Source organism: Phoca vitulina, unplaced genomic scaffold (genome assembly GCF_004348235.1).
Source record: "Phoca vitulina isolate PV1807 unplaced genomic scaffold, GSC_HSeal_1.0 scaffold10, whole genome shotgun sequence".
NCBI lineage: Eukaryota > Metazoa > Chordata > Mammalia > Carnivora > Phocidae > Phoca > Phoca vitulina.
In genome coordinates this window covers 9324261-9426445 of record NW_022589713.1, presented here as the reverse complement: position 1 = coordinate 9426445, position 102185 = coordinate 9324261, and the positions used below count along the sequence as shown (strand labels likewise).

At 41.6% G+C, this 102185-nt stretch overlaps 1 protein-coding gene and 1 pseudogene across 5 annotated transcripts; both read left to right on the top strand.

The window, feature by feature from the left end:
• Positions 1–73: 73 nt before the first annotated feature.
• LOC116635219 lies at positions 74–1323 on the top strand (annotated as a pseudogene).
• A 23353-nt stretch (positions 1324–24676) lies between these two features.
• On the top strand, positions 24677–97736 carry GYG1 (glycogenin 1). Of its 5 annotated transcripts, none has more exons than XM_032408487.1 (8): positions 24677–25122; positions 66982–67112; positions 68937–69111; positions 69407–69569; positions 80994–81120; positions 94387–94606; positions 96550–96600; positions 96863–97736. In XM_032408487.1, the coding sequence occupies exons 1-8, from the start codon at positions 25084–25086 to the stop codon at positions 97034–97036; spliced, it is 1080 nt and encodes a 359-aa protein (XP_032264378.1). In that variant the 5' UTR covers positions 24677–25083; the 3' UTR covers positions 97037–97736. The 5 variants fall into 5 exon arrangements, with proteins under 5 accessions (XP_032264378.1, XP_032264377.1, XP_032264381.1 ...); XM_032408486.1 differs by having other exon boundaries at positions 66977–67112; XM_032408488.1 differs by lacking the exon at positions 24677–25122 and adding an exon at positions 64505–64625 and having other exon boundaries at positions 66977–67112.
• The last annotated feature ends 4449 nt before the right edge of the window (positions 97737–102185 follow it).

Genomic DNA, 102185 nt, shown 5'->3' with positions numbered 1-102185 from the left:
ATTACATCCTCATGACTTACAAACTGTTAGTTTGTACTTTTGAGCCCCTTCACCTATTTCACACACCTGGGATATGCCTGGAGTATTGGTGACTCCAGCCAACAGAGCAGCACCCCATAGCCTCCACCTGCTGGTTCTTAGAGGTTATCGTAGAATTTTCTCTTCACCTACTCAATCATGTCTACTTACATAAGCAATCAGCAAAAGAAGACATGTCTTTTTCCAGAGACCAAGAGATCTAGTTTTGCCGCTACAGTTTCTTCAGCTCATCCAGTCGCTAAACTCACATAGAAGCCACCACTGTACCCCATGGGGAGACAACATAGAAGTTAAGAATGAAGATCAGAGTCGGGGGCTTCCTCAGGCTTGTCAGCTGGCGCGACATGACCTCCTCCTGTCTGCGAAGAGCTTAAAGATTGACAAGACACCTGAAAAGATAGATGCTCTTGTTCATCAGTAAATCAGCAGTCATGTTGCCTATCTCTCAACCTCTAGGCTATGGAGGTTCTTCAAAGTCTGTACCTCTGTAAACAAGGTGCCATGTCATGGTATTCCTGGCACTGACCTCTTCAGAATGGAGATATGATGAACAGACGTCAGGGTCTATTACAACAGCTGCCCTGGAGACACTCTGAAACATTTTTGGTGGACAACAGTGGATGAATGTGGTAACCACTCAGTGGAGGCTGCCAAGAGGTGTAGAGATGAAGCAACTGCAGCGTACAGAGCTGGGCTCCCTTCTCTGTAATTGCAAACACAATCAGCCACAGAACTCATCAGAAAGGTTTGCAAGTCTGTCCTCGATTTGTAGGGTCGCGGGGCAGGGAGGCCTTTCTTCACCTCTGCAGGATGGATGGGACCGGGCCTTTGCACGCAGCTGCCCCTCGGGACCCACGGCGGCAGCCGGAAGGGGTGGCAGGGGCCACTGGGGTCACCACGTCCAGGTCCTGGTCTGCATCTGTGAACCCTGACCCGCCGCACTTCCTCCGGCCCAGCCGGGTCCGACCCGACAGAAGCAAGAAGCTGTCCAACTTCTTCCACGGGCAGTCGCGCTCCACACACTCCGGACCCTCTGCGTGCGCACCTCGCGGCCGGACCCTCTGCGTGCGCACCTCGCGGCCGGACCCCACTGAGTGCGCACCTCGCGGCCGGACCCACTGCGTGCGCACCTCGCGGCGGGATCAGCTGCAAGCTGTTCCGGTGCAAAGTTCCTGCGCTGCACCTCGCCCGGGTACCCATCTGCGATCGCCTTTGCGGGTTAAACCGCATCCTCCAGGGCTGCTTCCGCGGGGCTGCCTCCCGTGTGGAAATTGCTTTTCATGAGCACAAGGAGCACCGCCTTACATGGTTTCTTCCTCCTGGAATTGAGAGGCAGAGATCTCCTGCCACCTCCACTTCACTGCCTGGTGCAGGAACTCCTCTACTTCCCTCTCCAAAAGGACGTTGGAGTCCCAGAGCAGCTGGCCTTCTATCTCAAAAATGTTCTTACTCTAACAGGTATGAAGTGATATCTCATTGTGGTTTTCATTTGCATTTCCCTGATGACGAGTGACATTGAGCGTCTTTTCATGCGTCAGTTGGTCATCCCTATGTGTTCTTTGGAACAATGTCTGTTCACGTCTTCTGCCCATCTTTTAATTGGATTATTTGTTTTCTGGGTGTTGAGTTGTATAAGTTCTTTATATATTTTATCAGATGTGTCATTTGCAAATATCTTCTCCCATTGAGTAGTTTGTCTTTTAGTTTTGTTGGTTGTTTACTTGGCTGTGCAGAAGCTTTTTATTTTCATGTAGTCCCAATAGTTTAATTTTGCTTTTGTTTCCTTTGCCTCAGGAGACATATCTAGAAAGATATTGCTATAGCCAATGTCTGAGAAATTACTGCTCTCTTCTAAGATTTTTATGGTTTCAGGTCTCATATTTAGGTCCTTAATCTGTTTGGAGTTTGTTTTTGTGTATGGTGTAAGAAAGTGGTATGTTAACTACACTGGAATTAAAATTTAAATAAATATATTAGATAAGTAGATAGATAGATAGATAGATAGATAGATAGATAGATAGATAGTTCTTTATAGATTGAAACTTAAAAAAAAAATTTCTCACCATGGCGGTTCAAGTGCAGGTAGCTGAGGTCCGCTTGTATAGCATGGTATACAACATGGTGACTATAGTTAATAATACAGTATTGCATATTTTAAGTTGCCAAGTGAATAGATCTTTTTTTTTTTTTTAAGATTTTATTTATTTATTTGACAGAGAGAGAGATAGCGAGAGCAGGAACACAAGCAGGGGGAGTGGGAGAGCGAGAAGCAGGCTCCCTGCCGAGCAGGGAGCCCGATGCGGGACTCGATCCCAGGCCTCTGGGATCATGACCTGAGCCGAAGGCAGACGCTTAACGACTGAGCCACCCAGGCGCCCAAGTGAATAGATCTTAAAAGTCCTCACAAGAAGAAAATTTTGCAACTATGTATGGTGACAGATATTAACTAAACGTATTGTGATCATTTCACAATATATATATAGAATCATTATGTTGTATGCCTGAAACTAAAAAAATGTTACATGTCAATTATACCTCAACTTTGTAAATAAATAAATAAGACATCATTAGAAGACCTGAAAAGTGGAGAGAAAAAAGTAGACCATCTAGGGATATGTTGGGACCCACCGAAGGCTGGCGAGTTTTCTGGGTTTGATTTTTGCCTTATATATACCACAGCTAAAGCTGAAGAAGCCAGCAACATAGAGAAATGGACACAGAGAAAAAAAGACAGCAACATAGAGAAATGGACACAGAGAAAAAAAGCCCCAACAAAAGCCTACTCTCCCTAGCCAAAGAACCAGGAAAGGGACAGCCTGGCAAGACAGAAAACCTGTAGGCAAAAACTGCTGTATTCCAGCAAAACACCACAGAAATCTGTGACCCAACCCATGCCAGCAAAGACTGAGTGAAGAGCCTACACTTCCACCCCCCTACCAAAATCCACTCCCCCCCACCATCCCATCAGGCGGTAACAAAGAACTCCAAACCACTAATAGGGGTGGTGTCAAAGACAAAAGAGTGGGGAACCAGGACTTTCATCTGCACCATGCAAGAATGTGGTCCCCTATGGGTTCAGGGGAGATAAGATGGGGAACCTGGATTTTTCATTCCAACCTGAGAGTAATAGGGTGCTCTTTCCTCTCCACTGTGTGGTGTGAGAGGAAGCCCTGGGGAGAGTCAGGCCCTTCCTCACCACCCAGCAGTAATGAGACCGACATGGTTACAGTGGAGACCACATGAGGAGCAGTAATGAGATATTCATACCCCTCTCTGCCAGAGAAGTATCACTGGAGGCCTAGTAAGGAGCCAGAACTCCCAATCCTGTCTAGCAGTAATGAGGAACACCCCCCTCAGGTATCAACAAAGACCAGGTAGGGAACCTGGATTTCTACACCTACATGGTCGTAATGAGGCAAGACCCTCCCTTATTTGACCAGAGAGATGTCAGAGGAAGCCAAATAGAACAGAAGGTTTATAAAATCCAGAATCTCATAATGTAATATCCAAAATGTCCAGGTTTTATTTGAAAAATCACTTGTCAGACCAAAAACAATGAAGATCTAAAACTGATTTAAAGAGATAGTTGAAAAGACAGAGATGAAAGTAATGTTAGTATTATCTGATAAACATTTTAAAGTAGCCATAATATAAAATGCATGTGCACTATTATGAGCACATTTGAAACAAATGAAAAATTAAAAGTCTCAATGGAAAAAAAATAGTATCAGGAAAGAAGGTAAAAAGAAGAACCAATGGAAATTTTAGAACTCAAAAAAATTTTTTTACCAAAATAAAAACCTCAGTGGATGGGATCAATAGCAAAATGGATGAACAAATAAAAAATAGAATAAAATAAGTAGAAATTAACCAACCTAAACAACAGGAAAAAAAGTAGACCAAAAAAATTAACAGAACTTTAGATACCAATTCTACAATATCTCTTCTAATAAGAAGGCATAGAATAGAAAGGGAAAGGATACTTTCCAATTCATTTATGAAGCCATATTAGCCTGATACCAAAACTACAGGCAGTACAAAAAAAGAAATCTACAAGCCAATATCCCTGATGAACATAGATGCAAAAATCCCTAATAAAATATTAGCAAATAGTATAGTATATAAAAAGAATTTTATGCCATGACCAACTTGAGCCTTACAAATTCCCAGAAGAAGAATCCCAGGATTATATCAATGGATACAGAAAAGACATTTGACAATTCAATACTCATTCATTTTAAAAGCTCTCAGAAAAAATAAGGAGAGAGGGAAGCTCCCTCAACCTGATAAAGAGCATCTTAAAAACAAAAAGCCTTTCAACAGCTAACATATTTATGGTGAAAGGCTGATGCTTTCCCCTTAAGATTAGGAACAAGACAAGGGTATCCACCCTCGCCACTCTTATTCCACACAGTACTGAAGGCCTAGCTAGTACAATAATGTGAGAAAATGAAATAAAAGCGGGGCGCCTGGGTGGCTCAGTCGTTAAGCAGCTGCCTTCAGCCTCAAGTCATGATCCCGGGGTCCTGGGATGGAGCCCCACATCAGAATCCCTGCTCCACGGAAAGCCTGCTTCTCCCTCTCCCACTCCCCCTGCTTGTGTTCCCTCTCTTGCTGTGTTTCTCTCTGTCAAATAAATAAATAAAATCTTTTTAAAAAATAAATAAATAGGGGCGCCTGGGTGGCTCAATTGGTTAAGCGACTGCCTTCGGCTCAGGTCATGATCCTGGAGTGCCGGGATCGAGTCCCAGGATCAAGTCCCGCATCGGGCTCCCTGCTCAGCAGGGAGTCTGCTTCTCCCTCTGACCCTCCCCCCTCTCATGTGCGCGCTCTCTCTCATTCTCTCCCTCAAATAAATAAATAAAATCTTTAAAAATAAATAAATAAATAAATAAATAAATAAAATCTTTAAAAAAAAAATGAAATAAAAGTTTAAAGATCAGAAAGGAAGATATAAAAGTGTCCCTATTGCAGAGGACATGATTTTCTACATAGAAGATCCCAAAGAATTTCCAAAAAAAAAACCTCCTAGGACTAATAAGTGAATTAAGTAAGGCTGCAGGATACAAGATAAACAGAAATATCAATTAAATTTCTATACGCTAGCAATAAATACATGTGGACACTGAAATTAAAAATATATCATTAAAAATTGAACAGAGCAGGTGTAAATCTAATAACACATGTATACGACTTGTACTACAAACTACAAAACACTAATGGAGTAAATATTTAAATAAAAGGAGAGTCACACCATGTTCATGGATTAGTAGATTCAACATAATAAAGCTGTCAGTTCCCCCCAAACTGATGTACAAGTTTAACACAATTTCTACCAAAATCCCAGCAAGATGTCTTGTAGATGTAGACAAAGTTATTTTAGAGTTCATATGGAAAGACAAGACAACTATCATAGCTAAACATGAACTTCACCAATTGTATTCCTGGGCATTTATCCCAGAGAAATGAAGGTTTATGTTCCAAAAAAAAAAAAAAAAAAAAAAAGCTGTACACAAATATTCATAGGAATTTTATTTGTATAGCTCAGACCAAAAACAATCCAGTTACCATTTGTTGGGTAAATGCTTAAACAACTGCAGTACACGCATACCATGGAATAATACTGAGCAATTAAAAGGAATGAACTGTTGGTACAGGCAACAGTGTGAATGAGTTTCCAGAGAATTACACTGAGAGAAGAAAATTCCCAAGCCCAAAATGAAGGGTTCCATTTGTATAACATTCTTGAAATGACAAAATTGTAAATATAGGGAACAATCTAGGGAATTTCAGCGCTAAGGAGGGATTGAGAACCAGAGGGAAATTAGTGTGACTACAGAAGTGCAACACAAATCATCCTATCCATGATGGAAATATTTTATATCTTGACTGTATCAATGTTAACATCCTGGCTATAATGTTGTAGTATAATTTTTCAGGATGTTGCCACTGGGGGAATCTGGGTAAAGGGCACAAAGGATCTCTGTGTTATTACTTCCAACTGTGTGTGAATCTCAAATTCTCTCAAGACAATGGTTGATTTTTTTAAAGAAAGAAAAACAATGGAACGATCAATACAGTTTCAGAATGATGGTAATCTTGTGTAGAGAGTCAGGGAATAGAGGTGGGGAAGAGCACTTAGTTAGTTGTAGGATTTTGTCAAGGTCCTTGCTCATATTTAGGGTAACAGGTTTGCAGGGGCTTATCATCAGATTAATGATAACTAAGTAAATAATTAAAAGTAAAAGTTAAAAAAAAACAATGGTTTTAAATTCTGTCTCAGAGTCTTATGTTCTCATTTTAATGGTGGTGTCTGGACAATACTATAAATTTACCAAACTCATTTATATTCCTCTCGGGCTCAGAGAAAGGCTACATTTCCTGGACCCCTTGTGGCTAGATGGGACTATGTGACTGAGTTCTGGCTGGTGGTACTAGCCAACAGCGAAGTAAACCACATTCAGAACTGGCTGTTGACCAGCCTTCACAGTCTGTCACCATCTTTCTCCTCCATCCTTACGGTGATGTTGGCAGAGCTGTACAATATAAGAAGCCTAGATCCTTGAGTACAGTGCTTGGAGAATCACCCAGAAAAGCCTCCTAACCAGGAATATCTGCGTTGGATACTGCCGGAGCTAGAACAAAACATGGGCTAGTTTAAGCCACTATGATTTGCATTTTTATTTATTATCACAGTACAGTCTAGCCTACTCTGACTAATACAGGTGCTTTAAAAGCCCCCCAGTAAGTGATGAGAACTCATAGCAATGAAAACTAGAACTGGCACTTAATTGCCAGAATCTGGAGAAATGGTCACTATTTGTAAAGCCCTTAAAATTGGATCAAGAAATATAATTAGTGATCCATGAATGTGCTGGCACTGGGTTGCAGAAAACCTGATGGCTGAAAAGAAGGTGGAAAGATGCTTTGCCCCTCCCCGCTGTCTGCCCTGGCTCAGAATGAGAAAGGCCCTGCCAACCAGACAGTGGAGCAACCACTCCTCTAGGACAGCGAGGCTTCCAACAAGCGCTCCTCCCTCCTCTGCCACTTCTAACCCATCCTCACCACATGTGTTTTAAGTTAAAGGACACTGTAGGCTTATTTAAAACTCCCTTGCAACCTCCCCAGATTCTTCATCCTTCCTTATTCATCTGCTCCGAATATGGTGTCTATTATTGTTTCTGTCCATATTTTTAAACTTGTACCATGTGTGTATTTGTCCCAAAGTAATATATAAGAGGATGGGATGTTTTTAAAAGATTTACTTCAAGGGCGCCTGGGTGGCTCAGTTGTTAAGCGTCTGCCTTCGGCTCAGGTCATGATCCCAGGGTCCTGGGTCCAGCCCCGCATCGGGCTCCCTGCTGGGCGGGAAGCCTGCTTCTCCCTCTCCCACTCCCCCTGCTTGTGTTCCTGCTCTCAGTAACTCTCTCTCTGTGTCAAATAAATAAATAAAATCTTTAAAAAAAAAAAAAAAGATTTACTTCAATAGCAGTCTAGCCTATGAATCCTTCTGCAACTTGTTTTTTCATTTAGTACCATGTTTTCTATATTTATTCAAATTGACACAACAGTTTGTTCATGTTAACTGCTATATATATTCAATATACCACAATTTTTATTCACTCCTCTATTAATATGTTGTATATACATTTTGGCTCTGAGAAGCCATACTCCAAAAGGCATTTTTGTGTGTCTCATTATGCATATTTGTAAGCATTCTCTAGGACATACATGTAAGAGTATAGGAATCTTCAGCTATACTAGATGTAGTTAAGTTGCTGTCACTGTAGTATACCAAGTTATGCTGCCATCAGCAGGGTATGGGTTTCTATTTCCCCTCACCCTCAATAATACTTAATAGTTTCAGACTTTTTTTTTATTCAGTTCAATTAGCCAGCATATAGTACATCATTAGTTTTTGATGTAGTGTTAAATGATTCATTAGTTGCGTATAACACCCAGTGCTCATCGGATCACGTGCCCTCCTTAATGCCCATCACCTTGTTACCCCATCCCCCTACCTACCTCCCTTCTGTAACCCTCAGTTTGTTTCCCAGAGTCCAGAGTCTCTCATGGTTTGTCTCCCTCTCTGATTTCTTCCCATTCAGTTTTCCCTCCCTTCCCCTATGGTCCTCTGCCCTATTCCTTATATTCCACATATGAGTGAAACCATATGATAATTGTCTTTCTCTGCTTGACTTATTTCACTTAGCATAATACCCTCCAGTTCCATCCATGTTGATGCATATGGTAGGTATTCATCCTTTCTGATGGAATATTTTCAGACTTTTGAGTATGAAATGTTCATTCTGAGTAACCTAATTTTTAAATTTTTGGTTCCTGATTATGTGAGTTTGAGCATTTTTTTCATATGCTTATTGGCTACTCAGGTTCTAATTCTCTTAATCTCTTGTTCACATCTCCTGTCCATTTTCCAACCAAGCTTTCTTTTTTCTTACTGATGTATAGAAATTTTCTGCATATTCAAAGTATTAATTCTTCTTCAGTTATATGCTTTGAAAATAATTTCTCTTGGTCTATGGCTTTTCTTTTCACCTTGCTAATGAAACCTTCTACCATGTAAAACTTACATACCAAATTTATCAGGCGAAGTCTTTTCCTTTATGATTTGAGTTTTGTGGGTCTATCCCACTGCTTTATAATGTCAACTCTTTCATTTACCAAACGTCTATATATACATGACAGTATTTCTAGCTCTCTATCCTGTTGTGTTGGTCTGTTGGTTTATTCCTATGTCAATTACCATACCACATTAATTACTGCAGCTTTATAAAAAGTCTTGATATATGCTAAAATATTCCCCAGTCCATATTCTTAAATTGTTTTTGCTATTCCTGTCCTATTACTCTTTAAATAAAGTTTAGGATTGACTTGCAAATCTCCTTTAAAAAAGACTTTTTAGTATTTAGAGAATGAGCAGAATTTTCTTTTATATAATTATCTTTTAAGAATTAGTAATATATAGGATACTGAAAATTAATGCATGTCAAGAAAAATTTTTAAATAATTATTTATGTTATTAAACAAATGCCTGCAGTTATCAGAAAAACATTATGTATTCTTTCTATATGAAGTTCTTGGTAGATGGCATGGGGTAGTGCTGGGTTGGGAAGACTAGCTGTGACTTCACTTTTGTGAATCCCAGAGATTAGCAAACTATGAAGATCTCATAATAATTAAAGCTGTCAATCCGGTGTGTTTCATTTAAGAAATTTTTAATGGAGGAACAAGGTAAGATATTTACATTTCTCTGAGATGCTGTAGACAACATTTTGATATTGTACTCTATTGATCAGAATTGATATTTTTTCTGAGCCAAGTACATTTTCCATTGCAAAAAAAAATAAAATAAATTTCCTTCAATTCTCTGCTGTTCAAAGAATTTGGATATTGTATGAGTCAGGGTTCTCCAGAGAAACAGAACAAGTAGAATGTGTGCATATATGGAGAGATTTATTTTAAGGAATTGGCTCATGTAATTATTGAGGCTGGCAAGTCCAAAATCTCTAGAGTAGGCAGGCAGGCTGAATACCCAGGGAAGAATTAATGTTGTAGTTTGAGTTCAAAGGCAGTCTGCTGGCAAAATTCCCTCTTCTTCGGAGAGGTCTGTCTTTTTTCTTTTTCTTTTTTTTTTAAAGATTTTATTTATTCATTCGAGACACAGAGATACAGAGAGAGAGAGAGAGAGAGAGAGAGAGCACGAGCAGAGGGAGAAGCAGGATCCCTGCTGAGCCAGGAGCTGGATGTGGGGCTCAATCCCAGGACCCTGGGATCATGACCAGAGCCATAGGCAGATGCTTAACCATCTGAGCCACCCAGGCATCCCAAGGTCTGTCTTTTTTCTTAGGACCTTCAACTCATTGGTTGAGGCCTACCAACATCATGGAGAGCCATCTGCTTTACTCGAAGTCTACTAATTTAAACATTTATCTTATCTAAAAAATACGTTTTTAGCAACATCCATAAATGTTTGGCCAAATATCTGAGTACCATGATCTAGCCAAACTGACACACACACAAAAATTAACTATCACAGATATTTCAAGGGAATTTCGTAAAATATGTGAAACTGTAGTTAAGATATTTTAGGAAACACTTTAAGCAGGGGAAAAATACTGACACTGAATATAACAGGATAAATTCTATAGTATAGACAAGTAAAGAAAAAATAGTTTTTGTGAATGAACATGTTTTAGCAACATTCTAGATTACATACAAAAAGGGAGAAACTGATGAAATTTCATATTTCATATTATTCTACAGTCTCAATATCGAGTCAGGTTTTTGTCTCCTGACTTTTCAGCGATATGAGAATTGACTTTCCACTATTTCTAATTTTACTAAGAGGTTAGCAAGGTCACTCATACCAATATTTTTCCCAATAAATTTTTTCAATTTGAACTAAGTTCTTTTTTATTTGAATCTCAACTGAAAATGTTGGTTATGTAAAAATACTATAAAGATTTTTTATTAAATTGGATATAGACTTGCTTTCTTTTCTAGTATTTCAAGAACTGAAAGACTGTTGAACACGAAGCTAAAATCCACCGTCTTGTGTAAATTCAAATGGAATCATAGCTTTACTGATGTTTAGCGATTATAGCTATTTTATTGCTGTCATATTCTCCATATATTTCTCTTTAAAAGGAAATCATTTGAAAAAAGGAATCCAGTGACTCTCTGCTTTTCCTGCCAATTGTCTAATTGACTATAACTAGGCTGTATGGGCTGTCTGCATAATATGCCAAATTTTCAGACAATAAAGAATTGGACAAGTACCTATCGTGTGTGTGCTGGTGGAGGAAGACGAGTAACACTTTTTCAAGTTTCCCAAGGATGAGAAGACTAGGTTTTCTCCCCCCCACTGTTTTGCTCTGTGTCAGTAATTAGCAGACATCCTTATGTATTTACAGGTAACTGCTCAAGCTAAGAGCTTTCTGCTTTCTTGGCTGTTTGCCCCATGGAAGACATCCCATCATTTTTTTTCAACAACCACCTTGAACTTTGTGTGGAGTCTCGCTGATTTACTTTGGACTGGGTTTTGTTTTTTGTTTTTTCTTCCTATCTTTCTTTGTCTAATCTTCAAGATTTTGGCTTTATTTTTTTTTTTAGTATTTATTATTTTTAATTTCTTTTCTTAATCTTTAATCTCTACTTTTATATTCTAAACTTTTATATCATAGGTTTTAGTCTTTTATGTTCATCTTTCCTCTCTTTCATTGTTATTTTTTTATTAGAGAGAGAGCATGTGCGAGCCTGAGGAGGGGAGGGGCAGAGGGGGAAGGAGAGAGAGACTCTCAAGCAAACTCCCCACTGAGCCCAGAGCCTGCCGTGGGGCTCAATCTCATGACCTTGAGATCATAACCTGAGCTGAAATCAAGAGTTGGACGCTTAACCAACTGAGCCACCCCTTTTTTTTAGGGAGAGTTATTGATATATTTTTAATCATTGATTGTTTATATCTTCATTTTAAACCACCTATTCATCTATAATTTTAGCTCCTAACCTTTGTCTTTATTGCAATTTGTCATATTTAGATTACATTGTTTCTTTTCATTTCTTCCTACAACTCAAATTTTCATTGTAATCTCTTCATAGTACTTTACAGTAACAAGTAAAAATTCTTCTATTGCATGGGACAGAAGCCATCACTTCAAATAGCTGAAGCAAAATAAAGGTTTAGGTGAAGAGGGTGAAATATATTAACCCACATTCCTGAAAATATCAAATTGCAGGCTTGATTTCAGGCATAACTACATTAGAAATTTCAATTTTTTTTTCCTTAGGACCTAGTCTCCATGCCTACTCTATATTGCTACTACATTCTGGACAGGCTTCACCACCACTACACACAGGGTGGCAAGAGGTCTACAACAATTTCAGCCTATTAATGACATCCTTCCTCATTCAGGTCCTTCTGAAGAGAGAGAGCCCCTCTCCTTCCCAGTCAGCTTCCTAACATCTCACACCATCCAGGCTCTAAATAAACAAAAACATTTTCCATTTTAAAATTCAATGGAGAGAGAGTGTTTATGAGCCAAGAGGGGTTGGAATACAAGTCCTTCCTTGAGGAGACACTCTATGCAATATAAGTAGCCTGACACCATCAGAGCCCATGGCTTCAATGAATAACAAGCATCAAATTAAAGCCAGCAGCTGTATTTTGTAAGCTCCAGTGGACTCCTTGGAGTGTGCTCCTCAACAGGAAAGACTCCTTCTAAAATAAGGCAGACACCCGCAGCTTTTACTGTTTATATTACCATTTTATAGTTTTACCTCCTTTTGACTTGTCAAATAGCAGGGAAAAAATTATGGCAGGCATTAGTGTGGATGAGTTACGTTTACTGCATCAGTCCAATATCCAGTTTTGCACCTCACTTCATCAGAGCTCCTTCCTTCCCAGCCCAAGTCAGTTCCAAGAAGATGATAGGGTTATCATCCCACTCTGAAGCCAGTTTTTGAGATGATTTTACAATTTTTATTTACTCAGCACACCCAAGAATTAATCATGTATGGGAAAATGAATGATACATGTGTAAACTTAATACATGTGTCGACTTTAATGACCTCTCTCTCTTTTGTTCCTATTTTGCTGGAATCCCTTCCTGATATTTTGGGGGTGATTTCTATTGCTTCAATGTAGTGTGAGGAATTACAGCAAATGTCATTCACCAAATCATTGTGCCTTGCCTCTTGACTTAATGTTTTTCACAATTATATAAATCCCAAACCCCAAGGTTCAGCCTGGAGCCAAAAACATGCCACATCTACATGACACAAAGGAGCTTAACCTTGAAATGCATCATACCAAATGGAACCCCATTTCTTGCCAAAAGCTTTGCAGGCATCTGTCACAACATTTATCTCCCTTCAAGCCAGCAGCAGCGTTCACATTGGTTTCTAACATTCAAGCTCTGGCCCAAGTCTCTTCCCCTCTGTCTTCTTCAGACCTTGTTCCAAATGCGTAGAATAGGTTTCCTCCTCCCACCCAGCATGCCTCACTTTCTTTCCATTATGAGTTTCCCTGGTTCACCCTACAAAACTATTGCTCTCCCTGCCAAGAAACTCCTTTAACATATACAGAATTGGCATGTATCTTTCAGGGCTATTTCTGAACTCAGTCTTCTGTTCATTAGTACCGTACAGTTTTCACTTCTTTAGTTTTTAATTGTTTGAGGTTGTTTTAAATAATACATGCACATGATATTTATTTTAAAAGTTCAAAAGGATATAGAATGAAAAAGTACATCTTCTTCTCATACTGGCCTTCATCGTGAGCTCCCCTTTCTGAGATAACTACTAAAAACAAAACCAGTTTGTTGTGTTTTTCAAGACATCCTCTTTTATTTATATAGAGAGATAGCAATCTGGTTTATTGAGAAATATCGAGTGGGTAGAGTTTAAACTGTGGTAGCATTTTTTTAAGCACGACATTCAACTGAGCTCTGAAGAATCTCCTTTCTTGCTTACATGACTTCTTCGGCAGATCCTAGAACTTTCTTGCCACTGTCAGTTAAATTTCATTTTCATTTGTTTAAAATTCCCACCTCATATCCAGTTTAAATCTCATCTCCTCACTTCTCCCTAGTGAAGACCTGGCACTGCCTCAAATGACTTGGAGTTGGGAAGATGCTCTTTCATTGTGTGGAGGGAGAAGGAGGGGGTCAGGCATTGTGGATTGGGGGGAGGACTGAAAGCAGAGACCTTCTTACATCACTGGCAGCCTGTGGGTTCTTGGGAGGCTCCCCTAGTCTTGCTCTGGCTCCATCTAGTTCCACCTGCTCCTAGTAGCCTCTGAAGATAGGGAGGTCTTTCCAGGGGTGGGATGATTTTCTTGGAATTGTGCCCAGCTTCTCCAGGCCTCCCTCTATTATTGAGAGCCTCTTGAGAAAGTGGTATCTGGTTTCAGTTGCAATAAAAAATTTAGGCCCTTGTTATGAGCTGAATTGTGTCCCCCCAAATTCCTTTATTGAATTACAAAATTCCAATATCTCAGAATGTGATGGAGATAGGGTCTTTAAAGAAGTGATTAAGTTAAAATGAAGCTCTAGTGTGGACCTTAATCCAATCTAACTGGTGTCCTTTTAAGAAAAAGAAATTTAGACACACAGAGATACCACGACTGCACACACACACATAGGAAAAACCACGTGAGAACACGACAAAAAGGCAACCATCTGCAAGCCAAGGAGAGAGACCTCAGAAGAAACCAAAGTTGCTGACACCTTGATCTTGGACTTCTAGCCTTCATAACTATGAGAAAAAATGAATTTCTGTTGTTTAAGCCTCCCAACCTGTGGTATTTTGTTATGGCAGCCCTAGCAAACTGATACAGTCTGCAAATCCTGTACATCCACTTGGACCAAAGGTTTCCTGGACAACCTCATGAACGGTATCTTCGTTCTCTCCTTCATGCTCTTTTACAAGAAGATCCAGTACCCTGTAAATTCATCTTCCATTTTTCCAAAGGACATAGAGAGCTGCAAGTGGGGGCTGCCCACTCCCTCTTCCCAAGCAGAATCCCCCCCATCCCTTCTCACGGCTCTGCAATAGATGACCCCTGCAAGCCTCCTTGCAGAAATCTCCAGATAAGTAGTGTCTGGGTTCAGATTACCTCCAGACCACCAGAGCACCTGTTAAGCTCTCTCCAGAAGTAAACTCAATTCCAATGATAACACCACAGTGAGCCTCCACATGGAATTGCATCTAGCCAGGAGAGGAGATGTCAGCCACCCTCAGCACCTTTTTCCAGCAGCCCCCATCCCTGTGAATAAGGCTTCTGAAGCCCCTTCACTATATCTTGGGAGAAAGAACCTTAACCACTAGACTTGATCCTTAATCTTTTTACATAAGCATGTGGGGCAGAGGTGATGGTTGAGGTGACAGTACTCATTCAGCACCTCTAGGTAAGCCCAAATGGAAGTGTCTGATCATAATTGTGGACAGCTCTCTTTAGTATGTGGGACCTGAACACATTTTTGTTCTCAACTTTGAGCCTTATTCACCAATTTGGGAGAAATAGGAAAAGTACAACACCACATACATGTATATATTCCAAGTTTTTACTCAGAGGTGCAGTTTGTTTTGACTATAATTGATCTGGTCTTCAACATCAGCCCCACCTTCTAAGGGATGGTGAAACACGAATAAACTTAAACCTCTCTGGTTTGACACTTTATCCAATACCTTCAATAACCCCTTTCAGGAATTGTTCAGTCTCTTGGGAGAACTGCTCAGTCTTTTGCTACGAAAAACTACATTCAATGACTATCAATGTTTATGTTGCTTTGTGCACAGAAGTGTGTCATAGAATAAATTCCTAGTAGAATTGCTGGATCAAATGGCATTCAGTAAATTCAAAATTTTTCAATAAATATTTAGAAACCACAATAACTAAGTAGTTATATAGTACATTAGAAGATGGTAAAATCTATAGAAATAAGTAAAGAAGAGCAGAAGGGAACAGGATCAGGAGGTTGCAGTTTTAAATCGAGGGGTCAGTGAAGGCCTCATTGAGAAGGTGCTATTTCAGCAAAGACCTGAAGGTGAGGGATTTGGCCTTGCCTATATGTGGGAAAAACTATTCCAGGCAGTGAGAACATGCTGTGCAAAGGCTCTAGAATGGAAGAATCACTGACATGTTCAAGAAAAAGCAAACAGGTCAGTGTGGCTGGAGCAGAGGTGGTGGTGCAAACCTGGATGGCAAGAGTGGAAGTGCTAAAATGTGGTCAGAGTTTAGCTATATTTTGACTGTGTGTGACTGAGGTTGCCAAATTGCCCCTCCAAGTGTTTGCAGCAATTTCTCTTCCCGCCAACAAAGGAGACTTCCTGTGTACCCACACACTGGCCAATGCAACACAGTAACAAACTCCTGAGGTTTCACCACACTGGTAAGTAAAAAAGCAGCAGCTCAGTTGTTGCTGTTTTTTGGTTTTTGGTTTTTTTTTAATTTGTGTTTTTCCATTTGTGAGTGAGGATAGATATTTTTCACATGTTTGTAAAGTATTTTTTTTCTTTTTACCTGTTCATGCACTTTGCCCATTTTTCTAGTGGGCTTGTAACCATATAAATTGATTTGTCCTAACTTTTTATATATTAAGGAAATTAGCTTTTTGTTTTGTCTGTCATCCTTTCTCAGTTTGTCATTTTCCCTTGACTTTTTCTATAATATTTTTCCCATGTGGATATTTTTAATTTTTATATACTTAAGACTACTGATAATTTCTTTTAAAATAACTCCTACAGGAAAGCATTTCTTGTCCACCAACACTCTGTTTCCCAAAGTCTCTTCAGAGTCCAGTGGTTCTCTAAGTTTCCAAAAGAATGATCCCTGTGCTCAAAAAAATCTAGAAATAACTGTAACCTTACTCCCTTCCTAGAGACTTACTGTACACCCAAGCATAGTAAGAAAAATCAGTAAAGAAATGTATTTGCTTTGCTAACCCTATGTTTCCCAAACTTACTGAATCACAAACCACAGCCATCAGCCTGCTTTCCTTTTATTCCCTATTAATTCCATGGAACTGGTTTTACTTAGATCATGGTTTTAAAATGCTACATTAAACATTCTAAAATCTATACCAGTGTCAGTCCAGCCAAGAAAGTGATCCTGGATTGCATTATTTTGCCTATTCTCTCCCTCCCTCCACATTGCCCTGCCCCACCCGCCCAGACCCTGTCACTAGTGAATGTGCATGGCCTTACAGCACATGTATTATGTACCAGCCTTACTTCTGATTCTATCTGACCTTCCCAAACTCTCTCACTTTCCTTCTGTCCTGCTCTCCTTATCCACTTATTTTTTTAATTTTATTTATCTCATTATTTTGCATTTATACAGGCATAGACTTGAGATCCTCTTGTACATCCTTTCTGGAATAAGGCAGGGAATAAGGAAATACAAAGAAATAAGTTCCATTTATATAGCAGGGATATTGGGCTGACGTATGAAGTGCTGAGGATATAAAGATAAGTCCCTTAGAAAGGAGGAGCCTGCCACAGTGAGTAAGGGTTCCTGACTTCAGCAGCATATCAAGGCTCAGGAATTGCATGGTCCTCAATAGCAATTGCCCCCTTCTGTCCTCATCTGTCACAAGGGGCGGGGGGAGGGGCACCAGAAGGCATGCTGGGACCTCAGCTGTGGGTCAGCAGAAAATAGGGGAAAATTGAAATTGGAGGGGACCAGGGCTTTGGGAATTGGGCCAAATTAGGGCTAGTCCTCAAGGAGGTGTAGCAAGGTTTCGCATGACAGTGCCTGGCAGAGATCTAATTGAGTGGCACTTTAAAGGCGGTGGGATATCCACTGTCTGGTGGTGCATGGCCAGAGCAGTTTAACTAGGACTACAGGGGCACAGGTTTCAGGGAAAAGAGACCAACTCAGGAGATGCGGAGGAGTGGAGTGGTTAAGAGCAGGGGTTCTGCCAGGTTGCCCAGGTTCAAATCCTAGTTCAGCCATTGACTGGTTGTGTGGCCACAGGAAAATTACTTATCTTCTCTGGGCCTTAGTTGCCTCATTCTTTTAAAAAGCGGGGGGGGTTAGGGGGGGTGTTTAACAGCATAAGACTCAATGAGCTATCATCCATCAGGAGCTTAGAACAGCATCTGGCATAAAGTAAGGACTAAGGGGAAGAACCCAGCAAGAAGCCCTTTAGGCTCAGGAGAAAGCAAATGGAAGCCAGGGGGACTGAAGAATGCAAAAATGCAAATACCCCATGCTTTGTTTTTGTTTGGTTATTTTGGAATGATCAGCAAGTTGGGAGGAAGGTCCTAAGTTGAAGCACAGCAGGACACAACCAATCTAGACTAATCATTTCAATTCAGTTACAGGCCTAAGACCAAAGGAGCAAAAATCAACCATTCAAATATTCACTCCACATCAGGACAACTGCTTTCCCAGATGGCACCTTTTTGCAAATTGGAGGGTGAGGACGGGGAGGGGTCACTTGCCCAAGACATTTCCATGCGATTTGCTAGGAAATTAGTGTCATAAATCTACGATGACTCTGATGTGAACGGAGTCCCCAGCACTGGGCAGTGTGCATTCTACACAACCACACGCAGCCTTCTGGCTCCCACTGAAATCGTTTTCTTGTCTTTATGCAGTATGTAGCACATTCTTTATCATAAAAAGTTTTAAACAACAGGAAAAAGGAGAGCGGTATGAACCATGTTAATCTTTCCTCCTGTGTGGTAGACGGGAATATTTTAATCCTTCTGAAATCTGTTTCACTTGAGATGTGACTACTTCCAAATGCAATTTTTTTACAACAGAACTTAGTTCAAAACATTCAAGTTGTTTAAAAGTAAAAAACATGTTGAATATGATCTAATGTTGGAAAAGCTGTGTTAGTAACCCTTCATTTTGAAATAAAGTTCTGGAGAGGTTTAACAAAAGCTGAAAGGCTTTAAAACATTTCTGCAACAATTGAGGTCCACGGAAGTATATGACAGGGCTTGAAGCAGTTTGGCTGAAACAAACACAAACTCAACTTCTGGTTTGGGTAGCGTTCCCCCCCACACACACCCCAAATAATTTTCCTTTCATCACAAACTAGAAAACCTCTTTGTTTCACGTATCCAGCTGCGCACCCATGGGCATTCATTCTGGTTTGGTCTCGGCTAAATGCAGAGAAACGCAGTGGACCTGTTTCAAGTCGACGCTGCCAAGTCGTCATGAATTCATCACTATCCTGTCACAAATGTCCTCCCACAGTGTTTTTCATTGCCTGTGGTACCAAAAGAAAGGAGCCAGTATTGTTTATGAAATGGCTGTGAAACAGATATTTGATTCTTTTTTCCCCTTAGAATCTGTTATAAGCCACAGAAGCAAAGGAAGGGGGAAGAAAAAAAGAAGGGCAGTCACTTCAGTCGTGTCAAACAGAGAAGAAGGAAAAGGGGAGAAAGAAATAGAAGGAAAGAGCTGAAAGAGAAAAGAAGAAAGCTAGAGGAAAAGAAGGGAAGGAAAAAGGGAAAAAAATCTCAGCTCTCCAGGCCATGTGCCTGGAATATAGACAGACCCTAATTTGGAGAAAGTTTTTTTTTTTACTTTTTTTTTTTTTTACTTTTTGTACCTTAAATGATAAATGTCTACGTCTTATTAAGCTGTGATCTCTATCTTTACTATAGTATAAGCCTCATAATTATCTGAGACTTTCCTTTCGAAAGGTGTGCTATTTAGATTTTTATCTGAATCTCTGTGTACCCAAAATAGGAGTTAAGTTCCAGGAGGAACCAGAATGTCCCTCCATCCTACTCTGTTGCTGGGGCCTGGACTGAGTAGAGCAAGCCACGCCCCCATCCACAGTAAAAATTTAAGGAGGCCCTCACTCTCAGGCTATGACCCTGCACCCACACGATTCTGACAGTGGGCACCTCCTTAAGATGTAGCACCCCAGGGGGCTCCCTTGCCTCACCCTAGTCCTGACCTGCCCCCTGCTCCCACAACAAGCCCTCCTTGGCCCTGGAAGTCATCTCAGGGCTCTTTCTCTTACTTCTACCTAAAAGCCAGTTGCTGAGGCTCCTCTCCTGTCAGAATCTCACCCTATGCCCCCACTACCTTCCCACACCACCCCAAGCATCACTCCCACCTAACTCAACCAAGCTGCTCTGGCCTTAGGAATCTATGGCTGAGTTTTGAACAAGCCTTCAAGAATTTTAGAGGTTAACAAGTAGTTCTGGACCTTGCTTCAAGAAGAAAAAAATCAGCCAAAGAAATTTCCTTTGTTATGCTGTGAAACTATGAAATCCCGTTTAGTGACATCATGCCTTAGAAACCATCCAAAATTCTATCCGAAACAGATCTTTATCTAAGGAAAAGATAATGTCTAACAAGATGGGCCTTGCTAGTTAGGTATTGATTAGATTACTTTATTATTAGTTTAAACCCCTGGGGCACCTGGGTGGCTCTGTTGGTTAAGCGTCTGACTCTTAGTTTTGGCTCCGGTCATGATCTCAGAGTCCTGAGATCAAGCCCCAGGTCGGGCTCCTTGCTCAATGCAGAGCCCGCTTGTGATTCTTTCCCTTTTCCTCTCTCTCCCCTTCTTCGCTGCCCCCCCATCTTCCCCCTTCCCAGCACATGCGTTCTCTCTCTCAAATAAATATCTTTAAAAAGAATAAACTCCTGACTGAGATTTTTCTAGAGGAAATCATAATAACCCAATTTCCTACTGAGGCCTTGCTTCAATCACCCAGAGATACTCCTTCTCTCCACCCACTCTACTTTCTTTCTCCCCTACAAACAATTGCACTCTGCCGGGCCTCTCTCAAAGAGAAGAGTACATCATATCCCTTTTTTTTTGCTGGAGAAAATCCAGTGACTCTGGGGAGAACAAGATGACCGATGTCAAAGCAACAAGGCTGGAGTGAAGACCTGCAGGCCTCACTGGCAGGTGAGCAGAGCGGTGCACTGGTCAGTGGCTTTCCTACGGTCACTCGGTTAGGAAAAGGTGGAATTAGAATTGAAACTCATGTCTAATCTTGTTAGACTCTACACTCTCTGTCCCTCTTCCTCCCTCTCCGCCACCGCTTCCTCCCATAATGCACTGCTGCCAGCACTCTCCAGAGCACAGTGCTTGGTTGACGGTGTGGTTTATTTATAAGAGCTGGGTCTTGGCCTTTCTTATCTGAGCTCCAATCATCGGAAACTAATGCTGAACAAATCTTCTGAAGCTGCCTCACGCAATCCCTTATAAATTATGATAAGAAAACTAAAGTGCAGTCATTAAGTTGCTATGCCCCTAGTGAGCCATTAAGTCAGTGCCTGGAGCAGGACCAGCACTGACTCCACCACAGTGTGTTGGCACCTCACCATGCTTCTGAGATCTTGCAAGGAGAAACCCAAGTCCTAGATGTGGGGAGATGAGTTCTCTCAAGCCCCCAACCTTTCTGGAGACACACTGGTAAGTGGTGGTTAAGGGGCAACATCCATACCTGCCAATCATGTTTGGCTCCAGAGTTGGCTGTTTCTTTTCGGCAGAGCAGTTCTAGTCACTAAACCCATGGGGAAAACGTGTATCAGAGTGAACAGGAAATAGAGTCGCCAGCACGTTTCCAGGTGGATTCTGGCATCTTCTTCTAGGACTTCCTGATTCTCTCATTCCCAAGCACTTGCAGGGCTCCCTACAGCAGTACCAGACCTAAACACTCTTCGAGTCACCACCACCCTTAATTCCTTGTAACCTATTTTCCAACATGGTCCCTCGGTCTGAGTCAACCTGGTCTATATATACCAGCCCCATGAGCACACCCTCTCTACACAACTTACCTGTTACCAGTTCTGGCCCCATATTCATGCCCCAGCTCCTGGATGTCTGCCTCCTCCCTCCTGTGTCCCCCTCCCCCAGTTCCTCTAAGGTGGGGTTGCAATCACAAAGGTCTTTGAGGGCCAGGAAGGTAAGGTGAATGTGTGAAGTGCTAGGTGCACGATGAAGGGAATGGTGGGAATACAGCAAACTAAGAAGTGCATGGCCCACCTAAATAAAATTCCAATTTTAAGAAATTTAAAGTATTTGGTTGTTCAAAGTACTTCCGGCAGCCTGGATTCGGTAGGCACCCGTTTTCAACCCATTTGCACTCTAATCTGCAGGCATTACTTTCTTCAAATCCTGACTCAGAGTCAAACATATTTCCCTAGTATTGTCTTTACTCATCAGCACTCCTTTATACCCCCTTAATTGTATGGAGTTCCTGTACCATATTCTCTGGCTTTTGTATTCTATATACCTTAAGGGTAAGAACAGTTCACCTTTGTTTCATAACTCAACTTTAGATCAGCCCTGCCTCAAATTTAGTTAACCAGAACCTCCAACAATAGTGTATAGTGTGCAAGTCTTATTAAAAAACAAAAAACAAAAACCTTATTTGGTGTAAGTCCTATTCCTAAGTGTGTAGATTAGTATCGTTGGCATCTTTGGAAACTCCTAACAATGGGGCAGAAGTTAATTTTCTGCATCTCCGTAGTTCGGAAGAGAGGGAAACATTCTGTTGTTAATTTGCACCAATACAAATAAACCATATGGCTTTCTGAATGACAGAGTCACTGTGACATCCAGCCAACTACGCCTGGACCATTTCTCACTTGTCTCCCAGAAAGCTGTAAACACAGGAAGCCAACCTTAATGGACCTTGAATCCTTCTGTCATCTGCTGCCCTCTAGTGGACAGAAGGGATATAGCGGAGAGTATGGTCCGGAATCCAGAACTCCCTGAGGCCTAGCTCCAGAAGACGATGGACAGTCACATAGAAAAACCATCCCTTCCTCTGTGATGTAGAGTTGGAGTGATTATAATAAAAACAGAAAAAAATTTACAGAGACATTGAGCTATGGTTTTCTATTGTGGAAGATAAAGTTTGTGTTGAAGTAATGTAAGTAGGAATCAATAACTCATTGGTGAGATATAAAAAACCACTGAGGCTGAGAGGAAACCAGGATGTGGTCTTCACACCATGCAACAACACCACTTTTTAAAAAAATATATCTTTTAGTGGTTTTTTTTCTATAATATAAAAGTGTATACACTTTATTGTACACGTTTTTCTTTGTTACACAAGTATGTGTTCATCTTAGGAAGTACGGATATGCAACAAAATCCAGATGAAATCACTCAGAAACCACCTTCCACTAAAAGAATACCACTGGCAATATTGTGAGATCATTCTAGACGTTATGGAATGCATATATAAATAGATAAAGGATCACATTTTGCATCCACTTTCACAACCTGCTTCATTACTGCCATGTTCTGAGGACATAAAAAGTGCGTGTTTTCTGAAGTTATTCCTCACCTGCGCTGTGTGTGCCAGCCACTCGGAGTGTGGGCTCATGAGTGTGCTAAACCAGGCAAAATTACCTGCGTGTCTCACCTAGCGCCCCCTCTCATCTGACTAATCATAACGTATCATTTTCTTTTCCAGATGGTAGTTAAAATAATAAATCTGGGCATATGGAAAATAAATTAACATTAGTACTCTCTACTGTAACTGTATTTATCATGGATTTAAACTGTGTGGATATGGCATTCTAGTCCTGTTTTAATAAATATATTTTTAAACGACATCTATGAAAGATTTTTCTCCCAAAATTATGGGAGATATTTAATGCACTTGAGAGAAAATTTCAAACGTAACCAATCTGCACTTAGAAGCGAAACATGATCATTGTTTCTCCAGGCATGTGTAGTTTGCCTCCATGTGATAAACACAACAAGGAAAAGAATGGCATCTACTTAAGAGGAAGCCATGATGGTGGGGATGAGAGACAGCATGACCAGATTTAATGTTAAAGCAAAACTAAAAACTCCAGGATGGCACTTAAGTGAGCGTGATGGGAACGTATTGTTTCCTTATAATGATTTTAAATGGAAATTACAATTCAATCACAAATAAAAGTAAATTGTAGATAGTGAGGCGAACAAATCTGTTTCACTCGGATTCACGGTGATTATCAAATTAGCAGCTACTCATTCACCACTAACCATTTTCAGTCTTCTTGGTCTCTCTAACAGCCCTGAACTGCAGCTTCATGGTGATTGCAATGGTGGCAGCTCATCAGGGCTGTATTTTAGCTGTGCTTTTATCTTCCCTGTTTTGCCTTTTCATTGCTTGGCAAGGTAAAAGAAAAAAGATCATTAGAGGAGTGAAAACTTGTGCTTGCACCTGTTTTTAAAAGTTGTGCAGTACCGGTTGAAGGCCTAACATCTGGCTCCAGGCTGTCTCCCAACCCATCTCCTAGCACTCTCCCCTCATTAACTCCACTCCAGCCACACTGGTCTCCTTGCTCTTTTTCCACACGCCAAACACACTCCCGCCTCAGGGCCTTTGCACCTGCTATTCCCTCTGCTAGAACATCCTTCCCACCTACATCAGCAAACTTCACCGCCCCACTTCATTCAGGCCTGAGTTCAAATGTCCCCTCCTTAGAGAGATTGGCCTTCCCCAACTGATCCTTCCTGAAATAGCACCCCTATCACACTCTACTTCCTCAGTCTGCTTTGTTTTTTCTTCCCAAAACATCTATCACTACCTGGTGTAATATTACATGCCTATTTTGTGTTTCGTTACTGAATGAACCCAATATCAGGGAATTCTGACAGAATGTCCAGCATGGGTCTGGGAGTACATATATTGAAATCACCAGGACATTTTGATGTACACCTTGGTAAGAACCTGGTGTTAGGGGGCTTTATAGCTTTTGGGATCAGATGGTCTGGATTAAAATTCCAGCTTGACAAGCATAGGACATCACAGCTGTAGGCCCAGTCAGAAACACAGTGGTAAAAATACCCGTTCCCCAAGGTTATGCTGAAGATAACACCAGGTAATGGATTTGAGACAACCTCCTGCACCAGAAAGAGTTATATAAATACTAGTTTAGTGCCCTGTTTCTTCTCTGAAGGTGATCTCCTTATATTTTGAAAAATAAAAATTTTTAAATAAGAGTAAGATATATTTTTAATTAGAACCCCAGACAGTCTTCTCTGAACTAGATTGTTGCTTCTTTGTAACTCTAAATTGTACGTCCATTTCTATCCCTGAAGGCAGTGCAAATGAGAAGTGCATCGAATTTGGCCAATACTCATAGCCAATTGAAATAATTCCATATTCCGAAATTCAAAATTGCCAGCACTGCCCCCAGAGTGGCCCCGGGGAAGAGCCGACCTCCCGGGGCTGAGTGTCCCTGAACTTCGCCTTGCCCTTGGGGAGTCCGGTTCGCAGCGGAAGGTGGAAGCGGCGGGCGGGAGCGCGCGGGAATGGAGGACAGGTGCAGCCGGTGAAGGTGCCGCCCGGGGAGACCCGCACACAGCACTTCTGGGAGCAGCAAGCAGACATGCGGCATTTTGGAAGCATTAGCTCTAATCACAGGAGATTCCAGTGTGGTCCCCGAAGGGGCTGGGTCCTGTGACATAAAAAACAATCGGTGAATTGAGGCTCCGACTCCAGCGGCCAGCCTTCACCCCGCCAGTCTTACAACAGAAGTGGCTGTGATAGGAATTAGTCCTCCAGACAACATATGTATGGTCGCCTTTTATGACACAGATCACCAGGGAAGGACTTCAGAAGACACAGGTGGGGACATTTTGTTATTCATGTTTACGTAACCAAGGAAATGAATGTTTTATAGATATACTTCTATTTATAAACGCCGCTAGCGGTTTTAATTGGATCAAGAGTGACACCTAGTGGAAAAACTTTGCTAAGCTCTATTTTCTATCTCCTCCCCACCCCCAGTCTAATTAATTTAGTTTATAAAATTACTCCACAATATCACCAAGGGGTCATAACGCCAATGTCTTTGAAAATTGCATCCAAAATCCTGTAACATCAGGCTCTGTAAGAACAAGGGCAAAAGGGGACTGAAAGCCTGGAACTAGTTTTAAAAGTATGTATGTATGAAGAAACTGGTAAGAAAGGCAACAGTAAAAGAAATAAGACAAATCTGTGTCCCAAGTTTCTTAGCATGGTATGAAAATTTTCCATTAGACAAAGAGAACAATTCAAATTTGACTAGGAATCTGTGAGTAGGACTTTTTGGATTGGAAGCAGGTGAAAAACAGTGGCTACTACCTCTGGAAACCCTGCTGAGTGGCCTGGCCTCTGGCAATTGGCCCCTTTGCTTGAGGTCCAGGTACCCACTCTTGCCCCCAGTCTGTGAGTTTCTGCAATTCATACGTCCCAACTAACACTGGAGCAGGGCCATCTGGAAGAGCTTCTATCCCCAGATCCTTTTCCCATTTTTTTCTCACCCTAAAATCAGGACATATGACCTAACACCCAGTTGGACCATAAAACAGAGCCATTGAACTTAGGACTGCTACAAGAAATCCAAGGTATTCACTTGCTGTAACGACATAGAGGTGTATTGGCTCTTTTTTTAAACAGTTTTTAATATTTATTTTAGAGAGAGAGCACGTGCGTGCGAGCAGGGAGAGGGGGCAGAGGGAGAGAGAATCCCAAGCAGATACCCCACTGAGCCCAGAGCTGATGCAGGGCTTGATCTCACAACCCTGGGATCAGGACCTGAGCTTAAATCAATCAAGATCAGACACTTAACGGACTGAACCACCCAGGCACCTGAGGTGTATTTGCTTTTAATGATTTCATAAAAGAATTCATTCTACTTCCCAAATGGCCTCTGGGATCATATTTTGCATCTCCCCACCCCCACAACTATTTGCAGTTCTTCAGGAGGAGGACTTTAGCAGCCCTTCAATGACATCTCTGTGCCCCTCCAGTGTTCTCTGCTTTGTTAGTCTTTCATCCCCTCCTGGCCTGATTGCAGCTTTCCAGTTTTTAACCCCTCCTCTTCCACACTCCTCTCAATCGCCTTCTCACCGGACTCTGGCCAGCCCCAATGCAGGGTTTCCATCCCAGAGTGCTCCCACCCAGTGCCTCGGTCCCAGCTGCCTCACCATGATTCCTCTGAAACTCACTGAGTAAACATCAATTTGCCATGAAACAGCTCCCACCCGAGAGTCTCCTTTCCACCAGAAACATGCACTTTGTTACTCCCATGCTTGGTCTGCACCATGCAGTTGGTTTGCTCTAGCAGCCCTGTTGAGCCTAATGGCATAATTCACTTCTGTTTATTTAGTTGGTTAAATCAGATTAAAATGTGTTTTTGGCAGGGGTAGAGTGTGCTCACTTGTGTGTATTTTAATTTTCACACACGCTTTCAATGCAGAGACCCAGAGGCACAATTTAAAAATTAAAAGTTTACAAAGCCATGCTGATGACAGTCAACGATAATGGATAGGCTTCACAGCCAGCAAATACTTAAAATAAGTTTAATTATCTTGAAGAACTACCGCTCTTCCAGGCCCGAAGAGGTATCGCTCCCCACTTCAAGGTCCCCAAAGGGCTTCACCAGCACCACCAGGAAAGCTTCATGAAAGGACACAGTCCTGGGCCCTATCCCAGATCTCCTGAACTAAAATCTCTAGGCAGAGACCTGGAATCTCTTTTTCCACAAGCTCTCAGCCAGCCCCACATATTTTCAGTCCAATGTTTGGAAGCACTGCTCCAAATCGCTGCCCAAAGCTCACGTCTTGCAGAAAGGTCTCGGAAAGCAACTTTTGCCAGTATTTCCCAGTCTAAAGACATGCATACTATCTTGATTTCGGCCATATCCATGTATCACCTACTCTGCAATTGACCTAATATGTGTATATCAACTGGCTTGCATTTTTGCGTAAACGGATTTCATTTTTTAGTTTTATCACTACTATAAAATCATGATTTTGATGTATAGTTTTTCTACTACACAATATAATAAATATACATCATTAATAACCATTTTAAAATGCTTTTCTCCGTAGCAATATGCATAGTTTGTGTACCAGTAGGTATACCTGCCATACCTGAGAAAAAGCTGACCGAAAGAAAGAATCTCTGGTCCCACCTTTCCTTACAAAGAGGGCCCTGAGGACAATTATGACTAGGAGAATTTTGTATTGTTCCATTCTTCACCCACCCTCTCCTTCTTTTAATCAGTAACCAAACAAATCACTGGAGGTGGGGTCCAGGAATTGGTCATTCTAATATAAAACCAGGGGTAGAACCCATCACGCCATTTCCCCTTCAAAAGACATTTCTCCCCAGTTGGGAAGTCCCATTACCCTCTACCACCTCCACGGGGCTACTTTGTATTCACTGATAAACAGAGGATGAAAAAGCCACTTAAAATATTCTCACAAGTACAAATCAGAGCCAAAAAGTGGATGCTTGACTCCAGAATTCCAGGGAATACCAACCTCCAGGGCTGTCTTGTACTAGTGCTGGGTTAACACTCCCATACCTTCATGGCAGCAGGCCCTGGTTTCTTCCTTTCTCCTCGTTTCTTCTTATTCTCTGCTTTTCCCTTTCATTAGTTAAAAATAAATGACATAGGGCGCCTGGGTGGCTCAGTCGTTAAGGGTCTGCCTTCGGCTCAGGTCATCAAGCCCCACGTCGGGCTCCCAGCTCGGAGGGAAGCCTGCTTCTCCCTCTCCCACTCCCCCTGCTTGTGTTCCCTCTCTCGCTGTCTCTCTGTCAAATAAATAAATAAAATCTTTTAAAAAAATAAAATAAAATAAATGACATACTTTTTTTTCTTACTTTGAAAACAAATGTTCATGCAAGAAAAATTAGAAAGAAAAGGTAAGATAAATAAACATTTTGAAAGGTCCATAATACAACTGTAGGGACACTTACTTTTAACCCTTTAGGATATATATTCCAAACACTTTCTAGAATGTGTGCCAGGATATTATTCACAGATTGATGTGTGCTGAACTCAGTACTAGAAAAGAATGAGGGGTGCTTTCTTTATTCTCCTTCATTTCTAACCCAGCACTTGACACACTTCAGTTGCAGAGCTGGAAATGGAAGCTAGGAGGCACTAGAAGGCGAAGGCTCACCTACCCGGAAGGAGGCTGGTGCTGAGTGGAGGATGTCTGAACCAGGACCGGAGGTTCACTAGGGAGGAGGCCAGTGGCAGTGGGTTCTTCAAAAGGGGAAGACTCATGCCCCACCCCACCCCCAGACAGCCCTCACATAGTGACCTGGCTTCTGCAGAAGGGGGATTGAACACCAGATTTTTGGCCTTATCCTACAGCATAAGATCCTTGTGCCCAACTTGGCGAAGGAAAAGAAGCTGACATCTTAGAAAAAGGGCAGTAAGCAACCCAGTGGCTCCCACAGAGCCCTAAACAGTTGTAGCCCCTCTGTTTGCTGGACACCATGTTAAAACTCAACTGAGATGGAGTTTCCAGCCAGTTCTGGTGAGTGGGAGGGGCCCAATTTATCTCCTTTAGAACTGTTAAAGCCCATTGGCCGGAGACACCAAAAAGGGAGTTGAGAGGGGCTTCTTAGGGCATTTGGGTTTTTTATGGATACGTTTAAGGAGACATTAGGGCAGCAGGGGTCAAATCTGGACTGGATTCTGTCAAGAAGAAAGGGAATATGGTGATAACTATCTTAATTTTCACCTTGAAAAAACTGAAGTGGGGGAGAGTTGTCATCAGTTTAAAAAGAAAGAAAGTAGCAGTCATCTGTGTTAGATATTTTAGGTTGTAGAGTGGCTTTGTCTTTATCTCGTTCCAAACATGGTCAGAATGGCCTTGTACAGCATTGTTTATATTCTTTAAACGTTGTTAATTTCCACTTGGCAATATCATGATCCAGCTGCTAGCAGAGCCATTTTTTACTTTCCTGAACAAAGGACTGTATCATTTCTTAGCCCAAATTAATATCCATTATATATGTACACAGATGTTTTTTTACAAATACAGGAGTGTACTATACATACTGTTTGAGAATCTATTTTACCTAATAATATATCAACAAGAGTTGTTTGTGACAGTATTCATCTGTGTCATTTTAAATGGGAATAATGGGGTTCCATTGTGCAGATAAGCCATACGTAGTTAACTAGTCCCATACTGCTTGACATTAGAATGTTTTCTTCCATGCATTCAAGCCTGTGTGTGTGTGTGTGTGTGTGTGTGTGTTTATGCTTTCGTAATCAATGCACTAATGGACATCTCTGTATCTAAGATTTTGTGTCTATCCACAGTTAGTTCCTTAGGATAAATTTCCGGAAATGGGATTGCCAAATTGAAGTGGGGCCACAGTTTTAAAGCTTTTGGTAATACTGTCAAATTGTCCTTAAAAGTTGTTACAATGTACACTGTCACAAAGCAGTATAGGAGAATGATTTTAGCCCTGTTTCCTTCAGCATGCTTTGTAATTTTGCAATTATCTGCTTTTATTGGTTTCACATTTAGTAGATTTATCTACCCCCACATGAGTTCAGATGCTCTAAACATGTTAGTGAGACCAAAACTATCCACTTAATTGCTTCCTGAGTAAGAGTTTTTATCACTAGTTAAGTAAACAAGTCAAAGGAAATGTTCTATTGATAGTAAATCAGGACTGGTTTCCATACACAAAGGACAGCATGCTAAAGTTAAGGTTTTTGCTGACAGAAATAGTTCGTTGATTTCTATCTCAAGCATTTGCGGTTTGGTCCTCTATGACATTTCAATAAACATTTGTTGACTATCTTTTAAATGCTATCTGATCCAATTAGATTTTTTTGGTTGTGAGTGACAGAAAAACTCAATTCTAAAGGCTTAAACCCAAAGCAGGGTGAAATTTATTGATTCATGTAACTGAAAACCCTGGAAGACAGTGTAGCCACAGGTGAGGCTTCGTCCTGAAATTAAAGGCTGCCACCAGGATCCACCTCTGTTTAGCTGCCTTTGGACTGGCTTGATGCCTAAGCTCTCTGTGGTGGCCTTTGGCAGCTTCGGGCTTTGTCATCATGGTCACAGGATGACTGAAGGAAAATCAGAAGGAAGTCATCATTGATACTGGGCAGGAAAACAACAAATACCACCATTATGACTCTCCTAGAATTCTAAAGCTAGCAGGAAATTTGGAAATCATCTAGTCTAACGTTTTTCAAAAGGTGTTTGTTTTGTTTTGTTTTGATGGATTTAAGATCTTTCGCTGTCTTGGGGCACCTGGGGGGCTCAGTCAATTAAGAGCGTCTGCCTTTGACTCAGGTCATGATCTCAGGGTCCTGGGATTGAGCCCTGCTTCCGGCTCCCTGCTCAGCGTGGAGACTACTTGCTCCTCCCCCTCTGCCCCTCCCCCTGCTCATGCTCGCTCTCTCTTTCTCTCTCTCTCTCTCTCTCTCTCTCTCTCTCTCGCTGTCTCTCAAATAAATAAATAAAATCTTTAAAAAAAAAAAAAACTTTTGCCTTCTTCACACAAGATCTTAGGATAAAGCCAAATACATAAAATAGAGTAAAACTGAGCTACTCATGTTGAAACAGGGGTAAGAACCCTAAGCCCCAAGTATTTCACCCCCTCTCTTTTTCCTCATCCTCCCTGAACCTCCTACAAGAAGCACTGATCACTTTGGAGTAGGGAAAATGAGGCCCTGAGCACATACATGGCTGGCTCTAGGACACATAGCCCATGAGTGATAGAGCCAATGGAACTCGAGTGCCCTCGCCCTGTCCCTCTGTCTTGCTACTTCCCTCACCTCTGTTTATTTCTCACTGCCATTTTGAGTATTGGGTTTCACTTCTATTTTTGACTAAGCACCTCTGTCCCCACCAAAAAGAAAAAAGAAAAGGTAAACAGAATTGAAAGGCTCAGTTGCCTACCATGCATGTTTATGCCCAGCCCTCATGCCTCCAGCCATAGTGGATCACTGAGACAGGCTCAGGACCAAGCAGGTTCAAAGGTACATTGAGCTTCTATATTCCTCCAAGTCCACTTGAGGTTTTTTTTTAAATCACCAAGATGATGCCAGAAATCAGTGTTTCTCAGGGTATCACCTAAGGACATTGTGGATACTTCTCTAAGATCCTCTTAGGAATTCTTGAGTTTAGAAGATATTTTTGGACAGAGTGCAGGATGAGTGACAGAAGCAAAGGGACCCAAAATAAGAGTCCTAGAGATCGCTGTCCTATGAGAAAGGAAGATTATCAGTTTGACTTTAAGGGATAGAAACATTTTCTTTAGTACACAATTGAAAGTTACAGCCAATATTGAGAAAGAAATGAAAAAGATGACCAAATTTATGCAAATGCAAAAAGAATCCTAAGTGGTTACAATAAATAGAAATAAAATAATAAACAACACCATCTGTGTCTGGTAAGAAGTATACCCCAAAATATCACCATTATGTTTCATATTACCGTAATGATTTTCATATCACCATTATCACCATATCACCATTATGTTTCATTTGCCTCTATAACCAAGAGATAGATATGAGGGACTAATGTAATTCACCAATATATTCTCTCTCTCTCCAACCCTCATCCATCTCTTTCTCCCAGTTAATTAAAGCCGTTCTTATGCAGAAGAATTGGGGCATAGAAAAAACTTGGAAAACTACATTAATACATTTTCCAACTAAATCAAAATAAAAGGGTAAAGGTCATTGGGACCCTGGGTAACATTCAGAGCTCCATATATACAAGATCGTGGGTTAAAGCCAATGGATAAATGTCACAGGAGACCAGGAGGGGTGCGATCCTCTGCTCTGTAAAGAACAAATTTTGGAGGGTCTCATTAAAGATAACTCTCCCTTTATATGGGGGAAAAGAATTTCTATCAAAAAACTATGTTTTCTAGCAAAACCCACACATAACCTTTTTTATTGTACACTGGTACTCTGCAATTTAAAGCAATATTTAATTTGTTGAAGCTAGAGGTATAGAGTCTCTCCAAATATTCAAGTTATAAAAGGAAAATGTTTCCATTGAACATAGAAGAAAAAAATTAGGAGAAAACTGAGCATGTACTTATGTATCCCCTTCAGATCCCAAATCACTTTGTGAGATTAGTAACATAGAAATATAGTAAACCTATCATGATTTGTTTACAGAATCTTGAGCTCCAGTGCACCGAGAAATGTGATTGCCAGGAGAAATAAGTTGGGTCAGGGAGGCATTCATTTTTTTCACCTTTGGGTTCGAATAATCAAAGAAATTAAATCATATGCCCCTGTGACCACCCACTTTATTGTTCACATCCCAGTTTTTGGTCACCTGGTGTTATACTTTTATGTTTACTCATCCATCTTTCCTACCACCAAACTCAGCAAAGGCAAGGACTGTATCTTACTCATTTAGGATCCTGAAGGTCTTAGGAAAATGCTTGTCCCTCAATAAATAACATAGAAACAGAGGCAGAAAAGAGATCTAATGAATTGTATCAGCACCCCTTCCATGCTTTGATTTGCTGCCATTTTTACCTTTTTTCCAAATTAATAAAAGGTTAAGTGTAAATTCCAAAGAAAGATTGGGTCAGAAGATTCAGAGACCATGGCCAAAAAAGGTTTAGGACTGTGGAAGAAAGTTCTAGAAACATTGGGTAAAATTAATTTATTCCCAACACTACCTTTTGCTTTCTTCCTTTGCCAATTTAATGAAAAAGATAATTAAGCCTAAAAATGCAGCATTGTCAGGGAAATGGCAGTTGAAGACAAATAGGGTATACCAGAAGAGGGCACTCTTAACACAGATATTTACAGTTAACATTTTTTGAATGTTTGCCCCACAGCAGGGCCAACAGGGAAAGCACAGCATTCTTTCCTAAGGAGCTCATAATTCTCCCAGCCAAGCAAGGAAAAGGAAAAACACCAAGGGTAAAAAATTAGAGAAGAATGCCAAAGGTGATGACCATGCTCCCTGGCCATTGCAATCTGGAAGCAGAGCTTTATATGGTTCTCAGAGGACTATTTACCTCCTCCTCCTCACTAAAGCAAAAAAAAAAGAGAGAGAGAAAGAAAGAAAGAAAGAAAGAAAGAAAGAAAGAAAGAAAGAAAGAAAGAAAGAAAGAAAGAAAGAAAGAAAGAAAAAGGAAAAGGAAAAGAAAGGAAGGAAGGAAGGAAGGAAGAAAAAAAGCCAAAGAGCAACTACTCCACTCTACCGGCCAACCCACATTCTGGCCTGCATTAACCCCACTCTCTGTACTGCATTTCAACTCTTTTTATTTCCATGCATTAAAACAAATCATTTCATTCTAGGGCTAGACCAAACCACATTTGCCAGAAGTCTGTAGTGTTAAGTGATAGTGTTGTACTTTTTAGGGGAAGAACAGCCACATTCTCCCTGATGCCCCACGGAGAGTGCCTGGGCTTCTGAGCTGTGGAAACAGATGAAGGCTATCTCTTCCTTCATGCTTCTTTGGGACACTTACAGACTATAGAAATTTTGGTTCTCCTACTCTGACAGCCGCCATTGCACATGATTAATCCAGAGATTGGGAGATAAGTACCCCATCTCATCCTGGCCCCAGAGCCCTGTCTTCCCCAAGGCCAGCTCTGTTTGGGGATTTCATCTGTGTGCTGGTCCAAAAGATGCCGTTCTCCTAGACCATGTATGACTCTACAATTCCAACTCAATTGCCCCACTGTGGTGCTGGTCCTCTTCATTCCTGTGGGCTGCTAGGGGTCTCCCTGCTCCAGGCCTGGTTCCCCATCAGTCCTTCACACTGCACTGGAGTTCCCTTCCTAAAAAAAGAGCTGATGCTTGACTACTGCAACCTCAACGCCCATCATTCTTCTCATTGCTTACTCCAGCCAGATTGGCCTCTATGTTTTTCCATGAACATAACTGTGTTGCTGCCTCAGGGCCTTTGTACTTACTGTTTTCTCTGTCTAGAATTATATTCTCCAATACCCACATGATTCATTCTCTCACTTCATTCAGGGTTGTGCCCAAATATCATGCCTTCCCTGACTGTGGGCATCCAAAGCAGCTACCTGCCATATTACACTCTATCCTCTTACTCCTCCTTACACTGCTTTATTTGTCTTTACAGCGTTCATCACTCCCTGACATTATGTTATATATCTGATAGTCTACTTATGTCAGCTCCCTGAGGGCAGAGACTTAGTTCTATCTTGTCCACAACTACATTTGCAATACCTGGCACTTTGGATGTTCCCAGTAAATATTTGCTGAATTAATTAATTAAACCATGCCTTTCATCCACTCACTTCCTTCCTCCATCCCCTCAGGTACTCGTCATTCATTCCAGAATTAAACCAAACCCTCTGGCATGGCATTCAGAGCTCATGATCTGACTGTCCCTTCCTTTTCTGGCCTTATTTCCTATCACACCTCCTCCTCCTGCAATGGACCCTGAACTATAGTCAAACCTAGTGGTACACCCTCCACTCTCATGCTTGCTCGCTTGTGCTGCTGCCTCCGTTCCATCACCACTTGCTGAAACCCGCCTAGTCTCTCAAAAACCTTCTGCCATGCCGTGGCCCCGCAGGGGAGACTTCTCTATTCTCCCTCCCATCCCAGCCAATCACAGCTCTGTCCTTGGTATCAGTTTGTACATCTCTTAGATTATGTCCTGTCTTACATGGTATTGCTCCATTTAACTTTCTCTACCAGTAGACAAAATACCAGGACTGGGTATTTTCTCTTTTATCTCCCAAGCACCGAGAGCAGGGGTCTCAAACGCAAATGCCCGCAGAAGCCAGGCACAAAGTGAGGTACACGGGTGTATCACTCTGCTTGGGCTTCCCTAACAAAACACCACAGAGTGGGGGCCTCAAACAACAGAAACTTACTTTCTCACGGTTCTGGAGACTGGGACTCCAAGGTAGAGGTGCCATCAGGATCGGTTCCTGACGAGAGCTCTCTGCCGCGCTTACGGCTGGATAGCTGCCGTCTGCTCCCCGCGTCGGGGTCTTTCCTTTTCTTCTGTAGACACGTGGTGACAGCGAGCGAGCTCTCTGGTGTCCTTTCCCCTAAGGGGCACCCTTACCCCTCTAACTGCTTTCCTCCTTTTTTTTTTTTTTTTAAGATTTTATTTATTTGTTTGAGAGAGAGAGAGAGGGAGCAAAGGGAGAGGGAGAAGCAGACTCCCCGCTGAGCAGGGAGCCCCATGCGGGGCTCGATGCCGGGACCCTGAGATGATGACCTGAGCTGAAAGCAGACGCTTAACCCACCAAGCCACCCAGGCGCCCCTCCTAACTGCTTTCTTAAAGGCCCTATCTCCGCATATAGTCACATTGCAGTTAGAGCCTCAAAACACGGACTTAGGGGAACACAGTTCAGTCGGTAACAAGGGGCCAGATAGGACTGAGGGAAAGTGGAGGCGTTCCCCGCTCATCTGGGGCGGTCGCTGCTCGGCCCTAGCACGCGGTCCCAGGCCTGACGCGCAAGCCTCATAGCCCCACCCTTTAGGACCTGAAAGAAGCTGAAAATCGAGATCATTTGTAGGTGAGAACTCTTCATTCTAAGTTGCCAGTAACTAGTTCAAACATATGTTCAACCTATGAGAGCAAAACAGATGCAGGATCCTGCCTGGGGACCAAGGATCGGCAGTGTTCCGGACGCCAGTGGAAGTACTGGGCCCGTAGCAAAGCCTTGTGAAATGTTTTGTGAGGAAATGGGTCCCCGGTGTCTGTGTGTGCCATTGTCTGGAGAATTCGGAGATGAAGGTGACGTGCTAGGGGAAAGTATGACTTCTAATTCATGTAAAGACTTCCTATGCCTCCCCCCCATTTTCCGTGGTGTTTGTCCACTAGCAAGTTCCGCTGGCCCTGTCCACCTCTCAGTTCCCGGCACACACATACCTCCCGCCCCCCCACCCCAGCCCCGCGCACCTGGGCAGACCCCCCCCCTCCCAGGGCTGCAGTTAGTGGGGGAGAGTGAGAAACCGGAGTCGATTCTCAGAAAGCCACAGAAGAGATGAGAGGTCTGGGAAATAAAGATCAGGAGAGGTTAAAGGAACCAAGGTAATTCCGCTCAGAGGGGAGAGGGTTACAGGTTTAGCCCGCAATGGTTTTCAAGTACATAAAAGGCTCGTGCCCAGGACAGTAATGAGCAGTTCTCCCTACTGAGAACAGAACAAACAGAAAACAGACTCCAAATGCAGCATGGGGATTTGGATGTTTCTTTCCCTAACATAAACATTTGTAAGGACTTTTGTGTTCGAATGGACCTTTATAGTGGAAAAGTTCTTTTTTTCATTCATTTATCTCCCTTCTGGCTCTAACATTCTGTGATTCTAAGAAAGTCCTGTTAGAAAAGGTTGTTCATAACGAGAGAATGAGCCGTAAGGTGAAAGAAAGACTTTCATCTAGATATGATGGTGATGTGATGTTGCTCAATGAAGGATATAATATTTCTGTATTTAACCTAAGAGAGTCACTTCATACAGAAAGCAACAAAAATCCACTTGAACTTGGTAATATGTTCAAGGTCATGGATGACTATCAACAGCCACATTTTCCCCCCTCATCTACTTTCCGGTTGCATACCAAGAAAGCCAGATTTCCTCCAGTAAATGAGGAGGGGTAAAGAAGATATATAAATAAATAGATACACATAAGCAAACAAACAACCTGTTCCTTAAGAAGTGCAGAGTCATGATCCTCCAGGGCAGAGATGATCTGCCCTCACAGGACAGCTGGACCTTTCCTAGGGCCCACTGTAGTGACTTGCATTTTCTTAATTTGCTAAGCGAAAGGACGGGCATGGGTGAGCTTTCGTCTCTGGAAACTCTGGCAAACCTGGAGCTACAGTCAACTGGCCTCCAAGGAACAGTTCTGCAGCCCTCAGCAGAACAACAAGATTGATAAAGTCTTGGATGTTTCTTTTGTGCTTCCTCTCCCCGGTGTGGCCCAAAATGCCCCCGCCCCCCCGTCCCTGGACACCTTCACCAATAGCTAGCTCTTTTTTGCCATATGCACCCACGGAGAAGGCTAATCAGACCCGGAAACCAGCCTACTATCTTTCCTCACAGGCTAGCCTCTGACGAGGAATTCCAGCCAAAGTAATAGGGCCTTACTCCTCTTTCGAAGAATGCCCATTGTCACACAAGTCACAGGAATGAATCTGGAGGATTTCCAGGGTTTCAGATAAACACATACCCTCACGCAGGTAAAACCTGCCTGGCTAGTTTGTGGCATTCGCTCAGTCCCGAACTCCTCTTTCCTCCTCTTTCTGCCACTTCCCAAGATTTCTTTCTTTACCCTGATATTGCCTAACTCTATTTTTCTTCTTGGTGGACTTTTAAAGGCACTCGGTATCCTATTTTAATAGGACTAGCTATTAACTAATAAGAGCAAGAATGCCAACATTAAATCAAAGAGAAGTGTTTTGTTTTGCTTCGTTTCGTGTGATAGGACTCTAGCTGAAAGGTACGATAAGGAGAGGGGATCCTATTCAATTATAGGTCATAAATTGTCACTGGACATCTGGAATCAAGGATGACTACACCAGGAATTTGAAAAGCTGACAAGCACGAAGAAGGTATTTGAGACCATGAATTCAGAACAAGCAAAGGGGCAGCTTCTCTTACTGTGGGTTATTTCTTCCAAAGCTGTTATGCTCAGAGCTACCATACTCTGCACTGGCTTAGACAGCATAAAAATGGGGGGATGAGGACATTGAATCTATTGTTTATGAGTAGAGATTACTCATTTGAAATTCTGTCACATAAATTTGGAGCTAGGCAACCTGGATTCAAATCCCAGATCTGCCATTTGCTGTGAGAACCTGGCCAAGACATGTCATCTCTAAAATAAGGACATGAGTATCAACCTCCGAGGTTGCTGTGAAAATTCTTTTATATAAGATCTATTATACCCATGGCAGTTGTTAACACATATCTTTTGAGAAGTGGTGACTATTATGATCATTAAAATAATAATAATAACAACAACAACAACAACAACATTTTCACTCCTTGTAGCCTTCTGGAACACACCTCTTAGCTTCCAATCAAGCTTACCTTAAAGCAGACATCAGCAACCTGGAGTATTGTGGCAAAGGCAGCCCTGGTATTGGCTCAGAGACTGTACTTCCAGGGTCTTCCACTGAGGTACGGAAGTGCCTTCACTCTATCCTAGGCAACCTCCCTCTTTCTGTCACCCTCCCTCCACCTTCCAGCAAACCCACCCACCTCTGTCCTGCCCCGAAGCTACTCCTCTTCTCATCCTCTCCTCTGTAATCAAAACTCTTTTTCCTTCAGGACTGTGATGTTCTGTACGTGCTCAGACAAAAGTATCATCAGTTTCCTCATCAGCCAACGGAAAGAGTGAATGAAAAGCTCCTAACTGCACTAGGCACTCAAGAGGTCTTGATAAGGGGCGCCTGGGTGGCTCAGTTGGTTAAGCGACTGCCTTCGGCTCAGGTCATGATCCTGGAGTCCCTGGATCGAGTCCCACATCGGGCTCCCTGCTCGGCAGGGAGTCTGCTTCTCCCTCTGACCCTCCCCCCTCTCATGTGCTGTCTCTCTCATTCTCTCTCTCTCAAATAAATAAATAAAATCTTTAAAAAAAAAAAAAAGAGGTCTTGATAAATGGGAGTTCTCATCCCTCATCTATGAAGTGAGAGATCTGGACAAGGTTACCTCCAAATTCCTGGGATTCCACAGAAACTCAGAGTCAATTGTGGAGCCGGTGTATATTTGCATGCTGGCAAGAGAATTTTTTTAACCACCCACACTCCTCCTAGTTGAGACTCATCTCTGGCTGTTGGTTAACTGATATTTAAAGATACCTAGAGAAACTGGATCACCCCCCAGCCCACACACAAAGGCCAGAAGAGTATTAAGCTCCTCACCACCCTACTTCTGAATGGTGGCTGGCCCTTGCTTTGAACACGAACATGGCTAGAGAATTAAAAATTAGGTTTGCCACCTGTTAAGAATATTTATGGACAGTCCACGGACACATAGGTCAACTTCATCCTAGAGAGACCCTTTATTCAGAAGCTGTGACCTCAGGTTATCAGAAGCATGACAGGCTTTTTGAGCAGACTCTAAGAATGGTCCAGGCACCCCAGGCTTCTGGTAGCATCTACTGGATTCAGGCTGGGGTGACCTGACCTGAAGATGGCACTTGACATTAAGTCAAGTTTGGAATTCGATGGCTGGTCTGTCAAGCAGAGGACCATCTATGGGACTGATGGCTCCATAAGAGCCCAGTAATGAAATTATGTGCCTAGGATACACAGCTGGCCATTATACTCTCTATGGATCACTTTAGGCAGCAATAAAGATAAAGTGCTTTATAATGTATTCATTCATTTCAATAGAGTCAGTAGTAATGTTAGAAAGTGGTTCGTATCAAGAAAAGGCTGAACTGCATTTGAAAAGAAGAAATGTGTTTTCTTAGTGGGATTATTTTGGAGAACCAAATGAATGTACGTGAGATGCTTCATTAAATCATATGTCAGTTTGGCAGGTGATCCTAATATGCTCCTGGCAAAAGTGGGATTTGGAGCAATTGAAACGGTGGAAACAAATGAGCTACAGGTGTGCCTTGTTTTTGTTTTGGGTCTCATTTGGATTATTATGGGCTACATCAAATGTATGTCAAAAAGTTTGTAGATCATTCCAATAAACAGATTTCGAGTTTCTAGGAAACATCGGACATTTATTTGATGGACACACAAGGGACAAAATGTGTGCTCTTGGAGACTCAACAGCTTCTGGGTATAAATCTCCCTATTCCAAGGCTGTTCTCTCCCCCATCTCTTCCAGGGAAAAGATAAGTCACACAGGGGGAAAACTGGACTCTTAAAGTGAGGTGGGAAACACCGAGATAACCACCCAGCGAAGGACACTCTCCTGGAAGAGGTTGTTTTGATCCTTAGAAAGAAGGTAAACCTATAGAGTGCCAAGCTGGGTCCCTGGCCTTGAAATCCTGCCAATCACCATCCAAAGTGTTGTTTCTTCTAAGCTGATCCATGCTGAATGCTAACTCATCATCTTCCTTTTCTTCCTTTCCTCAAATTACCCTCTTTTTTGAACTTTCCTAGTTCATTGATTTAATTAATATATCTATATTGAGAATCTACTATGTGCCAGGCACTGTGTGAAGGGCAGAGGTAAAAATGAGGGATAGTCTTCGTCCCTCTGCCCTCACATTTTAGTAACAGGCAAACAAACAAAACAGAAAATAACCAAACAAATGACTAAATACATAATATATTGTTAGATGAGGAAACATAAGAAAAATCAAGCAGAGTAAGGGGAAAGAGAGGGATGGGGTGGTTAGAGAAGGCCTCTCTAATTCGGGGACATTTTAGCAATCTCTATGAACCTGCAAGAACTTTGGGGGAGAGTAATATTTTCATGTTTTGTGTATTGGTTGAAAATTCCAATTTTCCAAACTACAAAGGTAAAATAAATGTGTGGAGAGGCAAGATAGGGACTGAAAGCGAGGGAGCAAGTCAGGTAGATAACCTGGGGAAGAATGCTCGGGATGGAGAAACTGGCATATGGAAAGGCCTTGATGTGGGATTTTGCTGGCCTTGTTCAAGGAACAGCAAGGACATCTGTGTGGCTGGAGAAAGTGAGCAAGATGGGACGATGGGCAAAAATGGCTCTCGGCTCTTTTTCCCCTCAGCATGGAAACTACAGGTGCCTTTTACTCCTCCCACCCTTTATATATTTGGTTATCTTTTCTTTTCTTTTTTATTCCTTTTTGTTTTTGTTTTTAAAGATTTTATTTATTTATTTGTCAGAGAGAGAGAGAGCACACAAGCAGGGGGATGGGGCAGAGGGAGAAGCAGGCTCCCCAGTGAGCAAGGAGCCTGATGTGGGACTCCATCCCAGGACCCTGGGATCATGACCTGAGCTGAAGACAGATGCTTAACCAGCTGATCTACCCAGGCATCCCTTGGTTATCTTTTCTAAAGGATGATTCTCTAAAAATCACCCTCCCCCTGCTTCTCTCTGATCTCTCCCCCGAATTCAGGCTCCACTCAATTTATGCCTGGATTACTGAAGAGCCTCCTAACTGGCCTTCCAAACTCATGCAGCAGCATCTATTGCTCTAATCACTTTACTCTAAGCTTCTAGATTAATCTTCCTAGAGGACTGCTTTCATCATGTGTCTTCCTCCCTTGCATAAAAATGGCTTAGCATTACCTATAGGATAAAGCAGAAGCTCCTTAGCATGCCCCTCCTCCATTCCTGCCTCATTCTGGCCTAAACTCCATCTTTCTGTATCTCTGTTCCCACTTTCCCAACTCCAATGACCCCCACCCATCATGCCATATACTCGGGGTCCTCACTCTCAAGCCTTGAAGCCCAACCTATGACCCACTTTAACCTAGTCTGAGTAGCCCATCCCAAAAAAGATTGCCTCCTCTCTTGAACAGCCAGCACACGAAGTCAGAAGTATATCTCCAATTTGCTGCTTAATGTACAGCAGTATACAGGCCCATAGCTTTCTTCTTTAGTCCTAGCCCCCCAATTATACTAAATTCATTGAGGGTAGGAACCATGTCTTCTACATTATTTACATCAATTGAGTGCCATATATGTACAAGCCGTATTTTATATTATATGTGGACAATAAATACTAACAAAGAAAAAGTTATGGGTTGTTGGACACTGAATTGGGTAAGAAAAATAAAATAAAATGATCATATTGTATCAATGAAGCCATCCTTTTTCTGCAGACAAAAGGGGCTATTCAAAGCAAGGTCATCTTCCTCGTAATATGAAGGAAGGGAAGCTCAGCAGCATGATCACAAAAACTTTATTTTGTTCACCCCCTATATTCAGTAACTAGCTGTCTAAGTAATCAGATAGCTCCCATATTTGTGTTAAGCACTGAGTATATGTAACTACAAATTCTCTAGGGAAATGCTATCAATGTGATTGAACCAAATGTAAAAACTCTACACACCTACATGGACTTCTAGTAGGTAATGCTAACAGGTCTGAAGAGCTTTATAAAAGTGAGAAGATACATTTCTTCAGTCCTCAATACCAATGTCAAAGGCTGGATGGCAGCAGTATTTTTCCCACACAGAAAGCTCACATGGGTGCCAGTAAAAACATAGGCAAAGTTTATAAATCTTGCATTGTGATGGAGAAAATATAAAATCTCATTCTTAAGTAGCAAGGTTTCCAACAAGAAACTCAAGTAGAAATTCTTTCCACCTTTGAATGCCTGATGGCCTTGCAGAGTGTTGCCCAACAGAACTGAACTGTCTGGACAGTATTTTCTGTGTGGTCTTTGAAGTTCGCACCTGCCAGGGTCTTTGAAGTCCTATCTTTCAAAATCATAATAATCATAACTAAGTTAAAAATAAGAGATGCCAGAATTCTGTACTCAATTCGTATTTCACCTGGTTTCAACAAGATGAAGCACTTGAAGGGAAAGGGTGAGTGTGTAGGTAGACGGGAGGGGTTCCGTGGCAAATCATTAACTTTGCCTTTCCTCTTGCCTTTATTCCTGGAGAGCCTGCAGCTGTGATTACACCGTCCATGGGGAGGCTCGGGACGAGGCCGGCTGGTAGTGACAGTAGGCAGAGGCCTTACCTGACGTAGCATGCAGAGGCCCCGGGACCCTCCAGATCCTCCCACTAGCTAACGCCTGGAATTCCTTTATTATTAGCTAATTTGCACAGCTTTCTTCCTTCTCGGTGAACCTGCAGGAATTTTGAGGAAAGCTAATACTTGAAGCTGTCAGGTATCTCTGAGGGCAAAGGTTGAAATTCCTGGTTTCCCGGGCCGGGCAGGGCTAAGAGGGGACTGAAGCAAACAGCTCCAGTGAACCCCAGCTGCGTGGAGCCGTGCAATGTGGGCCCGCCGCTACCAAGCCTTCTGACCTTTCAAAAGATGCCAAGAAGCCACATCTTTATGCGAAGCACACCCCCCCCGCCCCTTTTTGACGTTGACCGCTAACTCTTGCTTGATACAACACTGCACAGACGAGACCAAACGCACCCGCAGGCCAGCGGTGAACCGTGTCCGCACTCGGGTCTCAGTACGGTGCACGGGAGAAGTGAGGGTAGAGCCGGCAGCCACCTGGTAACGGAGGCTCGGAGGAGGGGCGGGGCTTTCGAGAGAATCCGAGGGTCCGAGTGTGAGCCGAGCGGCTCTGCCAAAGGGGGCTCTGCGGCAGCTTGCTTGCACACCGACCTGGGCAGGGAAGGAAGGGGCCACACAACGAGCCTCCGGAGGGGTTTCTGAGCAGCGGCTTTGGCCACAGCCTATCTACCTCTGCTCTACCCCTTGTCCAGGCCCACCTTAGGATATTCCCGGGCACATTGAAAAATATATCAATTATGGCTATGCCAGTGTAAAGACAAATATGAGCCAGGCTGGATTAGTATTCATTTTTTTGTTTGTTTGTTTAATGTTTTTTTTTTTTTTTTTAAGATTTTATTTGACAGAGAGACACAGCGAGAGAGGGAACACAAGCAGGGGGAGTGGGAGAGGGAGAAGCTGGCTTCCCGCTGAGCAGGGAGCCCGATGCGGGGCTCGATCCCAGGACCCTGGAATCACGACCTGAGCCGAAGGCAGACGCCCAACGACTGAGCCACCCAGGCGCCCCTAGTATTCATTTTTTTCTTCTGATTTTGAAAGAAGTTTAAAACTTTTCTTGGGCCCCTAAAAGTATCGTGGGCCTTAGACCCTCGCCTCCGGTGCCTAAGGGCCTGAGTTGGCCCTTCCTCCAGCCCAGCAGGGCTTGGACTAAATGCTGGATGAAAACTCTTGGTTACTAGCTACTGGTGCCTGTCACTGTAAATATGACAAATCAGTAGTCCTGTTGAGAGGCGGCTAGATTATTGTGGACACAAAGCATAGGCCATAAAAACGGACTGCATTGGTTCAAATCCCAGCCTTGCCATTTACAATTTAAGCGATATTAGGCAAGTCACTTGACCCCCTCTGTACCTTGATCTCCTCATCCATGAAGCAAGAATAGTAACAGTACCTACCTGAGAATTGTTGTGAGGATTAAATGGGTTAATATATGTAAAAAGCTTAGAAAAGTACCCAGCAAAAGTAAGAAATAAACATTAGCTATTATTTTGTTCTGTTGTGTTCCCACATCTGACTGGCTTTATGGTTCTGGATATTGATGAAACTATCGAGTTAACATGTGAAAACTCTTGAAGGACCAAGCATTCTCTGGTCTTGAAGGCAACAGCTTTATCATGATTTCCTAAAGGTAACTTAACTGTATAAAATTCAAGAAATAGATGAATATCTATGCAGGCTTGCCTTGGCTAATTTTTAATCGTGTGCCATCTTCCTTCTATCAGCTTCCTGATTTCCCCCATTTGTCTCTAAAAGAAGTTCAAAGTGGAGACTTGAACTTAGAAACTTATCCATGAACTGTGTTTGATATCCTGAAGAGATACGGTCTTTTAATAAATAAATATGCCTTGCATTCATCGAGTGCCTAGCAACTTTCAAAGCACTCAAATATACAATGATAAATGATATACATTCAAAGCAGCTAAAAACAAGAGAGAATTTTAGAAGAGTTCATGCCATTGGGAGGACCCAGAGCGCCAGTCTCCCCTGTTGTACTGGGATAATTAACGACAGTGATTTCTGTTGTCATCCATAGAGTCGTAGAGCAAGAAGGAGCCTCTCAAGTTATCAGCCCATCCCTCATTTGCTGAGGACACTAAACACACAGTTGTTTCCTCAAGGTCATGTTGGTTGGTCTCAAGCTCTTTATGTCTAGTCTTGCCACCTCTATCACCATTTTGCATATATTGCCTATTCTGAGTCCTTTTGTATGAATTCATACCTCTAACACTAGAATTGTTGCAGCTAAAGATGGTTATAGACTTTTGTGCAGATTTTAAATTCTTCTGGTGGAAAAAGAAAATGGTACTCAAAAATCCTTGCTAAATGAATGAATGAAAGTTCTTTAAGCTTTCATTTCATGTTATCTTGTGATCTCACTGAACTCCTCACCATTATATAAAACAGGAGGAGGAAATAGAGACCCTCATGTATTATCATGTTCTCAGCCTCCATGTAGTCCATATGGTTCATAACCACATGTGGAATGAACTATTTCTATTTCCAAATGTTTATAGATACATTAACATGAGTGTTGTTTGATTTCAAAAGAGCAAACAACAATGTCTCCAAAGCCACATGATTTGGTGATTCCTGAAGACAAGAGTAAGGAAGGTCATGTGGAAATGTGAGCTAAGCTGAGCCTGTATCTCTTGCTCTCTCTACATAATATACCGTTAACTGCTCAAACTACAAAAAATATTTATTCTCATCTAATCCGAAGGAATGGCACAACTTTGAACGTCTTACACCAGCCAAAAACGAATGCATTTTTCAAGATACATCTTTACTGTAGTCTAATAGTTCCCTTTCCAAAAAACCAATCAACAAAAACCTCTTGCACATTTGCAAAATACTTGAAGATCATTAATTCCTCCCGAGAGTATTGTTAGCTTACTTTATAGTGAAGGTGCTAAAGAAAGTTTGAGACGTATTATGGAATTTTATATAACTCACATTCTATTCAATTGAACCCAGTGAGCCATGCTGTGTTCCTAATGCTCAAATAGATGTCCAAATCTTTCTTTGGGCCAAAATAAACCAATTGGTTGCATCTGAAATAGCTGTTTTGTTAAAAACCAGAGTCATTTATAAACAGAATGGTGATTTCCTTATAGCAAAAGAACAAAACCCGTTACTAACCTATGCTCACATATGATGTTCAGCTCTGTGGGCTCAAATGCAATTCCTGAACATAAGCCATGTCAGCATTAAGCGCTGAATACAGGCTAATATATGGGCTCTTTTTAACTGGACTATTAAGTCCATTAACATTTAATGAAACAATTTTAACTTTATCCAGAAAAACACCCACAATGCCTTTCCATCAACTCCCTAAAGGCAAAACAACATAAATTTAAAAGAAAAATAACCATGAAGCTTTGCTAAGTGCAGATGATTTCCATAGGACAGGTTAAGTCCTGAATTTCTGTCTCAGTGCAGTCCACATTTGATTTTTACTACAAAGATAAACTCAAACTGGCAATTACCCTTTGCTAACCCTACCAAATAACCTCAGCATGAAAATGCTGGCATTTTTCTTACTACAATGCAATGTATGGAGAATTAACTAAAGTAATTTCACCAAGAGTCTTAGTAATCCATTTCAAATTTATGCTATGAAACATTATCTTTAAAAATATCATGTTAATGATTTTCCCTTTACAGCAGGCTCAAAATAAAACTATATTCACTTTGGCTTGAATGATGAAGAAAGTTCTAGAAACCAAAGTCCTTTACAGAGATCCACTGTCCCGTTGACACAAAGATATATGTGGGACACAGGGAACTCAAATTGTTCAGTCGGTTGTGGTTTTTTCCCTGCTACCTTCGACACATACCTATGCTATTTAAACTTATGCTCATTCTGAACCTAAGTCTGGATATTTTTATAAGTATGTCCCCCCCACCCCAACGCCTATTTTGAAACTTCTAAAGTAGAGAGAAGTGAAATTGGTCCCCTTGTTAAGCTTTTTTAAAAAAAATCATTAACATGTTCTTCTTCATGTTTCTTAGCATGATGCTACTATCTGGACAATTCTATAGATTTAACAATTCTATATCCACTCCTCCAAATCTGACCACTTTGAAAACGGCTCTCCCTCAGTTAAAACAATAAAATACAATAAACTATAAGCATCCATGACTTAGAGTCATGTTTTTGGCAAACTTATTTAATAATCTAATGATTTAAAAATAAATCATATTTTTTTCAAACATCTGTCTTGAAAGACCTCACATAGCAGCTTCAGGGATTTGAATACCTTTGAGAAACCTGAACATCTAAAGGAGTTAGTGGGACTGATGCAGTTGAGGCACTGAAGATTCGACATGGCAGTTGTAGGACTTGTAAATGTACCACAGTAGGAAGCAGCTTCCCATGGACTTCAAAGCAAACGGCAGTTAATTATCTAGCTTTCAGGAGCAGCGTGGACTTACCGAGACAGCTGTTAGGCGAGGACACATGGGCATCTTCACAACTGAACATCAGCTCGTGTCATTGTCTGGCTTGGATCTCATTGGAAAGAAATGCTTAAGGTCTCAGCTTGGTTCAATTCAAATTAGTCTAAGAGTTTTCCCAGATGGTTTCTCAGCACAAGCTTATTTCTCACCCCAGAGCCTGTGCTTCACCATCACCTCAGATCTGCAGTCGACATGCTGTTTGCATATGCTCAAGCTCCATTTTTAATGCCGTGCATGGGATCTATCCATTTGAACTTTCTGCTCCCTGTTATTATTGTGAATTCAACCTGGGGGTCTTATTATTTTGGTGACAAAAGGAATGCTTCTGCTTTTTAAGCTCTCTCTCTTTCTTTCTCTCTCTCTCTGTATCCCTCCCCCTTCCCTCTCATCCACTCTCCTCATTTTGTCACGACAGAGAAGATTGACTGTTTCTACCTGGTGCCTAACAGGTGGGATGTCTTGGGGTGTTCTTCGTGGCTGGCCAAATATAGTGGGTCCAACAGTTACTTGATTTGCACGAATCCTAGCAGGGCCTGGCTTGTCCACAGTTTCCCAGAGCATCAGCTTCTATCTATGACCTGATCAGCCTTCAGATAAGCCATGACAAATGCCCAGAATAACCAAGTTCATTCTTGGCCTCTCCTAACACCACCTCCCAGTCAAGGATTGTGGTCACAATTGTGCACTTTGCTGCATCTAGCACCATTTTTAAATCCAGACCTCATCCTTCTTGAACAATGTCAAGTCATCCATAAACACAAGGGATGTGCCCTCAAGGAAAGATAGCAAAAAGAAAGTAAAGAACATATTCCTTTGATTAGACCTGCCAGAGATAGGGAAGAATAAAATATAAAGGGGAAAAAATGAAGGACAGAGTTATTGGGATCAGAAGCTAATTAGGAAAGAGTTGAGAAAAGGAAAACTTTTCAAAAAAAGGGGAAAAAAAATGAAGTACCAAACTGATATGACCTAAACTAACTTCATCCCTTTTACAAAAATGTCTGCCTTTAAGTTCTCTAAGTTAGTGAGGTCTTGCTGTTAAACTTGAAAAGTAAAAAAATAGCACTTGAACAAAAAACTTCAACAATTGCTGACCTCTCATTGCAATTCACTTCAATCAGCCCCATACTGTTTCTTGACATGTCCAAAGTCCCAAATGAGGCCTTGCTGATTTCAAGCAGTTGGTAACTATGTGCAATATATGCAGAATCATCTTCTGGGGACTCCAAAGACCTAGGACTCTTCTTGTCCCTCCACCTCCAGGAAACAAATATCAAATGCTTTCATCTTTCTAGTATGCAAAATGTTTTCAAGCTGCCTGTAAAACGTGTGCTGTGAGTGATTTGACAAAAATATTACACAAATTTATTAATTATCTTTAAACATGTTTCTTTGCAGTTTTCAGGTCATCTTATATTAAGTGCTGAGCAGAAACTGGCTTTGTTTCTTACAGTAAAATTACACAAGATGCATAAATCTTTAATGTTCTCGGTTGCCTTCAGTGACTTTGCTTTCTTCTAAAAGTGTCTGAATACCTCTGAAACGCATGCTGGATAAATTCCCAAGATGCCAGGCTGCTAGCCAAAGTACTCAAAGGTGATAGGCTACAGCTGCTTCCTTCTTCCTAAGGAAAATGGTGCAGAGATGCGGTCACTGGGTACTTGACAAATGTGTGATTGCCAAGCGTTCAGGCCCTGTCTTCTAAGGAGATGCTGAGTAGACCATGTGAAAGCAAACTGCTTTATGTGGACAGTACATAGTTAACCAAACCTAGGTTTTTTAGTCTAAATAAGGCAATGTGTGACCAGTGAATCATAAAAGCTGAGAATAGGAATGTACTTTAAAAATCACATGGTACTGGGGTGGTGGGTGGCTCAGTCGGTTAAGTGGTTGACTCTGGATTTTGGCTCAGGTCATGATTCCAGGGTCCTGGGATCAAGTCCCACATTGGGCTCTACGCTTAGAGGGGAATCTGCTTGAGGATTCTCTCGTCGCTCTGCCCCTCCCCCACTCATGCTCTCTCATGTGCGTGCGCGCTCTCTCTAAAATAAATAAATAAATCTTTTTTTTTTTTTAAATCATATGGTCCAGAGATCTAATCCAAGAATACCTGCTATATAATCCTACCAAGTGATCATATGTTTGAACACCTCTGGAGCAGAGAATCCACTCTGTGTTAAAATAGTCTACATACATACACATAATTGTAATTCATATCAGACAAATGGATAATCTCCATAATACATAAAAAGCTACTACACTTCACTAAGAAAAAGGCCAATAGTCCAATTAAAAAAAAAAAAGGCAAAGGATATGGAAAGAAAAAAAATAGAAATGATTATAAATTTAAAAAGAAACAGTTGGTTAAGTGTCTGCCTTCGGCTTTAATTGTGATCTTAGGGTCCTGGGATCAAGCCCCACTCGGGGTTCCCTGCTCAGCAGGGAGTCTGCTTCTCCCTCTCCCTCTGTCCCTCCCCCCCCCCCCCACTCATGCTCATGCTCTCTCTCTCAAATAAATAAATAAAATCTTAAAAATAATTTTTTTAAGGGACGCCTGGGTAGCTCACTCGTTAAGTGTCTGCCTTCGGCTCAGGTCATGATCCCAGGGTCCTGGGATCGAGCCCCGCATCGGGCTCCCTGCTCAGCAGGGAGTCTGCTTCTCCCTCTCCCACTCCCCCTGCTTGTGTTCCCTCTCTCACTGTCTCTCTCTCTGTCAAATAAATAAATAAAATCTTTAAAAAAAATAAAAAGTAATTTTTTATAAAAAGAGAAGATATGGTAAACTTCACTCATAGTAAGAGAAACGCAAATCAAAACCACACTGAAATACAACTTTTCAAATATTTCCTATATTCCTGACATGAGTATAAATTTATACAATCTCTATAGAGTAAAATTTAGTAATTAAAGTAATAGATGCATATATATGTTTTTATTCACATTTCAACTTTTAGGAATTTTTAGACATGCAAAATGGTATACTTATAAAGGTAGCCACTGCAGCATTACTGGTGCTAACAAAAGATGTGGAAATAACTTAATTCCCATCAACAAAGATCCAGTTAAATAGTATATCCATGCAATGGAGTACTATGCAGCTGTAGGTAATATTGATGGTAATAAGGCAGCTCTTAACGTTCATAATAGAAAGGTCTCCAAACTTTATTGTTAAAAAAAAGAAAGCAAGGTACCCTCAGCAAACTAGGAATAGAGAACTTCCTCAACTTGATAACAAACCACTATAAAAAAAAAAAACAACCACCACCACGTAACATCATACTTAGTCATGAGAAACTTGAAGCTTTCCCACTAAAATCAGGAAGAAGACAAAGATGTCCCCTCTTACCACTGCTTTTCAACATCGCACTGGAAATCCTAGCTAATGCAAAAAAACAGTAAAAGGAAATAAGAGGTATACAGATTGAGAAGAAAGAAATAAAACTATCTTTGTTCACAGATGACATGATCATCTATATAGAAAATTTGAAACAATTGACAAAAAAAAAATATTCCTGGAACTAATAAGCAATCATAACAAAGCTGCAGGATACAAGGTTAATATATAAAAGTTGATCACATTCCTATATACCATCAATTAACAAGTGGAATTTCCTTAAAACACATCGCTATTTACCTCTGTAACCCCCAAAATGAAATAAATCTAACAAAGATGTACAAGATTTATGAGGCAAACTACAAAATTCTGGTGAAAGATATCAAAGAAAAACTACATAAATGGAGAGATATTCCATGTTCATGGGTAAGAAGACTCAGTATTGTCAAGATGTCAGTTCTTCCCAACCTGATTTATAGATTCAACACGATCCAGTCAAGATCCCAGAAAGTTATTTTGTGGATGTTGGCAAACTGGTTATAAAGTTTACACGGAAAGGCAAAAATCCAGGTAACAAACTCAAGATTAAAGAAGAACAGGACTGACACTACCTGGCTTTAAGACTTACTATTAAGTTACAGTATTCAAGGCAGTGTGGTATTGCAGAAGAATAGACTATTAGAGAAATGGAATAGAAAAGTCCAGAAATAGACCCACACAAATATAATCAATTTATCTTTGACAAAGGGACAAAGGTCCTACAATGGAGAAAACTCGTCTTTGCTACAACTGGTGCCACATCAACGAACATCCACATGCAAAACAATTATTCTAGACACAGACTTTATTTACACTTTTCTCAAACAGTAACTCAAAATGGATCACATGGACCTAAATATAAAACACGAAACTATAAAACTTCTAGAAGATAATAACATAGGAGAAAATTTGGATGACCTTGGGTTTGGCAATAACTTTTTAAATACAACACCAAAGCACAGTTTGTGAAAGAAAGAATTGATAAACTGGACTTCATTAAAATTAAAATTTTCCACTCTGTGAAAGACACTGTCAAGAGAATGAAAAGATAAGCCGCAGACTGGAAGAAAGTATTTGGGAAAGACATATTTGATAAAGGGTTGTTATCCAAAATATACAAAGAACGCTTGAAAGTAAACAATAAGAAAACAAACAATCCAATTAATAAATAGGACAAAGGCCTTAACAGATCCCTCACCAAAGAAGATATACAGATGGAAAGCATACGGAAAGATGTTCCACATCACAGGTCATCAGGGAAATGCAAATTAAAACAATAATGAGATACCATTACACATCTATTAGAATGACGAGAATTTAGAACACCGACCACAGCAAATGCTGGTGAGCATGTCAACAACATTCGTAGTGGGGATGCAAAATGGTACATACACTTTGGAAGACAGTTTGGCAAATTCTACAATACTAAACATATTCTTACCATATGACCCAGCAGTTATGCTCTTTGGCATTTACCCAACAGAACTGAAAACTTATGTCTACACAAAATCTAGCACATGGATGTTTACAGCAGCTTTATTCATCATTGCCGAAACTTGGGAGCAGCCAACATGTCCTTCAGGAGATGAATGGACAAATAATCTGTGGTATACAATGGAATATTATTCAGCGCTAAAAAGAAATGAGCTATGAAGCCATGAAATGACGTGAAGGAGTCTTAAAAGCATACCCCTGAGTGAAAGAAGCCAATCTGAAAGATTAGAGGTTGCCAGGGTTAGGAGAAAGGAGGGATGAATAGGCAGACACAGAGGAACTTCAGAGCACTGAAACTATTCTGTACAATACTGCCATACTGGATACTTGTTGTCACACGTATGTCCAAACCCATAGAATGTACAACACACCAACACTGAAGCCTAAGGGAAACTGTGGACTTTGGATGATAATGATGTGTCAGTGCAGGTTTCCTGATCGTAACAATTGTGGCACCGTGGTGTGGGATGTTGTTGGGGGAAGGTTGTGGGTGTGTGAGGACACGGGTATATGGGAACTCTGTATTTTCTGTTCAGTTTTGCTATGACCCTAAAACCACTCTAAAAGATAAAGTTTGTTAATTAAAAAAAACAACAAGATACTACATAACAAGATGTATAGGATGTTCCCTTTACATAAAATATATAGGATTACCTATATATTCATTTCCTTTTTTTTTTAATATTTTATTTATTTATTTGACAGAGAGAGACACAGCAAGAGAGGGAACACAAGCAGGGGGAGTGGGAGAGGGAGAAGCAGGCTTCCAGCTGAGCAGGGAGCCTGATGCAGGGCTCGATCCCAGCGCCCTGGGATCATGACCTGAGCCGAAGGCAGACGCTTAACAACTGAGCCACCCAGGCGCCCCATATATATTCATTTCTTATGCACAAAAATGTTACTTGTGGAGAGTAGGACAGGAGTTGGAGGAAGACTTTTCACCATAGACCTTTTTATACTTATTTTTGAACCATTAAAAAGTTACTTATTCAAAAAATTAAATGACATAATTTAAAATATATGAAAATGGTCTATTCTATCCCTTTCTTACAGTTAAAAAAAAAAAAATTAGTATTGAAATACTGCCTCAAACAGTTAACTCTTTTTATATTTTTTTTAACTGAGACCATCACACAATGGCCTATTTATTCTTTTTTTTTTTTTTAAGATTTTATTTATTTATTTGAGAGAGAGAATGAGAGAGAGAGAGCATGAGAGGGGGGAGGGTCAGAGGGAGAAGCAGACTCCCTGCCGAGCAGGGAGCCCGATGCGGGACTCGATCCTGTGAGTCCAGGATCATGACCTGAGCCGAAGGCAGCTGCCCAACCAAGCCACCCAGGCGCCCTGGCCTATTTATTCTAACCCTAAAAATTTGGACCCAATTTTCAATCTTCTTGAAACCAATTAAAAAAAAAGTACAAGGAAAACCTTATGAAATCTCCAAAAGAGAAAAATCAAATCTTAAAAGAATGTGGATTCCTAAATGAACCTCCACCATTTTTTCTCTTATTTAAACTTTACCTTAAACATCAGCTATCAGTCTTGATTATTTATCTACTGTTTAAGGTCTTAACTTTTAAACCTCCAATCCAAAAGTTTCTGCAGGCAGGAACATATTGTGCTTTGTTGTGGGTGTGCTGGAAACACCCAGCGGTCCTCACCAGCTGAGCATATTCTTTGAGAACTGCTAGTGGCAGGGCTTCTGGACCTTTAAGGAATTTTTCTCCTGACCTCAAAACAAAACAAAACAAAACAAAAACAAAAAAGAAAAAACATCCAAGCACCTTTTCTGGACAAATGCTATTTCTTTCAGAATCAATTTGTCCAGGAGATCTGTCAAATTCCTGCTACTGATATGTTTTGATACAAACTGTCGTGCTTATCCCTCAGGTGGTTAGTACCTTTCTTATAGACTTGGCTTTATGAGAGTCACATACAGTGGTCACAGACTTTCTTGAATTTGATTCTAGCAGGTGGCAGGGCAGCTCCACCTCTCCTTCCTTTGGGATAACCCGCTTGCCTCCAGAAAGGGCTGCCCTCAGCTGACACCAGCAGAACCTGCCAAAGAGCTCACATGCTGATTTTTTGATAGGCCTAGCAAGGTTAGATGCTATCCGCTCTTAAGCTTCTGGCCAGGCTAGAAGCTGGGTGTGTCCCAATGACGTACCATGACCAAACTGTTTGGGCTGGAGCACCCTGTTTGGCATAGAATGGTGGAGTATCAAATTCTGGCAACAGCTTTCAACTCTGTAGTATTCAAGGAAGATCCTGGGCTCCTGGAGGGGGTTTTCCTGATGCAAACTGGCAGTGAAAAATCTTCAGCTCCAGGTCAGTCCACACTGCACAGATTTGGCTTACCCACCAGCCCTTGAGCTATTGATTGCAAATCTGTTTCTGGAATATAGAGGTTAGCAGACAATCATTCCTACATACTTGCCAGTGAAATTTAACGTGGTGGGTACTTCAGTACATTTTTAAGCTGTTTAAGTCCAAATCAAAAATTATCTCAATCATCCAACAGAACAAAACCTGAAATACTTTGGGAACCAAAGATTTATCTAGTTATCACACCAAAACAAAACAAAACAAAAACAAAACACTGCAAAAAAAACCAAAAAACAAAACACAAAAAAACAACCAAAAATAAAGAAGTTCAAAGTTCATCAGAAGCAAAAGTGAAAGCCGCCAGAAGCATATGTTCAAGAGCCATGTAACACAAAACAGAAGTTGAGGAAGTATTTTAAAGCTCAAGGGCTATATTGATTCGTGTGGAATGATAAGAAGTCTCTTGTTCTCGCCTTACTTTAAAAAAAAAAAATGCTTAAGGGGCTCCTGGGTGGCTCAGTTGGTTAAGCATCTGCCTTCAGCTCAGGTCAGGATCCCAGGGTCCTGGGATCCAGCCCCTTGTGGGGCTCCCTACTCAGCGGAGAGCCTGCTTCTCCCTCTCCTCCCTGCTCATGCTCTCTCTCGCTATCTTTGTCTCTCTCTCTGTCTCTCTCAAATAAATAAACAAAATCTTTAAAAATAATAAAATTAAAAAATGCTTAAAATATATATTTGGAAAAAAAACCCTTAAATATCCCTTAAAAAATTTAAGTACCAGGACTGAGTAAATTTCTATTTCTACATAAACACCTCTTTAATTTATAAATGACCACAAAAGCACTAGGTATTCATGGTTCTAAGAATTATATGTTACTATAATTGCTCTGTGTGCAAAATAGCCCCATACGTCAATGAATGGATCTTCTGAAAGCATGTTGCTTTATCTTAATAAAGTTTGGTTATTTTTTAAAAAAGAAGCTTGTTTTCAAGAATCTTCAGTAATCATTTCAAGCAAAGCTGTACCCACAAACCGTATTCACGTATGACAAAAATATCCCCGGACACAGAATCTATTTACTGGCTCATAAAAGGCATATTCACACATCGAAGGTAAATGGTTTCTTAACCTCTCAGTCTCATCATTTTGTGTGCAAAATGGAGCTAATAATATCTCCTGCACAGGGCTGTCGAAAAGATTAAATGAGATTATATATGTACTATCTATTCTTACTGTGCCTCATAAAATTAGCTCTTCAAATAATGTCTCTTCTTCAACCAGAACTTATTTTTTTCTCTCTAATTATGGGTGAAATATTTTGTCCTCTGTAAAAGGAATTTCCGACAGGCAAAGGTATTTTAGGTGTTTAGGACACTCCAAGAAATCATTAAGCCTTTGCTCCAATGACCCCTCCCTGGAATGAGGGTAAGCGATAGGATCTATTCTAGAAGCTGCTTAGGAATTATCAGGAGTGAAGTACATATGTCCTTTGACAGCAGCTTTTTTAGGACCTTGGAGACTTCTTGGCTCTTTTCCACTTGAACTCTGACTCTTTCTCGGCCTGCTTGTGGGCTAGAACCTCTCTCAGGCTGCTTCCAACATTCTTAGAGATTCTTCTTCAAAAATCCAATGCCTCATTCATTCCTCCATCTCCTCTGTGTCAAAAGGAGAAGCAGATGGGGAGAGATTATTGACATACTGACTACCAGAATTGGCAATGAGTGTCCCTGAGGTCCCGAATCCTGAGGAATGCTCCAATTCCCACTCAAATTCCAGGGAGGCAGCGCAGTTTAAGAAGACCCAGACATGCCACTCTCTAGTCAAATGACCTTGAACAATTTTCTAACTTCTCTGAGTTTCGGTGGGAAAGTAATTCTGCATGAACCAAAGAAAGCCTTTTCACCTGGTGGAAAAGAAAAATAAAAACACTTTTTTGTTTCCAAACATTGGGTTCAATAGACATCCCCCAAACTCACACTCACTTTGGAGGTTCAGGGCTGGGATCGGGCTCAGAGATGTGATGATCCTGAGGGACTGGCTGTAGTTCAGTAATGTAAGAAGGCTCAGGGCTGTGCAGGGACACATGTGACAGCCTTTAGTTTTGTTGTTGCTGTTGTTGTTTGTTGTTTAACCTGGAAGTTGAATGCTTTTTTTAAAAAAGAATAAAATTATTTCTTGAATCCCAGTGGCCTTGTGAAAATATCATGTAGGTGACCTGATAGGCTAGATGACCTGATAGGCTGTTTTGAGGCTCAGATGATACAATCCACAAGAGAGTATTTTCTATAATATATATTGTGACCTAGAGGTTTGGTGACAGTGATGTTCTCTCTTCCAGTAAAAGCCTGCAGTCCACAGATCACTAAGACTCTGAATCGTAATGAATCTTAGGGTCATCTTTTCTAATCCTTCTCAAATGAGACCCTGAATGTACACATGCTGGACAGTTAGAAGCAGATAGCACTGGCATGCTAAAGGAAAGTCATTCTCCAGTAATACATGTGGGGACTTGTGTCCCCTTCTCTCTAAGCGTGCTATGAGTGGACATCAGATCATCTTAGGACGTAATCAATTTTATATAAAAACAATAACTTCCATTCTTCATGAGCTCATCAAGTTTTTGCAATGAACTTTGAAAGTCAACTGCCATTCTTATAAACTTTAATATACCATACTATACAATCCAGTAATCCTGCTCCTAGCATTTGAATATTCATGGCAGCTTTATTCATAAAACCCAAAGTAGAAGCAACTCAAATGTCCATCTTCTGGTGAATGGATAAATATATGTTGGTATATGCATGCTAAAGAATTCTACTCAGCAATAAAAAGGAATGAACCATTGATACTCAACAACATGAATAAACCTCAAAAGCCTTATGCTAAAAGAAGCCAGACACAAGAGATTGCATACTGTATGATTGCATTTGTATAAAATTTACAAAAGGCAAATCTATATGCTCAGAAATCAGAGCTGTGTTGGTCAGGGACCAGGGTTGTACACTTCTAAAAGCATTTTATTGTATATAAATTATGCTACAATAAAGCTGATTTTAAAGAAAAAGTAACTGCCAAAGAGATTCTTTTAATTTTTAGTCTTATAACTCACTAATTTAAATGATTTAATCCACAAACTAAAAGATAACAAATACAGTAACTAAAGTTTGAAAGGTGATATATATACATATTCGAAGTGTTCGGGGTTAGAGGTCCTGGACAACTTTATTTCTGCTTTTTGACCACCATCATGTTGTTATCATGTTACTGGTAGAATAAATAATAAAAGTAAGATTGAAAGATCAGGCAATGTGTTGTCTTTTTAACTAATCTTAAACTAATTACAGAAGGTTATTCCCATGTCTGGATCTGTAACCCTTCCTCTCTAATTTATGGAATCTTCATTTTACTGACAAACCACTACAAACAACCTCCAGAGTCACGCAAATTGAGCTGAAATTTCATTTTCTGTGCTCTACTCCCACTAGAAACCTCTGATAATTTAATTATTTACTAATTAATTCCACATGCCTCCCCTACTTCCAAAGGATCTCATGCAACTTCATAAATAAGGCAAGCGTAATTATGAGAGCAAGTAATGCAAGTAAATGCAGGGTAGAGAGGCTAAATAACGACTAGAAGTAGCTGCAGATTTTGCCATAAGCTTCTAAGTGGACCAAAAAAGGGGGAAGCATGTATTGATATAAGATTCAAAATGCCTATAAGATAAAGAAAAAACTAAGTATTAAGGAGATGCAACATTCTTTCTGAACTAAGATTAGGGTGAAAATTTTCACGTGGATCCTCTGCAAGAAGAAATTGTGTGACACAGCAAATACCATCAACAACACAGTGAGTTTTCTGTGGCATCCTTAGATCCACAGAAAAAGCCAGGAACATAATGCCACTCTATGCAGGGAAACATGGTGGCTGGAGGGAAAAGGTGGCAGGGAAGCGACTTTTCATTGCACACATCTCCTTTCATAGCTTTTGGAGAGTACACAACCTGCACATATAACCAAGCACTGGTTATTGTACAGACTGGGGAAGCACCTCCACAAATTACAAGCTGTATAACATTGGGTAAGCTCTGTGTCTCCCTTTGATAGTGGGGATTAGAGACTATCTACCTCATCTGATTGTTGGGAAGGCTAAATGATTTAATATGTATAAGAAGCCTAGCATCAGGTAAGTGATAGCTATTACTAATGATAATGCCAAAGTGAAGTTTGTAAAGGTTGTCTTGTGATGGAGCAAAACAGTGTTGTTCCTTGTATAAAGGTCAATGATAATCCCATTTTAGTCAAGAATATAAATCTAGAGTATCTATTAGATATGAAAATCAGGTGTCTGCTGGTGGGAATGCAAACTGGTACAGCCACTCTGGATAAGAGTATGGAGGTTCCTCAAAAAGTTGAAAATAGAGCTACCATACAATCCAGCAATTGTACTACTGGGTATTTACCCCAAAGATACAAATGTAGGGATCCGAAGGGGTATGTGCACCCTGATGTTTATATCAGCAATGTCCACAATAGCCAAACTATGGAAAGAGCCCAGATGTCCATCGACAGATGAATGGATAAAGAAGATGTGGTATATATATACAATGGAATCCTACTCAGCCATCAAAAAGAATGAAATCTTACCATTTGCAACGATGTGGATGGAACTAGAGGGTATTATGCTAAGGGAAATAAGTCAGTCAGAGAAAGACAAATACCATATGATTTCACTCATATGTGGAATTTAAGAAACAAAACAGATGAACATAGGGGAAGGGAAGGAACAATAAAATAAGAGGAAAACAGAAAGGGAGGCAAACGATAAGAGACTCTTAACTATAGGGAACAAACTGAGGGTTACTTGGGGGGAGGGGGTGGCGGGATGGGGTAACTAGGGGATGGGCATTAAGGAGGGCACTTGATGTAATGAGCACTGGGTGTTGTATGCAACTGATGAAATCACTGAATTCTACATTTGAAACTAATATACAGTATATGTTAATTAAATTGAATTTAAATAAAAATTTTTAAAAATAATTAAAGATCAAAATTACAGGGGAAAAAAAGAAAATCAGGTGTCATGTCTTTGGGGTTATGCAGCTAACAGACCTAGTTTGTCTGAATTTTGTTATGTGTTTTAAAACGTAATGTACTACTAGGCATTGTTGAAAGAAATTAAGGAAGATCTAAGTAAATGAGAAGACATCTCATGTTCATGGATCAGGTTTAAGTTTTTAAGTTGTCAATTCTCCCCAAATTGATCTAAAAATTCAATGCAATCTCAATCAAAATCCCATCTTTCTTTATTGCAAGAATTAATAAACTGATCCTAAAATTCATATGGAAATGCAAGGGACCCAGAAGAGCCAAAACAATTTTGAAAAAAGAACAAAAATGAAGGACTCACTCTTCTTAATTCCAAACTGACTACAAAGCTGCAGAAATCAAGGCAATGTAGAATTAGCATTAGGATAGACATATAGATCAATGGAATAGAATGAGTCCAGAACTAGAATTGTCATACTGATGGTCAGCTGATTTTCATCAAAGGTGCCAAGAAATGGTGCTAGGACGATTCAATATCCACATGCCAAAGAAAGAAGCTAGACTTCCACTTCACATGACACACAAAAATTAACACAAAGTGGATTATAGACCTAAATTTAAGAGCTAAAACTATAAATCTCTTAGAAGAAAACATAAGAGCAAATCTTCATGACTGCGGGTTAGGCTATGGTTTCCTAGACATGATACCAAAAGCACAAACAAAAAAGAAAAATAAATAAATTGGGCTGTGTAGAAATTTAAAATTTTATGCTACAAAAAATACTATCAAAAAAGTAAAAAGTCAACCCACAGAATAGCAGAATATATTACAAATTTTATATATATATGCAGGGGTGCCTGCATAATTCACATACCATAAAATTCAGCCATTTAAAGTATACAATTAGACGGTTTTGAGTATATTCACAGAATTGTGCAAATATCATCACAATCTAACTTCAGAAGAGTTCATCACCCAAAAAGAAAACTATACTCATAAGCAGGGGTGCCTGCCGGCGTGGCTCAGTTGGTTAAGTGTTTGCCTTGGGCTCAGGTCATGATCCCACGGTCCTTGGGCTCCCTGCTCAGCAGGGAGTCTGCGTCTCCCTCTCCCTTTGCCCCTCCCCCTACTCATGCTCTCTCTCTCTCTCTCTCAAATAAATAAAATCTTTTAAAAATTTTTTAAAAATAAAAATCATAAATCATATAATATATATCTGATAAGGGCTTGTATACAGAATATATAAAGAACTCTTATAACTCAATAATAAAAAACCAACTCAATTTAAAAGTGGGTAAAGTGTTTTAATAGTCATTTCTCCAAAGAAGATATGCAAATGGACAATAAGTGCATGAAAAAATGCTCAACATCACAAGTCATTAGGGAAATACAAATCAAATCCACAATGAGATGCTACTCCAAACCCATTAGGATAGCTATAATAAAAGACAACAACATTGGCTAAGAAATTCTCATACTAGTGGGAATGCAAAATGGGGCAGACACTTTGGAAAACAATCTAGCCATCTTAAAATGTTAAACATAGAGTTACCATATGATCCAGCAATTCTATGGTTGGTATATATCCAGGAGGAGATCTATCTATCTATCTATCTATCTATCTATCTATCTATCTATCTATTTTAAAAAATATATACATGTGTGTCAAGCAAAAACTTGGACACAAATGTTCATAGCAGCATTATTCGCAATAGCTAAAAAGTGGAAACTACCCAAATATTCATCCACATGTTTATTCATGAAATGGTAACTAAAATGTCATATATCCATATAATGAAATATTATTTGGCAATAAAAAGGAATGAAACACCAATACATGCCCCAACATGGAAAAACCATGAAAACATTATGATAGTAAATGAAAGAAGCCAGTTACAAAAGACTACATATAGGCAAATCTTTCTAGACAAATCCATAGAGACAGAAAGATTAGTAGTTGCTGAGGGATGAGGGAAAGAGAGACTGAGGAGGACTGCTTATGGGTATAGTTTTCTTTTTGTGTGATGAAATGTTCTAAAGTTAGATTGTGATGATATTTGCACAATTCTGTGAATATCCTCAAAACCATCTAATTGTATACTTTAAATGGCTGAATTTTATGATATGTGAATTATATCGTAATAAAGTTGTTCTTGCTTTTTTTAAGGCATTGTAACTAGTCAATAGGCCCTTACAACTTGGGGAGTTGGAGACTCCAGCTTTCAAGTGAAGTATGAACAACTTTGGGCCTCCAAGGATAATATTTCTTGAATAAGCTTTCACTTGGAATTAAACAGGGATGTGATTGCTGGCAAAAATTCCAGGTACAGATTCTGTGTGTTACCAATTAAGGGCAAAATTTTATGTAGTTAGTTAACAACTTAGTTACTGTGTCTGGGCAGATGTGGTATATCTATTTCATGGACTGTCTGTGGGAACTGTTTGTCTTAGACCAGCAGGTTGCCCTCTGCTCTGGAATATATTTCTAGGTCAGTGGCTCCCACCATCAATTAGTGTGTGTGCTCAAGGGAATGCAAACTGATTTCAGCATTATCTTAAACAAAACATAATTGGGAAGGTAAGGATCCTGCCAAAAAATTACATCATGCATTCCAAAGCCAACTAAAAATGAATTTTGGACCAACCACGCTAAATATACACATTTAGCATAGGTTTAAATGGTTAATAGTTAATGATAATACTAAGTTGGTAGTACCCATGTAGCTTTTCTTTTTAAACTTATTTAAATCTTTCTTTTAGGATTTAGAAATTCTGCTACACAAATTTCACAGGAAAAAAGTTAATAAATTAAATTCTCAAACATTTGTCCTATTACAACATTGCATGTCTTTCCACTACGTCTAAATCCTTACAATCCAGAATGTTCAATCACCTTGCTATGCAAAATTGGTCTGCCACCTGGACATTGCCAGGGAGATCCATTCCAAACTACTGAGTCAGAATCTGCATTTTAACAAGATCCCCAGACAATCTGTGTGCACATTAAAGTTTGAGAGGCCTTGTTCTCATACCTAACCAAAACTCAGTGTAAAACAGCCTCAGGAAAACTGGGCAGTGCGTCACTATTAGTAATCTCAATTGAGACAACGTTGTAGCAACCTCAAAATGTCCCTTTTTGATTAAGGTGGTGAAAGCTATCAATGTTCTCTTATAGCTATCAATGTGCACGAAACACAGGAAAGAAGGCTGTGGTGACCACTCTTACTTAATCATCCTGGAGGATGGAGCAGAGAGGAGCTTGTTCCTAAGGAAATTTTCCCTACTGTTCTAGTTGTCCCCAGATCTTCCTCCTGGCTTTGACCTTTTGAGTCCAGCATCACCCTTTGTGAAAACCCAGCCTGGACACTTTGCTCTGAAGCAACAGGTGGTAATAAAACCATCAAGGGCAGGAGGGTTCCTGAGTGAAAGAAACTTTACTCATTCAGGTCCACTTATCAGTATGGAAAGAAGCAATTTAGACCTGGAGCACCACTGTCTTCCCTCTCCCAGGGAGGTACAATTCAAGCACAGCCTTCATTTTCCTTAAAGAATGTCAACTCTTCTAACCCCACAGGGTTTGAATACATGAAAACCCCTCCATTGTACCTTTGCTCCGACATTTCCACTTCCTACAAAGGAAGTTTATAAAGCCAAGTAACCAGGAGGTCTTCCCAAGTGAATCGGTGGTCTCCATGCCAAGATGGGATTGGGGGGAAGGGGAAGGGATCAAGAGAGTTTCCTGGAGAATGATAATTAAGTTGCTGATTCTTGGGTTCCACCCTTAAGATTCTGATTCAGGAGGTTTGGACTCAGGACCAAAAGTTAACATTTTAACAAGTACCTTAAGCAATTCTAAAGTAGGCAGTCCAGGTCTACACTTGAGGAAACTGAGATAATGGGTTTAAGAATAGCAATACCACCTTTGCAATAAAACACTTATTCTTATGCATCTATTTCATTTTTTGAACTGATGTTGTCAATTTCCTATTTGGCATCCATTCAGCATTTACTGAGCAACTGTTGTTCGCAGAGAATTGTACTACCTGTTCCTTTCCTGGTATGTTTGGGCTGGGTGGAGGGGATGGGGAGAGGAGAAGGGTGTGATCACAAGAGAGAGCTATTTCTCAACTTCCTAGCAAAATGACAAATTCACCTTTTCATGATTTGTGAAACAGATTAACCCAAACAACTATATTACCCAACCACAGTTACCATAATTTGCTAACCTTTTTAGGGCACCAACGTACCAGAGATGCCATGGCCTTACGGGTAGGAAGGTCAGTTCTGTAAACCAAACTGCCTACCTTCTCCACTTGATGATATGACCACGGGCAAGTAATTTAACCTTTCTGTAACTCAGTTTCTTCATCTGTAAAATGAGGCTATAACACCTACTTCATGGAGTTGGTGTAAGGAGTAAATGAAACCCTATCTAATGGATGCAGAGGGTTCCAAGAATCTAAATAATATAGCGAAGATTCATTTCCTTTTTCAGTCAAAGCCACAAGACCATTGTGAGAATACTAAAAACTGTTTCCAGAGGCTGATTTGTAATTCTAGGTGCAAAGAGTGAAATTTAAACTTTGTTTATTTCAAACAGTTCAAGTGAATTACTGTCACTAAAATGATCTGGGGTTTTGTTTTTTAGGGTTCTCTAACCCTTGGCTCCTTCAGGAGTTTGTCCTGCTGATGCCACGCTCTGCCCCCAAAGTTCTGTTCCAAATCCCCGGTTTAGGGGGGGATGCGGAGGCGCGAGGCCCCGGGCAGGTGCCCCTCGGGAGCTGGACCCGAGCCCAGCCCCGGGGGCGGAGGGGTTGGGACAGGACCCGGGTCGGCCGCCCCCGCCGGCCGCTCAGCGGGGAGGATGCCGGCGGGCGCCGAGAGCGTGCGCGGCCACGTGACGGCCGCTATAAGAGCGCTCCGGGCCCACGCTCCGCTCCCGCCGCGCCTCCTCCCTGGACGCGCTCCCTCCCGGCACCCGGCTTCTCCCAGCCAGCAACCTGCGGCAGCGGCGGCCGCCCGCCCCTCCCGGCAGCACCATGACAGGTACGCGCCGCGCCGCCCTCCGCCCCCCGGACCTCCGGCTCCGCGCCCCGCGCTGCCTCCCTGCGCCTCCGCCCGCCCCGCAGCCCCGGGGGAGTTCCTGGCAGGACGAAGACCGCCGCAAAGTTACAGGCTGGCTGCAGTCGGGCGTGCCGCTTCCTGCGTCAGCCGCTGCCCCGCCGCCCCCGAGGCCGGAGCTGCGGCCGGGAACCCGGGACGCTGTCGTGGGGGGCAGCCTGGCGGCGCCTGGGCCCTCTGCCCAAGCCCCCGTTCCTGCTTCCGTCTCCGTGCCCTTCCTCCTGCTCTCACCGTGAAGGGCGGGCGGAGCAGCTGCGGCGGGGCCGGGTGGGGGTGGGGAGCCGGTTCCCGGGGGCGCCTGTCCCGAGCCCCGGAGCGCGGCGGGATCGCTCGGCGGCCGCCCCCGCCTCCCGCAAGCAGGATCACCTGGAAGGGCCGGCCTCGAGGTGAGGACGCCGGCGGCCCCGGCCCGGCCCCTCTACCGGCCGCCGGGGCGCTGGCCGCCACGCCGAGCCTATTTTTAGGCCTTTGGGGCCGGGTTGCTGAAAGCTAGAGCCGGGCGAGCGCCCCAGGGGAGCGGGCCGCATGCGGTGGGCGTGCGCCGGCCCACTTGTTGCAGGGGTCGAATCTGCCCCGAGAAGGGGAAGCTCGGAGATACCTGGTACTTCCGAGGTTGTTGAGGCTAATAGCGCGGTTATGAGAGCAACTGAACTGCCGAAAGATTGCAGATGTACCCGGAGTTGCTGTATTTTACCCAGCTGTCATTGGTCTTTCCCCTTCTTTTGTAATGTTTGCTAGGTGTTCCAGCGTATGTTCCTAAGCATCTGTCCTGTCCCCTACTTCATCTCGGATAGCATCCATAACCTTGCTTCCTGAAATCCTTGAGTCCTATTTACCTTATTAAACTTTTATCCAGGTTCCCCTTGAGTTAAAACATTAGTCCTTATCCCCCAGATTAAATACTCTTGGGGCAGACTGTCTGAAATGTTGCCATCTTGTGATGGGTTAAAGAAACAAGTAAAGGCAGAGATTGATGGGCATGTCAAATGACAGGTGTCATTGTTCTGAGCTTTCCTAGAATGTGTCTAGCTGGGAAGCCGGTGGCCCTTGAAGGGTGGGGAACACCAGTCTTTCTACAGCTTAATAGCGATCCTGTTCAGGAAGAGAGTCCAGCACATGCAGTAGCCTCCTTGACAGCCTACAACTTTCTCTGGCTTCTCAATGGAATTCACTCTGCCTCCAGCCTCCACATCGGAAAACAGGCAAAGGGAAAATGAGAAAGAGCGTGACTTCATGACAAAATGTCCCAACTCCTTGGTTGGGCAACAGTGCCCCCAAGTGACCCCTGCCAGTGTTTGATCCTAAGTATCTTGTACATTTGGATGCCCACTGCCTTGCTAAAATCCCCTCAGAGATAGAGTGGACCTCAGACTCATTCTGGGGAAGAACTGGAGAAATTCTAAAGGCAGGGCTGGTGGTCTTGGGAGGGTGGGGCTTGTTCAGTAGGAAGAATAATCCATGTGTTTGCCTTCCCTTCTGGCACCGGAGGGATTATTGAGTGTGTGTGTGTGTGTGTGTGTGTGTGTGTGTGTGTGTTGGGGGACCCAGGGTACAGGGTAGGGGATGCTGCTTGCTTTTCCAAGAAAAAGGAGGCGGGTTTGTTAGCACTTTTGAGGTGGTCCCTAAGATCCGATTAACACTGACTGGCTGCTGTTTAGATAGAAGCAGTAAGGAGGAAAGGCCTGTCCATCGAGGTGATATTTGAGCAGACACTCCAAGTGACTGTTGAGATGTGGTGGGTGGTGTGGGTGCCTTTGCTGCAGGTTGAGGAAACAATATAGGAAGCCTGAGGCTTGGCAGAAGCCTAAGCATCAGAATGAAGAATATGGCCTCTGCTTTCAGATGCTCTCCGTTGAGGTCATTAGTTGGATTTGTGCTTGCCTGAAAATACTTGTAGGAAACAGAAAATGTACTTCTTGAGTTCATTACCACCTGTTAATTACCTGAGGTTCACCTTCTGGTGTTAAGCTGCTATTTAATCTGAGAATTTTGCGTGTTCAGACTCTAAATTGGATTTAATTTTTAAAGCTTAATCAGCCTGTTGGAGATTGCCAGAGATGTTTCTGCTAAAGAATGGTCTTGAATCATTCTTAAAGTGGGCACTTGGGTTCTTCCCCCACTCCCAAAGAGGCTGCTCCTTTATTAATAGAGCAAGTTGATCTCAGAGGAGCTGTTTTTGCCAAATTAGTGGTTGAAAAGGGTCCTGAGGTAGCTTTTTTCCAGGTAGGATATTGTAATGAGTGTGTTTTTTTTTTTTTCTTTCTCTTTGTATTAAGATCAGGCCTTTGTGACACTGACCACAAACGATGCCTACGCCAAAGGAGCTCTGGTCCTGGGCTCGTCTCTGAAACAGCACAGGACCACCAGGAAGCTGGCCGTGCTTGCCACTCCGCAGGTCTCAGACTCCATGAGGTGAGGACCTCCTGCCTGTCTGTTGGTGGGGCTCTGACATATTTATCCAATTTCTGGCATCACTGGGCGTTGAGGCCATCCCCTTTCCAGGGGTTGAGCACTAGGTGGAGAAAGATTAGAATTGCTGGATGAAGGATTTCTGGATCAACCTCTTCTAGCTCTTAGGAGCTATTCCAGCTGAGCTCCCTTTTGGAAGGTGCTGTTCTGACCCATGCTCTTATTGGTTCCAGCTGTGAGAAGGACTCTCCTGTAAGCAGGTCCTCTAGGATGACCTGAGTGAATGTTTTAGTCCAGGCATTCATTTTATGTGGTCACACTTCACTTGTATTCCTTTCCCAAAATGCAGCAGGGGCTACTTTGTTTCCTGTTTCCAACCAGGGAAACCTCAGGTGACTGAAAGTAAGTAGCAGTTTTCTCCACTGTCAGTTGACATTTGTAACCTAAAGATCTTTATTTATCATTTAATAGACTAGAATATTTGCCAGGGCTTTCTGAACTAGGGATTGTGTAAGAGAGCACTCTGGGGTAGAGATGGGGCGGGGGGAACACACACTGCTTGTTGATTGTGTTAGTTCACTTTGATTTGTTGGTATTAAACTTTGAAGTATTTGATTGAACTACCTAGATCCTAATACTACAAAAATATCTGGGCACACTAGCAGCTCTGTATGGTGTTTATTTTTGTTTTCCTATCCATCTTAGAAATTGAAAATGCCCTTTTTTGTGACTTTTTATAAGAAATATAAGCACATGCCAAGAACCTCTATATATAGCTAGATATTTCTCACACGCTAATAACCTTATTTATAAAGGGTAATTTGGGAAAATGCTAAAAAGACTTTCCTAATGTGTACATCCTAATTTGTAGTCTGTTTAGTGAGGGTGTGTGCAAGAAAACAGATGTAGTCTTAGATCCCCTTTTACTGTGGTAAATGGCTCCAGTGACCATTTATTTTCAAAAAGATCATGTTTACTGTGAATTGGAACATCTTTTTCTACAGCTTGGGGACAGATAATACAATGCCAGTTTTGTTCTGCATGTTTCATTTTGTTATAAACTTTCAATGATGATGTCTCTATCATATGCTGTGTTGAGCTTAGTGTTTTACCTAAGTATACCCCCACTTAACCCACCTCAAGATTGCTTTCTAAAATCTTGAGTTAATTTTGGGCCTGGAGAAGTGTTGCACCTCACAAACCAAAGTGAATCATCATGTCAGAAGTGGTAAGCATACTGTAAGTGTTGGTTATATTCGATTCTAAAAATTGGCAACCAAATAACTGAGTCCTTGAACATCCTTTGGGATGCATAGCTCTATGTAAACTGCTTTATCAAAAATGATTAGTTATAGGCTTTGTTGCAGGTATTATATGCACTTAGCATCATTTGTAAAAACATGCAGTAATCAGCAAGACTCAATTCTAATGAAATATCATTGTTAAATACATAGGTTGTTTTAAAGATGTGCTCTTTCAAAATGGGAGTCACATTTTGACAGGTGGTTTCTGTAATTTGCCTGGTATCCAGTGATAACATAAAATAAATAAAAATAGAAAAGTTCTGCTATAATAATGTTTAGTACAAGTATTTCATCCTCACCAAAGCAATTTTTGTTAGTGAAGTTAGCTGCACATACAAATTGATACAGTTTGGCCTGAAGTAAATTAAGACCACCTATTTAAGAGATTGTACTATATCAAAATAACAGATTGCTCTAGTAATTGATGGGTAGACTAATAAGAATACAATTTTATATTAGATGGGTTACTTGTTACTTATCTGAAAAGACACTAAATGCTGTTTTCTGGATTTTATTTTGGCAGAAAAGTTTTAGAGACAGTCTTTGATGAAGTCATCACAGTAGACGTCTTGGACAGTGGTGATTCTGCGCATCTAACCTTAATGAAAAGGCCTGAGTTGGGTGTGACATTAACTAAACTCCATTGCTGGTCGCTTACACAGTATTCAAAATGTGTGTTCATGGATGCAGATACTCTGGTGAGTGTGGCTTTGATGACTGGAAAGATGTAGATAGTAACTGAGGCCAGTTGGGCATTTGAGGAATGCTCTCAAGACTTGACGGGCCAGTTCAGATAAAACCACTTATTGAAAGCATCAGGTGATGAAGGAGAGTAAGCCCAGGCTACTTTACTAAAGCTGTCATCTGAATGGTTAAGATCAGCAGCAGACTGCATCGTTTGTGTGGGGTAACTTAGAACCTAGGAGGAGTATGCTGGGGCAGAACATTTTTGTAATGCTCTCCCTCCCACCCACCTCCCCCCCTTTAAATTAGGTCCTAGCAAATATTGATGATCTCTTTGAGAGAGAAGAATTGTCGGCGGCACCAGACCCAGGGTGGCCTGACTGCTTCAATTCTGGAGTCTTTGTTTATCAGCCTTCAGTTGAAACATACAATCAGCTGTTGCACCTTGCTTCTGAGCAAGGCAGTTTTGATGGTAGGTATCTGTTATCTTTATATTTGATAAGCTGTTAGTAACTTCCAGGGGCTGTTCTTCTCAGGGATCTAGTTGCTTTCATTCCTTTTGCCTGGAGGACAGCAGTGCATGAGACATAACAAACATTTTCATTTGTGCTCTTGTTGGAAAGACTGTTGTGTGTCTGTGTGTGCACATGCATTTTTCCTCTGTAGGTGCCAAGACTGAGCTAGGAGGCATTTTCATACACCTGCCTTTAACTGGCTTTCTTGTGTCTAAATTAGAGTATGATAAATGAGCCATGATTATTCAAGAATTCGAAAGACTATTATTAAACAAATCACAAACTGTAACAACTATCTTTAAATCTAAGTAAACTTAACTGCAAGAGCTAACAGGAGGACCAAGCATTGTTTCCATAGAAATTGGAGGAATAAACCTAATAATTTGGCTCTCATTCTCTTGGGAAGCATTTTAAAAAAAAGATAGAAAATTAAATGATCAATCTCTGTCTCCAAATTCTCATTCCCTATAAGACTGCACATCAGAGTGGCATTTGCAAGGCCAAAGAGTAGAAAATTGGCAAAGTGAGCATCCATTTTCCATAACGTAGAAGCATATCTGTAGCTGCATGTATATATAGAAATGTTCTGACTATTCGTGGATTTAGGGCCCCACATCCTTTGGAGAAATTTGATCAAATGAATTAGGAGGTATGTTTCCATTTCAGGCCAGTCTCTGAAACAATAAATAATCCATTTTTTTTAAACAACAAACTATCCCAAGACAGAACTAGTAGTTAATGTGCAAAAGCAGCTTTTTCTAAAATTAATGTTAATGGATCTTTTGAATAAAGAAGAAAGCCAGTTATATCAGAGAAGAAGGATCTTTTCTAAGAAGTGGCGCTCTCAGCAGGGACTTACTATCAGATACTTGACATTGTGGCAAAGAGCCCTGAGCTCTGAAGTAGATCCTCGGCACCAGGGGCTTCTTTCTTCCTCCTCTCCTCTCCAAGGGCAGATCTGAGATTGCAGGGAGTAGATCTTTTGAAACTAGCAGAAACGGCTTTCCTCAGTTGACATAGGTTTGGCCCTCGGTAAAGATACGAAGATTCATTTCCATTAACTAGTTATAAAGTTAAAAGTCATAACTTCAAATTTAAACGTTTTAAACAAAAAGATTAAAAGTTTGTCAGATTGCTGAAGTTAAAACATTTTCAGTTATACATAAAACTGAAATTGGATTTTTGTTGTTGCTACTCACAGAAAATAAACTCTGGTCATTTGACAAAGGATTTGGGATCTGCAGCTACTGAAGTGTCATTGAAAAGAATAAGAAAGTTTAAGTCTCCTTCTTGTGTCACTATTTGGCTAGTTTAAACTCTATGCCAGGAGCTCTCAACATGAGGTTGATTTGGCTTCCTAGGGGACATTTGGAAACATCTGGAGACCTGTTGGGTTGTCACAATTGACCAGAAGGGTGCTACTGGCGTCTAGAGGCTTGGGTTGCTGCTGAAAACATCCTACAGTGCACGGGGACAGCCCCCACAGCAAAGGATTACCAGGCCCCAGTTGTCAGTAGTGCCAAGATTGAGAAACTTCGCTCTATGCCAAGACATTATATGCTCTAAAACAGTAAGCAGGAATATCTGCACCATAATGAATGATGGCATCTGATAAGAAGTACAGTATTACTTTAAGCACCTTTAAGTTGGAAATAATGTGTTGACTGTTCACTGTGGTCAGCACCAAATGCAACTTCTTCACTTCACTGACTTATTTTTTTTTTAGCTCCATAGAAGAAATGAAAGATGTATTAGTATTTGCATTCAAAACACATATTCCTTATTTCTACTGCTTTTACTAAAACCATGACCTTTGCATAAAAGGAAGGTGAGGGTATTTTTAGCAGAAGTCCACTGTTTGTCTTAGCCTTCCCGTCAAAATATAGCTTTCTTCACCTCCTCCGATCAAATTTGAAGGAAGTAGTTGTAATCTGCCAGAAACTCAGTGTAAATTGTCAACTCCAGTAAACAATTCACATTCTGAAGTAGACCCAGCAACCTGAAATCCAAATTACTATAATAGCGTAAAGAGAATCAATCCAATTTCTAATCTAGAAGAGTACTAGATTCTGTTGTTGAGAGTTGAGTTGAGATACCAAATGGTAGTATGCCATGGCAAATTATCCAGGTTCCAATTTTAGAATATAAAACTAAATGATTAACTGGTAGAGACCGATCTGGATCATCTACCTTGTTTCAGAATTAAGAGGTACTAGAGGAGTTGATGAATTCATTGTTAAGAAGCCAGGATGTGTAGGGGCGCCTGGGTGGCTCAGTCGTTAAGCGTCTGCCTTCGGCTCAGGTCATGATCCCAGGGTCCTGGGATCGAGCCCCGCATCGGGCTCCCTGCTCGGCGGGAAGCCTGCTTCTCCCTCTCCCACTCCCCCTGCTTGTGTTCCCTCTCTCGCTGTCTCTGTCTGTCAAATAAATAAATAAAATCTTTTAAAAAAAAAAAAAAAAAGCCAGGATGTGTGAAAAGTGCCCAGCTAGAAAGCACTTTCTGCTTTTTTAGCCAGAATCTGAAACCACTGAGAGATTCTCTCTGTGCCTGGTAGCACATTTCATTATTCAGCAACAGGGTTTCCAGGAGCTGGTCTTTCTTTCTGTAAGGTGTTCCATTTAACTGGCTTGTTGGTGGTGAAGGATTGAATCTTCTGTTAATAGAAATGCTTAACTGAAGGAGTTGAAAATTCAATTATGCAGATGGGAACTTATAGTTATTCTCAATATGTTGTTTAAATTCAACAGAAGACTAGATTAGCGGCTCTTAAATGAAAGGTAGTTTTCCCTTTGTATTGATAAGCTTTACTTACCAAAGAAAGCTCACAATATACCGGGAGAGCCTGTTCCACTCAGGAGAAGTTTACTGTCCTATTGAATTAATACCTGTGTGACATAAAGACTTACTGGACTGACACAACATTTCGTCGTGAGCTACATCTTTTTTTCTAATGGCAGTAGTAACCTTGCTTTACTTGAAGTTTTCAGTGCAGTGAGCAATTTTGTTTAGATGTCCTGTCATAGGCACTGAGATACGAACATTTTGATGTTTCACATTTTGTACTATCCACAGATATTCGCCATCCCCCTTCATCCCCCAGTTTTCCTGAACAGGGAGCTTAGGTCCCAGTATTTTTAGATGGGTATTAAAGGAAACCCCATTTGTAGATGATTGTATCTCAGTCTGAATATCTCACAAGTCCTGCTTAATCTCTTGCATACGTTCAACAAACACTATGGGGCCGGGTGTCCACTGACAAGCCACGCAGGCTGCTGGGGTTGAGTGTTTGCAGCTGCGTTTGCAGCCCTTCTGCTGCGGAGGAATGTGACTGGCATGCCTCTAATCACCAGCCCTCTAATTACTACTCCTCCCCATGCCTCTGGCCAAGAGAATAACCGTACCATGGCCAATCATGCTGGGTACCTTGACTTCTCTCTTCCTTCCAAATATATCGAGTATTAGAATTTAGAGCTAGTGACTGTGCACCTCATTCGTGGCTGAATTCTAATGTTCCATAGCGAAGTGTCTAAGTTCCTATGCTGTTGTTTATGTTTGCAAACTGTCTTGGCACTTACTTCATAACTGAAGTTACATGTTTCCTGAAAGTTGAACAATAGCTGTTGTGAAATATCTGCACACTAACATTTTATAGGATGTGACAAGATCAGGTTAATTCGGGGTTTGTTAGCAGTGAGGGGAAGAGAGGTCATATTAGATACTGATCATCGGTTTTGTCTCCACGTATTCATGTGCAACAAAGGTGATGCACTTGGCCCTTGAGGAAATCTATCTGAAAGCAAGCTTAGGTTTACTTTCTTTTCCCCCTGTTACTCTAAAGTATCCTAAATTAAGGGTACAGTTGAGTTTAGTGCTTGGGAATTGCTGTATGTTAAATTTTATCTATATGTGTTAGTTTCAGAAACCTAAGTCAAAAAGAGGAATTCATATTTTCCAGTTTGGAGTGTTTTTTTCTTTTTAAGTATTTATCAGAGAGAGCACAAGCAGGGAGAGTGGCAGGCAGAGGGAGAGGGAGAAGCAGGTTCCCCGCTGAGCAGGGAGTCCTACATGGGGCTCGATCCCAGGACCCCAGGATCATGACCTGAGCTGAAGGCAGACCCTTAACCAACTCAGCCACCCAGGCGCCCCTGGAGTGTTGTTTTTGTTGTTGGGTTTTTATTTGTTTGTTTGTTTTTTAATTGGGGACTTACTTTACTGTAACCGAAATACCCTAAGCTACTTATTGGAGTAATGAAATTTTGGTCTATAGTTGAATTTTCAGAAAAAATAGGAGGCAATAAATTGATCGAATATTAGGTATGATTTTACTTTAGGCAGAATCCAAGACCTGCTGTGAGATTCTTATACCTACATGTTCCATATTCCAAGTGGTCACTGAGCCCCTTAAACTGTAAGATGTTTTTTCTGTGCTTGCAGATGTAGTAAACCAGGAGAGTATAAGTTTTTAAAATGATTTTTAACAGAAAAGATTTGGCTTTAAATTCTTATAAAGTGTAAAATTGACCCCACGGCTACCTCCTTTAATCTTTGTAGTTAGTTAGGCTTCAGATTGGACCTGCCCAAAAAAGGAATGAAGGTGAGAGGTATTTCCAGCTAACACTTGTCTTGTCCAACCCACACCGGTCAGAAATCCCAGTGCGCCTCCCTGGGTTCGCGCGGACTTGGTGGCTTCTCCCTTGGCGGCTGCCTGTGGCGGGCTAGCCCCAGCTGCCCCAGTAGGAGGCTGCTTGCAGCCCAGAGAGTACTTCATCAGCTGCTTTGAAAATTACTCCGCTTTCTTGCATTTATATCATGTAACTGATAGTTCGAGTAATAAGTATCTTGAATAAGTAAAAATGAAAAGCAAAAGTCATAACATGTAACAGCAAGACAAATGAGCACCCAGGTTTTTTCTCAAGAGCTATTTTTACCTCCTTATACCCATGAGTATTTCTTTTAAGCTAGCCATCTGTCTGCCTCTAGCCTTGTAACCAGCAGAGATCCTGAACCCCGTGAGAAATGGAGAAGGGGGAAAGGACCAACGTGTTACCTGTGTACAGGCTCTTAAACTGGTCCGACTCCTCCTTCACTTTCCCAGCAGTCCTGTGAGGTCGTTGTTCACTTGCTCGTTCACTCATTCATGTGTTCATGTAGCAAGTCGTTCTTGAGGGCTTGCCGTATAACTAGTCCTGGGAACCCTGTCGTCCCGTTCGGGAGGGCAGCCTGGCCAGCGTTCCTTAGCCAGTGGCAGAGCCAAGGCTGAACCAGACTGTTTCTTGACTCTCTGGCTGGGTTGTGTGTGTGGTTTTTTCTTTCCCTCCCAATTAGTCCATTCTGCAGCATTCACGAAAATGAATCCTGATAGCAATACAGGATGGAGGAGAATGTCTAGGACATGGCCCTTATTACAGATTAATTACTTAAAATTCATTCCTCTGAGAACAGCTGATACATTCCTCATCCTACAGATAAAGAAATGAAGGCTCAAGTCTACTATCTCTGCAGCTTATTGCTCTTCCCCCCCCGAACCACGATATCTAGAAGTACTTTGTCTTTCTAAATCAGCTGCACAGTTAAGTCTTGCATTGTTTTCTGAGTCTGGAAACATTCTTGGAGATATTAGTCTCTACATTTCTGTAGTCCATTTAGCATTTATATAATTTTAGGTACTAACCTGGTAGGATGCTAAGTTTAATGGCCAGCAATAGACTGGTAAATAATTCAGATTTTTATACCTGCCTCTATAAAGCTTATGAGACCTTACAGAAATTTAATAATAATTATATAACTAATCATGTAATTGTGATTCTGATAAATTCAGAGTTCTAAGAGAATCTAGACTAGGAGGACCTGCCTTAAATTGAGAAAGTGAAATTTAGGCCAAGAATAAATGTTTCCTTGCATTTATACATTATTTAATTAACATCTTGATTATTAAAATCTTTTTTAAAAAGAGAGATTCTTATCTGTTTATTAGAGAGCATGTGCAAGCAGGTGTGCACGAGTTGGGGGGGAGAGGGAGAAGCAGGCTCCCTGCTGAGCTGGGAGCCCTACTTGGGGGGAGGGGTGGTGATATGCAGTGATAGTGAGACCCAAGCTCCAGGTGCCTAGATTTCTATGAGCTACCTGGGGTTCATCCGATGATCCATGGCAAACCTCATAGAAATATCCCCAAGATCTGAGCCATTCATAAACTGTAATCCTTGGCATGTTTGCTGTAGGCAGAAGCGATGATACTAGTATATTGTGGAAGTCAGTGTTAACAAAGCGAGTCACATTTTCATTTCAGTGCTTGCCTATTTCGCTATATAATATTAAGCACATTTTACGTTAAATTATTTGCTTGATATCTGCTCCTCTGCCACTTTATTAGAGAACAATTTGAGAGCCGAAACCTATCTTATTAATCATCCTAGCCATAATGCCTATACCTAATTTATGTCACTTCAGATGTTTTCTATAGAAATGACGGTGCAAGTTGCATTCTCCGATTGAAAAAAAAGTCATTCCCTAGTTCTGACTCTAAACCAGTGCTTCACATATTCTAATATGCAAAGAAATCACCTAGGGATTAAAATGTGGATTCTGATTCTGTAGGTCTGGGTTGGGGCTTAGCATTCTGCATTTCTGTCAAGCTCCCAGGTGATCCCTGTGGTGCTAAAACCTGGACCACTTCGAGTAGGACGAGTAGGACGAGTCTAGAGGCAACATTCCTGTGACTGAGCTCCTAGGGTTCATGTTTAAACCAGAATTGACCCACCCTCCCTGCTATCCACAGGAGGTAGGCCAACTGCCAGCAAACTATGGAAGGGCACAAAACAAATGCACTCATATGAAAGACAGCACTCCCCTCCATTTCTGTCTTATAAAATAGAGTTTTTGATGAATGCTGCTATGTGTCTATGGTTACCAGTTTCATGACCCTGCTCAAAAGACCTGGAAAAGACTGGGTGGTTGTAAGGTTATTACTATACTTGGGCAGCCAGGTGGAAGGATGAGGCAGAATCTGATATTTGCTTTTGTTTGCAAAACAGGTGCCATGTGTCCCTTGTCCCATTTCCTTTCTGTCTCTCACCTGTGTTACCACGCCCTGGCCCGATGGATCACAGCTGCTGGCCAGGTCTCCTAATCCTGTTTGTCGGTTCAGAGATGATTGAAATTAGAAGTGTCTTAACCTGTCAGAATAAATAAAACTGCCTCCAGAAGTCTGACTGAAATGTACTGGACTAAAAAGTCCTGGGGGTTTTGTAGTGAAAATTCAGCAGTCTTCATAGCATGAAGCGCAGACATGCTCAGCTTTGAATTGTGCTCTAATTTAGGGACTTCTAAAAAGACGGTATTGATCATGCTACATATAGATTTTTCTGATGAAGTTAAAACATTTGCCTGACCTTGAAACGTGGAATTGTGCATTTGGAAAAAGATGTTTGAAATACTAAACTTAAAAATTATGTAAAAAGCTACAGACTTTCAGGTGATGTTTAATTCTATTTTTAATCCACAATTTTGGGCTCGAAGTTGACCCTCTGTAGTCACATCATGAGGTCAGCGGCCATGGAACTTTTATGCTCTGTGCTGTCCCCTCCAGAGGCAAGGTCCTTGTTGACTGTTTAAGGATTTGCCAGTTGAATGGGACGACTGACAGGTCTTCCCTGCCCGTTTCACCTCTTGCTTGTTTCCTGTCCTACCGGTGCTGCTCGGCCTTGATGTGGCACACGGCTGAGGGACTGATGAGGTTTGTAGGGTACCTGAGGGTAAACGGAAACAGCCTTTGGTGGCCAAGGGCAGCTGGCCAGGGGCTTTGAGGGATCAACAGCTCTGACTCCTGTTTCCCGGGATCATCCTGTCCGATTGGGAAGTCCTTCTTTACAACTACTATTCTGACCTTCATGGAATTAGATTTCTTCATTGTCTTACATGTAGTGAGTAGTCCTTTTCAGTGGAATTAATTTTTTTTTTCTGTTTCTGAAAAAACTAGTAGAAAAATGTATATAGCATGATGCCCAATTTTCCAAAGTTCAGAAACAAGTGAAACTCCCTATGTTGTCTGGGGATACTTAAACATGTAAAACCAAGGAAATCAAGACCATTACAAACAAAATTCACCATTAGTAGTTCTGGGGGAGGGGCAGTGGGATTGGATTAGGGAGCCCACATAGAACTTAAACAGCATTGGTAACATTTGAGTTCTTAAATTGGGTATTGGGTAGAGTTTTATAATTATATGCTTTATAAACCACACATATTTTTTCTTTTGATAGTATATTTCATAATGAAGATAAATTAACAGGTAAGGGATATTTAGAAAAGGTCTTGGTACAATCTCGCTCTTGCCCGTCATCGTATTATTTTAAAATTATAAAAAGTCAGGGAGCATATCTGTAACACCTTATACAATTACTGTTGTTTCATTTATTTTCTTCCAATCTGAATGTTTATGTTCTTAGTTTTGGTAATGGCGTCTGTCACTGTGTATCTTTATATTGCTTGCTGGACTGATGGTCTTTATAGCCCTTTGTTTTAATGGCTGAATAATATTCCCACAAGTGGTTAGTAGCATAATGTACTAACCATTCCTCTTTGGTGGAATATTCAACTTTTTTCAATTTTTCTGCTATTACAGAACATCTTCAAGTTTCTTGCATTCGTTCCACAAGTAATTGATGTATGTGTAAGGCATTCTGTTATGTGCTAGAATTATAGTAATAAGCAAAAAGCCATAGTCTCTGTCCTTGCGGAATTTAGAATCTAATGGTTAACAGTTCTTGATTATATTTTTGCATTTTAAGCACATTAATTCTCAGACTTTCAAAAAAAACGTTTTTTTTATTTTTGAGAGAATAGTAGATTCACATGCAGTTGTAAGAAACAATATGGAAAGTTCCCATGTATCCTTCACCCAGTTTCCCCAATGGTAACATCTCACATAATTCCACAGACAGGAAATGGACATTGATACAATCCACCAGCTTTATTCAGATTTCAACAGTTTTAAGAGTTTTATGTGTTGTGTGTTTGTCTATGCATATGGGTTTTCTGTGCGCTGTGCAGTTTTATTACGTGTGTAGTTTAGTGTGACCACCACCACAGTCGAGACGGAACAGTTTTGTCACAGGGACCCCCTCATGCTACTCTTGTAGTCATGGCCGCTTCTCCCCCACTCTCTCCCCCTCCTTGACCCCTGACAACCATAAAGCTGTTCTCGATCTTTATAATTTTGTGGTGTAAAGGATGTTATATAAATGGTACAGTAGGACTGGATTTTTTTTCACACAGCATAATTCTCTTGAGATCCATCCAAGTTGCTGTGGGTATGCATAGTTTTTTCCTTTATATTGTTGAGTAATGCTTCATTGTATGGAGGTATCATGTTCCTACACCTGTTGAAGGACATTTGGACTGTTTCCAGTTTTGTGCTATTATGAATAAAGCTGCTATGAACATTTCTTCAACCTTTATTTTGATGATTATACATAAAAGGAAATTAGTAAGACTTCAGGCCTCTGTACCAGTGTGTATGCCCACATTTGGGGTGTCTTTGTAGAATCCAAAGTAAGCCACTGATTAATGCTATGGTGTTCTGGCTTTAATATTTAATATTTTGTGTCTGAAAATATGTTAATATAGATAAACTGTTTTTGTTTATGTAACAATGAAGCACATCCTGCCACCATCTTTATTGTCCTTTAGAATTTATGAGGGTAAAATCTTGATTTTCTGTTGAGCTGTTTGTCCCTTGAGGAATGAGGACCCATCTGAGTCTCATAATACAAAGAAGTTGCTCTGTAGACATTTGTTCAATGAATGCCTTTGATCCATAGAGTTGACTGAGGATATTTAGAAAGGATGAGATACACAGAGGATAGATAAGGTACACTTGGGCTTCAAACCGAATGCTTTGATCTTACTCCTTAGTTCCAAATATTAAATAATCTCCAGATTTTTAAAGTCTCTTTCAAAACCAATGAAAACCAAATAATAATGATAGCCAGTTGGGTCTGTTGTGGATTTAGGAAGAAAACTGGGTCTTGGGGCAAAGCAGACTAAGGAGGGAGGTAACTGCTCAGTATAGCAGGCTTGCACTTCAAAAGAGAAGGATTCTCCCTGCCTGCCGTCTCCCATACGCTGTGCTCGCACACTCGTCTGCACGTGCACACACCCCACCCACCTAAGCTGCTGTTTTGCCTTATGGAAGACTCTGGTTCTGTGCATGTTTTCTGAAATCTTATGAGCCTAAAACAGAAAGGACATGGGTTATGGAGCAGAATATGTTTTGAGGTGGCTTAGTGACCTCTTTGGTTACTTGTGTGTTTATGATTTAGGTTAGACACTTAGCTGTTTAGATTTTTTTTTTTAATTTCTTTTGAATGAATGGCCATGGTTGTCACTTTCCGAGGAAGGCATAAAGATCAGCAACCCCCAAGGGCTCAGCAAACACTATGCCGTGTGGTTGTGGCTGACCTTGGTCCCAGTGATGACTGACCTGGACCTGTCCAGAGGCTTGGTCAGTGGTAGGAGGATGCACCAGGATGATGTGTCTTTCTGGGCCTCTGTCAGTGACCCAACAGTTGGGGCTCTGGAAGACCATTCCATTATCCCAGTTTGCTCTCTTTTGCTTTTTACCACCCCCACCTGTGCCCCCATAGCTCTTAACATAAAGTCAAAAATCTGGGGATAAAGTCTATAGTCTGAGCCCTGTGTGGTCTGGTGCATGCCTACCTCTCTGAGACCCACCTGGTGCCATGCAGCCCCTTCCCCCATGCCACAGTCCACGTATACAGGCCACCTTCCAGGTCTTTCCACGGCTTCATGTTCCTGCCCACCTCCCTTCTGTGGTACATGCTGTTTGTTCTGCCTGAAACACCATCTGCCCTCCTCCTCTCCCCCTGTATTTGTCAAGCACTCCTGTGTACCCCTTAGATCTTGGCTTCAGTACAGCTTCCTCATGGAAGCCTTCCTGACACATCCCATGTTCTTGAGCCACTTCCACCACATGCCTCGTAGCAGCCAGCCCTTTGCCGTTCCCCTCCCCATCTGTGATGATGCTTATCGAATTACAATTTCCTGGTACCAGTGTATCCCCCCCCCTCCTCCTGCCCTGCCCCTCATGAAGATGATGACCGTCTCTCTGTTCCCTGTTGACTCTTCAGTGCCTGGCGCAGTGTCTGGCCATAGCAGCTGCTCAGTAAATATTTGTTGAATTCGTGAATTAACTCAGGAAAATGGCCACCCCCTAAAATGCCCTTGGTAGGTTTAACACAGAATTTCTTATTTTAAAAATGGAATCTGTACCTATTTTTTAAAGATCCGGTTATGTGTTCCTATAAAATTATTGACCTGTCTTTGAAGTTTATGACTGTAATTCACTTTTTTTTTCTTTCAGGTGGGGACCAGGGTTTACTGAACACATTTTTTAACAGCTGGGCAACAACAGATATCAGAAAACACCTGCCATTTATTTATAACCTAAGCAGCGTTTCTATATACTCCTACCTCCCAGCATTTAAAGCGTAAGTGCAAAGGTTTAACTTGTTGGAGGTGGGCAGGGCAGGGCAGGGGAGTGGGATTTAAAATTTGGGGGGTTCCTCATGGTCATTCTGAGGTCAATAACAGGTGGGAACTTTGAGGGAAGTCTTTCTCTCATGAGAAACATGGCTATAGTGGGGAAAGGCCTTGATGTTATCAGTTACTTTGTTTGGAGTAACCCAGAGGGCATTTAACCACCTTACAGGAAAAGGTTCCCATTCGCTCCTGGGTGTCAGGCCCTCTGTTAAATCATCCCTGTGTCATGGTCATGAATCCATAGTGGGCACAAACCCAACTTGTTCCTAGTGGCTGCTAAGCTTCAGTTTGCATCCCCCTAAAATGAGGATCTTAACGGCTTTCTCCGTGGTTATTGTGGAGCCGAAGCAAGCTGCCGGCAGCAGTGTGCGGTCCCGGTGCAAAGCAGGGGCTGTGGAGTCCAGCTGCTCAGTTCACACTCTGGAGTAGCTTCTTCCTGGCTGGTTACTCATTACTGAACTTCTCTGCCTCGGTGTCCTCCAAAACTAACTGTGATCATTAAGGGAGGTGGTCCTATGAAGTGGGTAGAAGAGGGCCTGGCCTACACTTAGCACTCAGTAAACGTCAGATTATTAGTCCTTTTTGTTGGAAAGGTGGTCTGGCAGTAAGCGTGATCTCTGAAGCCAGAAAGGCAGGGTGTGTCTTCTCACTCTGACATTTACCTACGCTATGGCTTAGCCTCTGTGCCTCAGTTTATCCATATGCAGAATGACAAGGGGAATCAGACCTACCCTGCAGAATTGTCATGAGGATGAAGTGAATTCACACAGGCATAAAGTGCTCAGCAGACAGCTTGTTTTTGGCAACATTGCTTGTTTGGCAGTCCCCCTGGGGTGGTTCTAACTCAGCAGTTAATACAACCTACTTGCAGGGCTGGTCTCACTGAGCAGGGCCCGGGCCCTGTTCTTTAGCCTCTGACTCATTTGTGTTGAATGAAGATGATGATTCAGGTTTCTTGAACGGAGGCCAAGCTGTCGGGTTGATCCTGAGACACAGGCGTGAGCAGCCAAGCTCTTCATTGAGTTGGGCTCGGCTCTGCAGTCTCTGTCCCGCATGGGCATTCCTGGGCACGCAGAACACAAAGGGCCTTTCACTCCTCATATTTCATCATCCAGAGTCCTCTCTTTACGTCTCTCACCACAGTAATGAGCACATCTGGCTTTTTGTGGGAGAAGTGTTTCCTTTTCTGTTCTTTTCTGGGCAAACTCTGTCAACATTCCCCCAGATAAGGATTATAAGTGTCTTGTGTTCTTTCCTCCCTAACTGTTCTCTTGACATATGTCTCTGACGTATTATAGCCTCTTGATAGTCCTCCCTCTCTAGAATGAAGCAGGCAAACTCTCAAATATACCAACTGTCCAAGTAACACAAATAGAGAAAGATTCACTATCAAGGGGTGGATTTGGAGAAGCATTTTTTTTTTAGCCTCTCTGTCCTTGGCCTTGTCAAGTACCAGCCTGTCTTGCTTGGAAATGTGGGCCTGATTCTTTCATTCTTATTGCCTCATAACGAACCCTGCAACTTTGAACAGTGCTCCCGCCAACCATGATAGCTCGATCCCCCAGAACTGAATTTGTGATAATAGGGAAGTTGGTTAACGTAATTGACTAGACTCCATTGAGCAAGCAAAAAGATGAGGGCGAAGGAGAAAGAATCATTACTAGTCTGAGCAATTCTACCCACCATTCCACTTAATTCTGCCCAGTGAGCATGTGTCCTGGGATGAATATGTTGGGGAGATGTGAATCTGATCTCCTTCCAGTTGGTCTCAGTTCCCAAACAGAGTCAACTCTAGTGTTTAGAGATTTGTGTTTTTCATGTAATGTGGCCCCCGGTGCCTAGCAACTCTCTCCCCTATGGTTCATTTGGACTCCATCTGATTTTCACCATAACACCAAAATTGAACACACTGCACCTTTCAGTGATCACCTGGTTTGCACAGACACTGCATTTATTTTGTTTTGACAAGAACAAGCAGCAGGTAGAGCAGAGTTACAGTTTTCTTTTGGCGGGGCGGGGGGGGGGGGAGGGAGATAGACTTATTTGTCAGAACCAGGGCCCCCTCTCTCCAGAACCCAGTTGTTTTTATATCCTCTGAATGAATTTCCCAGAAAAATAGTTTGAGATCTAAATGACCAGAATGGTTAGGATGGTTTCTTCTTCCCGGCTCAACAAATTAGTGCTAATTTTGGAAATCTTCTTGGTTTATTGCCATAACCATAGAGCATATGACACACTGGGGAGGTTGGGAGCAGCTCCCTCCACTAGCTTGCCGTTGGCTGGCCCGTGGCCCCACAGGAGCTCCTGCCGCCTCTGTGCAGCCCGCCCTTGGGGGTGTCCACTCTACACTCTGTGATAAGACTTTTCAGAGTGCTGCTTTGTCTTACCCCATTGCTGCCTATTTGGGAATGTTGAAACTCCATCAAAGAACTCCTTTTTCCCTTCCCTCTGCCAGAAAATGCCTTTGTTTTTCTTGCAGAGATCCATCTCCAGAGAGATTTTTCATACCACTGGGAAGGGCTCAAAAGACAGTTCTATTCCTTTTTTTTGTTTCAAGTGAATGTAAAATTATGACCCAGATCTTTTAAGCCGAAGTAGATGATCATGAACGTTTGGGTTGCAATACCTACTCCATAGATTGCCCTGTGGACCTCTGGGAGCTCATCATGAATGTGATGCTCCATTGCTGGGCTCAGAATCACCTTACGGGTCTCCAGGACTTAGTGGCCCTATGGCGTGCTGGCCTTCCCTAGGACAGCATGTGGGTGGTGGCAGGTAGAGTGAGAAACTGGGGAGTGGTTCAGAACAACTTGGGCTTGGCGGAACAAGTGAGAATTTGTCTTACCAGCTCCAAGCAACCCTGTGCCATGAGGTCACCAAGGCAGTATTTAGATGCCCCAGAATCTTAGAACCGTAGACATCTTAAAACACATGCTGCACTTAGAACAGTGTGGCCTTGCTGTTTTATGTGAAGTTTTTGCTAAAGGATGGCCTAATATGAATCTTATTTGGCATGAATTTGAGCCATGAAGGCAGCATTTCTAATGCCTTACTCGACATACCATTTGGATAGAACAAAACCTAAAGGAAACACTTAATAGTTCTATCACTTTGAATGAATACTCAGACATAGCTTCTTTTTTTTTTTTTTTTTTAAAGATTTTATTTATTTATTTAACAGAGAGAGAGACAGCGAGAGAGGGAACACAAGCAGGGGGAGTGGGAAAGGGAGAAGCAGGCTTCCTGCCGAGCCGGGAGCCCGATGTGGGACTCGATCCCGGGACTCCAGGATCATGACCTGAGCCGAAGGCAGTCGCTTAACCAACTGAGCCACCCAGGCGCCCCAGACATAGCTTCTGAAAAACAAAATTAGTCCTATTTTCTGTAATAGAAGATCCTCTTTAACACAGCATAATTTGAGAGCTAAAATGCTTGATTTAGTAACTTTTAAGGTAATTTGTAATATATGAATTGAGAAACAAGTTCAAAAATGCATTTCTTAATGAAATAATATTTCTGCAAGTGCCTAGCATAATGATTAGGACATAGTAGGCTGTTAGTCAATACTAGTTTCTTTTCCGTTTTCTTCATCTAGAGGGCCTATTTTATTCACATAGTTTAGAATCTGGCTTGTGCATAGCGCTAGGCAAAATCTCATCAGCCCTTTTAAAAATCAGTCATTTAGCTCCATTTTAGCTTTATAATCTATCTACTGAGTAAAAGCTGTTTATAGCATTTTGTGCCATATAAAAGGGGCCCAAAGCCAAGAGAACGAGTTCTCTGGTATTGCTTCAAATTGCCAAATTAATTAGTGCTATTGATGACTCCAGAGCTTGTTTTACCAAATAATTTCAAAAATAACTTTATCTAAAATTTTTACTTGAGTTCAGATACGATCTGAGACCTGGCCTGGCCTAGTCTCAGATAGTGGGTCTAAAAACCTAAAAGATTTCTCTCCATTTGCTTTAAATTCTTCTGAGGATATTTGTATCCACTGTTTCTTTTTCAGGAATGTGGCTTATTCACTAAGGTCTTATCAAACCTCTTTAAAATCCATATTTTCCAAAAATGAAATGAACCTTCGGCGTCCTGAATTCTGTTGTTCTTGTGTATTTCTGATTTGATTTTTTTTTTCCTTGACCCCTAAGACACCCTTGGGTCCAGCTCCCCACCGTGACTATTGTCACTGAAGCCGTAGCCTTTCTGTGTTCGTTACTGTCACATTCTTAACATCTTCACCTAAAACCCTGAGGCCTCGTAGTTTGGCTCCGTCTTATTTCTTCAGCTGTCTGTCCACTCACCTGTTTGGTTGGCTGGCAGGCCCGCAGCTCGCAGAGGGCGCACTCAGCTGGACGAGGGAGCTCTCATCTAATCAGCCTGCGACTTCCTGCATGTGGAGAGTTGCCCGGATGTCGTGTGGCACGGGCTGTTGTGATTTGCGCGTGGGAGGAGGATCCAGCTGTGGTTGCCCGGCTGTCTTGTTCCTCCTTCATGGGTGTCAGCAATGCCTGTTGGGCCCCAGGGCCCCCGTGGCCAGGATGGCCACCTGGTCATTCCAACCTCCTCTCTGTTTATCAGGTGATGTGTCTGTCCTCCGTTCTTCCTCTGCCTTTTCCCCTCCCCTACCTCAGCCCTTAGCGCCCAGGGGAAAGCTTCCCCGTGAGACCGAGCCCAGACATTAGAGGCCACCCTGGCAGTGGGCCCAAAGGGCACGAGGAGTGATATCCCCATGGCAGAGGTCTGAGTGAGAAATGCCTTCAGGAGGAGATGGAGCTCGTGGGAGGGAAAAGCGTGTGGATTGAGTGGAAGACCATCCTCCGGGTCTCAGACTGCTGGGCTGCAGACTCCCTTTGTCCCACAGATATGTTTTGTCTCCCTTACATAGTTTTTTTTTTTTTTTACTCAGGTGCCAATGCTTAAAAATCAGGGAATTTCACATGAAACCTAGATTTTCAACTTCTTTAAAAAAAAAAAAAAAAAAAGATATTTGGAGAAAGATGTCCAGTGACTGTTACAGGTTTGGGGCCTTAAGCAATTGGAAAGATGGGGGCAAGCAGGTTTGTGGAGGCAGGGTTTGACCAGAGATGGATTGAATGTATCCAGTTTGGGATGCATTAAGCTTGAGGTGCCTGTGAAGCATCCTAGGGAAAATGGGGACTAGGGAAGTTGCTGTAAGAGTGGGGAGTTGAGGATAGAGGTCCAGGTGAGACAGACCTATGGGAGTGTCAGCACAGAAGTGCTGTTTATAGCCATGAGACAGGATGATGTCACCCAGAGAGTGACTGTGATAGAAGAGTCCTGAGCAACTGAGCCCTAAAACAGGAAAATGTGGAGAGGCAGGGCCCTGAGATGGAGAAGAGTAAGGCAAGAGGAGACCCAGGAAGGTGAGGTGCTGCACAAGCCAGCCAAAGAAAACATTCCTGGGGGAAGAGAGGGACACATCTGTGTCAGATGCTGTTGAGAATTGGCACTGACCTAGAATGTGGAAGTCACTGGGTGACCTTGACAAGAGCATGTCTCGTGGAGTGGTGGGAGGAAGCCTGATTGAAGTGGGTCCAAGAGAATGGAGAATCAGAGAACATGAATGTAGAAAACTCTTCTGAAGCATTTTTTTTAAGAGGGAGCAGAGAAATGGGCTGGTAGCTAGATAGGGATATAGGATCCAGAGAGGGTAGCATAAGTTGTTTGTTTTTTTGTTTTTTTGTTTGTTTGTTTTTGAAGATGGGAGAAGTTATGGCATAATGGTATATTGATGGGAATGATCAAGAAGGGCAAGAGAGAGTGCACTAACAATGCAGAAGACTGAAGGGGGACTTACTGAAGTCAGGTCCTGGAGTAGCTGAAAGGGGATGTGTCCTGGTACGCAAGTGGAGAGGTTGGTGTCAGGTAAGAACCAGGACAGTTCGTTCTTGTAACGTGAAGGAAGGCAGAGTGTGTAGACACAGATGAAGGTAGATGGGCATATTTTTTGGTTGAGTGAATGAATGAGCTAGCAGTCAGCCAGGAGGGACTGAGATTGACAGGATGTCCCCAGGAAAGTCTCCATGGTGGCCTGGAGTCGTGGGGTTTCCTTGGCCTACTCTGTGAGGACAGGCCACCCTGGTAGGGGAAGTAGTTGACTAGGTCCTCGTCTAGGTAATTAAAGTCCACGTTTGAGTACTGATGTTATTCTGATTTCTGAGGCATGATCGGGAGGGTTATTTAGCTTGAAAGGCAAGGAAAAATCAGGGGGGTCCCTGGTGGCCACAGTTCTTAGCTGCTGGGTAGCCGCTGTCTTCTGGTGATGTACTTGCTTGTGCTCCATGGTCCCGACCCTCAGCAGATCCACTCCTCCTCTGCGTGGCCAGCCCCCCCCCCCCGACCTTGGGCACTTGTGCTCACAATCCTTGGTGTGTGTAGACCGTGAGTGAGTGGATAAGAGGAGGAATTTGGGGGGTGAGAGGGGAAAGGTAGCTGACTGGTGGTAGGGAAGGGATGGTGCAGGAGTGAGTGGCCATGTGCCAGAGGACATGAGTCATTGAGGTGGGTGGAGGATGGCTGGCCAGTGCTGCCATGTTCCCCAGAGAAAGGCTCACAAGCCGTGCTGTGTTTCTTCTTGGTGCCTCACTGAACATCACAAATAAGTTGCTTTGTGAGACGTAAAATGGCTCCTTGTGCACTGTCACAGGGTAGTTCCTTTTCCGTTCTGAACATGTCTGTAGTCTCATCCACACGTTACAGCTGCTGAACTAGTCATGAAAATCCTATCTGATCTTTTGGTAACATCAGGTCACAGGGATTATTTTAATGGCTAACATAAGCAGTATTATTGCTGGCTCAGGTTCAAACTATGTCTTGTGATCTGGATGTCTCTTTTGAGATTCTGTCAAGTTAAAATTAGAACACTTATTTTAAGAGATGTATGCAAGCTGAGACAAATCCCCATTACTGGGTCAGAATGAATGGTTCTTAGTAATATAGAGACAATTGTAATATGTACCCAATGTTGTTTTGTTTTTTGTTTTCTTTATTCCTGGCTGGTAATTTGGTGGATAAATCAGGCAGTGAGTCAGTGAATCTTCTCATTATCCTTGTTCTGGGTTGAGGTCAGTTGAACTTTAATTCTTTTGACATCAGTATTTCCCCTTCTTATTTGTCAGCTAACCATTTGCCTTCAGCCAGGCAACATAAATTCTGTCTGGTATCCTGAGTTTACCTTCTTATGAGGAATATCCCCGAATTTGCATTTAGGCTAAAATATTCTTTTAAGCAAAAAAGTAATTTCCCTTTTCACTTATGACCTGTTCTCTTATTTCATTTTGATATGGTTATTTTGGATTTCATCAGTAATTGGAGAGTAGTTGGGGCGCCTGGGAATGGCTCAGTCAGTTAAGTGTCCACCTCTTGATCTCTGCTCAGGTCTGAATCTTGGGGTCATGAGTTCAAGACCTGTGTTGGGCTCCATGCTGGGCTTGGAGCCTACTTAATAAAAAAGATAAAATTTAATTTAAAAAAATTGAAGAGTAGAATTGATTAAAATGATAGAAAATGATTTTTAAAAAATTCCTCAGAGGGCAGGATTAAGACATAAAAATAATTACATGAAATTCATATCTAGATTAATTGAAATGCTAGATACGAAAACCGTTTGAGACCTTTTGCTCATCTTTTTTGCCAACTGTTTTATTATGAAAGCTAATAGAGCAAGCCCTTCAGGCTCCTTTGCTGTGTGAATGAATACTGTTCTGTGTGTACAGTTAGAGCGCAGTTGTATAGTTTTATCCATATAACTCACAGACCTTCGTAGAAGGTGGCCAGTGTTAGGCCTGCCGGTACCCCTGGAGCAGCCCTAGGTGATTTCCAGAACATCGTTATGTGTGACTACCTTACGCAAAACTACAAGTCTGTCTTCTCTTCCCCTCCCCGCTTCCTATCAGAGCCCCGTGTCTCCCATTAGCAGCTGCCTTACCTTGCACCCTGCCCCCATCCTCCCACCCTCAGAGGGCCTATGGGTTGGCCAGAACCTTCCACGTTCAGTGACTCACCCAGGGTTGTGCTTCTCATAAAGAATTCTTGCTCTAAAACTTGTTTTTCTCCTACCCCGACTCATTTCCATAGATCGGTTTGGTGTGTGGCAGTTAGGTTAAAGGAATACCTTGATACCTAAAAAAAAAAAAAAAAAAGAATTCCCATTCTTGAGGTACACAAGTAGGGCTAACCATGGCCTTGAACCCATGACCTCTGAAGCCTGCGCACGACTGCTGCATGCCCCAGCATCTTTCTTACTACTTCTCTCCTGCCTCTCTCTGCCGTCACACTCCTGAATCCTCATGAGCTCTTTCTGGTCGGCCCCTCGGTACCCCCAGCTGCAATAGAAACATTATGCATTTTATGATTTGTTTTTGTTTTTGTTTTTTTTGATTTGTTTTGTTTTTGCTGAAACTTGGGCAGCTTTGGGGTGGTTACATCACATCTCTACAATCCCGCTCACTCTCGTCCCCCCGACCCCCTTACTGGCACCAAGGAATTTCTCGACTTCAGGCACAAAGGGCAGTTCCATCCACATTTAGGACCCCTTATGATCTCCATTTCTGCCTCAAACAGGCTTATCAAGGACTTTCTTCAAACTAGGACTGCCCTGTCTATGAAAGGACTATCCAGTGGATACAGTTTTTCTCGGTGTTACGATGGAATAGGTAAAGAAGGTAATCTTGAGGAGGAAGGATCCTTCCTCTAGCCACAGAGGGCATCAGTGATGTAGATACGGAGACACTCAGGGATCGTGGCTTCCCGAAGGTGCAGCCCAGGCCTGAGCCACAGTGCAGTGCAGGCGGTGGACTGTCCCCAGATGGTGTTTCTGTTGACATGCGAGGGGAAGGCATTGAGCCACGTGGGGTGGCCTCTGACCGGAGGTTGCAGAGACCCCTGACCACCGTGGGGCACAGCCGGACCCAGAGGCCGGAGTGTGTACTCCTGCCGCCAGCAGAGGCAGGGCGCTCTGTCTCGCTGGGCCGTGTTAGCAGCTCTGCAGTGCGCCGGACCATCGTGCCCTTCCTCTGCTTCCCCGAGCTTTAAAGTCCCAATTCACGGAGTGGGGTGCTGGAGAGGAGCTGGGGTGGCCCTTAGACACGGTCGAGCGCAGTCCACGTAGGGGTCAGCTGCTGGTCCTACGCACCACCATCCATTTCTTGTTCTTCTCCCCACCTTTGCGCAAACTGAACCCTTCTGAGAACAGTCTTTCTTAGACAGTGCTAAATTGCTTGTTTTGTAGCTTTCTTTCCTATTGGTTACTTTCTTGCTCTGTCCTTGACTATATTTGGAGTATTTCCAGGGCTCCTTAGACACATCCTTTCCACTTTTCAGATTGACCCTCTGTAGACAGGGCATTCATCTCTGAAGTAACAGATGTCACTCTCAGATGATGTCCTTCTAATTCTGGGAGTGTCTTTCAGGAACAGCCTAGTTGTGGTTAAGAACCTTGGCTCTGGAACCAGACTGCCTCCGTGGAATCCCAGCCCTGTCACTCACCAGCCGTGGTCCTAGACAAGTTACTGAACTACTTCATGCCTTGGTTTCCTCATGTACTTGTTTTGGAGATTAACCGGTATATAAACCATGCAATTGTTAGCCAGTGTCTGGTACATGTAAGTACTCAACAGATGTTAGCTACTCCTGGGACTCCTGTTTAATCGTGTGCAAACTGTCAGGAAGCAGGTTCGAAAGGAATAGAGTTTATGCTATATTCATGTTTTACTTTATTTTAATTAGTACTGTTACCTCTCCTATAATGACTGTAGGACATTCATATTAGGTCTAGGCCAAATCACAGACTGAAACTTACCGGCCAGTTTTATTCTAGGAGGAGCAAACAAGGAGTCTTGCTCCAGGCAAGATGAGTCAGGAGGAGGAGGTCTGAGAACGTGGAAGCCAGTGCTGTCTTCTGGTCGCGGGCGTGTTTGTATCACAGGCGAGGTAGTGCCTGCCGCCCCCCAAAACACACACAAGTGTCTGGTCTCTGGTACAGGTCCCCCCCGCCCCCCGTCACCACGAGGACGTTTGTCGAAGGCTGTTAGCTTCACCCCGCCATCTTTCCCACGTCTTCTCTGGGCCCCCTTCCCACACAAAGCCCCTTCTGAAAATCCACACCTGCACTGATCGCTTTGGTGTTTCCGTAGCCCCTCGTGTCCGCATTGCCCTGGTAGCCCAGACTCGTTGCCTTGTTTGTGCTGCTCTTCCTTATTTTTATGTTAGAGGACTCCTTTCCCTGTTTGGGTGAAAACCTTTTGGGGTCCTGCACTGACCCTATGTAACAGTTGCTTATTTAATTAATAGCCATGTCTGCACAAGTTTTGAGCATTATCCTTTTAAGGATAAAATTGAGAGTACTTGTGTGCATGTGTGTGTGCACACATGTGCGTGGGTGTAAAATATGAAATGAAGAGTCAGCTTGGGGATTTCCGGTATCTATCTCATTTTCAGAAGAAAGGCGCTGTGGTATAGTCCATTACTCTTAGGAGGACATTTACAGTAGGCTCTATTTTTCTTGCATAGTTTTGGAGTGGCGGCATGGTAGGATTGGTAAGAGTGCAGGCTTAGGAGAGAGGCAGAACTGTGCCAGATCCCTTTTCTGCCACCTAATAGCTGTATGGCTCTGGCTGACCCCTGACCTCTAGGAGCCTCCATTAACATGTTAGTAAGATCTACCTTTGCCAGAGTGTTACTATTCCCAGTCATGTCCTTTAAAAAGTTTGGGCCCAGGATGCCTGGGTGGCTCAGTTGGTTAAGTGACTGCCTTCGGCTCAGGTCATGATCCCGGGGTCCTGGAATCGAGCCCCGCATCGGGCTCCCTGCTCAGCGGGAAGTCTGCTCCTCCCTCTCCCTCTCCCTGGGCTTGTGCATGCTCTCACTCGCTCTTTCTCTCTGACAAATGAAAAAAAAAAAAAATCTTAAAAAAAAAAAAAAGTTTGGGCCCCAAACATGGGAAACCCTTAGACAATGATAGCTATGTAATAGGTCTCTGGCATTTAAAAACAAAAAAAAAACAAAAAACTTTACAAGATTGGAAAGCTTACATGAATAGAGTTTGCATTATTTCAGTCTGCACATCATGCTCAGCAACTTTGGTTGCCTATAGGATAAATCCACTAAAATCTAACACTTGAACCCAACACCCAAGGAACCATCCCATTTTTCCTTTCCCTATCAGAGTTTCCTCTTTGGCTGCAGTGGGAGTACCCTCGGTCTAACTCACATACACTCACCTGATACTTGCTCTCCCCTGCCTAGAATTCTCTGTATCACCAGCTACCCAGCTCCTGTCTGTTGCACAAGCTTTAAGTCTCTGCTCCACGAAACCTACCTTTCATGACCACCCTGCCTCTGCATTCCCGGAGCACCCACTGTTCCCATATTTCTTTTGGCACTTGTTGTATTCACCTTTATTATTTGGTTTTATGTACATAGATTTCCTCCCAGCCAGAAAATGACCACTCTTAATTCTTTTTTTTTTAAGAAATTATTATGAAATATAGTATATATACAAAAGGGTATATATAAAAAAAATGTGCTTTTTTTTTTTTTTTAAATCCAAGAAATGGAACACAATCAGTACCTTACAACCTGTCTGTCCCTTCCCCATCACGGCTTCCCCTTTCCCCCAGAGATAACCAACATCATGACACTGACATTGATTACAGTTTTCTACTTTTTATTTTTTTTTAAGATTTTATTTATTTATTAGAGCATGAGCATGAGCAGAGGGAGAAGCAGAGGGAGAGAAAGGGAGAAGCAGACTCCCCACTGAGCAGGGAGCCCAATGTGGGGCTTGATCCCAGGGCCCTGGGATCATGACCTGAGCCAAAGGCAGATGTCCAACCCACTGAACCACCTAGGCATCCCCAGTTTTCTACTCTTTAAATAGTACTTTTTTTTTTGTTTTGCCCTATGTAAATGGATTCTTATGTATGAATTTCTATTTGAAAATTTTCAGCATGTTTAAAAAAGTCACCCATTTGCTGCATGATGTGTGTGTAGCTATCATTTTATTTTCACTGCTATATTGTATTCCATGATCTGAATATACCAGAAGTTGTCCTTTAAAAATGATAAAATGGACAAATAACTATAAAATCTCAGTGACATTCAATAGTAAGTATATATTTCTTACTCATATGTTGGTGGCTAGGCTGGAGCAGCTCTGATAATCTCAGCAGGGTTTGGAGCCACAGCTTTGATCCACATCTGCTCCGTGGGTCTCATCCATTCTTCTGCTGACAGAGGTCTCTCAGAGAGAGGGACCAGAAACAAGCAGGCCTGGCTTGCTTTTTTTTTTCTTTCTTTTCTTTCTTTCTCTCTTTCTTTCTCTCTCTCTCACTCACTTTTTTTCCTTCTCTTCTTTTTCCTTCTTTCCCTTTCTTTCCCTTCTTTCTTTCCTTTCTTTTTCCTTCTTTTTCCTCTTTCTTTTTCTTTCCTTTTTTTTTCTTTCTTTTTTCTTTCTTTCTTTCTTTTTCTTTCTTTCTTTCTCTTTCTCTCTTTCTTTCTTTCTTTTTCTTTCTTTCTTTCTTTCCCTTCTTTCTTTCTTTCCCTTCTTTCTTTCTTTCCCTTCTTTCTTTCTTTCTTTCCCTTCCTTCCTTCCTTTCCCTTCTTTCTTTCCCTTCTTTCTTTCTGACACACTGTTACTTCCTCCCACATTTCCTTGCAAAGGCAAGTTCTGCGAGCGTGCCCAATTATCAGTGAGGTAGGAAAGTGTATTCCCCCTGTGGAGATTGGGAAAAGGAGTGAACACTTGCTGAACAGGCTTAACCTACTAAGATATGGTCATATGGGTGGTTTTTAGTTATGACTGTTTCAAACAGCACTGCTGCTATGAACATTTTGATGACATCTGCACGTAGGTAAGAGCTTCTGTCGGGTCTGTGCCGAGGAGCTGAGCTTCCAGGTCAGAGATGTGAGCATTTTCAGTGTCACTAGGTAATACCGAATGGTTTTCCAAGTGGTTGTACCTTTCCAACCACAGTGGATTGGTGTTTTGGTTGTTGCCCTGACCCACTGCTACTTTTGGATTTTTGTATGTATTTAACACACAACTGAATAATTTCAAAAATCTATGTAAAACTTTTTTCAGTGAGCTCAAGTTCTTTTCCGACCACTACTTCCAGTGGAAGGTGCATCGTTAAGGCTACCGAACAAAGTGCTCAGAATCCACTAATGGTTTCAACTTTGTGTTCTCTTGGCAGATTTGGGGCAAATGCCAAAGTTGTGCATTTCCTGGGACGAATCAAACCATGGAATTATACTTATGATCCTAACACAAAAAGTGTCAAAAGTGAGTCCCATGATCCCACCATGACTCATCCAGAGTTTCTCAACCTGTGGTGGGACATCTTCACCACCAACGTGTTACCTCTGCTTCAACAATTTGGCCTTGTCAAAGACACCCACTCATGCCTGAATGTGGTAGGTTCTGTTTTTTCTTTCAGGTAATTTAATGCTGTATTTTTTAAAACTTTGGTATACTGGTAGAGGTAGTGTTCAGTGGTACTTTAAACAGAGATCAAATCAGATTTGTAGAAAAAAAAAATGTCCATCGTACAGGGAAGGAATAGTGCCAGCAAAGGCTAAAAGCAGTAGATTCTGTGGCAGATTTCATTAGATCTGGGAGCATAAGAAAGGACTTTAGAGGTGTGTGTGTGTGTGTGTGTAGCGCACACACACGCATATATGTCCATATCTAGTATGTATAGAATTCTTAGCCCATTGTCCTAAGGTTCTGAGATTATTCTTAAAGTATAAAGAATGCCTTATTTCATGTGTTAGAAACTACAAACATTTAAATATACATATTTATTTTTTCCATCTGCTTGGAAGAATGTATTTTCAGTGAACATTTTAATAACATGTGAAAACAAACACTTGCAAAAACAGATACTTTTCTAGGATTATTTTGGTTTGCCATGCTCGTGCTCTTACGGTTACATAGAATCTTGAAAAAAGAAATCTCCTTGTAAGAGGAAGATGACATTAACATTTACAACAGCAACTTGCTTAGCCTCTTTTCTGACTTTAAATGTCTTCCTCTGAGGTTGGTTCTTTTGGAAGAATTGGAAAGAGGATGAGAAGTTACACTTCTGTGCTACATATTAAGATATAAAGAATTAAACTGAGTGGGTGAATTACAATCAAGTCTAACTGATCAGTTAATTACCTTGCTATAATTATAAGAGGTTATAAGGTTGTAAGAGATCCTTTTCTTTGCCATGGTAGAGATTTTAGCCATTTCACTTAATAGCACTTGTACCAATATATAAAATGGAGAAAGGGAAAAATAACACTAACATTCTTACTTTAATTGTTTTACATGGACCATGAAATAATACTTGTACAGTACTCGCAACATTGCCTGGCACATAGTGCGTAAGGAAAGCTAGTTGTTATTATGTAACCCTTACAACTACTTTGTCAAGTCAGTGTTATTGTTAATATGCCCTTTATATATTAAAATTAAGTGAGGCTTAAAGAAGTTAAATAACTTCTCTTAGTTATATAACATACTCATCAAAAGCAGAATTGGGACTCAAATCTAGGTCTGCAAGACTGTTACCTTCTGAACAGTATCATGAAACAGAGAATTCTGGAAGAACATCCCAATATCATTGCTGTTGCAAGTGGAAGCAAAGGCAGGGCTAATCCAGGGTAAGGACTTATGTTGCTTCAGCTATGAAACCACCCCATGGAATCTGCCCAGATACCTTGGAGTGCCAGTATATTTAAACACCTATATAGACACATATACTCATTTAGCAACAAAAACTGGTAATCAGAAAATTTTGTTCTCCCATTTTCTCTGTTAAAAGCATATCTGTATGCATTCACTCGCCTTCCTTTTTCTCTACTATTTCTAGTACCTTCTCACCTCAGAGCTTTTTGAAGAATAGCTTTGATATTCTTTTGAACAATTGAAGTTAATGGCCTTTCTATAAGTAATGAGATTCTAATTTAATGTGGAGTAGGTTTGCTCTATTTCCTGCACATTTCCCTTGTTCCTTCCACAACCCAAGGAGTGAGAATTATGAACCAAGGAAAGGTGATGGGAATTTAAACAGTTGTTCAAGACTTAAGCCAATTAACACGAGCTACGAGAATAGATACTACTTGATAATAAGCTTGAACGGGCAGATAAGTTCGGTGCATAGTCTCAAACCATTTAGCTCTCGCTTTTATAACGTGACAACTTGTGTATGTGGTGTGGCTCTCTGGTTAGGTGCTTTCTGAAGTTTAGCCTCTGAAGTATCATTTTGTTTAAGTTCTCAACCTTTCAGAGCCCACACAGATCGAGAATTGATCGTGAGACTGTGTTCCCTTGTCCGTCCATCTTACACTTTCTAATGAACTGTTTGCAGCTTTCAGACTTGGTCTATACACTGGCTTTCTCTTGTGGCTTCTGTAGAAAGGTATGCAGAACTTAAACATTAACCCTAATTACTTTGTTCTCCCGATGTTTTCACTGAGTCAAGAAGTCTTCATTTCGTTAGGAATAAATCATATGACCCTTGTATTTCTGTGTCTTTTGTTTGTTTCATGTAATACTTTTCAGTTTTTGCTACTTTGCATGATAATTCATCCTGGCTTTTCTCACCGTCAACTTACTGCATTCCTTAAAAACAGTCTGATTTTCAGCTCTCAAGGAGTCTCTGATTATGCTCTCCTTTTTAGGAAGGAGTCTCAGGAGCCATGTCACACCTGTCCGTCGGGGAGACCCCGGCTGCAGCACAGCCTTTTGTGTCCTCAGAAGAACGGAAGGAGCGGTGGGAACAGGGCCAGGCTGATTACATGGGAGCAGATTCCTTTGACAACATCAAGAGGAAACTTGACACTTACCTCCAGTAGAAACACTGCCATTTCCCCACGGACACATCAACTTCACAGGCCCTTGTTTCAGATACTTAGTGTCTAGATCTGGGTTAGGAAAGGCCTGTTACACTTGCTAGAAGCTTTGCTAGAATTCATCAGATGAGGGGATTTTGCAGGACAACGGGGGAGAACCGGGCAAAAGTTGTGAAGTAGCAGTTCTGTCATGTGGGCAGCATTCTGCTTTTTAACCCCAGGCTTATTCATTATTCAGCTCATGTGTTGGAAGTTCTTAATTTTGCTGATGGCCAACATATGCGGTGGTAAGGGAAGCTCAAGCTAATTAAGATGGCTATACGTATCGACTGTAAGAACGTGCCAGGGCGGGCTCTAAACCAGTCTCCCTTCAGAACGGGACAAGATATCTCTCTCGCGCGCTTGCACGTTGTACCTTTCACCAGACCTGCATTTTATTTAGAATTGCCCAGAGACTGCCAGAGTGATTGTAATTCTGCTTTCAGGTGAAGACAGCCTGTAACCCTGCTGAGTGATTCATAAACCTATCAACAAACGGTGTTAACCCATTTTATTTCCTGATTGTAGTGTCTGAAATTGTTCGCCCGTTTTCTATGTACAGTAAGGCAGCATGCTAAAATGCTTTTGTTCGGTTCTGTGCATCTGTAAACAGCAGCGTGCTCTCTGGTGGCACCTTGTATGAAAATAAAGACGTCTTGCCATATCTTGGTTGTCTAATTAAGGGATTCCCACTCCCCTTGAAAAAAATGTATTAGGCAGTTTTTCCTAATTTGTAGAATATGTCAGTGTTTTAAAAACCAGTGTAAAATTTGACACTTGGAATGGTTTCTAGGTATCTGAAGTATTTCAGTCTAGTGTTCTCCAGTGACAGTGTTGGGTGTGATCGATGGAGGAAAGTGAGATCAAATTTATCTAATCTCTCACATTATATCTCCGTATCAAGTGAGTATTCAGACTTTAGAAAATACAGTGTTAAAATCATCATTGGTTCATTGTCAGTCTCTGGTCATACTTGATAATCTTTCAAGAAAGAATCAGTACTGGAACCAGTGACTTCTAGTGTTTTTATCCATGAATTAAAATGATGTTAAGTGTAAAGGATATTTATTAAATGTATAGATGATTCTAGGTTGCAAGGATGGCAAGCCAGCGAAGGGCAGGATCCAGAGTGACCTTTTAAAACCAATGTGAGTAATCTTTCTATTGGGGGGAAGAAAACCAACCAACCAACCAACCAGGAGAGAAGACCATGACCAGAAACTTGAGAGGTTTAATTGGGCAGTAGCTACAATGGCTTTTATGACCTAACTAACCTTCAAGGTCACCCTTCTTTATTTCCACAATATCCTCCTGGTTACACAAGTCAGCCCTATTCAATATGGGTGTGAATGAATACACAGGGATATGGAATCCTGGAGGCAAGAATGGTTAAGGGCCACCTTGGAGGTATCAAGTAAGTGATTTCTGAAGATAAACTACAATTATTTGGACTGGTGGAGGAGTTGCTATAATCGTCAAGTACACTAAGCACTACTGGAGATTTAAGTGCCTCCATGTGTCAGGTGCTGTGGTGCCTCTTCTCAAAATACTCCTAAATCCAAGGATCTCCGCATTGGGGGGATTATCAGGATGCAACCCCATTATAAGTTGAGAGAGATGTGTATATAAAATAAGAAGCCGGTTTCCTGGCATCCTCCAAAGGTAACCAAGGTGATTTGGGGGGGGGATTGTGTTCTAAGCCATAATTATGAATTAGTGAATTTTAATGTAGTTTGTTTCAAACCATTGCAGTTACTCTTAAAGATGATCGAATTGTTGGGGCACCTGGGTGGCTCAGTCAGTTAAGCAGCTGCCTTCAGCTCAGGTCACGATCTCAGGGTCCTGGGACAGAGCCCCGCATCAGGCTCCTTGCTCAGTGGGGAGTCTGCTGCTCCCTCTCTCTCTGCTGTTTCCCCCACTTGTCTCTCTGGCTCGCTCTTTCTGTGTCAAATAAAATCTTAAAAAATGATCTAATTGTTTTACCTTTATGATTTACATTTTAAGAACACTGCTTTTGCAGCTGGTGGAAAATAGCTTGAATTGAGGACAAAAGAGTTGATGGGAAGGACAGTTAGTTTACACTAGTGGTCCTGGAGAAGAGACCGTGGTAATCTAGCATACCTTTCACCAGGATGAAGGCAGTGAAGTTGCTGATGGACTGCATGTGAAGAGTGAGGAAAAAGGAATAACTGAAGATGAGGGGCTTGAGCAACTGAGTCTCCCAACCTTGCTGCTCCCTAAAACACTGGAGACTTAACTGTAAGTAGTTTCTTATGCCTCATCACTTACAAATTCTGATTCAGTAGGTCTTGGTTGAGGCCATAGTGTCTCTGCTTCAAGTAACTACCAGGCAATGCAAAAGACTCTGACCCAAATAACATTTGAGAACCGCTTGATACATGAAGGAGGTATTTATACTAAATGCAACAGGCAATGAGATTTTCGGCCGAAGATGCATGAAGAGGTAAGGTGGTTGTTGCATAGCAGGGGGCTCAACTTCTAATTAAAGTTAAAGCCTTTCCAAAAGACAATCTCAGCTCTTTGAGTCATACAGAAAACATTACCATAAATAACATGTATAAATGTATTTGTGTAGTGTTTACCTTTTTAATGTCACTGAGACTTGGAGCATTAAGCTAAAGTAAGATTTGACTTGTCCTTAAAATAGTCTGCTGTGGTTTGCTTTTTTCTTTATTATTACAAATACACAAATGGATTATAGTCTTTTTATACTTAGGTTAAGTTACTTGATTAACTTATTTCTCTGGGGTTCAGATGCTGAAATTCGACCTCCTTTAAATAAAACTATGTAAGAAAGCAAAAAGAGGAAAGAAAGTTTACTGGGCATTTACATCTCAATTCTGTCAATCCTATGATGTATATATGGTATACACATTTTGCAGATAATCAGAGAATAAGGTTAAAAAATTTGCAGATTTTGATTCAAATTTTTGTACTCCAAACCTCAAAGCTATGCTCTGCATTAAAAAAATGTATGGTCAAAACAGACAATGAAATCAGAGAAACCTCTCTATATAACCAGAAATACAAATGCCAGAAATCTGGGGAGTAATACAATGTGTAGTAATATAAGAGCTTTCATTTTGCTATGAAGATAAGGACTGTGGTTTGAAATAGGACTTGGGAAATACCTTTTACAAAGGCTTTCATTAAGAAGGCTGCCTGAAATTACAATATAAAAATAAATGGATAAAATCCCAGGATAGAATTTATTGTGTTTTGGCTGGGACTTGATTCAACTTCTGTACACACGTATCTTACAAGAAGCCTCTATTATCTTGTTTTCAGTGGTTTTAGTGGCCTAGAAGACGCACAACTTCTATTATAGGAGACTATTCTGTGATACTGTGATGTAATCAGGGTCAACACAGACCTATATGGGCAAAGGCTCCTTACACCTTATACAAAGCAGTTCAGTTCTTGTGATCTACTTATTCTGTATTCACTTGTTTCTTGATGTCCAGTCTATCAGCTACCATTTCTCACTACTGTTTGCCTAGAATAAAAATAGGAAGAGAGTCAAATGTTCAGGAAAGGGCTTTTGAATGCTAGTCCTTTTCCACTGAGTCAAGTACAGTTGACCTTGAACAACACAGGTTGAACTGCGAGGGTACACTTACACATGGATTTATTTTTTAATATAGTACAGTACTGTATTTTCTTGTCCTTACGATTTTAGTAATTCTTTTCTCCAGCTTCATTATAAAAATACAGTATATAATTATATATATATACATATATATGTTGAGTGTTATCAGTAAGGCTTCTGGTTAATTAAGTTTTGGGGGAGTCAAAAGTTCTATGTGGATTTTGAACACGGGGATCAGCACCCCTAACCCCCATGTTGTTCAAGGGTCAACTGTATAGGGATTTACTGAAGGCTACTATTTTAGGTGATCAAAGTCTTTTTGGCTCCTGGGTCCCTGGTTGAGATTAACAGAAATCCAGTCTTCAGACAACTAATACTGCCATGCAGTATATAATCTGAGTAAGTGTATTTTGGAACTTTCTGTATCAAAAGAGACCACAAGATTCAAAGCCTTTTCTTTTTGTAATTGAGAAAAGGTTATCAAAGCATCAAATTTGGTGTATGGGGGAAGCAAACCTATCACTTGGTTTTTTTGTCTTAATACTTTTTGTTCCCTTTTTTTTTTAACATTGTATAAGCAATAAAGCTCTAAAGTGAAAAAGCTTACATAATTTAAGTAAATATTTATTGAAGGCTATTAACTTTTGGAATAAAAAAGGATGACAAGTATACCATAGAAAACAGCATATAACGTGCATAGAATTATGCAGTTAAGAGGCTGAGAAATCATTGAACTAGGCTAACAGATTTCTTTCCTTGATCTTTTCAAGGATATGCCTTAATTAAGGTGAAGTACTACTTTTCCAACTACACTTCAAAATCTTCTTCAGGGAGCCTAAACTACCACGGATCACCTAGTAAGATGTGTAAAATGGCAGCAATAACTCAGATTATAAGAACATTTGTAGAGGATCAATATATCATTTTTTAAAAAATCTTCTTGTGAACAGTGGTGGATAAGAATAGCCTTTTGCTCTAAGACAAATTTGCCTACACAACGGTCAGATCCACACCTTTGGAGATTAACTCCATGCTTGCTCAAGGTCTATAATTCATGCCTGAAATGAATGTTTATCTTAAATCTCCTTACTTACACCTGCAAGAAGCCTATTACGTCTCCTTCACTGGAACATTTCTCATGAAATATTTAATTTACCTTTTTTTTACCAACATATTGATACCAGGGCAAGTTTTCTTTAAAAACCTACAGTGTACTAGGAAATAGCCCTTCCCTCCCCTAACAAAAAAGGTAAATTAAGCATTCTGGAAGTTGTATCCTGGTTAATTTTATCTGCCTTTATTCTTAACTAGATTGCTAAAAGACTGCAAACTTACTGAAAACCTTCCTGAAAGTGTTCATATCTCTTCTTTAGTAAGTGCAGCACATACTTAACAATATATACTTTGAGGACTCTTAATATCCCTTCTGATCACATTAAATATCCCCTTGTAGTAGTCTAGACTGTTTCAAATATGCAAACACATGTCCTAGAATTTCTTTTA

Bases quoted from the DNA above. Each gene is read 5' to 3' on its own strand.
- GYG1 (XM_032408486.1), top strand. From the start codon at position 25,071: ATGGTCGCCTTTTATGACACAGATCACCAGGGAAGGACTTCAGAAGAC. The intron at 94,607-96,549 runs GTAGGTTCTGTT...AACTGTTTGCAG, and splicing joins CCCACTCATGCCTGAATGTG to CTTTCAGACTTGGTCTATAC. The intron at 96,601-96,862 runs GTATGCAGAACT...TCTCCTTTTTAG, and splicing joins CTTGTGGCTTCTGTAGAAAG to GAAGGAGTCTCAGGAGCCAT.